Here is a 144,179-nt window from a genome sequence, read left to right as displayed (position 1 = left end):
CATGGACACAATAAATTTTGTTTGTTTATTTGTATGTGGTGCTAAGGATTGAACGCTGGCCAGTGCCTCCCATGTGTGAGGCAAGTGGGGTTATGAGCCATAACCCCAGCCCCACTGAGAATTATTTTTGATAAAGTGGATCTATCATCACAGCAAACCTGTACTTCCTGGATAATTGTTGACTGGGATTTGATAACTTGTTCTTCATTTATTGCATCTCCTGTTTGTTGTTCAGTATAGACATTTCTAAACTGGTATAGTCCAACATCAACAAAAGCACTCAATCTATACTCCTGCAGCAAGATTTCAATATAATATCTGGAAAATAAAATAACTAATGAATATTATATTTTTCCCCAGAATACTAGGCATGAAATTCTTTTTCAATGAATAAAACATCAACATCCACAAAATCTATTAAATGATTTATATTGTATAAAATCCACACTTATAGAATAATATATTAAAATATATAAAGTTGCATAGCAGTTTGTTTAAAATATAATGAATTATATAAGATATCTGAATTGTTTCCATTCCTGACCAATTCTTTTAGCTTTGTCAGTGACTATTGATTGAAGAAGATACTAACTCCTATCCTTAAGGACCTTAAAACAAAATATCAATGTAGATTATGATAATAATTATTAGGAATACAATACAGAGGACATACAGAAGTTAAATATTTTTATATAGTCAAGAAAATGACAAGCAGGCTTAGACATATTATATATTTTGCAACTAAGTGGTTGTATGTGTCAAGGATGAAAGCCTTTGCAAATACCATTCAAATTCAAATATTCCCTAAAGGTCCATGTGTTAAAGACTTGGTCACCAGCTTGTGACACCATTGGAGATGGTAGGATCTAAAGCATGTGAGACCTAGTGGTATTCCCATGAAGTATATACTGTGACTCTGGCTCCTTTCCTTTTCCTCCCCCACCGCCCATATCCACCTCTCTCTCTCTCTCTCTCTCTCTCTCTCTCTCTCTCTCTCTATATATATATATATATATATATATAAATATATATATAAACATATACATATAAATATAAATATATATATAAATATAAATATATATATAAACATATATATATATATATATATATATATATATATAGAGAGAGAGAGAGAGAGAGAGAGAGAGATATCTCCATCCCTGTGGCCATGAGGTGAACAGCCTTTTTCCTGCATTCACTCCCTGCCATAATGTACCACATTCCCAAACAGGGACTAGCAACTTCTGAAACTATAGACCAAAAAAACTTTTCCTCCCTATAAGTTTATCATCTCAGGTATTTGTCCCAATTCCACTCTCACATTTCTGAAAGTTAGCTCCATTTATATCTTGGGGAATAAAATAGTGCCTCAGGAAATTTCTATTGGTTAGACTGACTACAGCCCTCTAACAAGACAGGTGGGATTCATACCTTATGTTTGGAATTCTTGACTCCAAAGAACTCCTGCCGGTTGTCTAATTCTATCCAGAATAAGGCATTAACTGACTAGCTGTTAGAGATGAATGCAAAACTGCTGTGTCCTCATCTAAATCTCTAGAAACGCCACTATTATGAGATCACATCACCCAACAGATATTCTTGTTGTATACAAGGAATAAATATCCACAGTAGGAGGCTGAATGAGGGACATTTATCTTTCATCTAGGATGATGAAGCCCTAGATACTCCCCCTGATAGAATTGGTACTGGAGGATTACATCAGGATCTTGGCTGCCTTAGGAACCTGTTCACCACCTCTTCAAACTCCAAGTAGCCAAAACTAATTAAGGAGCCAGACCTAAAGAAAGCATTAAATTCTGCATTCTTACTTTGAGCTTAAAATGTTAATTGGGCACTTTCTATGTGTAAGACAATAACTAAACATTTTGCATATATTATTTAATCTTCACAAAAGTCTCATAATAGATAGTATTCTCTTTCTTCAAATGAATAACAAATACCAAGAGAAACTTATGGATTTAATTTTTTTTAAAATTAGTAACTGAGATAGCATTCAAAGTACAGCAAAGAACTAAATAGACACCTCTCAAAAGAAGAAATATGAATGGATGACAAATATGTAAAATGTTCAGTATCCCAAGCAACCAAGGAAATGCAAATCAAAACGATATAGAAATTTTTACCTCAGTCAAATTATAATGGCAATCATCAAGAATACAACTAATAATAAATGCTTGCAAGGATATGGGAGAAAATATATACTCATACATTGTTGGTGAAATTGCAAATTAGTATAACCACTGTGAAAAGCAGTATGGAGATTTTTCGAAAGACTAGGAATGGAGCCACCCTATGATCCAATTATCCCACTCCTTGGTTTTATCCTAAACTAAAATTTTAAAAGAACTAAATTTTTTTTAAAACCTGAAAATCTGAATCCTATAGTGATAAACACTCATGAATGTTTATAGCAACACAATTCACGATAGCAAAGTTATGGAACCAGGCAAGGTACCCATCAGCAGATTAACAAATAAAGAATATGTGGTATATATACACAATGGAGTTTTACTCTGCCATAAGACAAATGAAATGATGGCATTTTCTGGAAAGTCAATGGAACTGGAGAACATCATTCAAAGTGAAATAAACCATACTCAGAAAGTCAAAGATTGGATGTTTTATTTCATATACAGAAGCTAGAGTCAAATAAAGGGGAAAAGTGTAGGGGAGAAATACATGAAAATAGAAGGAGATCACTAAGGTAGAGGAAAAGATAGGGAGGGAGGAGGACACTAAAAGGGAGGAACTGTGGAATTAAATTGACCAAATTATGACATGTGGTATATGAATATGTCCTAATGAATTCCACCTTTATGTATATCTGCAAAGCAACAATTTACAAAAACTATAAATAAATAGAAGGAAGACCAGTAGAATAGAGGAAGGGGAACTAGGGGAAAGAAGGAGAGGTAGAAAAGAGGAAGTACTGGTGACTGAAAGTAGAGCAAATTAAATTCCATGAATGTTTAATTATGCCAAAATTAACCTTAATACTATGTATCACTATAATGCACTAGTTAAAATGCTTTAAAAAATTGACCAAAAAGATCTGTACTTAGATGAAATGATACCTGATATTCTGATATCTGCAGAATGAACTGGAAACATGAACTGACTTTGGACAGTCTCTGGGAAAATGAAAGTCTATTTCTTCATCCCTTGAATCTATGCTTGACCATTTGCTATGGTCAATGGGATAGAAGCAAATGTGACAAAAACAAATATTTAAAAGTGTGTGTTTGATAGTAATTGCTATCATTATTGTTGGGAACCTATCCATGAACAAGACAAGCTTGGGTTAAGCTCCTGGAATATAAGAAATCATGTAGGATGAGATGCTCCCCATATCTCAGTGCCAATCATGCCATCTGAGATGCACAAATGGAATTTAGGTCATCCTAGATCATCAATCCCAAACTAAACAGGCCAGGAACAAATGAACTGTCCAGCCAATGACAAAATTGTGTGAAATAATAAACATTTATTATTTGAAGCCTTTAGGCTAGAGTGGTTTGCTATGTAGTAAAACCGAACAGATACATATGTTAAAACCAAGGTCAACATCATTCTACACAGAGAAAAAAACATATCCTCTAAAAACTGGAATAAGACAGGAATGCCCTATTTTATCACTTCTACTCAACATAGTCCTTGAAACTGTAGCCTGAGCAAGTAGGCAATAGAAAAAAATTAAGGATACAAATAGGAAAAGAAGAGCTCAAACTATCCCTATTTGCCAAAATCATGATCCTATATTTCGAAGACCCAAAACACTTCACCAGAAAACTTGTAGAATTCATAAACAAACTCAGAAAAGTAGCAGGATATAAAATTGATACCCATAAAGCAATTGCATTCCTATACACCAATGATGAATCAGCTGAAAGAGAAATTAGGAAAATTCTCCCATTCACAGTAGCCTCAAAAAACAAAATACTTGGGAATCAATCTAATAGAAGAGGTGAAAGACCCACAGTGAAAACTACAGAACACTAAAGAAAGAAATTGAAGAAGACCTTAGGAGATAGAAAGACCTCCCATGTTCTTGGATAGGCAGAATTAATATTGTCAAAACGGCCATACTACCCAAAGCGCTATTGAGATTTAATGCAATTCCCATTAAATTCCAATATTGTTCTTCATAGAAATAGAAAAAGCAGTCATAAAATTTATTTGGAAAAACAGGAGGCTCAGAATAACCAAAGCAATCTTTAGCAAGAAAAGTGAGGCAGGAGGCATCACAATACCAGACATTAAATTATACTACGGAGTTACAGTAACAAATATACAATTGTATTGGCACCAAAGCAGGCAAGATGGCCAATGATAAAGAATAGAAGACACAGAGACAAATCCACATAAATACAGTTATCTCATACTAGACAAAGGCACCAAAAACATACATTGGAGAAAAGATAGCCTCTTCAAAAAATGGTTCTGGGAAAACTGGAAATATGTTGTAGAATAAAACTTAATCCCTATCTCTCACCCTTCACAAAACTCAACTGAAAGTGGGTCAAGGACATAGGCATTAGACCAGAAATTGTACACGTACCAGAAGAATGCATAGGCCCAACTCTTCATCTTGTTGGCCTAGGAACTGACTTCCTCAACAAAATTCTAAAGCTCAAGAAGTAAAATCAAGAATCAATAAATGGAACATTATCAAACTAAAAAGCTTTTTCACAGCAAATGAAACAATCCAAAGCATGAAGAGAGAGCCCACAGAATGAAAGAAAATCTTTGTCACTTGCACCTCTGACAGAGGATTAATCTCCAGGATATATAAAGAACTCAAAAAGTTTAACCCAAAAAACCCAAATTACTCAATAAATGGGCAAAGGAATTGAAAAGGCACTTCACAGAAGAATAAATACAAACAGTCAACAAACATGAAAAATTGTTCAACATCTCTAAAAATTACAGAAATGGAAATTAAAACTATATTGAGATTTTATCTCATTCCAGTCAGAAGGGCAACAATCAAGAATGTAATCAGGGGCTGGGGATGTGGCTCAAGCGGTAGCGCGCTCGCCTGGCATGCGTGCGGCCCGGGTTCGATCCTCAGCACCACATACAAACAAAGATGTTGTGTCCGCCAAATACTAAAAAATAAATATTAAAAAAAAAAAATTCTCTCTCTCTACCTCTATCTCTCTCACTCTCTCTTTAAAAAAAAAAAAAAAAAGTGTCTTTTCTCTGTCCTCCTGCTTTTAAAAAAAAAAAAAAAAAAAAAAAAAAAAAAAAAGAAAGTAATCAACAAATAATATTGGTGAGCATGTGGGGGAAAGGGTACACTTATATGTTGCTGGTAGGATTGCAAATTGATGCAAGCAGTCTGGAAAATAGTATCGAGATTCCTCAAAAATTAAGACTGGAAGCATTATTTGACCTGTTTATACCATTCCTTGGTATATATTCAAAGGAGTTACAGTTAAAATAAGCATACTACAGTGACACAGCCACATCAATGTTTATAGCAGCTCAACTCACAATAGCTAAGCTATAGAACCAACCTTGGTGCCCATCAACAGATGAATGGATAAAGAAAATGTGGTATATATGCACAACAGAAATTACTTGGCCCTTAAAAAAATGACCTCATGATTTTTGCTGGTAAATGATGGATCTGGAGACTATCATGCTAAGTGAAATAAGCCAATCCCCCAAACCAAAGGTCAAGTGTTCTCTCTGATATGTAGATTCTAACACACAGCAATGGGGGTAAGATAAGAGTAGAAGTTCAGCTGATTAGACAAAGGGGAATAAAGGGAAGGGCAGGGAATAAGGAATAGGAAAGAGTGGAATAAATAAATCTGATATAACATTCCTATGTTCATACATGAATACACCAACAGTGAAACTCCACATTATGTACAACCCACAAGAATGAGATTTTAATTAAAATAAGTTATATTCCATGTAGGTATAATATGTCAAAATATACTCTACTGCATGTATATCTAAAAGGAACAAATTTAAAAAATTTAAAAACCTAACACATACAAATAGTAAATAAAAAATGATATTAACACATCTTTTGACGTTCTCTATGGAACATACTCATTTTGAATATATCATGTCTCTTATCTTCCTGTTTTCTAGGAATCCTGAATAGCATTTTGAATGTGATTATCTGCTATTTGAATAATACTTTCATTTGCTTTCTGGAGTTGACCTTTCAATACTAGATTTCATGTTCCTTATGAGGAGGGATTTTATTTAATATTGTTTGTATTAGATTTCAAGTGCCTGTTCCAGGGCCTGGGATAAATCAGCAAATAATAAATATATATTAGAAGTGTTACCAGTTCATGGGATTTTGTGATTTTTTTCCCTAGCAACATTCAAGTGCTCAGACATTGGAACAAAGACACTAGAGAATTGGAGTGAATGAAAAGTCCTGAAAAGAATGAAAATCAGGATTAAGTAAATTTCACAAAATTATAGTTTCTGCAACAAGGTTAAATTAAATTTCAAATGTACCTGGTTAGCTAAATGTCAGTATTCCTGAAGATATAGAAGCAAACTTTAATAAAATTATAAAGAATGACCAATTGTAAATTCAAGCAATTAACTATCATGCCCACCAATGAAAACAAATTAAAAGATTTTAAAATATGAGCTTACATTTTTAAAATATCAAACAATCACTTTATGGCAAGAAAAACACCTTACTCTTTTCCTTTCTGAAGATGAATATCATCTGATCTTTGCGTTGGACTGGAAAAATAACTGTTGGCATTGGCAGAATGATATGCAATCCTCACCTTATCCCAGAAAAGCAGAGAATAAAAAGACAATTTTTAATATTTTAAACATCTAATTATTTTTATCAGTATTGTAATCCTGATGCTATTCTTCTAAGATCCGTTATCCCTGACAACATAGAGTTTTTAAAAATTATGCAAGCTCACTTCATCACTTTACCCTTCACTCACACCAATTCCACTCTACTGAGTATACTGCACAGATCATGGCTTTCCATAATTAGCACTGCAATGGACAATAAGAGAAAACATACTGGTAGAATGTGTTATTATTAATCATTCTTTTGCTCTGTGGAGAACTTTCAAAGATTTGATACAAATTATAAATTTAGAGGTAGCCCTGAAAGATACCAAAGATTGTTGAATGGTTCTTCGTAGTACAGAGAGAGGACTTTGGGCTTCCCACTAATGTCATCTTTGGAGTAAAAATGCCAAGAAATTATGGTAAACTGGAATTCATAAATTACAAAAGCAATTTAAAGTTATATAAACCCATTTGTGAAGAAATCTTGACATATAAATTGCATCATAAAATATGATTTTGATTTGATTGGTCAGTTTCACACTTGTGAAACTATCCTTTGAAACCCTCCTGTCCTGAGGTACTATGACAAAATACAAAATAAACTAATGACTATAGATGTCTAATAAAGTTTTAATTGTGGTCATAAAAAATCAGAAGGAAGTTTTTAATTTATTAGTAGGAGGGTATTTGACTAACTTAATAAGCCCATGTAATAACATACTATTCAGTCATTAAAAAATGATGACCAAATTTTGTATTTAATACTATGTGACAAAAGATGACACTAATCTTTTATGATCCTTTATATAAAAAAGAAAATAGAGGTTAAAAAGAAAAGACAGACTTCCATCTCATAACCAAGTAAATGTAGAGTAGTGAAACTTTTTCATTGTTTTTCTGTATCCTTTATTGTGGCTATAATTCTTTCATAATAAAAGAAATCTTTCAAATGTATAAAGTAAGTGTATGCATATTTTCCTTTGCAGAGAAAAGTTACACATGAGACATAATTTTCTTTTAAGCTATGGGTTTTCTACAAATTTGTATCATGTGTTAAAATAGCAAAGAAACTGATCACATGAAATCATTTCTCATAAATTCTTTAATATATTCATTGATTTTTTACTTAGAATAAGTGAGATACATACGAAGATCATCACGCTATTTTTATAATATCAAGTAGTGTTTTGCAGTCTCCCTACCTTATCTTCTGGAAGTCCAGTCTGGCTGAAATAAATGGCATAACGGTCATCACCTTTGATGTAGAATCTATAAACATCAGAATCTGGAGCCACCAAAAATCCACTGAAGCGTGCAACAAATGTATCTTGTTCCATGGGCCAGGCATAGGAAGCTGAGTCTACCCAACTGGCACCCATATACCCTGGCGTTTTTTCATTATATCCAAGTATCTCCTCAAGATGTACTGGTCGGCTGTTATTCCATACCTCAAGTTTTAGACCTCTCCCACCTAAATATAATGAAACAAAAGAAGCCATTCATCAAAGTCATGATGCAATGTCTCAATGGCCTTATATTTGAGTGGTGATTATAGATGTCCTATGTCAATTAACATTTTTAGATCATGTGTGAAACTAAATGAATTATATGTATCCCTACATGTACTTGTTCCCAGAGGACAGAGTGCAATTAGGGCAATCTACAATTTATTTATTATTATTATATTTATCTGAGCCTCCATTACCACACATGTTAGAAGTGAATAATAATATTATTTGAATGGTTTCCATTGGGGATTTTATATGCTATATATGTAAAATATCTGGCACTAAATAGAACTTTACATAAAGATAATGATACATAATAATTAGTTACTTATGCTATAACTAATGTTGCTTCATATAGTGAAGTCTCAAAACTTCATAATCCAAACCATTTGATTACAAAATATTTGACTTGTTTATTCTAAATGGCTTACAAAGCCATTAATCAAGGAAAATAGATTGTTAGCTTTAAGATATTGCTTAGCATTTGTTTTTCTGGGTTTTTTTCTTCTTTTTTAAACATTGCTTTTGTGCTAAGATTTCATCCTGTCTTGGATAGAATCAGAGAATACTCTCAATAAAACGTAACTACACTTGCCAGTACATATGAAGTTTTTCTTAATCAGAAATTTGCTATCACATCTTTTTCTTTTTTCCTTAAAATGCAAAACTGTTGTGCTCATGCCTTCTTTCAGCAGCCTTAAGCCTGCCTGAATCTGGAAAATAATGACTACTTCTGTTCAGCTGCATTTGGATATGTTACAAATGAAGAAAAGACTGAACACATCAGCCTCCTATAGCACCAGCATTTCCTGATACGTACAACTTTCTCTAAAGTTACCAATTACAAATATCAAAATTATCTTTTTAAACTGGTGAGACTTTTTTCAAATATTTGAAACAAAGAAGTTTAAGAGTTTGGCAAACAGAATTTATTAGGCTCCAAATACCAACAATGACACAACTGTAAATAGATTTCAATGTGTGCGCAGGATAAGAGACACATGCCCCACTCAAACACTGGCAGGCACTCCACTGGAATTGTGTAGCTGGGAAGGCCATGTACTGCAAGGGGAAAGTCTGAAAAGAACTTCGAATGACATTTCTTTCATGGTTTGTTTTCATTCTCAAACCATTCTAAAAAAGTAAGGATTTAACCCCTGCCTTTTTTTTTCAACCAGGAAAAGGCATTTTAAATATTTTCATAAAGACTATGAAATAAAGGTACCATTATACTCTATCAATAGAGAAATGCTCTTCTAGTAGGGTGTCAGGAGACCAGGCTGAGTTTATCTCCACAGATGCAGCTTTAATGCAGCTATTTTAATACAAATGTCTCCTAATACAGAAAATATAATTTAAAACTCACATTTATTATAATTTTCACCACAAATTCTAAAAAAGTTCAAATAATATTTTTTGACTAATGCTATGTGTTAATAATATTCCTTTATTGCAAACATAGAAATTGTTATTCTCTCTTATGATAACTTACCTGGATATACAGTTTTGAGAATAGGAGGTTTGGGGGGTGTCTTGCAATATATACTATTTTCTGTGACATTCAGAATACCACAGGTTTGACCTATACAGAAGCAAAATGCAGAACTGTTACAAATGAAGCTTTATAATGAATATCACATCAGCCTATCTTGAATTATTTTTTCAATTAAAATCAAAGTTGCATAAGCAAGTGACAAAATTGGGGCCCTTTATTGCATTTAAATATTCTACATGAAACCTTATCATTGGCTTAATAATAAGTATCATTAATTGTTATACTTCCATAAACGGAAAATTTTTCTGGTAAAATATTGCAAGTCTGAATTAGAAAATTCCAGTTTCTGAGAAAAAATATGAAAAACTAGATAAAACTGTATCTTTGTAAAAGTGAAGACTTGTTTTGTTTCTCAAAGTTGCAGAATGCTCATGATGTCCAGAATTTAAGGTGATCCCAGACCTCTTAAGTAGGAAAAATGGTGGTTTAGTCCAAGTTCTTAAAATTAAAACAACAGGGACAATAATTTTGAAATGGTATTTTAACAGAAAAACTGTGTCCCAAATGGACAAGGGTCTAAAGGGAAAAAATTATAACTTCTACATAAACATAATTAGACTTGATAGAAGAGTCTCTTTTAAGATCTCTGTGTTTGCCTCTTGAGGGTCAGCCCTCAGTATTTACTAGAGTTAACAAACATAAGGACAAGAAAAATGGAGAGAGATACCTTTGCCAGTTTCTGTTTGGTGGCCTGGAAAATGTAAACTTTTAATGCTTTCACTATTTGAATGGCTTATGGATACAAGAAAATTAAAATAGGAAATTGTGAATTCAAATAATATATTAAACCCACAGTCCATTTTACTGGAAGCACAGTAAACATTCCTATAAGGATCATTATCTTTAAAAAATTATCAATGATTCCAAATCTCAATATGGTTGCCATATTAATGGCAATGATATAGAATAGAAATCTGACATCCTTTTGGCACATCAACTGTATCCTAATCAAAATAGACACAATATCAGATAAGAAAGCATATTATATAAATTACAAGTATTTTATACCCTGATTTTAATATTGAAAATATAAAATCTGATCCAAATAATATGTTATATGAATGTCAAAAATCTTATGTTTTAACAGTTGGGCAGGTGATCAACAAGGATTCATGTGGGCTAGAAAGCTATTGTACATATATTAGAAGTTGTTTTATATCTGTTTCTCTTCTCTTCTGAAATCACATTTTGGCAGACTCATAGGAAGATTCCTTAAAAGGTAGAAGATACCCCAGCAAGGGGGCTGTGAGAAGAAAAATGTACGTACCCAGTTACAAGAGTGAGCATCCTGTCCTCTACATATCAAGAAAGTGATATCCTATGACTCAATGGAAAGAGTACCACTGTGACATTCATCCCAACCTCCCTTTTCAGCTACATGGTTCACTATCTCTACATAGATCCAGAACAGACACATAAAAGTGACCCATACCTAGAGAACCAAGCCCTATTTATGCTTTTTCCAAGGCCTGTATCATGCCAAACTACTAATGCACAGTATATGAAAAAGTAAGAGCAGAATATGCCAAAATGCTAATTAAATTCCATCATAATTAAATAACTTTTTGGAAGTAACAGAAGTTCAAGGGGATTTAAGAGCTTATTAAATAGAGAATGGGTGTGTTCTTAACTGTGGTGGGGAATTTGTGGATGGCAGTGACGATGCTGCCACAAATGCCTGTTGGTGACTCTTAGAGATAAAGTGTCCACTAAGGGCTGCAAGGAGTGGCCCTCATGGAAAAATAGCAGAAGGAAGAGCATGGAGCCCAGAACAAAATGCTGCGTGAATATCCCCAGCTTTAAATGAATGACAACAGAGAAAAGACTATTATTTTTCTTACAAATTAAACAAGAATAGGCAGAATTTACTCCTATAAGTTAGTATATTAAGCATCATGAAAAATACCTCCAACTAGAACTTTCACTGGGAGATCCGTTTGATCAAAGAATCTCCCACTTATTGTTAGTGTGGTGCCACCTCCAGTGCTTCCTTTTGAAGGTGAAACTGTAGTGACCTCTGGGGGGAAAAATCACATAAAATATCACATGTCAGGAATATCAGGCATCATCCCAAATGCTTCATTTAAAAAGAAAATTCTGAATTACCTAGTTACAGCACGTAATTTAGTGTAGGTAGTGGATTACTAATTAAGTGAATTAAGTGTTTCATTATTTTGTCTCTGATGCAGTCCTGCAAAGAGGATAATAAACATGGCTTTCACTGAAACTGACATTCAATGGGTGACTGGGCTTTAATGGTGACTAGTACTAAAGAAATGATTATCAGGAGACCAGGTGAGTAAGGAAAAACTGAGCTGAGTATAGATATTTAGCTCCAAAAGAAAACCCAGGCAGGGTACAGTGGTGCATGCATGTAATCCCAATGGCCCGGGAGGCTGAGGCAGGGTTAGGGTTAGGGTTAGGGTATCTGGAGTTCAAAGCCAGCCTCAGCAATTTAGCAAAGTGCTAAGCAACTCTGTGAGACCCTGTCTCTAAATAAAATATAAAAAAGGCTGGAGATGTGGCTAAGTGATTAAGTACCCCTGAGTTCAATCCCCAGTACCAAAAAAAGAAAAAGAAAAACACAGAAAGGCAAGTCAAACGCCTTCTCTTCCATAGGCTCTTGAAGAATGCATCTATGTTTAAGGACTAACATTTTATATTTATATTTTTTCATATAGTAATACATTTAACTATGATTAGACTTTTTGTGGCTTTGTACATAAAAGCTTTAGGTATGTTGGTAAAATAACCCAGTACATGACAGACAGCAAATTCTTACTAAATATTTTCTTATTAATGACTTCAAAGTTTTATGCATTATATGAATTTTAAATAAATTTCTAGGAAAAATCAAGATATTTCACATTTGATTGATTCTAAAACATACATTTTTTTTCACACTTTAGTATTTGTAAAATTCAAACATATCTCTCCATCACTCCTGACTGGGTATGGTTCTTGCGGGAGGGTTTGTGCTTCCTTCTGCCGCTCTACTAGGAGACTATCAACCTGAGACTTCTTGAAAATAATTAAATTAAATTAAACTAAAATCTTCTTGAGAATTATTTTGGATCACACTGACAGCACAAATCTGAGTACTGGTTTGTGGTTTAAATTAACAGGAAAACTTTTTTCTCCTCTTTCACCAACAACTAAAGTTGAGATATGAAAATTTTTGTGCTGTCTCTGTTAGTGTGACAAGTTCATTTTTTCATCTTACACAAAGAATGTAGTTTTGGGTGTCCTAATTTAATGTCAGCCTGCTTTTAGATTCTCCATATTAGGTATTTTTCCTTTCCTAGAAGTACATAAAATAACATAGTATACCTTAAAGAGATTATTACCTTTGATTTAATAAAATGAAGCATAATTACTTCTTTCCATACACATATACAGAATGAGAGAATTGTCACATACCTGCATATGCTTGAAACATTGAAATTTTATTCAGAGAGGAAACAAAATATGCCATTTTCTGTGGGAAACTCCTGTTTAAAAAAAAAGGTAAAATTTTCAGCTTTAAAAAATGACCTTTATTTTAGGATTTTTAAAAAACTATAGCGATAGAGATCATCAAATGCCTTGCAAAGGAATGCGTTGAAACTTTTGGAGGAAGATAAAAAGTTCCACATCTTGATTTGGCTGTTGGTTACACACACACACACACACACACACACATTTGCCACAGTTTAGTATAACTGCTCACTTCAAATAATATTAATTGGTGCATCTTGTCATGTGTAAATTATTCCTTAAAAATGTTGATTTTAAGAAACTATATTGACAAAAGCAACCATAAAAATAACACAGGAGGATGACCTTTCGTAACAGCTGAGCTCTCCTGCTAAGAGTTTTCAGTTTATTATGCGATTTGATCTTGATGTCAACTACATGAGATAGGTGACAAACAAAGAATTTCTTTGAATTTCTCAAGGTTACAGAGCCAATAAGCAGTAGAAACAGAATGGGAGGCCAGGCAGTTTGAGCAGAGAGCCCTGGCTCCTAATCTGGGTACCACACAATGCTCGCTCCCCTGTCCATTGATTAGTGTGAGATACAGATGGATGAGAGCAAATTAAGAACAATCCACCAGGCTTACATCATCCTTAATAAACACAAAACCTTAATACTTGTGCATATATTTTGATAGACACTTACACTTCCATAACCTGGAGGGATAGGAAGGTAAAGAATCCTAGAAATTAAATAACTTCAATAAAATTTATAATTAGAAAGTTTAATAAATTCAAATGAGAATTTCAAGGCCCAAAATGTATTCAGCATAATTATACTACATCAAACTAGAATCTAAAGGGATAATGTAAATCTTCTGGTTGAGATCAACAATGAACTTCCCTGCAAATCTAACCCAGGCATTACAATGTACATTTGTAGGACTAAAGAGTCTTTGGAAATATTTTATGATAAATTAGTTATTTAAGAAGTTCCTACTAGAGTGTGTATTTTTATGTTATAAGCTTTTCAGTTGATTTGCAAAGATCTGAAACCATGCAAACTTCAAAAATCTTATGTCTGGCCAGATCCTGAATCTCAAAAATTAACTCTGCTTCTTAAGTTAGTGGGAAAATTGCCTCCTGAAATAAAATTTGAATGCAATTTATTTTGGATGACACTGAGGTGATTTGCACTAATTCATTGATAATGACTAGGCATTTCTCAATTAAGGGCAGCCTCAGTGAACCTTATCAGTTTGAAACAGCTGTCATTTGAACTTGGGAAAATAGCAGAGAGAAGGTTGGCTATTAAAAGAGATACGGAATGGTGCCACAGTGATCCTTAATTAGTTCATTTGGTATTCAGGAATGCTCCTGAAATTTGTAAATGTGAATTTTATAATTTATAGTATGGTTTATCATTTTAAAAATGTTATGTAGTATTGAAAACTAGATTTTTAAGTAGTAAATATCATATTTTTAACAGTTATCTTAAGTTCCTGAGAATATTTTATATAGAAACACAATTTTCTCAATTATGAGGCATTAATATCAAAAGTTAGCCATTGGCTTTAAGAAATCATATAGTAAGATCACAGAATCAATAATCTAATGCAGTATTCTTGCTTATACTATATGTGAAATTTTCTGGCAGTTTTAAGCAAGAAATTTCTGGCCCTGTTAATATGGCATATTGATTTATTTATACTTAGCAACCATATTCAGGCTTAATCACTCAAAATCTATTTTTGGATAATTATTTCTCTTATAGAGACATATGATGGATTTGGCAAGGAATATGTGTTATACAAACTTAGAACTAAGAAGTCTTTTTTTTTTCACCTAAGCAAGAGTGAGACTAAGATCCTAAAAGAACTATATATAGTTCTAGAAATCAAGCAAAATTTAATAGCTGCTTCTAACATGTTTTTCTAATATTTGGGGGGAAAATTACATTGCCCAGCCTTAACAAGTTATATGTAAGTAGTTCTGTCCTCACAGAGAATAGTTGTTAAATCATGGGGTTCTAGGTCATTTGTCTCATTATAAGTTACAAAGGTGTATATTTGCACCATTTCTGTATCTTCCACTCTGATTTGCTCTTGAATTATACTATTCATCATGGGTTTAGTCAAGTCTATATTAGCTTATAAAACGGCATCACTTTGTATTAAATGTTTTGTTCCTAGTTGTCTAGCACTAGATGGTCTCTAAATATAAGGATAGTGGATTTTAGTCCAACTGGAATTGTAGTTCCATGCAGGGATGGACTGATTATGACTTCCTCTTGTAATCTGTGAACACTGAGCAGGAATACTGCATTAGATTATTGATTCTGTGATCTTACTATATGATTTCTTAAAGCCAATGGCTAACTTTTGATATTAATGCCATCTGTATCTCACACTAATCAATGGACAGGGGAGCGAGCATTGTGTGGTACCCAGATTAGGAGCCAGGGCTCTCTGCTCAAACTGCCTGGCCTCCCATTCTGTTTCTACTGCTTATTGGCTCTGTAACCTTGAGAAATTCAAAGAAATTCTTTGTTTGTCACCTATCTCATGTAGTTGACATCAAGATCAAATCGCATAATAAACTGAAAACTCTTAGCAGGAGAGCTCAGCTGTTACGAAAGGTCATCCTCCTGTGTTATTTTTGATTGTAGTATTGTCATTCTTTTCAAACTCCTAATTGCTGAATCTCTCTTCTGAGACAAAAAAGAAATCAACAGATATAGTTTATATTGACATTAAATGGTAAATGTTGGTCTACTATAGTTATGTTAGTATTGAATGGCAAATAATGCAATTTATTTTAATTTTTATTAACAGTCTTATTTTCTCAATGAAAAACATTGTGACATTTTGGGCAGAACAATTCATTTAGGTTTGGCATGTCATGGTACTGCCCACTAAGGGATTTAACATACTCAGTTACCTTGACAGTCAGTAAATGTCCCTCACACATTTGCAAATGTTTCCAAGAGTGTAATTATCCTGCATGGCGGGGAACCCTGTCAGGATGTGAAGTAGTAGTAAGATGTGGTATTGGTGGCTGAAACCTTTGATCAGTCCTGGAATGACAAGCTCAGGTTCTAGAGTTGGACTTCATGGATCGGCTTACCCAGTATTGCTTCTACTGGCTGAATATCCTTGGGAAAATTATTTAACATTCCTCTCATTTTTCCAGTGAGTAACATGGGCAGACAATAGTTTTCATTTTATAGGTTGTTTGGAGAATTAAGCTAGATAATGTATGTAAAGTGCTTAGCAGCATGCTTACCACTAAAAGTTTATTACTATTATTATCTATAATACATTGTTGGCAACATGTGTTAAGATTTTCATATTCTGATACTTCTATGAACATATGAAAGTCATTGAAAGCAGGAAACAAAACATCTGGAAATGAGTTCCAGTTCTTCTAAAAACAATAAATGTATGTTATTAACAATCATGTTAAGATGTGCAATTGAAAAGTCTACCATTTTTTTTGCAATAGTATTGCATTGATAGGTCAAAAGAAAACCTTTATGAGAATATTGATCAAGAGATTTTATCTATGCTAATATTAACCAAATCAAAATTTAATTACTTTAGTTATTAAAAGAATTATAATTAAATCAGAAGAGCAGCAAGAAATAAAATCACACTTTTCCATATTACAGTTAAAATGTTTTATCTGTTGTTTAAGTTAATGGTAAATTCCCAACAATTGAAAGGTCATGTGTGAGACACAAATTTTGAGTAAAAAGGAGTCACTGACACTTTAAATATTAATATGGAGGGAAGAAAGTATTTAATTCTTTAATCTATGCATCTATTGCACAAAGTAAATACACATTTTATTTTATTTACCAAGTTCAATCAATTATGAAAACTATTATTTACAAAGTGACCTACCTTCCATAATCACTATCTAAAATGAAGCTGACATTGTGATGACCTGGAATTAATTAAAATACACAATCAATTAAATTCCAAATCACAGGAAAATGATAACTCTATAATGTAAAGATAATTTTTAAAAGTGGAAAAAATATAAAAACTGTACTTAAACAATGGTGCATTAGAGCTCAAAGAAATAAAAGCTGAACTGTCTTTAAAAATTACCTATAATTTTAAAAATGTGCATAATAGGTGTCTTGAGATTATAGCTAGAAAAATTGACAAAATATAATCATGAATGAATAATAATAAAAGAACAGATACATAACCATGTGACCCTGACATTTCTTTTATTCATTTAGCAGCTACTTAATTGTTCATATCCTCTGTGAGGAGTTGAGAGATGCAGGGAGCACACAGTGTGTCCATCTGCTTATAGAGGCTACAATTGTCAAGAACAATAACACAACAGAGAACTAAAAATTGTTACAAACCTAACAAGGAAAAGAAAAGCAGGATTTGAAAATATAAAACCAGATCAAAAAGCAGATTTTCTGAAGACATATATTCTATATAAAATTTTCAGGATGGGATGTTTACAAAAGGCTGAAACAGAAGACAGGAAACTCATTCAAGATTTAAAAGATGGATAGGTCTAGGGTACATAGAGCAAGGGGAAAAGAGAAGCATGAAAGTAAGGCACTAGATAAAATAGCAGAATTAGTCATGGGATCCTCTGGGCAAAGAAAGAAGAAAAAAAATAAACCTAAAGAAGTTTACTTTATATGTAAACCTTAAAAAGAAGCAAATTCATAGATGCTTATATGAAAGTGAAAGAAGCAAGGAAGAGAGGAAATAAGAAAAAAAAAAGATAAAAACAGCAGAGAGGTGCATAGGAAAACCCAAAACAGGGAAGTAGAATCAAACACCTTTGAAGCAAGACGATAGATACTTACCAATGTAAGTTCCAGTTATCTTACAAGTCAAAGAACCTATGTCTCCATTCGGATGATCCAGTTTTAGACCATACCTAACAAATTGTATATGGTAATATTAAATTGTATAGAGATGCTATTTGTTTTAAATGTTACTTTTCCCTGAAAATGTCTCATTAATTTCAGAATCTGTATTAGGATGGAAACCATTGGTACAACTAAAATTTCTGCAAGATGAAAATAATCCCCAGACTTCACTAAAGATATTTAAAGAAAATTTCACTTAATAGTGAAATACTTTGTGAGTAGCTTTGATATTGCCATTAGTATTTCTTCTAAAGAATTTTAAATATAATGAAATAAAATACTTATTTGATTATGATATTTCTTAAACCATCTTTCCTCATAATAAAATAAACAGCCCATATCATACTACATTGGAGACAGAGGAGAGTATAAAGTAGCACTTAACTATATCAATGAATGCTAATGTATAATATAAAATACTATGTATAATATAAAATATTATCATTCATACTATATTTTAAAGCATTTAGATATATAGCATTGCTAACAATTACTACTTAAATTTAGTATGCTTATCTCCTGTTTATAAAAGAAAAAAATTATTTTAGCTACTTACAAATTATCAGATTGTGGTATGAGAAGCTCACAGGGCATTCCTCCAATATAAACTCTGCATAAATATTTTTATTAGAAAATATAAAATTATGTTTAATATATTATTTTAAAATGTTCTCCTCCCATCAAGCTAACTGGTCACCTTATATAATTTTCTCTCAATCAGAAATACCATTGTTTGTATCCATATAAGTACCATTATTAGTATCCATCACTCATTGCTCCAAAAAACATCTAGTGAACATGATTATGTGTCTCTAGGTACTGAATCATATTAGTAAGTGTAGGACTGCCCTGCTCTTGTGGGGCAGATATTTTACTGGGAGACCCTAATAGTCATGATATTCTTCACATATTTGATATGTTAGAAGATATTAAGTACCACAGGAAGCACTTGCCTACCATGTATGAGGCCCTAGGTTTAATTCCCAGTACCACACACACAAAGTACTATAAAAAAAGAAAGCATAGAAACAAATAGACTTATCCACTTAAAGTTCAAGCAATTTCTATTGGAAAAATTCCAATAGAAACATAATATTCAAATAAATGTCATACTGATAGAACCTGGTGCTACTGGAGGCTTGTAGGTAACTGGTATTATATTTTTTGCAACACCAGAATAAACTACCCAGCTTCTGTGACAACAAATTCCAGACTCAAAATAAATTGACATAGAAACTTAAACTATAAAAAATGACTTCCATTTGAAGAGAATACTGAACTTTTAAATATACTTTTACACACAAGTCCTTTCACTTGGCCATTACACATGGTTTATAAAGCAAGTAAACTGAATTATTGTGCCCATTATAGAGGAGCATGGGTTAAAATTCTTCTAACCTCCTATGTTATTCCAATTCAATAAGAAATTTAGCAGATGACACAGGCTTTCATTACATTTAATCCTTGCAACCATCCCATGATTCAGTAACTATCATCCTTCTATTTAAGAAATGAAGAAATTAAGGCAGAGAGTTTAATTATGACACTAGAGCTCCCAAGGCATTTCCTTGTGCCTGAGTTCCATTAAGAGGAGTCAATAGCGAAGGGCTATGCACTAGGCAGTTCTGTTTTCCAGACCTTGTTCATTAAGCCAAATCTCCAAATTCAGATCAGGGATAAATTATAGAGGACCTATTACAGAGACACACACCTGCAACTAGTGAGAGGTAGAGAAGGAATTCAAACCCAAGCTCCCACATTTGGCAATTCCCACTGGTGGTATGCATATACATATCTATCAGAATTTTTTCCACATGATCTCTTAGATGAAAAGCTCCATAGTGGGCACTCGTCCCTCTATTCATTTGTATCTCCTCTGTAATTTGTTCCCAGTCAAAATTTGGAGATAGCTGAATGGACAAGATCTGGGAAGCAGATCTCCTAGCTTCCTGCCCAGTACACAACTCTGCTATAGACTCCTTCCTAGTGGAATTCAGGCACAATGAAATGCCTTGGGAGTCTTGGTGCCCTAATTAATGTGGTGCAAATGAAATAACTGAGTTTCTAAGAATTTCTCATCTGTCCATTAACAGGCAAGTGAAAAAATTTCCTATGCTTATAAGATCTGAGGATTTCCAGAGTACAAGGGTTAGGTAGGCTTCCCTCTGGCATCCCTGATAATCCTGATGTTGTGATTTTATGAAGTAAGTTTCATTAATTTCCTGGTATAAAACAGAAATAAAATTCAATTACAGTGGGGGAAAAAAAGAATTTCTTCTTGGAAGTCAAACTTTCTTCTCCCTGGCATCATTATGACAAAGCATAACTAAGAAAATCCTATTTAAGAATTATAATGTTAACCATTTATAACAATTATATTGAAGCAAACAAAATCTTTACTTATGCTCAATTGTATATATAAAACATTCAATGAGTTTCTAGTGGTTATTTTATTATATACAAGGAATCAATATGTACATTTCTGGAACATGATAGCTGCATACAAATGTAATTTAATTGAGAGTTCTACCTCATAGAATGCCAGACAAGTCACCTTGATTTCATTTAGCAAAATCTTTCAAATTGCTTGTCTTACAAATTTATGTAAGCATATGTATATGGGTATATGACCTTTTATATTTGAAAATCCTCTAGTTGTTGCCTAAATTGTTTATTTATCTGTTTTATACATGTATTCAGTAAGCATGAAACACCTTAAAAGCTGTGTCACAAGTCCATGCTTACTTCTGCAAGAAATGAACAGGGCTTTCCTTCTTCTAAGGCAGGACTGAAATATCCCCATATAAACTATAGGAGGATACTCTAGTGACAATGTTAGTTTCCATTCCAAATGTGGACAATTAGATTTTGATGTTAGTTAACTAGCCAATGTTGCAATCTTGTCCACAGTTGGTAAATAGAGGAATCAAGAATCAAACCCTAGCTTGTGCATGAATTATTTTTCCTCAGCACTTTTACAATACACCACAGTACAATCAGTACAGTAAAGTGCCAAATAGTGTGCTAGAAGGCTTGGATTCTACTCCTAACCTTGACTAGGTTATGTGATCTCCAGGCCTTAGGTATTTTGAAAAATGTACAATGAGGAAATTAAATAATAGTCTTCCATTAATAGAGTTCTATGACTATAAATCAATTACTATTAACCTTGCTTTCATGTGCTCTCTATTAATAAAACCCATCACAGTAAAAGAAGGAATTATGTCATACCAAAAAAGAAAGGAATATAGACCATTGTTTCATGTCAATGAATCAACCAACAGTCTATTTTTCTTCCTTTAATGTAGCTAAAGAAATACTGGCTAGTCCCTTCACATAATTGTGGGTCTTAATATCACTGGATCCATTATTGTTGGAATATCATATCTCATCTATTAGCTATAAGAACATATTTCCACATCAAAAATTACCTCAAAATTCTAACATTTTTCCCATTTGAGCTTAGTGCAGTATTACTTCCATAGACATCAGTGAAGATTCTGCCTTGGATTGTTATTAGTGTACCTAAAAACAAAACAAAAAACACAAAAAAGTTCTGTGTGGTTCTGTGTAAGAATATCTTTCCATATACATAACTCCAAAACTCTAGATTATTCACAATAAAACAAGCATCTTGACATTTATTTCTAATATTTTTCAGAGTGTTCAGCATTTGTCAGAAAGTTTCAATAAGTAAAGCAAAACATTGAATGAGTACCTACAAGTATTTAAAGAGGTGTATCATTGAAGACAGGTTACATTTTTAAGTGAATATTGTTGGGTCAATAGTATTTATTTGAAAAGATAATGATTCCTACTTTATACTGAAAAATAAAACAAACCTTAGGTGAAATAAAAATTAAATATAAAAAATAAAAATTCCTGAAAACTAGGTGAAAATTTATATAATCAGGATGGCAAAGTCTTCTACAGCATAAAAATGAAGAAACGAATAATAAAGGTTAATATCTGTAGATTTGAAATAAGAATTAAACGCCATCTGATGGAAAAATAATACATTTTCAGAGCAAATGATAAATTTAAGAAAATTTCCCACATATGACATATAAATATTTAATATATAAATAATCCTTCAAATAAAATTATTAAACTTAATATAAAAATGACCAGCATTAAATTAAGCCAAGGAGATATTTCTTCTTTATTTAAGAAGGAAATGCAAGTGTTCATTCAATAAGACTAAAAAATAAATTTAATGACATAAATCAAATAATTAGAAAAAAATTAAAACTTACAATATTTTTCATATAAATACTTGAAAACAATTAGTACCTACAATTGTCCAGGTGGTAAAAAAAAAGACAATCTCACATATTTCTGTTGGGTTTATAAACTGGTATAATCATAGTTATGATTATAATAAAACATTGGAAGTTAGCTAAATGTCCAACTGGGGAAAATTAAATACCTTATAGTAGATTCAGATGTAGTCATTGAAAATAATTTTTAATGTTTTCATTAAAACATTAAATACATGGTAATACATAATAGTGAGTACATGGTAATAATACATAATAGTGAGATTCACTGTGACATTTGTACATGCACAGGACATAATTTGATCCATTACATTCTCCAGTACTTCCCCTTTTCCTCCTCTCTTCCCTCCCCCTTGATCTCTTTCCTCTACGTTCTTGGTCTCTCTTCTATTTTTTTCTAATTGGTTCATTATAATCATACTCAAAAGTGGGATTCATTGTGATATACTTGTACATGCACATAGCATTATTTGGTTGATTTCATTCCCCAATACCTCTCTTTTCCCAGACCAGCCTCCTTGTCCCTTGATCCCTTTCCTATATTCTGTTGGTCACTCTTTTTTTGTGTGTGTGAGATAGAGTTTTTATTCCTTTTTTTCTCTTTAGTTTCAGCATATAAGAGAAAAGATCCACCCCTGACTTTCTGAATCTACTTAGCATGATGCTTTCCAGTTCCATCTATTTACCAGCAAATGCCATAATTTCATTCTTCTTTATTGATTAGTAGAACTCCTTGTGTATATATACCACCTTCTCTTTATCCATTCATCTATTGATGGACACCTAGGCTGGTTCCATAACTTGGCTATTGTGAATTGCACTGCTCTAAACATTAGTAGGTGTGTATCAGTATAGTACGCTGACTTTAAAAACTACTTTTTAAAAAATTGATAAGAATTTTACAATCAGAATTTTCAGATATTATAACACTTTATATACTGAAAAAAAAATAAATGACCACAAAACCAAAAGCATTTTAGCTATAATAGAACAAACCTGGAGTTCCAGATAAAGGTGTGAGACTCATTATTGTTGGGGTTCTGAAACTTTTTGCCTGTAAAATAATAATATTAATAAGCAGTCATTTCTATTTCAATTTTAGGCAGTAGAAATACTTCTTAAATTGTTTCTATCTCAACAATATTCAGAATATGATAGTCAAAATATTTTCCTTTCTTATAAAAATAAAATTTAAAACATTTTCTGATTTTACAAAATATTTTCCTAATCCCCTAAAAATTCTCTTTAATTTCAAAATATTGTTAGCTTGAAATTTTACCATTTACCTTGAGAAAGAAGTCAGTTTTACTGGCTGGGATTTTATAAAACATCATATTAAAAATAATTGCTGCATAATGGACTATGTGCTAAGGTACGCAGATAAATATTTTTTAAAACCCTTAAATATAGTACTATGTGTCAATTACTTTTAGATTGCTTTATTAATTTATTTCATATAATTCTCACAATGATGCTATAAGAACCTATTTGAACTCTGAATTACAGAATTAAGCCACTTTACAACTGAGGAATCCTGTGGAAGAAATCTCCCACATCTTCTTGGGGGAATTTTAAGACTCCTGAGTTATGAGAAATAATTCACTAAATAGAACTGAGTCAACTATATGAGTCCTCCATCTGGGGGAACGTGTTAGAAGTCACTGTTGGAGACTGACTTGGTTCCTGGCTGTGACAGAATTAAGAAAACTTCCTTCACAATGAGTGAAGCAGGAATTCCAAGCAAGGGGGAGACAATGTTTGTGGTGAGGAGGGTAAAACTGAGCTGTTCAATGAGGATGGTAGAGAGACCTATTGAGAGGTTATTGCCATAACCAGGGGAACAATGATAAGACCAGTATCAAAACAAAGGTCATGTGTGAAAGAAGAAGAACTTAAGAGCTGAGTCAGAGGATAGGATCATTACAGTTTGGCTTCTGAATGGTTGTGCAACCAAAAGTGAAGGTAGAGAGAAACCAAGGGTAGTAACAATTTTCTAACTTGAGATGGAGAGAAATAATCAGAGAAAAAATAGGCTGAAGGAGGAATAAGAAGAAGTCCAGTCAACTTATTCTGAATTTAGCTCATTTGGGAGCCATTTAAGTACGATATTCAAGGAACCAAAACCTGGCTCCACATCTAGGAAGAAAAATGGGAGCCAGAAATATATGGGAATCAGAATCATCTCAAGGACAAAGGTCATTATGGTTTTGCTTAGCATTCCATCTCATATTGGACGATTGTGGTATTCAGAATCCACCACTTAACACCTAAATACAATTTTTAAGAATATATGAGATGGTGCTTAGAAGAAAATGTAGTTTTACACACTTCTATTCATGGAAATTAAATCTGAGTGAAGGTTCACTATATTAGAAATTATACAGAGAAGAAAAGTAGTTGTGTTGCTGTTCAAGATGAAGTGGTGAATCCTTTGAAAATAGGAAAAGGGAGAATCAAACTAAAAGCAGAAATAGGAAAAAAGTGTGACCAAAAAAATAATTTGAAAGTATAAATATTTAATTCATTAATAAAATTAATTTAACGGAGGAGGAACAAACCAGAAATAAAAGAGATTCAATTACTATGGAGATTCAATTACTGGCGGATATGGAAAGAAAGAACTTGTCAAATCAGAAAGTAAAAACCTAGTTCTTACAAAAAAGAAAGAAAGAAAACAAGCTCAATTATTTGTAAATAAGAAAAGATCCACATACATTAAAGCTGCATGCCCAGCTATTGATATGACCTTTGCAGGTGTTATTTTCTGCAATAGGAATCCCATCCACACTGACTCTAACAGTGTAAGAATCTTCCGGCATTGCTCTGGAAGGCAAATGAAGAATATATGAGAAATGCAATCATTTTATTTAGCGTATAATATTAATGAAAAATACTGCTCCAGATCACATGTTATTTTTGAAAGTAAAAATGTCTAAAATTCAAATTGACTTATAGCCAAATTCCATGTGAGAAGGGGTCCATCCTGAACCACTCCATGTTGCAAATTATAATATCATATGGCTCAGCAAATGCCTAGTCTGTGTTTATTGGTGCTAATTAAAGAGGACAACAAATAAAATAAAAAACAATAATATTCATTTAAAAGTACTAACATTGCCTTGGTATATATTTCATGCTGTGTTTTTTTTTTAAATAAAGTATTAATCAACTTTTCCCTTAAGGAAGCTTTTGATGCTGAAAAATAGTTAGCATGGGTAATGTAGATGAAATCCTCTGGAATATATGCTGTTGCTAAGGTCAATACTGAAGATGTTGCAATTTAAAAAAATTAATTTTTTTCCTAAGATGCTAATAATACACATCAATTTGGGCTGAAAGGAAAGAACTTGAAATGTCACTATGCAAAATGATCATCTTTAATCTTAATAACTATGTGAATATTTTGAACAAAATTAATCAAACTGGACAGGAAAGCATAATTTTGGTATTTTGAGGCACATCATTACAATTTAATAGTAGCCATTTATCTCCTAAAAGAGCTCAATAACGATAAGATAATGGCTCTAATAAAATGAAAAAGGATATAGGATATATTTTTATCATGCCCATATGTGGAAAGAACATTATAATTGAATATAATAAATGTATAAAATGGTCTAAACATTATGAAATCAAACATAACTGATAATCAGAAAGATTGCTTGCAATATACAGAGTGACAAAACTCTTCCAATACCAATATGCATAAACTATTTCTGACATCAAAAGAATGATGTTATTAAAGATACTTTGAAACAGACCTAGTATAGCATGTAATTTGAGTTGAATGACTTGAGTCTTTTTCTACATCACAAGTAATTGACCGAAAAGAAGAAACTAATTGCACACTGTTTCCCAGCTCAGCGTTATCAACTCCAAAGTCAAATTGGTTTGCTTGAGAGAAACCTGGAAAAGTAAGAACACTCAATTATTAATAACAGAATTCTATTTTTAGAGATCTATAATTACAATAATCTATTGTAATTCAGTATCAAATCATTCAATAAATAATAATGAGTTGTTCTGAAGTTAGTTGTTAACCGACTGCATATTTTCCCTATGATTATATAGGTTATCTTGTTTGGTAGCACAGAAATTGGCTTAAGTTAATTCATTCACAAAAGTGTTATGGCAGAAAACACACGCACATACACACACACACACACACACACACACACCATCACCACCACCACTACCACCAAATACCGATGCTATGTGTGGTGGGGAAAACTACTGTTTAAAAACAATGGACTAAAGGACCTAGAAAGAGTTGAGGAATATTATTTTATAATTCCTGTGAAGTAAGTCTTAGGTGAAGACTTGTAAGGAAATAGTTTAGGTAGGAAGGGATAAGGGAAAGTAAATCTCGAAGAAAAAGAAGCTGGGCATTACTGAGGACAACTGTAGCTCCATCTTGCTGGAATTTCTAAGGAAAATAGAAAATGCCCTTCTAATGAAAGAATCAGTGGCAATATCCTCACTGGTTAAGGGTTCCCCCTGGGGGATATAACTTTTCCTGCACTTTTGGGCTGCACATAGGTGTATGCGATGTTGGTTCCAATGTCCTAAGTCACATGTGAGTGACTTAGAGAACTTCAGGCAGGAAAGTGGAAGCATAGATTGAGTCAAAGAACTCAGGGAACTATTTACCACAGCTTTGAACTAGAGTTAAGAACAAGAGGATGTGAGTCTAAGTATAAAAGGCATCTGGTACAGTCCATGCTTTACACCATACATATCTGCTTATGCCCTACATTTTAAGCACATTCACCAAGTCTGATATCAGTTTCAGTCTGGTAGCTAGTTGAGAGCTCTACTAAAGATTTAACACAAGAGGGTTAGTGCAACAAGCCACAGGCCTCCCTGCCATAACTGGTCCTGAGTCTATAATGAATACTCACCATGGCCCCTCTCTATCACACACTGTAGATTTACCTATCATTAGCACTGCAGATAATGGAGACGACACTAGCCTTCATCTTTGGGAAATCTGAATCCTTAATTGCCTTACCCTTGTTGGATTGTAGTTGCTGCCATTGCTTACTCACAGTTATGCAAGCCAAGAGATGCTCCCACAAATATCTTGAATTCCAGATACACTCCTCCTTTCTGCACTAAGCAAAAACATTACCTCTTCATGATAAGGAGAATTGATTGTTTCTAGAATTGTACTAAATGTTCTAGATAAATTCAAACTAATTAGATAGTAATAATAGTTTCAGTTCAGTTCATAGCTCAAATTGTGATCCCTGGTGGAAGCCTTCTCTACCTGGAAACTAACACTACAAATACAGGATAGCCTAAGGTTGCAAGTAGAGATGGCAAAAATTCAATTTCTGGATCAGTGAGAGTGATGGTGAAGGGAAACACTCCTTTGTTTCCAGGTCCATGCATTCTATCTGCTGGGAAACAGGAGCATATATCTTCATGGTTCAATGCATGTGGAGTACAATTGGACAACAGCAGGCTATTTCACAGGATATTATCTTCAACCTGGCATCTTGGCAGGGGTTTAAATTGGCTCTTCTATCATTCTATTAGGCTAGATATTTCCTAGTGACACAGGTTTTGTGGTCATGTGGTCATTATTACAACTTTCTCACTATTAAATGAAAATATTTTGTGGAATTACATGACAATAAGTCTGATTCTACAAGCTCTCAGAAGATGGTGCTGGCAGAAACACTGTGGAGAGAGAAGGAAAAGCCCATATCTGGAGTAGGTATCAGTTCCAGTGACAAGAAATCTCTACTCTTTTCATTAGAGAAGGGAGTGATGTAATCCACTTGTCACTTAGTAGCAGGGTGGACTTCTTGAGGGTAGTACCTTCTAAGAGCTCAGTGTTGGTCTCTGCTACTGGCAATATGGTAGGTTATTTGTTATTGGTGGAAATAAGTCCATAGTGTTGGTCCATGCACAGCCTCCACTCCATGCCACTTTCTATGGCACTGAGATAGCCAAAAAGAGAAGCTCCAGATGAATCATCTAGTTGATCTTTTTATTGCACTCCTCTGTGTGGGATGCTATAGGAGTTAACTTGAGATACGTAGATTGGCATGCTTTTTGCTCAACTACTTGGGTCCCTTTAGCTATCTCTCTAATTTTCCTTTTTCTGATCTTCCAATTCTGTTTTCAGGACCTGGCCAACTTGTCATCAACCACTGCCTAGGAGTCCATTATAGCCTTACCTTGAATGACTGTTCCCTCCATACAAAGTCACTGATTATGTGTGCTGCTCATAGTTCTCCTTACCAGGGAAGATGACAGTGGAAAGCAAAAGGCTAGAGTGACTTCATAGCATTTATAACTGAAATCAAAGGTGATGCCACGAAACTCTTAAGCAAGACACAGGTATAGATGGTCCTGGAAACTCTTCAGAGGGAGCTTGAAAGTATCTAAGGGAAGTGCATTTTAAATAGAGGAAACAGAATGTGCCAAACCCCTGTGGTGGGACCATATGTGTGGATTCAAATATGAGCAAAGTGTGGCTGGAAAAGGATGAGTGAGAAGTGGTACCAAATTAGACCAGAAATAGAGGCATTTAGGTTATTTTTATGAGTGGGGAACCATTGGGGGTTTTGAAACAGAGGCACAGCCTCATCAGACTAATATTACCCTAGATTCACTGGCTGCTGTTCTGAGAAAAGAGAAGCTGCTTCCTAGTAAGTCATGGAGAAATGGGTGGGATTAATATTTTGGCTAGGATTCAAGAGAAGATTGAAGAACTATAAATAAAAGGAATAAATACTGGTAACATTTTTCAGGAATTTACTGTAAAAGGAAGCAGAGAAATGAGGTGGTAGAGAAGGGAGTGCAGCAAAAAGGTCAATGATTTTGCTTTTACTTTTTTCAGGTGGTTGAAATAACTGTATGTTGGTATGCTGATGGGCATGACCCAATAGAATGGGACAAATGGATGTAAATGTAATGTAAAATAGCAGAAAATTATTTTAATCTCACTACATATGCAAATTCAAAACTACACTTGGAAGTGGACATTAACTACTTTTATGCCACATTAAAATTTTTTTAATATTTATTTTTTAGTTGTAGTTGTCAATACCCTTATTTTTTTATGTGGTGCTGAGGATCAAACCCAGGGCCTCACACGCTCTAGGCAAGGGCTCTACCGCTGAGCCGCAATCTTAGCCCACATGAAAAAATTTTTTATTATTGAAACAATATTCACCTTTGAAATAAAACTTATAGATGAGATCAATTGGATAGTATTCTACTAATTAAGCCCTACAATTAAGTATTCTTCTAATAATATGTTAATGACATATCTAGACTAGTTTGCAAAGAGAATTGCATACAACTATGAAATTATCTACAATATAATATTTTATAAAACTAAATTAGTAAACAGTTTTTGCCCAGATTACTTCAAAATCTAAAATTTCTAAAGTCTGAAATTTTAAAATTGTCTATTTAAAAATATTTTTCTAGGACTATTACAGGTACTTAACATTAGAACACCATTATGGTCAACATGGTGACTAATACTATTTTTGAAATTATAAAAAAATTTCTTTTACAGTAAAATATTTGCATTCATGTTATTAATATAAGTTTATTAGCCATTTAAATTTCATATTACAATTACCTACAGACTATCTTATCCCACAGTATAATAAACTTAACCTTAGTGAATAAGAAAAAAAATAGTAAGCCTAGAGATGCAAATTTAAGTCTTTAATTCCTGTTTACAAACTATTTATCATGCTGTAAATGACATAAATGTCCTACTTATAATACTGTAAAATATTTTTAAGATATTATCTTAAAATGCTGGGAGTCTCCAGTATTCAACAAAACAACCATTATCACAATTTGTGCTTTACGTTAAATGGTTTCGGTAATTGAAGTGACAGAGGGAGATTGGAAAACATTTGTGGTGGGACTCCTTTTTAAATTACTGGACATTTTCAGTGTTTTTCAAAGGCTCATTAGATAATATGAATACAATATTGTCTAGCTTAGCACAGGACAAGAAGTAGGAATTTCCTGAGCCAAATGTTCATCAAATACCAAAGCTTCCAAACTCCAGCCTTGGTAAAGCTGCCTGTGAGGTGACAGTGGGCACAATGACAGTGCTGTTTCATGGGAAGGGTCCATGTTTTGGACCTTGACACCCTGGATTAGAATCCTAGCTCTAGCACTTCCTTGCCAGTATGTCCTTGAGCAAGCTATAAACTCTCTCAGCTCAGTCTCCTCATCGGAAAAACCACTATAACCTACCCTATTAGAAACACAAAGTGATAACTTACATATCACACTTAACAAGGTGCCTGGCTCAATAAGATATCAGGGAAGAGGAGTTCACTAGATATCTGCTCTTAATAGTCACAAAAAAATCCTGAGATTTAGGTTTAGCAACAACATCTATTTTCAAAATAACACAGAATCAGTAGTTGGGCAATTAGGATTTGAGCCCAGTTTGTAGATGTCAGTGCTTTTACTCCAAACCTTTTTAGCATCTCTCCTATCCTTCCTTTGTATGTGGGAAAAGTAAGAAGAAACTCAACAAATGGTAGGGATTTTAATAAATAGTACTTTATTCCTCAAAGGTTAAACCTTGATCCAGCAAGTCATTTGACATAAACTGATTATGAATAAATTTTACATATGAAGGAAAGATATTTGCATTGAATTTGCAGATTTGAAAGTAGAAAGACAGTTTCTACTAAAATGGAACTGTGAAAAAAATACATGAAAACAGCAAAGAAAGCCACTCTTTAACACACTCTTTTGCCAATTTCTGCTTGTCTTTGGAGTTCACATTGAGTTTGGAACACACAGAAGGACTGCTGGCAACTAACTAAAGAATGGAAAATTTTACTTGTGGTGTGGTACAGGATGTAATATATATATATATATAATATATATATATATATATATATATATATATATATATATATATATATATATATTTATTTTTCTGTTAGGTACATGCCACATCAATGATAGCATAACACAGGTCTGCTCTTTAGCAGCTATAGTCCTGAAATAATAATACTAGCCAAGGATTCTTTTTAGCTTAGGAATAGTATGTCCTATGTATGTATATATGTATCTATCTATCTATCTCTCTATCTATGTTATAGGAGTAAAATCTATGAAAAATATGAAGTAAATAAGTAAGATCCATAATTCTCTTAATTTTGCTTGAAAACACAAATAGAGGTGTATTCCTAATTTTTAAACTAATCCCAATGAGGTAAAATGAAATACAAAGAAATTACTTCCTAAAAGAATTTTAATTTAAAACTATAATTCTAAACAAATAATCTGGTACAAAGAAGACACCTTTGGAAGCCCTCCAAAGCACAAAGATTACAGGAAGGGTTGGGTGTACCCTGGAAAGAGAGAAAAAGTTGAGGCTTCAGAGGGAAATTCCTGACCTGGTGATGTGTTGTTTTTCTTTCTTTCTTTTTTTTTTTCTCCTTCGTTTGAAGAAGTACTGGAGACAGGAATTGCCAGGCACACAAACCTGGGTCTCCTGATAGCAGCAATCCAAAAGTAACACCCATGTTGCTATCATGGAAAATATCAGTGTTGTATAAGCAGGCAGTTATTATGTACAATGCATACTGTTTTGGTTTTTCTCTCTCTCCCTCTCTTTCTTTCTTTTTTTTCTCTCTCTTTCAACAGAACTGGGAATGTAGAAATCCACTGAAAAGTTGTAACATTCAAACCAACTGGGAGGAAAGACACAGCTGATTAATGGAAGATAACTTCTACAGAATGAAGGCAGGCCTATAACATGAAAGCAAACAATAGGAAAAATAAAATAGCCCTAATATCTACAGTATATACTATATGTTGGGTATTTTAGATAAATTTTCCTTTTCAATATTCTCAATAGTACTAAAAGGTAGAAATTAATAGCCCAATTTACTGATGAGGATAGCCAAGGCTCAGAGAAGTAGTTTTCTCTGGTCACATAAGATGCAGAGTGACAAACGGAATTGAAAGCCAGACTGGACCAAAGTCCATGCCCTTTCCATAACATAAATTTTATATGATTCAATACTTCAGTTCAACAAAAATGCGGTGCCATACATGGGAAACAAGTAGAAAAAAATGACCAAAAGTAAAATGTTAACTCCCCTCATTCCACTGTTTTTAAAAACAGGAAGATAAATATCAAGGAAGACTATTGAGCATGGCTACAAAGTCACAAAAGCAATATGCTTACAAATACTCCACAACTCTTTCTTCCTCATCTAATCAGACTTCTTAGAAGATAAAATTATTTCTAAGACATGCCACTGATCAAAACAGTTCTGTTTTGACTTCTTAACTATAAAACCATATACATTTGGCTTCTTAAGCAAACTTTTTTTTAAATATATTGTCTAAAAGGTCAACATTGTGTTTGAAAATAGTCAAGTGGCATTGGAATACTCCAGAGTGTTAGCAGCAGATTTTCTAGTGGGTGCAATTTCAGATAACTCAATTTCCAAATCAATAACTTTCTATAATATTTAATTTTTACAATGATTTTTACAAAAACAAAATATTTTAAAATCATATTGGACCAATATTCAGGTAATCATCCAGAATTTACAAATACATTTGGAAAATGGTTTTGATTGATAAATTATTGCTGCTGTGTGCAATTATAAAAACAGAGTATCTATCCATCAAGACAGCACAGATGAGTTATGTGAAGGTATTAAACTTTTTTTTCAAGTTCATTCATGTAGTCATAGTAGCTCTGATGTGTTTTGTAAATTTATTACCATTGCTTTGTACATCTTCCATATACATCATGTGCACCCAAAACCCTATATTAAAATCTGTATTTATTTAAAACTGTGTTATTGAGGTACGATTGATAAACAATAAACAAAAAGCTGTATATACTTAATGTACTATATACAACTTGTTCAAGTTGAAGATAAATAAATAAACACCTATGAAACCATTTTCAGAAGCAATTCCATAAGCATATTCATCATCTCCAAAAGTTACCTCCTGCCATTTGCATTATTTCTTAATTTTTTTGTTGTAATAAGAACACTTGATATAAGATCTACTTTCTTTCTTTCTTTTTTTTTTGTACCAGGGAACCCAGAGGCACTTAACCACTGAGCCACATCCCACAATCACTTCCCTCCACCTTTTTTGTTTGTTTGTTTGTTTGAGACAGTTCTCACTGAGTTGCTTAAGGTCTTGCTAAACTGCTGAGGCTGGCTTTGAACTTCTAAGCCTCCTGACTCTGCCTCCAAAGTCACTGGTATTACAGGCATGCACCACCACACCCAGCCTAGCAAAATTTTAAGTATATGTTACACTATTGTTAATAGACACTAGGATGTACAGTAGATTTCTAGGACTTCACTCATTTTGCATAACTGAAAATTCATACCCTTTGACCAATACCTCTGTTCCCCTTTCTCCAGTCCCTGATAACCCTTATGCTACTCTCTAATTCTCTGAAGCAGTAAAAACATTATTTAGACTTAGCCTCTGAGAAAGATATATACCAACACATTTTAATTGACTGCAATGTGCAATTAAATCAGGGAAAGGGAAAAACCAATAAATGTGGGGTGCAGAAGTCTGCTGTTCAAATATAACTTCACTCTTCCATAATTCTCTGCCAAGAGGCTTCAGAAATTGAGACTGACACGAGAAGTGTAAATTCACCATCACACACTTGGTGCTTCACTAAGAATCCTGAGCCTAACTTCCTCAGAAAGTCATCTATCACCTAAAAAACAAAGGTGATAACTAGAGCAATAAGCATAGCCTTCTAAAATGCTTTAAGAATAGAATGATTTATCTTCCCTCTTCCTACCCAAGACTGAGCTGGATCAATGTACTTAAATTCCAGCCATTATTCCTAGATGAGAAAAAGTTTAAGCTGGGAGACAGAAGGAAATAGTTGGGTATTTTGAGTTTCTTTGATTTTAATCTGAATATTTCTCTCTCTGATGACATTTAAATTCCAGTTTAAAACCCAGTAGCCACTAAGCACATCATTTCAGCAATAATTTACAATATAAGGAAAAAATAGTTCAAGACATCTTAAAAGTAATCTTTAACAAATACATTGTTTTCAAATCTTTACTCTAGAAAAGAGCACTTTAACCCAAAATACATTTTCACAATTCAGGAGCATAAACATTTTAGGAATATCATTAAGAGATTGGATTCTCCAAAATATTAGAAATATTTAAAAATGTACCAATATATAGCAAAAACAATTAAATTTCTTGCTTTGTCAACTATCTGACTCCAAAAAAAAAAAAAGATCCTTATTTTAAAAACCAAGTAGAAGATTTTGTTCATGTTTTAAAGATGTTTCTTATCTTACAAAACTTCTTAAGTATCTGAATACTACTATCATTTATATTTCAAAGTTCTTTTGGCTGACAGAGCCACATATTTCTATTTAATCCTAGGAGCAGCTTCTCGTTAAATATATTTGCTGATTGCCTTCTATATTTTCATCCTAAGACCAGGCAGGGGGAAAGAGAATCATACATAACTTATGTCCTGATGAAGCATGAGATAGGGGTTAGGTGGCATGAGAAGGGATCCAGAGTTTTGCTTTCTATTGCCTTTTATCTTTCATCAACATTCTATTTCTTTATCAAACTTTCTTTGCATCCTATATCAACAGCCCCCAAATGCTTTATTTAATATAAAAAATAAGTTAGCTTGTTATTAGACTCATGAAAAGTAAAGCAAATAATTACAGAGTTGGGCTAAAGATATTCCTTTCAATTCAATTATTAAATCTAGATCTTACTATTAAACAAATAATAACAGTAAGAATTCAGATGATCAGACTAAGAGTTTGAGGGATTTTATTAGCCCATCAAAGAGGGTTAGAATTTTACTGCCTTGGCCAAGTAGAGAAACAATGCTAGCGGGGTTTTTTATTTATTTGTTGGTTGGTTTTGTATAGGGCTTTTCGTTTGTTTAACCATAAATTTTAAATGTAAAATAGTATTTCTTGGCACTTGTGCATGCATACACACAGACACACATGAACAAGGATTGATACCTTCTCCTTTGATAGTCAGCCTTGTTGCTCCATTTATGCTGCCATATTTAGGTAGTACCTCCATGACTTTGGGGATTACTTCAGAGTCATCTGAAAGATAACGAAAGTGCGAAGAGTTAAAATCATCAGGTTCTTCATTCCCAGCACCACATTTTGTGCCACATATCACAACATCATAAGAGAACCATTGTGAATATGATAGGACTAAAAGTAAATACATATAGGTTTTATTTTTTGGCTCAATGACTTGACAGGGATTGAAGTCATTAACTCAGTTAATATTCACCAGCTTTGTGCAAAGTACTATCTTAAGTACTCCAAAGAGCAAGAATAATACAAAATCATTTTCATTCTTCTTACCTATGCTATGATAAAACACTTATTAAACCCTTACTAGGATTGGTAGCCCACAGAGCAGCAGACAACACTAATTTGGAGAAGTAGATCCTTACCAAAGCACATAAGAAGTGCGATGGTATGTAGGCTGAAAGAATAGTCCAAGTATAAAGAGGAAGATTGTGTTTTAAAAAGAAATTGTTTGCTGTGACAGGATGTCACTTCAGGAAAGATAATTTCTAGGATCTTTCTAGTGCTTTGATGATGCTGAGTTCTTAGTGAGTGCAAAGACCAGTAATTCTCTCAACAAACTAGGTTTGCTTCCTGGGGATACATCATTGCATTTCAGTCCTAACTTTCCAAAAGTTTAGCTTAGACAGTACAAAGTGAAAAATGGGAACAAAGTGTCCTGGGTGACTCAGAAGGAGCATTTCAGAGTATAGCTTGGACTATACTGGTTTCTAGAAAGAAGGAATTTCCCTGCTGCATGTTGGAGGAAAAATATAAATTAATTAACCTAGTCCTATCATGAAGAAATACAAAGGGAGTTTGAGATAGGGGGAACTGCCTGAGCAAACAGAGGGTGAGGAAGCTGCTTGTTCTTTGGAGAACTGCAAGCAATTCTTAGAAATATCTTGAAGATCACCATGATTGAGGTGCTTAATTTTCTGCTTAAACTATACTGTTCTTGTAATTTAATTATAATTTAAAACAATTTCTCAGAGTAAGTTGAAAGATTTAAGCAGGGAAACAAAGAAAGACCACAGAGATTAATATTTTGAAATGAATGTATGAAAAAAAGTTAAGGAAATTATGATTGATAGTTCATTCCTGCTTGGAGAATTCATAGTGTGGACTTGACCTATAATTGCAAAAGTTCTCCAACATAAAGGAGATCAGCTGCCAGTCCCCAGACCCAAAGCCTCTGTACTTCTGGTCTCTCTTTGCCAAAAGTTCCAAGGTATTCCTCCTTGCAGTATCTTGGTCACTCCAGGCAACAGACAGACAAGAATAGGGAACCCCAAGGAGGGAGCAGGATCCTATCTCCAGACGGTGCTGTGTCTATCTCAAGTTCATCCTCCTTATCTCCGAACACAACTCCAATTTCTTATCTTATCACTCTCTTCCCAGCCCTCTTCTGGGTATTACTTTGAAGACACCGGGTAGCTGCCCTGGAAGTGACTGACATGTGTTGCCTTCCTTCAATGGGGAAAAGGATCCAAGAAGAGTGAGGGGAGGAATAAGTCAGGTTGTGTCTGTCCACCCCTCTCCTTCTCCCCAGCCCAATTTCAGTTTCTTTACAACTACGTCACTTTGAAGGGAGGTTCCACAATTCGAACAGCAATACTGATAAATTAAATTAAAAGCAATCTTTTAGGCTCTCTCTCTATTTTTCTCTATCCTTTCTGTTACTCTGTCTCTTTCTGTACTTTCTCTGTCAAGCCTGGTTCTCAGGTCTTCAAATTGCCTGGAATCCGCACCCACAACCTGGGTCCAGAGCAGGTGACAGGTGGTCCCCACCTCTCCTGCGATCCCGAGAGCAGGGGTATGGTCTACACGGACCTCTTTTTGTTTGCCTCCCTAACTCCCTGACTGGGTTACCTGTGTGGGGATCCGCGGCACGCAGGAGCAACGCCCAAAGACCCCAGGTTCCCAGGAGCCACAGGTGTCCCATCGCAAAGCCAGTGCTGCAGAGTCTGCGCTCGCCGCTCGCAGCAGCTGCCAACAACTCACGCGCAGGACTAGCCCGGGAAGTGCAGGCGCCCCGCCCCGGGTTTTTGAGCTGTGACTCTGGAACTTGCGCGCGCGCGCGCGCGCACACACACACACACACACACACACACACACACACACACACACAAAGAGAGAGAGAGAGAGAGAGAGAGAGAGAGAGAGAGAGAGAGAGAGAGAGAGAGAGAGAAAACCAACTGGGAAAATCAATTGGGATCTGGTATTGATAACCCACGGCTGTCTCTGTAGGTATAAATGCCTCACTCTTTGGCAAGAGGGATTGGCTGTCAAGTTCTCCATGAAGCCGCGGCTTCCCGCTCCTGCCGCGTCTTAACTTTTAAGTTCCAGGCCTGCATAATATTATTTACCCTTCCTTGGTCATTAATCCTCCCCAGGTAGATTAATTGTAAGACTTGCTACTCCTTGACAATCATAATAATTGATAATCTCAATAAGTCCCAAACACTGTAATAGGCACAGCCCACAACAATCTTGTTAGGATTGTTATTTTTATTATCCTCACTGATCAAGCAATCGCCTGAGGCAGAGTGATGCTCAGTCATTTTCCTCTATCAAAGGAGCGAGAATCTCCACCCACTTCAGCTTTCAGATTTCCCATTTTAAAATGTTTGGTATTTTTACAAGATATTTAAGGAAATGGAATATGGATCAAATGTTCAAGGATATTATGGAATTGTTCATTTTGCTAGATAGGATGATGGTATTATTCTTAAGTAGGAAAATGTTCATAGGTTATGGACTTCCATGCTGAGTTTTTTAGGTTTGGGGTGTCCTAATGACTGGCATTTGCTTCAAGTGGTTTGACCTAAGGAAAAATGTGAGATAAAAATCTGGAAAATGATGAAATAAAACCTGTAACTTTTTAAATAATTTTAGAATTTAGGTGTAGATATGATACGTTCCACTTTCTGTAAATTTGAAACTATTCATAAATAAAAAATATGAATTCTTTTTATTTACCTTTCATTTTTCTTTTGTTATTCTCTTTCAAAAATAAGGGATTTTCTTTCATGACATGGTCAATTCCCTGCTTATGCTCTCTTTCAAAACTCTTTTCAAATCTCAAACGATTGTTTAAACAAATTTCTTCCTATCTCACTTGTAATAAATCCCCTTTCCTCCTGGGAGATGACAGATAAAACAATCCACCCAGTTAAATTTGCACCCCCCCCCCCAAATAAATACATTTGACTTTAACATAAATAATGAATCTCTTTCTATGTCCCATGCAATGTTTAGAATATACTCATACTAAAAATTATTCAGTTAGTTTTATTTGACATTCAAACTTAGCTTTCTGTATTTTAATTTACTAAATATGACAACTCTAGATGGAAGAGAGAAAAATAGAAGAATTCTCAAATTAGTAAAACAAATAAAATTAAGTCCTTGTCTTTGAGGACTTTATCTGGTTGGGTTTAAGAAAATAATTTTGTATAATCTTGGTACATTCATTTCATAACTTTTTGCAAACTGACTCCCCAAATCACTCTCTACTGAAAAGTTGGCCTACAAAGCTACCACTGACCTTACTTATCTTGGAACTTTATAGCATGTGACATTGCTAAATTTCCTTGAGATTCCATTCTTCTGAAGAGTCTTGGACTTCTTCCTACTTCTCTAATAACTTTTTCTCTTCCATTTTCTTCCTGAAAATTGGGATTTCTTAAAGTCCTATTCACCCTTCCCTCTTCTATGTATATAGACAGGCCAATTAGCAAAAAATCAGGTGGTTGAATACCAATTTGCCAATGACTTATTTGCCATATTTATTAAATTTGGATTGTACTGTTAAGTAGCAATACTCAGCAACCTTACTAAGAATAATTTATCAACAAAAATATCCAATTTAGGCTATTGCCTATGAAATATATAATTGTTTATTTTCACTATTACTAACCAAAATAAAATTTAGTGTGGGAATATTTTTAATATGGAATTATTTGAGCTAATTTTGATTTTTTCCTGATGTTTTCAAATTAAAGTTAACCTAAGTTAAATTTTGAGTGATTACACAAAAATTTAGTTTAAATACAATTCAGGTCAAAATTCTGATTTTTTTTTCAAATGCTTTTAAATTTACAAATTAAGATGGACATGACAAATAGGCTAGTAGATACTAAAAGAGTATTAAAATGCTTTTAGTATCTAAAAAGTTGAAAATGGGGGCCAGGGTTGTGGTTCAGTGGTAGAACACTTGCCTAGCATGTGTGAGGCACTGAGTTTGATCTCTGGCATCACATAAAATTAAATAAATGAATAAAATAAAGGTATATGTCCTAATACAACTAAAAAAATTTTAAAAACAAAACAAAAGTTGAAAATGTTATTTGAAAGTATTGTAAAAGAAACTAGAAGTAGTTGGAAAAACTAGTGCCATATTATGTACTGAAATTGTGATTTCTAATGAGGAGCCATTGACATAGGCAGATTTTCCTATAGAAAAAAATCCATATAGTTTATAACAAAGAGGAAAACCATCCTAAACTTTGGAAATATCAAGAAAGTGATTAGGAACATATTTATGTTGATTTTTTCCCCAAACTTTTAGTATTAAGATTCTTTCACCAATTTTCAGAGTATCTCAACCAACAACTGACATAGAATATTCAATAAATAATATGATCACTCCTATTTCATCCTGTTTTATTTTCCATTTAATCAAGATTAATCACCTGGTCCTGATCCATTATAGTTGTCTCCTTCAGATATTTTTTAAATATATTTTTAGTTGTTAATGGAGCTTTAATTCATTTATTTATATGTGGTGCTGAGAACTGAACCCAGTGCCTCACACATGTGAGGCAAGTGCTGTACCACTGAGCCACAACCCCAGCTCCAGATAATCTTTCTTTTATTCTTAATCTTTTTAAAACAAGTTAGATATAATCACAAATAAGTATGTGTATATATGTGTATATATCTAATATGTACATGTGATATGTACATATATATTATACATGCATGTATAATTTTCTATGTATGTGTTTGTGTGAGTGTATTACTATCACTAAAATAAAAAATCCTGTTAAAAGATGACAAATATTTCCATTAAAGTAGTCATTCGGTTCTGCAAATGTTAGCAAATTGGATACTCAGCAAATTGATCATGTGGTTAATGGGCTTCAATAAAGTTGATTTCCAGCAAATTAGCCTCCTTTTTACCTTACAATGCTTAAATTTCTTAAAGAAGCAAGCACCATAATTTGCATAAATAAATTTTTAATAAACTCTTGTGGAAGGAATCAGTATTTTAAAGTGATTGCTCCCTTTAAAAGTGCTTATTTACTTGATAAATAAACACCCTGGAAAAAGATCACACCAGTGTGATTTTAAATCTTGAATTATTAAAATAACTTGATGAGATAATGTGACAATAAATAATGATAACCAGATGGAAATCCATATAGCCAAAACATCACCTTGGGACCAGAAAAAGTGGTTATGTAGTTTATGTAATTTAGGATTTAAATTATTTTTCAGCCTTAGGCTGCTCTTCAAATCTTTACAATACAGACTCATCAGGGGACATGAATATGAGAAAACTTTAAAAGATAATTCTGATAATTTTGCCCTGCATTTATTTTTTAAGATTTCTAAAATCTAGTTCTAACAAGACCCTGCCTTACAAGACTGGCATAGTGGGTATCTGACAGGTGCTGTCTCCTAGGGCCCCGTGCTTGCTTTAATGTTCTGCTGTCACCATCTTGAAATGCTTAATACTTTTTGAACAAAAGCCTTCTTTGTTGAGAGCCACAGCCGAAGGGGCCCCAGCAAACTTGGAGCTGCCAGCAAACTTCCAGCTGCCAGCTGATGATTGGCTCACAGCGGCCATCAAACTTCTAGCTGCCAACTGATTGGCTCCTCTGCAGTGATGCTCATTGGGCTGTTTCCCCGCCCTTTCAGACCATGGCGCTGCTCATTGGGGGACTTTTTTTGGCTCTGCCCACCCGACCCAGCCAATCATCCACAAGAGCAGGAGGAGTGGGGGAGGTTGAGAGGCTTGTGGGAAGTCGGTGGTGGCAGTTGGGCTCTGAAGGTTTTTCCTAAGGAGCTCCGTGGTTTGGTGTGTGTTCTAAAAATAAAGTTTGTTTCTTTTGACAAGTGGCTCCTGAATTGTGCCCAGTCAGACTGCGGCACTTCTTATTTTCATTTTGTGTGGTGCTTCCTGTATTTTAAGAAAACACACTTAAACTTGATCTCTGAAAGTGGTAGGGGCTTTGTAGGAACTCTTGCAGCACTAGAGGGAGTCAGACATTCAATTGTGTGTGTTTCACTTACTTTAGAGAATGAGCTGTGCTGCGATCTGGTTTTGAAACTAGACCTAATTGTGAATGATGGTGAACAAAACAACAGTACTTACACAATGATAATTTGTCTTCAACAAATATTCAATATCCTAGGTATTAAAAATATAGCATCGAGTCAGTTATGATGTCACATGCCTTTAATTCCTGCTATTTGGGAGCATGGTAAGTTTGAGGCCAGTCTTGGCACTTAGCAAGACCTTAAGCAATTTAATGAGACCCTGTCTCAAAATAAAATGTAAAAAAGGTCAGGGATGTAACTCAGTTGTAGAGTACCTCTGGGTTTAATCCAGTAGCATGAAAAGAAAAGAAAAAAATGTAGCAATGATTTTGAGCTTTTAAAAAAACTCTGTTCTCATAGACCTTACATTTTTATCATGTAATTTTATAGAAAGTAAAACACAAAAATCAGTAAAATACAGTTTTTGTTTTGTTTTGTTTTTTACAGGTTTTCACTTTTTGGTGAAATGTTACACAAGTGGATAGTTTAAACAAAAATTCGTTATTCTGGGTGGTCAGCTTCTCATGGAGCTACATAGCCCAGGGAATATCAAACACATTTGACTGTTGTGAAAATTGTTAAATTGAATAAAGAAACTGTGGTATATATATACAATGGAGTATTACTCAGCCAAAAAGAAGAATGACTTTATGATATGTGCCAGTAAATCGATGGATCTGGAGACTATCATGCTAAGTGAAATAAGCCAATCCCCAAAACCAAAGGTTGAATGTTTTCTCTGATATGTGAAAGCTAACCCACAATAAGAGGGCCAGAGGGGCTGTGCTGGGATTTAAAAAAAAAGGAATAAAAGTTCAGTGGAGTAGACAAAGGGGAATTAGGGAAGGGAGGATAATAGGAAAAGAAAAGACAGTAGAATGAATCTGAAATATTTTTCCTATTTACATACAAAAATATACCACAGTGAATCTCACCATCATGTACATCCACAAGAAATTAATTAAAAAAAAACCAATTATGGGTAAATGGCAAAAATATCAGTGGAAGAAAGGGAGACAGGGTGGAGGGAAAAAGGGGAAGGAGAGGAACTGGGGACTGAACTAGAACAAGATGTATTCTATGCTTTTATAGTTATGTCCAAATGAATTCTACTGTTGTGTATAACTAAAAAGAACTAATAAAAAAAGAGGGAAAAGAGTGCTAACATCATTCATTATTATTAACAAATTGTGAATAATAAAGGTCTTACAGAGTTTGGCAACTTCTGTGAATGGCAAAATTTCTATGATTAATTTATTCTTTTCAAACTCTCTGTTGTGGTTAATATATTATAACGAGGGTATTTGTGATCATTTTTCTATTAATATTGTGTGTCTTTAAAAAATGACTTTGTGAGAGAATTGTAAATGATATCAGATATGAGAGCCATTATGTAGTAAGGCATAGGCATAGAGAACCATGGAATTCTATACTCAAAAGTAGCCCCATTCAGGGCTGGGGTTGTGGCTCTGTGGTAAAGCGCTTGCCTAGCATGCATGAGGCACTGGGATCCATCCCCTGCACCACATTAAAAATAAAAACAAACAAAATAAAGGTATTGTGTCCATATACAACTGAAAAAAAATTTAAAGTAGTCACAATCACAGAAGGGTTTGTCTCCTGAGCTTTGGTGGAAACTTTCTGTCAATATGAGGATTAAAGCAATAAAAAAGGGTAAATGTTTTGGATGAATTTTCAAAGATCTATCTTTCTTTACAAATTTACCTAAATGATAAGACAAATTTCTTGTTTCTATAAGATGTATCAAATTGCTTAAGACTTAAGGCTTTTACCATGGAGCTTCAAAGTGCCTCTTGAATCATATATTTTATCATTATTTGCCTTGTGTTTTTTTACACATTCAATTTAAGTTGGAATGTTGAAGAACAGGATGATGATGAAGGCTGTTGACTACAGCTTCACTTGCATTAATGTGATAGCACAGAAAGGCCCCAGTGTTATTTATAAAAACTTTGAGAAAATTTTTACACAAGAAAATCTCAAAATAAAAGGACAACAACTTCCAAAAGTTGGGTTCAACTTTACAAAACTCTCTTCTTTAAGATTCTATAAAATTGGAGAGTACTTAGTTCAATCATGTGCACTGAAAATGTTCAAATTGATTTTTGGACTGAAAAAGAGGAGAAATCCAGAAGACGTATTCTTGTCCAACACTTCACTTACTGAAAGACCTTAACACATTGAAACAAGGCATAAAGGAGTGAATGGCTTCACTTTTCCCTTCAGTGTATACCTGGAAAAATTTGGAGTTTGTGGGGGTCTTTTGAAACTACTAAGGCTATTAACATTTTGGAAATGTTGAAAAGTTTTATTGTTCTGTTTTGGCTTTTATTATTTTCCCAAATAAAACTTGAATTGAAGAAGTGCAAGCATTACACTCCTTACATAATAGGTTCTAACAATGCTTAGTAATTCATTTGGCATTTTCTTACCTTCATGGTAAAGCAAGAACTTATGCTGTCATCACTTTTTGTTTTTTTGCACAGACATGCACTAAGAATTAAGACTGTTGTTACAATCCTGACCAAAACTTTTTCAACAACCATAAAAGTCATCAATATTATCTAGAATAGCTCCAAATCATTGTATTTTTTAAAAAAATAAACAGGATCAGAATATGAAGTACATTTTTACAAAATAGACATTTACTGGTTTTTCAAGGGGACAAAATTTATTTACCTCATAATTTTTTCAGTAGTGAGAATACTTAAACTCTACCATTTTATCAATTTTAAGTATGTAATATATTGTTATTAACTGTAGTTACCATGTATTATAGATCTCTTGAATTTATTCCTTCCAACTAAAATGTTTTATTGGCTAACATTTCCCCAAAGCCACTATCCTCCAGCCTCTGAAAGCCACCATTCTATTCTGTTTCCATGAATTAGTCCATCTATAAGGAAGATGTGGTATTTGTCTGTGTCTGTTTTAGTTTACTTAATATCTTCCAGGTTCATCTATATTGTTGAAAATGTAGGATTTCCATTATGTATATTTACCACATTTTCTTTGTCCATTTATCCATTGATATACACTTGTTAACTCCATATCTTGGCTATTGTGAATAATGCTATAATGAATATGGATGCAAAAGTATATCTTTGAGGTCCTGATCTCAATTTCTTTGGATATATATACCCAGTAGTGAGATTACTGCATCATATGGTAGACCTATTTTTAATTTGGGGGGAAACCTTTGTACTGTCTTCCATAATGTCTGTTATGGTTTGGATGTGAGGTGTTCCCAAAAGCTCATGGGAGACAACGTTGTGAAGGTTCAGAGGGGAAATGACTGGGCTGTGAGAGCTTTAATCCAATCAGCGATTTAATCCCTGATTGGATTAACTGAGTGGTAATTGGAGGCAGGTGGGGTATGGTGGGAGGAGGTGCTTCATTGGGGGGTGGAGTCCTGAGGAATAAAGCAGGCTGTCTATGGATTGAGACCTCTGAAACTATGAGCCCTCCAATAAATTTTTCCTCCTCTACAATTGTGCTACTTGGGTCTTTTAGTCACAGTGGTAAAAAAGCTGACTAAAACAATGTCTGTTTTATACATTCCATCCCTACGAGTGTGAAACCATTCACTTTTATTCACATCTTTGCCAGTGCTTGTTATCTCCTTTTTGTTAATACACATTCTAATAATTTGGGGTGATATAGCATTGTGATTTAAACTTGCATTTCTCATATACCTGTCTTCTTTGGAGAAATGTCTGTTGAGATCGTTTTCCCTTTTTTTATTGTTTTCTTGCTTTTCTGTTGAGTTTATGAATTTAATATTAGCCCTTAATAGGATTAATATTAATTAAACTTAATCTTGTTAATATTAGCAAGATGTTTGTCTTGTGAATATTTACTCTCCTTTCTCTCTTCTGTCTCTTCACTGGTACTGCATTGTTTCCTTGTCTCTGCAGAAACTGTTCATTTTGATGCAGTTCCATTTATCTATTTTTGCTTTGTTTCCTGTGTTCTTGGGATCATATCTAAAAATTCATTACCCAAGCTAATGTCATGTGTCTTTTTCCCTATATTTTTCTAGTAGTTTTACAGTTCCATGTTTGTCTTTAGCCTATTCTAAGTGAATTTTTTGTGTACAGTATGAGAAGAGGCTGTAATTAATTCTGAGTGTGAATAAGTATTTTTCCCAGCACATTTATTGAAGAGACTGTCCTTTCCTATTGTGTGTTAACATCTTTGTCAAAAACCAATTGATGCCATGCGTGGTGGCGCATGCCTGTAACCCCAGTGACTTGGGAGACTGAAACAGAAGGATAGCAATTTGGGTCCAGCCTCAGCAATTTAGCAAGGCCCTAAACAACTTAGTGAGACCCAGTCTCAAAATAAAAAAGGTGGGGCTGAGGATGTGGCTCAGCAGTAAAAGCACGCCTGGGTTCAAACCTCAGCACCAAAATAAATAAACAAACAAATAAATAGACCGAGATTGGCACAGTGGCACATGCCTGTAATTGGGAGGCTGAGGCAGGAGAATCTCGCTTGGAGCCAACATGGCACTTTGGTGAGATTGTCTCAAAATTAAAATAAAAGGGACTAGAGATGTAATTCAGTGGTAAAATGACCCTGGGTTCAATCTCCAGTAACACGGCCCCTGCCCCAACCCCAAACAATAAAAAATCCACCAAAACAAAAAAACAAATTTTAATTTTATGCTATAGTTGGAATGTTTGTGTTCCCCTGAAATTTGTATGTTCAAACTCTAACTTCCAAGATGATGATATTAGGAGGTGGACTTTTGGTCAGGATGAGAACAGAGCCCTTATGAGTGAGAACAGTGCTGTTATTAAATAGGCCCAAAGGAGCTCATTCCCCCTTTTGCAATATGATGACGCATGAAGAAGACACTTTCTATGAACCAGAAGACGACTCACTAGACACCAAATCTGCCAGTAAATCTCGTATTTCCAAGCCTCCAAAACTGTGAAATACATTTGTTTATAAGCCACATGGATGGATGAATGTCATTCAGCCTTTAAAAAAGGAGGTAAATCTTGTCATTTGAAACAATGATAGAGCCTGGAAGAAATAATGCTAAATAAATTAGCAACCACTGAAAACCAAATACTGTATGACTTCCTTTATATGTGAAATTTTAAACAGTCAAGCTCGTAGAAGCAGAATAGAATGGTGATTGCCAGGAGCTGGGAAAATAGGAGGTGATTATCAAAGAGTATACAAAGTTTTAGTTATACAAGTTAATAAGTTCTGGAAATGTACTCAAAGCAGAGTGCATATGCTTAAATTCTAAGAGGGTAAATCTTAGGTGTTTTCACACACACACACACACACACGCCCAACATGAACATGAACATCATCATCACCACCACCACCACCACAAAGGAACAGGAGAAAACTTTGGGTGGTGATATGTATTTATGGCCTTAATGGTGTTTCATGGTTATATACTTACCACCAAATTCATTGAATTGTATGAATTAAATCAGTACAGAAATTTTATATGTCAATCATACCATCAATGAAGATGTTTTTAAAAATAAAAAAATGTTATAGAATTATATAAACAATATAAAACATTTATGCATAGATGTAAAAGGAACACTTCTATAATATTACATAAAACTAAATATACAAAAGCCGTAGGAGATTTTGATTTTATCTAGTGTTTTATTCATTGAAAAAATTATTATTAAAGAGAATCAAACTGTTATGACAAATTTCAAAGTTATTAGATCCCCATTTGCTGTTTGGTTGTCTCTCACTCCATATTTAGTTTATTGTACACATTTTTTATTGTTAATCCATTTGAGTTAGTTATAATGTGATACTTCATCCTTACATACTTCAACATGGAACATGCTCATTCTTTAAGAACCCATTTGTAATACTCAAGAAATTTAACACTGAAACAACAGTCTATGTTTATAATTTTCCAATGTCCTAAGAATGTCCTTAATGGTTATTTATTTATCAGGGATGATACACTGCTTTACATCCTAATGTCTCTGATCTTTTAATCAAGACCATTCCTTGCTGTTACTTTCTCCTTCATTCCTTTTTTGTTTCCTTCATGACATTGACTTTTTTTGTCAGATGTTAATGCCAATTATTGCCATGTCAATGCCATATCAATAGTTTTTCAGAATGTCTGGTTGTCATTTTTAAATTGAGACTTAGCAGAACTGTGATATTTTCTTCAAGTTCAGTTTTCTACATGGAATAAACTTTCTGGGTAGTTATATTTAAGCAGGACTACATGTGATTGGAAAAAAAAGGAGAGAAATTGAGGGTAATTGTAAGGGAGTTCTAATGATAATCACATCTTAGCTGGCAGGATGGGAAAAAACATCAGAGAAGTGATAACAATGATAAATGGGGCAGTTATTTCATTGGTAGTCTCTATGAAGCCACTGAGAAGTAAGAAAATTAAATCAGGACCATAGGAAATACAACTAGTCAATGAATGTGTGAGCTATTTTTCACAAAATATGCCTGTCTGCAATCTCAGTTTTTATGGATTGGGGTAAAACATGGAGGATAGACCCCATACACAAAACTGTTTTTAGTACATGCTGGTATAGCAAATATGTATACATTTGCTAAGTCCTAACCATAACTTTGACTTTATATCATGTCTCTTAAGAGAAGCACCCACAATTTTCATAATTTATTATTCTGTCAGTGTTCCTATCAAATAGGAGATAGTGTTGAAAGTCAACTGTCAGGTGGAACCCTTAAGTGACTAATCAGGTCATTTAAATACATTGATGATAGAACTAAGAAATAGAGAACCATCACACTGTCAGTATCTCAGCCAAACCGTATTTCAAACCACACAATGCATACTGTTATCTGAATCACTTGCAACATCCAACAGGTAAGGGTTTAGCGGTCAATTCTTTTTCCACCTTTCTATTTTGTGGCTCTTACCCCATTGAAGTCTAAATTTGATATAAGTAGCTGTCTAAAAAGGATTCTTTCTGAAGAATATGCCCTCAACAAACAATTTTAGGGAAGAATTTTTAGGGCAATTGAAAGCCATTTTTTATCACTTTATTCTGGTAATTCCAGGCACAAAGCTGGAGCATTTACGGATGTCCAAGGTCCTAATAACCCCTGTACCCAAAACTGACTGATGAGTAGCATCATTTCATGAGTATCAATTCTATGTCTTTGTTCTTTGATTTTCTTTATTATTGTCATCATATGCCAATATTCATTGAATGTCCACCGGGTTTGCACACTATTATACAATGCTCTATTTATACTTTTTCTTTTTACAAAGTGACATAGGATGAAAAAGAAAGATATTACCTTTAAATACAGTGAAAATTATTTTTCTTTCATTTGTTAAGGATTTCCTCCTCTCCCCTACCCTCTCCTCCTTGATAAAAGTTGGTGAAAGAGAACCCTATCAGTAGTGGTATATGCTATGTAAATCAGCTTCTTTCTTAAGTACTGAATTGGTTGCAGAAAACAATCCCAGTCAAACAACATCTATGTTCCACTATAGCTTCATCTTATTTTATACCAGAAACACATTCTGAGTTCCTCACATTGATTTAATTCAGTAACACTTTCATCTTGCAAACACTGGCTGGCCTTATTGGAATTGGGCCTGTTCAAATGATACCCAGTAGTTTAAAAGCCACCAGCAGGACTAAAATACAGCTTCTAGTGCCCCCTTTTGGCCGGTAAGCACAATAACCAAATAGAGTTTGAAGTCTGGTATAAATAGATATATGCCACATTTTTTTCTCTATTGTCACTTATTAAGAATTCACTGTTAGGTAATGAGGATCCAAAGACAAATAGGATACAACCTGAGGCACAAAGTAGTTCATAGTAGAATGAGGGTAAACATTAAAGATAAGGTCAACCTTCCCTAATTGCTATTATAGCGATATTTCTCTATTTCAATCAAGTTGTACAAGTTTATTTTTCTATTCTCATGGTAATTAATGTTAGCTAGAAATGACTGAAAAATAAAAGCAGCTATTTGACACAGTGTAATTCATGTATATAAAACTAGAAAACACATAGTAAGTAATTTAAATATTTCTAGAGTTCTTGCTAGGAATAACATGAATCTGTTTTCTTCTGATTATTAGTATTAAGATTTTATTATTTTAATTCCTGCCAGGTCAATATTATCAGATCTATTATCCAGATAAGGAAATTCAAGAAGAATCAGTCTTACCTGATAATTCAGTATCATAGACGAGATTAGAACCTGAATGTTCTGAACGTACCATTAGTTTTCTTGGTAGGTTTCATCCAATGGCTTTTGTGTGGTTTCTAATGGTAAATATGAGGGGTTTTATGAAGTCACTGAGTAACATGAGATAGCCTTTTACAAGGGTTAAATACAAACACACACACACATACTCTCTCTCTGGATCATTTCCAGCATCAGCTACTGAGCAGCTGTCACAGTTCTTTTGTGTTGAGTGGAGCTTTTTATCAAGTTATGAAAAGTCCCATATCTAATAACCAATCCCCAGCATCACCCAGTCCCTGGATTGGCACTGCTCAAATGATAACTTGTAAGGCCAAAGCTAAGTGATTACATAAATAATTTAGCTGGATCTTCTTTAATTCTATTAGAGAAGCTTACAGTAATCCTAATTATACTTACCAATGCAGTCATGCAATAATAATCCTATTAAATTTCCAACATTAAGTGAAAGTATGCAAGATTTTTAAAGAATGTATTCTTAAGTTTATATAAATCAATGATTTGAGTCAAGATGTTCACAAAGTTGGTTTATTTACAAGGTATCAATGGTTCTAGAAGCAAATGAGACATCTATATGATGTCAACGAAACCTCGTTTCTTTCCAGGTTAGAGGTGGGAAAGTTCTTAGCATTATCACTTTAAATCTAAGCTCTTTAGTACTAAAAATGACTACGAAATATTTTCAATTCAGTTTATTTCCTGTCCCAAACTATCTTCATAAATTGTTTTCATTTTCTCATATTCTTTTAGACTATTAAAATAGTATCTAAATGAACAATTTTTAATTTTTGGTTTGCTTCCATGAAGAGTTCTAAGAAATAAGAACTACTTTTCTAACATTTTCTGTGTAACTTTTAAGATTGCTTTTCTTTTTTGAAAAATGAGTAACAAAATGACAAGCATCCCTATCAGCACTTTAAAACATTGTTTTATAAGAGACCAAGAGAAACAAAAAACTCTTTTGGGTAGGTTTTTGTGACTGTGTCTTCTCAGGCTCAAAACTTTACGCAATTAAGCCCAGGTTCAAAGACTACAAAATTCATTAGAAAGATGAAATTATTTCTGCAAAAGATTAATGTGAAGCTTTTCCTCAATTATACCCTATTTGTTGTTATCTTTCTTCATGCTCCCATGTTCATTCACTGGTTCATTTGCTCATTCATTCCCTTACCCACTCATTCACAAATAAACATCATACAAAGTCAAAGAAATCAAGTTTCCTCTCCTCTGGATGTATGCAAGTTGAAGAACCACTGTGTTGAAGAGAAACATACAGTTGCTTCTTATGGAAAAACAGTGGTGGGGAAATCTACACCAGAGGAGTCAGGATATTTTAGCAACTCAAGCTGAACTCTGAAGGGTAAGTAGGAATGAGATAAGTAGGAGGGAAGGACTTCCTAGGGTGATAGATTTGCAAAAGTATTAGGGATGGAACAACTTGTTAACTTTGAGGAACTCTTAAGTAGATGACAGATCTAGAGGGGCATAAGTTTTATGCCAAGTTCAAATTTTGTCCTGCACTAAGACATTTCAAGTAGAGGAATAAAATGATCAGATGTGAATTTTAGTAAGGCCACTTAGCCAATAGTGTGAAAGAGATATTGGAGGAGGCATAGAACAACTAGAACAAGAAAATATTAGGGGTCTACTGCAATAATCTGTTTATAAAGAAGGCAGAAGATAAATTTATAGCCTCACTGTACTCAAAGTGATCCTCAATTAGCAGCATGCAACCCCACTCAGAGCTTGTTAGAAATAAAGAATAATCTTGTACTGTATATCTCTTACCTTCAGAATCAGCATTTTAACAAGCTCCTCAGGTAATCTGTATGTCTGGGAGGTACCATTCAGAAATAGGGAACACAGCAGGGGTAGTTAGTGGGGGAAAATAAAATTGCTATTTTAGGTATGGTGATTTTGAGGTGTTTGAGGAATATCCAATGAAGATGATCCATAGCAGTTAAATATATGGGTCTGGAGGCTAGAAATAAGTCTGGTTTGGAGATGCAGTTTAGCATTTATCAACCTGTTGGTATTTGAAGTCACGGTTTGACCCATTTCCTGGGATTTGCTCAGGAAAAGTATATCCAGTTAGTCAGGCAGAGGGCTCAGGAAAGAGCTCTAAGAAACATTACTTAAAAGTCACAATCAGCAAAAGGTACTCCACAAGAAACAGAAGGAATTTCCAGTGGTAGGAAGAAACAATGTGAGGAGTGGGACGAGGGTTCCAAGTGGCAGGATGGTCAACATTCTCACTTTCCAGCAGAGGTCACATAAGAATAGACAAGAGTCCATTGGATTTGGCAATCCTGATGTCAGAGTAAAGCTAATGGGTGGAAATTATTCACCCATTAAGTTCTTTCTTGACCTTAGTATGTGGGGATGCAATTTATAGAGTCTGCTTTCAAAGTTCAGATGAGTAGAGTATGTGGGAGGAGCTTGGTGTGGAGCCAGCTTGCAAATGTTCTCTCTTCCACTAGATGGTAAATTCTTTGAAGCATAAGGAAGGCACATAAAGATGAGTAAGACCCAGTACTAACCCTTGGAATTTGTAACAAATAAGAAATAAAGATAAATAACCATGGTACAAGAGGAAGCATTACAATTTATAAAACAGTATGGGGATTCAAAACAAGAATACATATGCAATCAGGAAAGACTTCTTACTTCTAAACTGTTAGCACAAAGAAATGCATAAACTAAATACTTAAACTGTATTCATTCCTGACTTTCTCAACAAATTTAATGAATTAGTAATAAACACAGAGTCCCATTCATTCCAAACTCCAAGCAAACTTCAAACTCATTCGTGAGATATTTATTAAAATAACACATTTAGGGAAAAAAATCAATACAATGTATACATCATTACTGAAAACTGTATACCATCATACAAAAAAGGATTTTATTTTGGGAAACTGATTTCTAATTTATGGCAAGTTGTACTTTCAGAAATAAAACACAGAACAACACAATCTAATTCAACCTTAAAGGCTGGCATGCTGAGCAAGGAATGTTCTTATTCTTTGTAGGAGCTCCTTCTTTACACTGTCAGGTACCAGGGCTGAAACACAAAAACAAAAACATCAGAGTAAGATGATTCTTGTTAAAACGTCAATTTGGGATGTGACATTTTATTCAAGATCACCAATAAAGGAATTTCATACATAACCCTCATGGTTCAATTAAAAAAATAGAAAGAGATATCTGAAAAGAAAGTGAATACTTGTAATTCATTATTTTAATGAACTATTTAATACCTAAATACATTGCATACTGATAAGAAGAAAATATAAGAAAATTATTTAAACTAGCAGTGGAGGCCATTTTAAAATACACAGGCTGTCATACACTGATAAATTTGACTTATACACAACATCTCATACTTGGTCAAAATTACCACAAGCAAAGCCACAAGACATAATGGGGAAACATTCTTTAAAAAAAAAAAAACAACAACAAAACTGATTCTTCTACTACACAGATATTTCAAACTGATTAGGAAAAGATCAGAAGACTAACAAAAACGGGCAAAGAGATAAAAAGGAGAGACACTGTTCTTATGTAAGAGGGGCTCATTCTTAAGACGAGAAATGAAAATTAAAGCCACATTCAGACAGCATATCTTAACAATCAGATAGACCCAAACTCTAAGGTCAATAATAAGAGAAAGGAGGCCTTTTTTTTTAGCTAGAGGAAGTATAAACTGGTACATGCTTTGGAAGGTAATTTGGCAATGTCTTACAGAAATAATGAAGGCACATACTCTCTTGGCCCAGCAAAGATGCAAAAAACTGCAACAATAGTTACATGTTATATTTTTAACTTTCTGAATATTGACCTGTGTGACTGTTCTTAGAATATTAAACAAAACAAAAATTCAAAAGAGGCAATTAACTAAAACATAAAATAAAACTATTTGCTTGTGTTCAAGAGAAATAAAAAACTTCAGATAAATTTCAATATTTCCACATACAATTAAACAACTAAGTACATAAATCAAATAAGGGAAATACTTTTTATAAATTGTTGAAGTCTATCTCAGAAGACTACAAACTGAAAGTCCACTGGAAATGAAATCAATATATACATTAAAATATTTTTATTTATAATTAAGATGACTGAAAACACATCATTTGCTTTGGGATAAGGTTTAATAATAAAGCAGCAGCTGGAAGGAGTTTTTTCAGGATAAGAAAAACTGTTGTAGTGGTTGTTGCATGCATCTATGTTTGTATATAAAGTTCAGAAAACTGCATGTTGAAAAAGGTCAATTTCAGTGTATGCTAAAAAAAGTAAATGTCTGCTCCTGACAATTAAAGGAAGACTAAAAACAAAACAAAAAAAGAAACAATTTATTTTTACTCTACTTTTCTTTAATAATAAAAGAAATTCTCATTCTCTAGCAGGAAGTTGCTAGACAATGAAATATCCAAGATGCAAGTGGTGAATAACAGATACTCTAACCTGCATAACCAGTTCCTCAACAATATTAACAGATTAAGTATAAATTACTGAAAACAGAAAAAGAAATTTGAGAAAATTATCTTAAAATATAAATTCACAAGGAGAACAATAATTTCTTTTTTCCATATTTCCCTGAGACACACTAGAAGAAAAAAAACATGTTTTCTAGCTGCAAATAGGCTTTAAGAAATGGTTGAAAAGGATCATGGGATTTCATAGGTCCTACTCAGGAGGGAATTAGTGTTCTGTGGTAATAATTTTAAACTTATTTACTTTTTACAATGAAATTATTGTTACTATTTCTGTGTGAGAGAAAAAAAAACTTGCAGGTCATCTAATTTACCCGTTTCTACTTACAAATAAAAAATGCCACCAACTTTATCAAAATAAATGAAAAAAAAAAAAAAAGGTAGTTAACATCTACAGTAACACATCATCAGTATTAATATAATGTTTCCTATCTTTCCCTTCTGTATGTAAATTAAACAAGGTACTTCAGAGGGAAATTAAGGAAAAGGTTGCTCTGAGTCTTAAATATGGATCACCTTGAACATGAAGTTGTGGAACTTCCAAATTCTTAATTAGACATTCAAGACAGACCTTCATTTATTTTTAATAAGGAAAGAGCAGAACAAAGACTTAGAGGCTGGAGTAAAACTCTTGAATTATTAAATATTTAAGGGGAGACAGGCTATACCTCATAAAAGTTTGTAAATCCTAGCTTCAGATGATAATTGCCTCTGTAAAATCCCATATTTTGAAAACTGTCTTAACAATTCTATCAACTTATGTTGGTATACTGTTTTAGAGCACCAAAAACATTTTACACCTATTATCTCATTTGTTATTTGAGATTTAGAGAGAGGTGGGTAGGCAATTTTAACGCTTCCCTCATGAGGCAATGAAAACACCTACATGATTGTGGAAAGGGTACTTTTTCTTATAAAAAGAAAAAACATCTGAATTAGCAAAGAAAAAAATGTCTGCACCAGCACGTTTCCTTTGACATAGACTATACTCCTTACCTCTGCCTTTTGGAGTGATTTCAGCCACCAAGTCATCAACAGTAACGTGTTCTAGTCCTTTTTCTTTAATTACCTCTTATGCAAAAGTAAAAAACAAATCATATCATTTAAAATCATTATCTGTAAGAAAGATTTTCATAAGGAAGGGTTAAAATCATGTTTTTAGAGTATATATTGGTCTTAAAAAAATAAAAGAGGACACTTCTTTTGTCTTTTCTAAAAAAAATTATAACATAAACACATTAAGTATTCTCCAGATTAAGAAGATAAGTCTGTTCAACTTTCAGCTAAATAATCTGTAACTTAACAAATAACTATAACAATTAGAATAAATTTGGGAACTCTAATATTTATAAAAAGCTGGAACTTAAAACAGAACAGATTTTATTTTACTATAATCATACTAGCTCTTATTTAAATATAACAGAGGAAATAAAACCTATTATGTGAGTCAAACTTGTAATTCCACAGCTAAAAATTAAAAGGTAGAGCTACTTTGTTCCTTTGTTTTCTCAAGGCTGGGCCAAAAGAAATATAAGAGGGGATATGATTAACATCTACTGGATCCCCACTAGGTGCTTTACACCATTTAATATTCAGTTATATAGTGGACTAAGCATTTCTCCCACTTCAGAGGTAAGGCAATGGAGGCTTAAAAATTAAGAAACTCAATCCACATAGCTGAAACCCAGCTCCAGTTTTTTAGCCACCAAAGTCTGAAATACTTTAAAGTCAGTGCTTTTACTAACTTGCCTTCTTATAGTTAATGTGTAAACAGTTTCCATTATTTTTAATTGCAGAAACCATTATGAAACAATGGAGATTCATTAAAAATATCCAGAAATCAATTATGCCAAAAACTGAGCAAGACAGGAGGCTCATCTTAGTGATATGTAATCTATCAGACAGTATCATCATCAATAATCAGCAATTTAACAATCTTCTCTTCTGTGTATTTTTTTAAAACTGTAATTCTTCAAGAACTTTTATGGTGAATTTTGTAAAAGAACACAAAAACAGGAGATATAATTCCTGTAAGTCTGCCAACTCTCAAGTGCTCAATTTGTTATGAAGTGAAAACATATTAGGAATACTGTTCCTGAAAAACATATATATATTTTTTTCCTTCTTTTCAGTGCTGGGGATTGAACCCAGGGTCTCATACTTGCCAGGCAAGTATTTGACCACTGAGGTACATCCTCAGCCCAGGAATCCATTTTGACGGCAGAGAAAACCTTGAGCGCTCATGCCTCACTTGTTTGAAGAGACACACAAAAAAATTCCTAAACATTTTTTACAATCAGGTCTATACATACTTTTAAAAGAGGAAATCACTGCTGAAAAATTCAATTTCTTATTGTTTAAAATTATGCTTGAGCATTTGGACTTTAAAATACTGACTTTACTTTTTTCCTAGTGAATCCCAGACCAACCCAGTTCAAAACAATGGAATCAGTTTATTTTCTAAGTCAAACTGATTACCTTTACAGTGTGCCTTCAACTGATCCTTCCAGCCACATTCAATTAATTTAGCTCTCAGCAACTCTTTGAGGCTGTTGGAAAAAAAGTGTTTTCAAAGTAAACAACAATGTACATCTTAGATAAGAATCTTTGAAACAAAGGTTCAACTACTCAACTAAAAATTCCCTAATTTTCAGTCCCAAAACGTTGTGGCCAAAATTTCATTCTATCACTGAATAGTTCTTTATTTAGTCTTATACAAATCATTTAAACTCTGGGTCCTGCATTTTATTTGGGTCTCATTTAAATAAAGAGTAAAACGAAATGCAGAGGCAGGGTTACAACAGTTCTCAAGAAGTTCTACTCTTTGGTCTTCTTACATATCCCATATCCTTTCATCACCAAGAATATCATGGGTCTTATACAACTTTGACACAGTATTGAACTTAGAGAAGATGCAGCTCTGAAAACTTCAAGTTCCAAAACCTACTCTTTTACTACAAATTCTTATTCTTTAGCTCTCTTATTTCCCTGCTATATCTCCCTCTAACCTTACAGATTGGCCCCCAACACAATTTAATAACTCAGAAGCTCGCATGCATATCATAATTAGCAATATTTTCTTTTTTCTTAATAGTAGAAAATGGTATATATTGCAACTAATGGCATCAGGAATGCTACAAAACATTTTATTATTTTTTGCCACATACCACTCTTAGAAAATCCTCCAACTTCTCAGTTTAAACACATCACATACCAAACCAGATTCTCTTTCCCTGCAAATTGCTTCTCTGTGAATATTCCTAGAGATCCACTAAGTGACATTTCCATTTGATCTTTTACTTTTTTTTTTAATTATTGGTTGTTCAAAACATTACAAAGCTCTTGACATATCATATTTCATACATTTGATTCAAGTAGGTTATGAACTCCCATTTTTATCCCGTATACAGATCGCAGAATCACATCGGTTACAGATCCACTGTTTTACATATTGCCATACTAGTGTCTGATGTATTCTGTTGCCTTTCCTATCCTCTACTATCCCCCCTCCCCTCCTATCTTCTCTCTCTACCCCATTTACCGTAATTCATTTCTCCCCCTTGTTTTTTTCTCCCTTTCCCCTCACTTCCTCTTATACGTAATTTTGTAAAACAATGAGGGTCTCCTTCCATTTCCATGCAATTTCCCTTCTCTCTCCCTTTCCCTCCCACCTCTCGTCCCTGTTTAATGTTAATCTTCTTCTCATGCTCTTCCTCCCTGCTCTGTTCTTAGTTGTTCTCCTTATATTGAAGAAGACATTTGGCATTTGTTTTTTAGGGATTGGCTAGCTTCACTTAGCATAATCTGCTCTAATGCCATCCATTTCCCTGCAAATTCCATGATTTTGATCTTTTACTCTCAATAGAGCTAAAGTCCAACTTTATATTTTCTCCTACTTCATCTTGCTTCCTTCTCAAAATAACTCCATTCTTTTGGTTCTTTGGGCTGAAAACTCTGGCAGCACCTTTTACTCAGATCCCTTGTTAACGCTTCACATCCAATCCATGAGGATATCCTACAGGTTTTAGTTTTAAAATATATACCTAGAAGTCAAATGTCTATCACTATCTTCATCAATATCCTAGTTTAAACCACCATCTTTTCCTTTCTGGACTGTTACCTAAGTTGTCTCCCTGCTTCTTTCATTGTGCACTTCATTATCCTGCACTGCTCAAAACCTTCCAGTGCCTTCACAATTTACCCAGAATAAACTCCAAGACTTGACTACAGCCTAAATGATTCTACATTATCTCTTTTCTCCCTCACTCAGCTTCTGCAGTCTCCTTAGCTTCCATGTATTTCTCAAAAATAGTAGGCAAGCTCATCTCAGGACCTTGGCTCTTGGAACCCCTCCACTTCCTCATATCCTTCTGATCTGTTGGCAGTGAAACGTTCTCTACCCAAAATATCACCTCTCCATGTCTATTCTCTGCTTTACTATTTTCACAGCACTCATCATTATCTGCCATATTACACATGTATTGTATGTTTCCTCCCTTTACAGTGTTAAGTTCCATAAAAGAACAGACTTCATTTTGTTGACTACTGTATCTCCGGCACCTTAGAGGGTAGGCTATGTGATTGAAACTTGGAAACTAAGCTGCACGAATAAAAAAAACCCCAAAAAACCACATAATTTTCTCTACTTACTACTAGCTGTACTATCTTCTCAAGTTACCCATGGCACTGTTCTTGATGCCTCCTTCCTCATAAAAAGAGCTGTTTCCACTTTTTAAAAAAAAAAAAATTTTAAGTTCTCCTTTCCATTTTTGCTGTTTTTCTTTTTAACCCAATACAATCTTCTAAGTCATTTATCTGTTTTCTGTCTTGAATCTTCAAGTCTATCCTTCACACAGAATCACAGAATACAATTTGTAAAGTGTAAATGTGATCTAATTATTCCCTTTCTTAAAATCTTTCAATAATTCCCATCATTCAAGGATAAAGTGAGCAATGAATATTTTTGCAAATCAGAGCATCCATTTTCCTGACCTTTCTTTGATTAAGAACAAAACACTTGCCATTCTCAGTATAAGAATCTGGCTAAGGGTCTAGTAATGGAATATGGCCTAGGCAAGGCTGATCATAACTTGCCTATTACCTAAATAAGATGGTAATCAAGCTAGGTCCTGTGTTCAACAAGGCAGTCTGAGCAGTGATATGTAAGTTTGAACTGCTAATCTCTGCCACCTATTTTAAGAATAAAGCCAACAACAGAGAAAAGCAGAGGTGAGAGAAGATACATCCTTGGCAATAATTTTTGCATGCCTAAATTTAGTGATATATGAAGTAACTTTAAACCCTAGATATTTTAATTAGATGAGCTTATATGTTTCTATTGGTTAAGCCAGATTCTGAGTTTAGTTTCTGTTATTTTTAGCTGAAATAATTCTAACTTATACCAAATTCATACTCTGTCCACTCTTCCAGCCACATGCTTTTATTCTTTACGTATAGCTTTCTTCTATAATTTTGTAGTACCCAGAGAATTAATCATGTTGTACCAAGCTCTGTGAATTTGCACATGCCATTAGAAGATAATATCCTCTCCTTTACTGGCTTAGAGAACTGATAATCCTTCTAACCCAGCATAAGCATCTTTTATTGTTCTGTGAGATCTTACCCATCCCCTTAATCCCCAGGTAGAATTGAAAAAATTCCTCCTCTTCCATACACATATATATTTCTCTTTTAAACTTTATCATCTTGCTTCTAGGAGTCTTTATTGACTCCTTGGCCCCTTCTGTATATTTCTAAACCTGTTCCTTCTTCAAATATTTATTTAACCAATTAGGTGTCAGTTATAGCATTAGATTCTGGGTATACAAAACTGTTTTCGCTATCATGGAACTTGGATTATATTGAGAGCTACACACTAGTAAAGTAGGTAACTAGAACAGGATGTGATTAAATGATATGACAGAACAAAGTATTTGGGATTCCATAATTAGATTCCTTGAAGAAGCAATATTTAAAGTAATACATGAGAGATGAACTAGAATTTACTAAGAATGAACAGAAGAGAAATATTTCATAGAAAAGGAATGGCACATGCTGCTCCAATGTGGCTTTATCATGTAGTCTTATGAAAACCTGGGTAACATTATGTCTTCAACTGTAGCTATCTGAGTATTTTTTCTTCCCCACTGTATTATACATTCTTTGAGAATCTATAATAATTTATATATTTATTATAATAATTTCTGGCTTCTACATTGCCTGTGTTGGTCCAAGTCTTGCAAGCAATGTTGCACCTAAATAAACTCTTACGGCTGTTAGGAATAGAAGTTTTTGATAATCTCAACTTTCTGTAATTCTTTTCACTGGCATGTTTTGTTTGTTTCTTGATAATTAGATTCTTATAACATTAAGTAACTATTAAAGATGGTATAATGTAATTTAATAACACAATCTATTACTTACCGTTCTCTTTCTCCAGTTTCTATTAACTTTTGGTTAATTGCTGCTCTCATCTGCGCATCTTTGTTCATCTTGCTAACCTGGACATCAACATATATGTTCAGATATAGAATATTTATAAAGCATTTTCTTCTAAATCCTCTGGGAAATCATCCTAACAGATTTAATATTCTATCAACTAGAAGGATGTTCAAGTATATTACTTATAGCATCATTCTAAATATAATTCACTTCATCCCAACTCATATTGATTATTCACTAAACAAGTTCCTTCCCCCGTATGTCTTTTATTAATAACTATTATTTTTGGAACATTTATTAAACAATTAATTACCTAGTACTCTGTGTATTTTAAAAAAAATTACATTTAATTTCCCAACCTTACCATTACATATTAACATTTTTTTATTTTACAGCTGAGGAAACTGAGGCACAGGAATAGAAAATAGTGAAAGCAAAATTTCAACTCAGGTACTTTGTTCCTAGAAGCCCCCAAACACTTTAACTGCACATGATAAATGTCTGGATCATTTCTGCACCTTAACTGCATTCAAAATTTGAGGAAGCCATAATCTAAATATCAGTACAAGATAAAAAAGTATTAGTGAAAAATGAAACCATCAGATAAGACTCTAAGTGCTTTACTTTAGTCTTCACTAGGATTTAGAATTACAACTGCTACACTAGCTGTAGTCTACGTGTATTGTGTGTCTTATCAAATACAGTATTCCCAGTGGGTTAAGTGGAAAACAAATCTCAAACTAATTCTTATCTTAGAAAATTCTCAATTTTCAGCAAAAGCAGACAATAAAACCAAAATGTACAGACAGGAGAGTGTGGTTAGGTTTTGGGGACATCCAAAAGTTTCAATAAAACTTGGAATAAGCTAAAGCTTTCCCAGCGAATCTGTCACTAACTTGACACCACTTTTCCCGTCTCTCAATTCTTCTATATGAAAACTTACACTGGAAATGAGTTTTCAGTTGTTGCTGTTGCTGTTTAAAGGGGAACAGGGAAAAGGAAGACTTGAGAAAGAATCAAGAAATGTTTACTTTTGTAGTTGGAAGCTAACGTTTTCAAAATAACTACAAGGTCTAGTCAGTACCATATCAGGAATACTTCACCTCGCCTTGGCCCCCTAAAATACGGGTAGTGACCTTGGACAAGTCACTTAATTCCTAAAGGCCTCAGTTTTCTCACTGGTAAAACAAGGGCACTAGGGGATACCTCCCAGTTCAGACATTCTTTGGGAAAATAGAACAGGGCGGAGACAGCTGGAGAGGCGGGAGGGGAGGAGCCAGAAAACAAAGCGAGGACTGGCTTCTGGCCAACTCCAGTAGCACGCCCTGCCGGAGAGCCCTACAGGCCCGCGAACGCGGGTCGGGGAAGCTAACGAAAGACAGCACATCGAAAGGAGCCTGGGCTGGGCCCGGGTCCCGGCCCTGAGGACCACGGGCATAGCTCACCACCATCACCGCGGGCGAGGGCCGTCCCTTCCCAGCGACGAAATGACCCTTGCGCTGACGACCGTTACCTACCACACTCTTCGGCTGCCCGGACTTAGACCCTCAGTAGCTCGGGCACCTAAGCACACAGAAAGCTAGAACACGCATTTCCGGGGCGGGGTCTCGCCACCCTGCCTATAAAGTGAGAATTTAACTAGCGCGGGCCGCCTCCTGGTCGCTTAGCCCGCTGGGTAAGAGAGTCCAAGTCCTGCCGTTGAGCGGGCCTTAAGTCCCCGAGAAACTACAAAACCCAGCATGCAACAAGGGTCCGATTTCTCGCGCACACTACATTTCCCAAAAGGCAGTGGCGCCGCAGTGGTTTCTGGGATGGGAACCACGCCGCTTTTCAGCCTCAGTTCCAGGAGTGAAGCGCGGACCTTTCAACAAGAGCTTTATTAATTCCCACGCTGGGATCTTGGAAAGAGATGGAGGTGGCGGCTAATTGCTCCCTGCGGGTGAAGAGACCTCTGTTGGACCCCCGCTTCGAGGGTTACAAGCTCTCTCTCGAGCCACTGCCCTGTTACCAGCTGGAACTTGACGCAGGTGGGAAGCTGTGGCGACCCCTCACACTCCCTTCCTTTCCTCTTTCGGCTGCCATCGGCCTGAGCCTTCCCGCGTTTTCTTTCTGTGTATTAGGGCAAGCAGAACAACATGGCCTTCGTTACTGCCCGTCGCGCTGGGGTGCACACAGGGTGGTTGCCTCTGGATAACGATGCCCTTCAGCCCCGTGAAAACCGCTTAGGTGTGGCTTTTCACCAGCGGGACCCTGGGCCCGCCCTCGACCCCGAGGTGGGGCACACGGGTGATGCCTGGGTTCGGACCGCGGGTCCACCCGGCTGGCCCTGCCGTGGGGAAAGCTCGGGACGTTCTCTGGACGTTGTCTGTCATCGTGTTAGCTGAGAAGCCACACCTCCTTGGAAAAACCCAACGCCTGTTTTCCTTTGACGCAGAGCCATTTCTTAGAGGAGAAACTACATACCTGTCAGAGCATTTTCAGTTTCCCAGGTCCTGGCACACTGAGGACTGTCGTAGAAAAAATATCGCTAGACATTTTTTGAAGAAAGATGATTTTGTAATCACACTGCTGATTGCTTTGTTTTAGTAACCACATTGCTACTAACTGTTAGTAGCTGGCCAGAACGTTTTCATTGTAAAAAGTACATTTACGTTGATGATAGAGCCCGGAGGTTTGCCCATTTTTTAACACACTTCTGATTCTGGTGCAGGTTGTCAGTGAGTGGATCACACTTTGAGAAATACGGGTCCAGAGTTAATTAATAGACGTTATATTATCAAAGAAGTGAGTGTTTATCCGTTTATTAAATTCAGAAACATCTATAGAGGGCCTGTTCTGTTACATGCCAATGTTATCAAGATGAATAGGACACAGTCCGTAACTGGATAACAGAACTATTATTTCGTTAGGAAGAAAATGCCAAATAAGTATAAAATAATGTGGGAAGGCAGTGATGGATATGTGTATAAAATACAATGGTAATTCTTGAATAACTAGCCTGTGGATCTGGGCCAGCTTTCTGGAGAAGTTGATATCTAAGTTGTGCTATAAAGAATATAGGTTAACCAGTATGAGAGAAGATACGCTTGATTTTTCGTTTCCTTTTCTGCCTTCCTCCCACCCCATTTTCAGTCTCTGTTTCCTAGTCAGTAAATAGTACCACCATATTTTGTGAGCTGATACATTAGGGGAAAAAAAACAAAACTAAACAAAAACCCAAAAAGCACTTATTGTTGCTGACAAACTGATTGTTACTGACAAATTCATAGATTGCCTACCTACTTGATTCTTCTAGTCCTGGATGGGCTCATTCATGCATTCTTGTTCAGTTATGGGTCTGCTAGGCAACTGTGCTCATCATAACTGGATTTTTTTTCATCTGTTTGGGTGTTCTTTGCCATTGACTGATTTAAGATTCTTTCAGATGACCTTTGCTTAACTCTCCTTGTGGTCTGTCATCCTTCTGCAGGCTAGCTCAGGCTCTTTGGAGGATGTGAGTAGCAGTGCATAAGTGCTTTTTTCAGGCTGCTCCTTGCAACAAGTTTTTTGCTCCACTGGTCAAGGCAAATCAAATAATCAAGTCTGGAGTACGTGTGGGAAGGTCATAAAGAAGGTGTAGATCCAGGGAGGCATAAAAATTGTGACTGTTAATTTAGTCTGTATAGTTATTTATGTTTGAGTATTTCTTTGTGAAGTCCTCAGTTCAACTTGTCAGCAAGTGCCCTAAACTCCTGATTTTTACTTCTCCATGTTTCCTAGTCCAAATCGTTGTTTTCACTTGCCTAAAATATAGTAGTTTTCTGACTAGCCTTCTTGCTTTCACTTTAGAGATCCTTCATTTTATTCTCCATAAATCAGTAATTATTGTAGTTCTAGATTCTATATTGGATGGATGTTTCCTCCACTAGACTTTGAATTCCATGATGTTTCTCTTTTATTCACTACTTTGTTTTAGTTCTTGGCACATAGTAGTTACTCAATAAGTTGAATGAATGAAGTTGTTGAGGACATTCCATTTGTGGAAAAACATGAGCTAAAAGGAAAAGATCAGTAGGCCGTATGCAGAATGCTGATGCAGTCCTGTATTGGTGAAAAATTTTGCAAAAAGAGGAGTTAGACTGATGAGGGCACTATTCATCTTTTGGACTTTATCCTTTGTTTCCCAGACTTTTTCATGTGCAATTGCAATAAAAGATAAAGTTCAGTTGTCATAGTTTTGCCAGCATTTTAATTTGCTAAGTTGGAATGCACTTTTGCTTTACTGGTTAAATAAAATAAAATAATCAAACCTAGAGTCAGTGTGGGATATTGTAACATTAAAAAAATCAGGAATTGAAATCTCGCAATAAATGATACTCCAAAGTGAAAACATTTAAGCTGGCTGGGGTGGTGAATGGCTGTAATCCCCAGCAATTGAAATTGAGGTAGGAGGATCCCAGGTTCCAGGCTAGCCTGGGCAACTTAGTGAGACCCTGTCCCAAAATAAATATAAAGGGCTGGAGATGTAGCTTAGTGGTAAAGACCCCCTGGTTTCAATCCCCACTGCCTAAATAAATGAATAAATTAATTTACTTTATTAAAATCACACTGTCTCCCCTCGCCCATATTTCACAATGTTGGTCTTAGATTCTGTGTTTAGAAGGCAAAACCAGAGGTAAAGTGGTGCTGTTTGAGGGTTTTTAAGTATAAAGGGAAATGAGCAAATTTGGTGGTTAAATCATTTACCCTATGGCTCTGTAGTTATTTAGAAGACCAGAGGAATGGAGACAACTGTCTGAAGGCTTTTATGAATTACTTGAGAACAAAAGAAACACAACAACAAAAACAGAACAAAAAAAGAAGAGGTTGATTCTTTACAAACTATCATTTCTAGAGATAGTTAAGGTATAATTGAGGAGCTCCTGATAATTTGATTTTTTTTTTTATCCTAACCCAAGGAGTTTAATTTAGCAAACCTTTGGTTGCACTCTTGGGTGTGTGAAATACTGTTTAAGATATGAGGATGCAGATGTGGTTTCTGGTCTCAAAGAGCTTGGCTAACAGGCTTATTTTCTTGTCTTAATATTATTAAGTTGTTCTAGAACTACCCCTGCAACATAAACAGTGTTACTTTGTCTTTTTCCACTCCAAAAAACTAAGTAAAAGATGTTGAGAAGTGGGAAGGGAAGGGGAAGTGCTGGGGAGTCACATTGGCCAAATTATATTGTTAGATTGTGTACATGTATAAATATGTAACAATAAATCTCACCATTATGTATAACTATAAAGCACCAATTTAAAAAAAAATGGAAAGAAAGAAAAAACCTAAGCAAAAAATTTGTTTCCTAAAATTGTAATTGTCTTTGATCCAGCAGTTCCATGTCTGAGTATTTATCCTATAGACATCCTTTCCCTAGAATCTTATTTAGTAGATCTTTTTATGTTTGCCCCTATAGTTCACCTAATTAATTTGTACTTTATTCTTTTACTTCTTCAGGGATTCCTTTCTTGACTACATAGTTAGAGTCCATACTGTAAAATCTGTACAAGTTAGAATCTCTTCTGTTCTGTACTTTCCAGTAGTACCCTGTGCTTCATAGACACTTTGCAGCATTCAGTGTTTGCTTTTGTGCCAAGAGTCTTGGTTCTGTATTGTGTCTATCTTTTTCAGTGCTTTATCTGTAGAGCTGGAGGTTGCTTGGTTGAATAGTGGATGATTTTGTATCACTTGCACATTAAACAGGTTTGTTGAGATATAGTTAACAATAAACTGCATATATTTAAAATGTACAATTCAGCAAGTTTTGGCATGGATACACCCATGAGGTCACCATAATCAAGATGATAAACTTAGCTATCATCCACCAAAATTTCTTTGTACCCTCTGTAACTATACACCTATCCCTCTGCTCTTCCCATATTCCTCCCATCCCCAAGCAACTATTGATATGTTTTGTGACAATATAAATTAATATGATTTTCTAGAATTTTATATAACTGGAATTATATACTGTGTACTATGTCCCCACTCCCCGCACCACTCCTGTCTGGCTTCTTTTACTCAGCACGATTATTTTGAAATCATCCTTGTTGCAAGAGAAGGGTATTAGAATTTATGCCTATGATTGTGGATTTCTCTATGTGTCCTTGGAGTTTTATAAATTTTTTGTTTTATTTTTTGGTGGGGTATCAGGCATTGAACCTAGGGGCACTTGCTTAACCATTGAGCAACACACTAGCCCTGTTCATTTGTATTTATTTTTTTGAGACACTAAGTTGCTTAAGACCTTGCTTAGTTACTGAGGCTGGCCTTAAACTTGTGATCCTCCTGCCTCTGCTTCCAGAGCTGTTGATTACAGGCATATGCCACCCCACCTGGCTAATTTTTACCATTTTTTGCATGATATATATTGAAACTTTGTTGCCAGCTTCATAAACATTATTATGTTCTCTTGATAAATTGACCCCTTTATCATTATGAAATAACCTTTATCCCTAGCAAGATTTTTTTAGTTTTTTGCTCTGAGGTCTGTCTGATATTAGTCACCCCAGCTTTCTTTTGATTAATTATGCCATAGTATGTATGTGTATATATGCATATGTATACACACACATACATATATACTTGTGTTTTAATTTCCTTTGTTGGGGCTATCAGCTGTACTTTTTTATTATTTTAATAATCACTTTAGGATGTATATTGGTTACATTTCAATGATAGTATATTATTTACCATGTATTTTAAGAACCTTATACTTTTATACCATTTCTTCCTGGCCTTTGAGCTATTGTCATGAATTTTAGTCTTATATGTTATTGTATATTTCACAATATATTATTTTTATTTAAATAATTATCTCTTAAAGAAATTTAAATAAGAAAAAAATCTTGTGTATTTACTTACAGTTGTTACTTCTGGTGTTCTTTCATTTATTTAGATCCATATTTTTGTGTATTGCAATTTTCCTTCTGCATGAATGAATTTAATTGTTTCTTACAATCTGGTAATTAATTCTTTCCATGTTTTAGTACGGAAGGATCTATATTTTGCTTTGATTCTTCCAAAGATATTTTTGCCACATATAGAATTCTAAGTTGACAATTTTTCTTCTTTAATTTTGTAAAGATTTTGCCCTGTAGTCTTCTTGCTTGTTTTGTAACTGATGAGAAATCTGACATTATCCTGTCTTTGTTGCTCTGTACATAGCATACATTTTTTCCTCTGGCTGCTTTTAAGATTTTTCTATTTTACATTGGTTTTGAGCAGTTCAATAATTATGTGTGCCTAGGTGTGGTTTTCTTCATGATTCTTATTCTTGGGGTTTGCTGACCTATAAACTCTGAGTTCATAATTTTCTTCCAAATTTTTCTCTTGTTCTCTCCTTTGAGAACTTCATTTACCTATTCTGGAAGTTCATCATTACCCCCCTTTTATTCTGCATTATTTTTTCTCTTTTTTAACTCTCTTTTTAAAGTCTGATTTAAAATTTTTTTATATCTTTTATGCCCCTGCTTATGATTTTAAACATATGAAATATACTTGTAATAACTGTTTTAATCTGCTACTCTGCTAATTATACCCTTTATGTCAGTTATGTATTAGCTTCTATTGATTGGTGATTCTCCTCATTATGGGCTTGTTTTCCTTTCCTTTTCTGCTTTGATTGGGTATCAGAAATTGTGAATTTACCTTATTGGATGCAGGGTATTTTTGTATTCTCATAATCTTTTTTTCTGGGTTTTATTTTAGCTGCTTGGAAGCAGGTTAATTCCATTGAATCTTGCTTTTAAGATTTGATAGTCTGGTTTAGTCTAGGGCTAACTATTCCCCACTATGGAAGCAAGGCTTGCTGTGTACTCTGCCCAGTATCCCACAAATTAGGAGTGTTTTCATTCTTCCTGTTTGGCCTAGTCACTCTGCAGTCTTGTGTGAGTGTCCAGTACCTTTCCCCATAGTCTTTCAGATGGTTCTTTCCTTGGTTTGGGGTTGGCTCCTCCAAACACATGCTGAGTTCTTCAGGGAGACCTCTGCAGATCTCTGGGGTTTGCCTCTCTGTTTGCTACTCTGACTAATCAACTGTAACTTCCATGGTTTCTCCAGACTTTCAGATCAGTCTGCCTCACTTTCCCATTTTTTATGCCTTGGTCTGGAAACTTCACAAAACTTTGTAGACTGGGGCAGTGATAGGGTTCACCTCATGTGTTTTGGGTTTCTTAGTGATCATTTTTCTATGTTACCAGATGCCTAGTATCTTGGAAACTGTTGTTTCATGTAATTATGTCTGATTTATTTTATTTTTTCTTATTAGTTATTTCAGATGGAAAAACAGAATTGCTTCCTATTCCATTTTTACTACAAACAAAAATTGTTCAATATATATTTTTAAGTGAAAACATAATTTCTCTAGTAGAGTTTACTATAAAACTCCTATCTACACTCTGTAGGAAATTATGGGGAAGATAGCCAGATAAATGTGTTATGATCCCAGAAGCATTTTATAAAATAGTTTCATGGGAGCAGTACTCCTGACTTACGTCCTGCCCTGTTTTGTAAGCCTTGTTTTAGAACTCATTATACACACTCATAACTTTTATCTTTTTATATCTTCATACACAAATAGCAAACTAAGCAAATAGTAGAAGACAGTTAATTCGTTGGGTTGATTTTAGAAGGTGAGTGGTTCAAGAAGTGACCTTTATAGATTATTATTCTTTGCTTCTCCAACACTACTTTTTAAAAACTAATGTGTTTAGATAAATATTAGGTTACATCATATTTAATTGATGTCAAAAATTGGAAATTTTATGTAGTTTAACATAATAATATACTTTGAGAGTTCAAGAAGCAGTAGTGGATACCATCCTTAGCACCATTAGCAAAAGAGTTGAATCTGTTTTACTTGAAAACAGCTAGGGATGTGGCACCCCTGGGTTCAATCTCAGGTACCAAAAACTACTGCACTGAATTCTTTATAAAAAGGGTTCCTCTTCAACCATTTCAAAGATCCCAACAGATTAGAGGTTCCCTGCCTCTTCCTTTCTTTCTTGGGAAGGCTCTACAAAAGAGCTTGCTGGTGGTTAAGCTTTGTCACATTCTGGACACTGCTTTTCTCCTTTCGCTTGTTCTGCCTCCCATCTTTATACTCAAGAAGATTGATGTGATAAATGTAGTTACAACTTTTTATTTCTCATTTAGGGCTAGAGAAGCAGCCTTTTTCTGCACACTAAGAGAGTTTTACAAACTAGTAAGCATGCCCTGTGCTGCTTGCTTCTCTGTCACAATAACTTACATAGATTATCTTATTGAAATGCAACAACCAACTCCTGTTATATCAAGGTCTTTTAACTGGTTTTCCAGAGATAAATGTGTTTGCAACTGAAATATAGTAAGGCAAAAGGCTAAGAAACTTCTGACCTGTTCATGATTATTGAGGGCTCTTTGCTCCCATAGGGAGAAAATGTATTTGTTATATTATTGTTTAAAGTTTTTTTGGGCTGTTACATTTTCATGGACATTTCCAGTGTTTCATCCACACAGTGGTCCTAAAAAAAAAATGGATAATTATTTCCTTCCTATCCATAGAACGTATATTTGTTAACCATTCCTTGCAAGTACACACTTCCTCAAGTGAAACAGTTAGTTTCCTCAACTTCTGTCAAGTCTTTCAAAATTATGATTTCACATTTGTAGTGTTCCTAATGGGTCTTCCTGAATTTATCCCTGTTTTGCTCCAGTCTGTTTTCCACATTATTTCCACCTATAAAGGTCACTTCTTGAACCACTCACCTTCTAAAATCAACCCAACAAATTAACTGTCTTCTTCTATTTGCTTAGTTTGCTATTTGTGTATGAAGATATAAAAAGATAAAAGTTTGAGTGTGTATAATAAGCATTATAAGCACTCTCTTAAAAACTCACATCTGAACTTTACTCTCCTGCTAAACAACCTAATGAATTCTTATTACACTTTATTATCAATAAAGAAATAAAGACAAGGACTTTCACAGTCTAACTCCTCCTGCCTAGTTCTCTAACTTCATTCATCTCTAGCCATTCTTTTTGTTCTGTATGTAGCAGTATGTCCTTCGTTTGGTTCTTTGAACATACGGTTTTACTCCTACTTTTTTTGCTTAGAGTACAGAGTTATATGTGGAAGTATGAGCATATTTCTTCTTAATTCTTACTTACCTTTTATGTCTTGGCTTAATCCTTGAAAAACTTTCATTAGTCTCCCAAGTAAAACTCACTACTTTTTGTGTTCTTTAGTAACTGGTAATTTTTCTTTATAACATCACAGTTTAATATATAAAATTATGATATAAAAATTATGTAAGATTTATGTAACTGAGTACTGTTCATTTCTTCACTTAATTGTAAGTGCTAAGAAGATACTCTTTGCTCATCACTGTATCTATTAAAATATTTTCTAGATAAATGATTGAATAAGTGTAAGTTAGCCAGGATTCAAATCAGGTATTAGAAGCAGGAAAGGTAAGTAAGTATTCTGCGAGAAGAAAATAGTTGTGATTAGAATACAGTAAAGCATATACTTTATATCAAGATAATATATTGGCCCATCATAGTCCACTTACATATTTTCTATTGCAGAAATTAATTACAGGTCCTGGGCAGCATTGAGCTATAAGCATGGAGAGGCAAGTAGGAGCTTGAGAGGAAGAGAACATGTTTGTCAGATTTAAAATGAGGGAGGCAGCTAATGTTTTAGTGAAGAATGCCCTTTTCTGGAAGTAGGAAGCCTTGTGTCTATTCCAGCTGTGACACTGTTTTGTTCTGTACTATTAGAAGGATTTGACATGATATTAGAGAAGTTGCAGTTGGTGTTTATATTTATTTCCATATCTGTGTAGTGATAAAATAAAACCATTCTCTTTATTTCTTAATGTGTGTTTAAAATGAAAATATAATAAAATGGAAACATTTAAAATTATAAAAATACTTAAAAAAATTGGGCTTATTATTTGCCCTAAAGACAGGAAAACCTTCATTCTTAGAATTTGTTCTTAATTATAAAAAGTGCCTAAAAGAAGAGTTATGATTTAAAAAAATCTATCTACTACAGTCACTATGTTCTAGGTTCTAAAGGGTATAACCATATCCTCCTACTAGTCATCTGCACACAGTGCATATTAGATATCCAGAAATTATTAAGTGATCATATAGTGAATTGCCCTGAAGCAGCCTTTGTGATTGTCATGCATGGTTTCCTTGCCTTTTAGGTATTCTGTAAAAAGGAACAATCTGAATAAAACTCTTGATGATTATGTTTATTTATTTATTATATTTCAGCTGTGGCAGAGGTAAAACTTCGTGATGATCAATATACACTGGAACACATGCATGCTTTTGGGATGTATAATTACCTACACTGTGATTCATGGTATCAAGACAGTGTCTACTATATTGATAACCTTGGAAGAATAATGAATTTAACAGTGATGCTGGTAAGAAAAATAAATATACTATATAATAATAGAATTTATCCAGTTCTATTTGATCTTTAATTTTTCCTTTGAATAAGATATCCACGCAATTAAGGTACATATATCTTTAGTGTATATATAAGGCTCAATTTTTGCTTGATTCAATTTAAATTTTGTCCTTTGTTCCTGTTATCCTCAATTATTTATTCCGGTCTGCTCCCATCATTATGTGATCTATTTAATTGAATTTATAAATCTGGATGTAGCTAATTTGGTTGCTTTTTCCCATGTGATATGTTTTTAGTTTTAGTTGTTACATTAGTTATTTTTAACTATATAATTGGGTAAAACATTTAGGATTGTTTGATCCATTGTAAATTGATTCTTTTAATATTATAAAATATCTCTCTTTATCTGTAGTATCTGGTAATAAATTTGTCTTAAAATCATCTTTGTCTGGTATTAGCATAATCATTGTTGGCTTTTTAAAAATTATTATCTTTTTCTTTTAATTTATCAGTGTTTTTTTGGGGGGGGAGGGTTGTCACACTTGTAGCCTCATACATACCAGATAAGTGCTCTAACACTGACCTACATCCTTAATCTTTTTCTAATTTTATTTTAAAATTGGGTCTTGCTAATTTGCACAGACTAGCTCAAACTTGTGATCCTCCTGCTTTAGACTCCTAAGTAGCTGGTATTGTAGGTATGTACCACAACTACTGACCATCGTGACCAACTGTGTTCTTATTTTTAAAGTGTATTCCTTACAAAAAAACCTTTGGTTTTCTTTTAAATGCAATATGATAATCTTTGTCTTTTTATTAGAGGGATTAATGTATTTATATTTAATTTAATTACTGATAGTCTTGGGTTTTATATTGCCATCTTGCTATTTCTTTTCAGTTTTATTCTTTGTTCCTTGGTATCTATGTTCTTACTTTTTGGGAGGCTAAATTGATATTCTTCATTTTACTTTCTTAAAATTCCATTTGATTTTCTCTTTTGACTTTGTATCTAAACCTGTTAGTATTTTATTTATAATGGTCAGTGTAGAGATTATAGTATTTGTCCTCAGCTTGTCATAGTCTGCCTATGATTCCACTTAAAGTGTAAAATCCTACAGTAATTTAACTCCTTTTACTTTCTTCCCCTCTCATCCTTTGAGCTACTTTTGTCATATGTTTTACATCTTCATATGTTGTAAGCACCATAATACATTGTTAATATATTTACTTAAAATAGCTAGTAGTCTGTCCATTGGTTTCTAACTACTATCTGCATCTTCCAGTCTTCTTACGCATTGTACCTACAAGGTATTCTGATTTGCTTGTCTCCTCTTACTGCTTCTTTCTTAAATTTTTACCAAATCTAAACTTTTTAATTTTAGAAGAGACAAGGTGCTCGTGTAATTTCAAAAACAGAAAATTAAAAATAGTTTTTAGTGACATCTTCCTGACCCTATCTTTTTTATCTGTCTTGTCTTTAGTATTCATTTTCCAGCAATTTTTTAAAAGTTTTTTGTTTGTTCTTTCAGAGGTAATGGGTTTTTTTGTTTGTTGATTTTGCAAGTATACACCTGAAGTGATATATATGTATATCACTATATGTGTGTGTGTATATGTATATATTTTCTTAAAAATACAAAGTTTTTCTTTTGGTATTTACAGTTCATAAGGCTTTCTTTTCAGCATTGTCTTCTACCACTTGTATACTATATTCAAGCAACACCAAACCCTTGCAGTTCTTGAGACAGACCCTGTGTCCTATTGCCACTAGACCTTTTCTTATGTGATTACCTCTACTTGGTATATGCTCTTAGTTCCGTGTCAGGCTGCTTTCTAATTTTTAATTAAGGCCCCGTTAATTATTTCTTAATTTAGGAGGCTTGCCCTGACATTCTGCTGACTCAAAAATATTCACACCACTGACTGTCAGATCTACCTGGGCTGTGAACTCCCTCTATGCCAGAGCAATTTTACTGCACAGGGTCAGATACTATAGGTTTTGTGGGCCTATCCCTTGTCATAATTATTGACTTTCTGTTTTAGTGGGAAAATAGCAATAAACAGTTGTAAATGGATGATTGTGATGAACTTCCAGTAAAGCTTTATTTACAAAAGGAGACAGAGGCCCAGAATTGCCTTGTGAATTATAATTTGCCTACCCCTGGACTAAGGCCATAGATCTTTCTTATGTTTCTATAATCCTAGCATCCAGCATATGACTTAGTTAGTATATTTGTTAAATGGAGATCAGCTGTAAAAAACTCATTCAGACTCTTTCTTTTATTTCTAATCCAGGTATAGGTTCTGTATTGGTGTTGCAGTGTTTGTCTCAAAATGTTAGGGAGGAAAAGTTACACATTTTCTGGTACTGAGAAATCTTCCCTCTAGGTGGCTCCAAACACCTAAGCAAAATTCTGATTGTTTCTTGTGTGAACAGAAGAGATAGAATCTGTCCTCTTAAGTCCAATTGATTTTCTTCACTAGAGCTGCCTTGACTTAGAATTACTTCAGATCCAATGTGTATAAACCAGTTAAAGTAATAGAACATATATGTGATTTAGTGACTATGTTTTGATTTGTATGACCAAATAAATTTTGTTTTAGAGTTGTGGATATACATGTATGTATATGAAAATTTTCCTGTAATTTTGCTGATAACAAAGATTTTTTAAAAGTTAAAGCACAGTGTGTAAAAATATTTTGAAAAGTGAAAGGTAGTATGCACATTTAAGGAGGTGGAATTAATACAGGATGCCTTACAACGAAGGAAACTAAGGAATAGAGATATAAATAACTTGTCTAAGTCAAACAGAATTTGAAGCAGAGTCTGGATTTGAACTAGTCTGTTCCAGTGTTCTACAATGTTCCACCCATTCTCCTTATTATTGGTTAATAAGACAATATATCAAGGTAAATAGTATGATGTGGCATTGTCCAAGCAAATAGTTTTTTGTCTTGACAAATTAAAATCCAGTTTAAATTTTTGTGCTTAATGTTAACGTTTATATATTCTTCTTCTTTTAAATTTTTATTGACTCTTTTTAGTTATATGTGACAACAAAATTCATTTTGTTATAGTTATAAAAGCATGAAATATATGTTATTCTAATTAGGACCCTATTCTTGTGTATATTGTGTATGTATACAATGGTGGATTCCCTGTAGTGTATTCATATATGTACATAGGAAAATTATGTCAGATTCATTCCACTGCCTTTCCTGTTCGTGTCCCCTTTCCTTCATTCCCCTTTGTCTATTCTACTGAATATCTGTTCTTTCCCTCTCTCTGTTTATTGTGGGTCAGCTTCTACATATCAGCAAAAACATTTGGCTTTTAGCTTTTTGGTCTTATGTAATTTAGCTTGGTAGTCTCCAGATCCATCTGTTTACTGGCAAATGTCATAAAGACATTTTTCTTAATGGCTGAATAATACTCCTTTGTGTATATGTATCACATTTTCTTTATCCATTCATCTGTTCAAGGGAGCCTAGGTTGGCTCCATAGCTTATCCATTGTGAATTGAGCTGCCATAAACATTGACGTGGCTGAGGTACTGTAGTATGATTATTTTAAATCCTTTGGATGTATACCAAGGAGATGGGTAACTGGTCAAATGGTGGTCCCATTCCTTGTTTTCTGAGGAATCTCCATACTGTTTTCCAGAGTGGTTGCACCAGTTTGTAGTCCAACCAGCAATGTATTTGTAGTCTTTTTATTTTTTTATTTTTTAATACTTATTTTTTAGTTTTCGGCGGACACAACATCTTTGTTTGTATGTGGTGCTGAGGATCAAACCCGGGCCACACGCATGCCAGGCGAGTGCGCTACGGCTTGAGCCACATCCCAGCCCCATATTTGTAGTCTTGATCATTGCCTTTCTAACTAGAGTGAGATGAGATCTCAGTGTAGTTTTAACTTTGCATTTCTCTAATTGCTAGAGATGTTGAACATTTTTTATATATTTGTTGACCATTTATATTCTTTTGAGACGTGTCTGTTTAGTTCCTTTGCCCATTTATTGATTAGGTTATTTGTGGGGCGTTTTTTTTTTGTGTGTGTGTGTGTGTGTGTGTGTGTGTTAAGCTTTTTGAGTTCTTTATATATCCTGGATGTATCTGAGATGTATGTGGCAAAGATTTTCTCCCATTCTGTAAGTTCTCTCTTCATGCTGTGGATTGTTTCCTTTCCAGTTAAGAAGTTTTTTAGTTTGATGTCATCTCATTTTATTTTACTTCTTGTGCTTCAGGAGTCTTGTTAAGGAAGTCAATTCCTGAGCCAGAATGTTGGAGTGTTGAGCCTACAATTTTTTCTAGTATATGCAGAATTGCTGGTCTAATTTCTTGGTTTTTGATTCACCTTGAGTTGACTTTTGTGCAGGATGAGAGATAGGAGTTAAATTTCATTCTTCTACATACGGGTTTCCAGTTTTCCAAGCACCATTTGTTGAAGAGGCTATCTTTACTTTAGTGTACACGTATGGTGCCTTTGTCTAATATGAGATAACTGGTTTCTTGTGGGTTTGTCTCTTGTGTTTTCTTTTCAATACTCAATAAGGAGTACTTTGGCTATTCTGGGCTTTTTATTTTTCCAAATGAATTTCATTACTGCTTTTCTGATTTCTATGAAGAACATCATTGGAGTTTTGATGGGAATTGCATTGAATCTGTATAGCACTTTTGGTAGTATGGCCATTTTTACAATATTAATTCTGCTTATCTAAAAACATGGGAGATCTTTCTATCTTCTGAGATCATCCACAATTTCTTTCTTTAGTTTTCTGAAGTTTTCATTGTAGAGGTCCTTCACCTCTTTTGTTAGATTGATTCCCAAGTATTTTTTTTTTTTGAGGTTATTTTGAATGGGATTTTTTTCCTAACTTCTCTTTCCACTAATTCATCATCTTCTTAAAATTAAATTTGTTCATAATGCAGTAAATTATATTATATATATATAAATATACAAATGGAGATGTATTTGCTCAGTCATATGTTAGTAAATGTTGAACAACCAACTTTCTGGACAGTGGGTTGAGGGCTGATTTGTAGAGTTCACCAACTTCTGTGGTGTAAAATATTCCTATCAAGGCTGATTTCAAACTACTGCTTGCGGGATTTTTAGAAATTTAGTACTTAGCTTCCATGAGTCAGTAGGCATTGCTTTAGCATATTACTGTATCTGCTAGAACTAAATTTAAAGAACAAAAAGTAGAAAATAAAAAGTGAAATAGTACCATTTAGCTCATTTAAATTTGGTGAGGGGTTCAGTCAGTTAAGTAGCTGTGATAATGAAATGCTTATAGTGCATAATTTGAACACTAAATAATTCATAGATTTTTATATATTAAGGAATTATTACTTTTAAGTAATAATAATTACTTAAAGTATGTTTATGAAATTGTAGGGATTTTTGTTTGTTTTTGTAGTCCTATCAGAGATTGGTACCCAAATACTTTGGTTGGAATAACTAGGATTTTCTTCATAGTGATGTGGGTACATATACATGTATGGGAAATTAGACTTATCATAATCTAATGATAATAATTGGAATTATATGTTGGGTATATGGGGATTCATTATGTTTTACCTACAAATCTTAAAAACAATAAATCTGTCTCTTTCCTATGTGGGATTCTAGTTTCTTAAATAGACAGGAGAGTAGTATTTATTATAATGGGAACACTTTTACAGCATACTCTTTTTTGGGGGGCGGGGTGCTGGGGATTGAACTCAGGGGCACTCCCCAGCCCTATTTCATATTTTATTTAGAGACAGGGTCTTACTGAGTTGCTTAGCACCTCACTTTTGTTGAGGCTGGCTTTGAACTCATGATCCCTGTGTCTCAGCCTCCTCAGCTGTTGGGATTACAGGCGTGCACAACCGTGCCAGTTTACAGTATACTCTTATGATATACATTTTTAGTAGTACTATGGGATGAATTCTGTCCCCCTAAATTCATATATTGCAGTTCCAATTCCCCATGTGTCTGAGGTTAGAGTTAGGGTTTTTAGGAGGTAATGAAGAGTAATTAAATAAAGTCATAGGACTGAGGACCTACTCAAATAGGGTTGTGGACTTTAGATGGAGAGGAAGAGAGAGATGTCTTTCCTAATGCACAGATGAAGTAAAAGCTATGTGAGGATGCAGCAAGAAGGCAGCATCTGCAAGCCAACTTGAATGCCTCCCAGCAGCTGACTCTGTTGGACCTTAATGTGACCTTGTAGCTTTGAAACTGAAGAATACCTGTTAAAATTCCCAGTATGTAGTATTTTGTTTGGCAGCCCTAGTAGACTAATACAGGTATATATTGATTTAGACCTGACTCTGCCTTGGACATGTTGGCTCTGTGATATTGGGCAAATTGCTCCCTCATTTTAGGCCCTTATGTCTTTATGAGAATATAAAAGGCTTGAATTCTCATCAGTGTTGTCTCTGAAACCCTAAGCCCTAAAGAATTCCTTGGCACTGCATAGGCAAGGAAGATCTACCCTCCACTCTACCCGCTAACTGATACAGATGCAGCTCTATGTGTTTGTCTATTTCATATAAAATTTTTTAAAAGAAGGGGCTTTCTGGCAAAGACAATTTGACAATTAGATAAGATTATCCCTAAGACTTGTTCTAGTATTTTATTATGTTTTCATATAAATCCAGAGAATATATTTTTAAATATTCAATTATAATGATCATTTAATATTTGATATCGATATACAGTGTTATTTAATATTTATTCTTGTAAGGTATATTATTCCATTAATTTCAGATTTTGAAATTGCTGGCAGCCATGGACCTGCATAGTGTACAGATTGTAGTTATATCCCTGAAATAATCACTTTGATGACTATAAATATATAAATTGTATAACTGCTTGTTGACAAATGTTTGCTTGAAGTTTTTATGCTGTGGTTTTTAGAATCATGCTTATTTACGTAAATTAACTGGGGAAGAACAGGAAAAGTGAGCTAGCCTTAAAATTAAAGAAAAAATATAAGTTAATGTAGATATTCTGTTTTCCTTATAACTGATTCTTTTTGTAAAAATAATTCAGACTACTTAAATCAATCTGCTACTTTTGTTTTTTGTCCTCTGAGTAATATTTCAAAGCTACTTATATGTTTTGATTATTTGGCTTATTTGCAGCATCTATATAGATGCTATAAAGATTTCTATTATTATTTATCGGTGAAATCCCATTTCTTTGTTTCTTTATCTCTTTTATTTTATTTTATTTTTATTTTTTTGGTTAGTAAAATAGAAATAGTTTGCTCCTGGGGAACATTTTCAGTGAAACCTGGTGATAGTAGTTTAAATAAATGTCTTGTTTCTTCTCCTTTAAGAGGAAGATTTTCCTAGATCTTTCTCAAAGGCTCATCTAAAACCATTTTTATTTGTTCTGTTTTACCGGTTTTTCATCTTTCATTATTTGCTAGAAAAAATTAAAGGTGTACTCAGTTTTCTTTAGTTTTCTGAGATACATAATTTTTCTGAATAAGAAATATTTTTCTTAAAACATTTATTGAATATTTCTATGTACTTAGTAGCTACATACACAAAGTGGTAACATGCAAAGTGGAAATAATAATAAGATGCCAAAATAAGAAGGAAGAATGACAGATGTTAAAGGATGTATGTTCAAGGAAGATTTCATAAAATGTCACCCTAACAGAGTTCTGAATGATGAGTTAGAAGTTACCATGCAGATTGGGGCTAACTGGATACATAACACAACTTAATAGGCAAATTTGGCAAACTTCACCAGGCATTATTATTCACTGAGGGTATTCTATTTTTGTGTGTCTAATGCATAGAGTATGCATGGAAAGACTTGGAAGGAATACAGGTTATAGATGGAGATGAGGTTGCTAAGGTGACAGATGGTCAGATTTGAAGCAGACCAGGAGTGGTCATGTTATTTTGTATTCAGCAGTGGAAAGGTAAATGAGAAAGGCTGTTTTTATGTTTGTTTGGTTTTTTTGTTTTGTTGTTGTTGGTTTTCCCCCTTGTTTAGTGCTATGCTGGACTGAAAGATGGGCATGGATAGGGTCACATTTAGGACTCAGAAGTTTGGTTTTGTCAGTTAACTCATTGATAATCAGAATTTGGAATACTAAATTTCAGTTTAAGTCACAAAGGATTGGTTGGAAGTCTGAAATGAGAGCTTAGTGATTGTATTTGAAATACAGATAAGCAGCTTAGACTGGTAGGTATATTTTTCTTCCATTGCAAAATTTTTATGGAAAATCAGATACTGTAGTTATGCTTAAAAAACTTGATATTAAATTAGAGCAGAGATTAATATGTTTTTATTCTTTTTCATGACCTATTTTATCTTTTCTATGAACAACTTAGAGGAACTAGTTATAGTTTCTTATTTAGTTTCTTTTTGTGGGCTTTACTTAAAGATACTATATACATGTACACTTTGTATGGGCACTATATATTTGAATGTTGTGTACAAACAAGCCATGTTCTTGCTCAGTATTCATTCCTGTGAATTCTGTTGCCCAATGCATGATCATTCATGTTCACGTTCTGTGCATGCATAGTTTATACCATATTGTGTCTTTTAATTTTAAGAATATTTTTTTCTAGGTTCTGTTTGTTTCTATTTGTTTAAGAAGACAGAAAATCTGGAATGTCACTCATGAAAATTCTGTAAGAATGTTAACTTACAGAGTTCAACTCAGTCTAATTTATACTCTTCACTCAGCATTCAAAATATTTATTGAATTCCTACTATATGTTGTGAGTACTGGGAATGCTGCAGCATACAAAATAAAATTTTTTCTACTTTTTTTTTAACATCAAAATGTAAACCACTTCTTTCTCTCTCTCAATGTGACCTTAACATTGAAATAATACCCTCCTTCGTTATGTATTTATGTATGTTCAAATCAACATTTGTCTTTTCATATACACAGTGTACATTTATTGACTTTCCTGATAAATTAGAACTTTTTGGCATAATTTAGAATGGTGATTTTTGAAAGTTTTTACAAGTTGCCTTCTTTCCTAGTTCTTAATTATCATTCTCATCCCTAAACTATTAGCACTTCATCTGTATCCTCTAACAGTTGGATTATAAATTCTTGAATTATTTAGTTGAAAAGACATAATGCACTCTGAAAGTAGTTTAGTATATCTTCCAGGAAAAAGATCCACCTCATATTTTTTTTCCCTTCAGCTGGTAAATTACAGTGTAGGACTGAGTGCCCCTAAATGTTGGTTTCTTTTCCCCTGGGCTAGCAGGTGTCCTTAGAGAGGAGTTCTTTGGTGGTTTTTTGTTGTTGTTTTTGTTTGTTTGTTTGTTTTGTCAGAGAGGTAGTTATAGGGCCCTGATCCTGACTTTTTGGAATAAAGCAGAGGAAGAAAATATGTGTTCTTACCTTTTAATATGTAGGCATTCATTGAATCCTCTTTTTACCTCTGTGTTCATCTGTCTAGAATTAGTCTGTTGGGAATATTGAATGAATTGTGGGTCTCTGAACTGCCCAGAGACAGAGGGGACACCTCCCTTGGGAATTTCTCAGTGCAAGGGAACCAGTTGAAGATCACCCAGTCGATATAATGATGCCCTGTAAGAAGCAGATTCTGTGCCAGCCATTGAATTTATAAGTTCATGGTCTTGGGTTCAAATGCCTGCTGCCCACCTGCTGCCTAGAGGTAAAGAGTATGGGTGCAAGCTAATAAGTTCTAATTGGGCTGCTTTTACCCTCAACTTGGGTTTTGTTTATCTTAAAGAAACTGTCTCACAATAAAGCCTTCTGATCTTTAAAACTATATAATAAACGTGCTGAGCTCACTCTTGGTTAATCTTCCTTCACAAGAGGCAGGCTGACCCAGCAAGCTCCAGATTTTTCTCTACTTTTGTGTCTGTTTGCCTTTTTCCAAATCCCTTCATCGACCTGTCCAGTTAGACCTGTTGGTAACGTCAATCTGTTTTAAACTTTCATTAAACAAATCTCCTGTCTCCTCTCCCACCCCCAGCATAGGGAATTCATGTTGATTTGGGGAATGTTTGGTGTTTTTAAGACCTTGTTTCTCAACCCAAAACACAGTATGTCTTTCCATTTATTTAGATCTACTTTTTATGCCCTCAAGTAAGATTTTTGTAGTTTGTTGTATTCTTTTTTTTTTTATATATTTTAAATATTTTTTTTTCCTTTTTTTTTTAATTTTTTATTGTTGGCTGTTCAAAACATTACATAGTTCTTGATATATCATATTTCACACTTTGATTCAAGTGTGTTATATTCTTTTTATTAAATTTATTCTTAAATATTTTATAGTTTCTGCCACTGTTGTGAAATAGATTATAGTTTTTTTTTTCTATTTCCTTTTCTATGCATTTTTTTAAATTTTTTATTGTTGGTTGTTCAAAACATTACAAATTTCTTGATATATCATATTTCACACTTTGATTCGAGTGGGTTATGAACTCCCATTTTTACCCCATATACAGATTGCAGAATTACATCAGTTACACATCCATTGATTTACATATTGCCATACTAGTGTCTGTTGTGTTCTGCTGCCTTTCCTATCCTCTACTATCCCCCCTCCCCTCCCCTCCCCTCCCCTCCCCTCTTCTCCCCTCCCCTCCCCTCTTCTCTCTCTACCCCCTCTACTGTCATTCATTTCTTCCCCTTGTATTATTTTTCCCTTTCCCCTCACTTCCTCTTGTATGTACTTTTGTATAACCCTGAGGGTCTCCTTCCATTTCCATGCAATTTCCCTTCTCTCTCCCTTTCCCTCCCACCTCTCATCCTTGTTTAATGTTAATCTTCTTCTCCTGCTCTTCGTCCCTACTCTGTTCTTAGTTACACTCCTTATATCAAAGAAGACATTTGGCATTTGTTTTTTAGGGACTGGCTAGCTTCACTTAGCATAATCTGCTCTAATGCCATCCATTTCCCTGCAAATTCTATGATTTTGTCATTTTTTAATGCAGAGTAATACTCCATTGTGTATAAATGCCACATTTTTTTTATCCATTCATCCATTGAAGGGCATCTAGGTTGGTTCCACAGTCTTGCTATTGTGAATTGTGCTGCTATGAACATCGATGTAGCAGTGTCCCTGTAGCATGCTCTTTTTAGGTCTTTAGGGAATAGACCGAGAAGGGGAATAGCTGGGTCAAATGGTGGCTCCATTCCCAGCTTTCCAAGAAATCTCCATACTGCTTTCCAAATTGGCTGCACCAATTTTCTATGCATTTATTGATAGAGAAAAACTGTGTTATATCCACAGCCACCTTATTTGATAATTCAGTAATTTTTTAACAACTTCTTTTAAGTCTACATTTATATCATCAGAAAAGGAGATAGTTTTAATTCTTTCCATTCTTTATGAAAATGACAATAATAATAATAATAATAATAATAATAATATCATTTCATTTTTGTCTTACTGCTTTTATAGATAGAACTTCTGAGACAAGGTCATAAATAGTGGGGATTTCAGATATCCATTTCTCTTAAGCTTGTGATTTTATTATAATGGTTTTTAATTTTTACTAAAAATTATTGGTTTTGACAAATAACTTTGTTGTTTTAATTTTCGTTCTGTTTAGATTTCTATTCAATGTTTTTATTAAGAATGGTTGCTAAATTCTATCAAATGCCTTTTCAGATTATATTTGCTATTAATGATCACAGAATTAAATTGATATAGTCCTTGTATTAGTCATATTTACATTAATATAACAAACACCTGAGGTAATCAACTTAGAATGAAAGAAGGTTTATTTTGGCTCACAATTTTGGATGTTCCGGTCCATGATCAATTCTGGTCCATGATCACCTTGTTGCTTTTAGGCCTGTGGTGAGGAAGCACCTTAAGGTTGCAGCACATGGTGGAACAAAAACACTCATCTCATGGCCAGGGAAATGAAAGACAAAAAGAGACTGGGTTTCCAATACTCTGTTTGCAATCACACTGCCAGTGACCTAAGGGCCTCCCACTAGGCCCTACAATTAAAAGGTTCCATCACTTCCTAATAGTACCAAGCACAGCACCCAAACTTAAATATATGGGCCTCGGAAGGGCATTCCAGATACAAACAAGAACAATATTTAATTTACAAACCAGAGCAATCTTCTAAGTATTTCTAGAATAAACCTTTATGGTGAGAGAGCATATTCCTTTAATACATTGTTAGATTCTATTATTGACATTTTATTTAGAATGTTTGCATTTATCTCCACAAGTCCATGATAGTTGTATTTTGGTTTTGGTGTTATTTCACAGATTTTGATTAAAGTTTTTCTGGCTTTCTTAAATGAATTGAGGAGCTTTCTTATTTTTCTGAAGACTGATAAGTTTAAGATTAGAGTGATTTTTTTCTTTATATGTTAAGTAAAGATCCTCTTTGGCTATATTGTATTTTGTTATTCTTTTCAATAGTAGTTCTCTAATCACCTGTACAGTTTATTCTGTGGTAATTGGTTTATTTAAATTGGTTCTTGAATTTATACACAATGGAATATTACTCAGCAATAAAAAATAACAAGATCATGGCATTTGCAGGGAAATGGATGGCATTAGAGCAGATTATGCTAAGTGAAGTTAGCCAATCCCCAAAAAACAAATGCTGAATGTCTTCTCTGATATAAGGGGGGTGACTCAAAATGGGGTAGGGAGGGAGGAAGTGCATGAGAAGAAGATTACTTCTAGATAGGGAAGAGAGGTGGGAGGGAAAGGAAGGGAGAAAGGGAATTGCATGGAAGATGGAAGGAGACCCTCGTCGTTATACAAAATACATGTATGAAGATGTGAGAAAAAAAAAAGAATTGTGTCACCTTAGATTGAGTAGAGAGAAGTGATGGGAGGGGAGGGGAGGGAGAAGGAAGGAAAGGAAGGACAGTAGAATAAAATAGACATTATTATTGCTGTGTGTATATACGTGACTGCATGACCAATGTGATTCTGCCACCTGTACACTCAGAATAATGAGAAATTATATCCCATCTGATTCAAATGTATGATATGTCAAGATCATTGTACTGTCATTGTAACTAATTAAAACAAATTAAATTTAAAAAATAAATAAAAAATAAATTGGTTCTTAGGTAAATTTTCCTATATATTTCTAGTAAGTGAAATCAATTTCCTCTTAAGTTTTCAAATTTGTTACTATTGTTTCATGCACTGTGCTTTTCAGATTATTGATATTTCTTTCTGTATTTTTTCTCTTTATCCAGTCAGTCTTTAGAAAGATATTATTATGTTTTTAAAGAGCCATCTTACAGGTTCTTTTAGTTAATTTTCTGCTTCAGCAGTTAAGGTTCTTTCTTTGGCTTTCAAATTCTGTTGTCACTTGAAGTAATTGATCTGAACAAAAACTAATTTCAGGATACCATTCCCAATGGTTGTTTCAGTGTCAGAGTTGGTTTGGTCTGGAAATCTAAATTTTATCAAGTATGTCAAGGTGATTTTGCTAGTGTTCTTCTTGAGAAGCCCTGTATCTGGGATACAGAAGACTATCATGCTTATTTCTGATAATTTTTCTGTTTAGTAACAAAGGGAATCAACCTAATCTTTGAGCTTCTATGTTGGAAATGGTTGGAAAGTGTTGAACACTGATTAGACATTGGCTTTTTATGTATAGCAAAAACACTAATGTTTATCCATTTTACTATGATTAATAAATTTTTTGAGCCAAAAATACAAATGCATAAATACCACTCTCTTGTGCATGGGGTACAAATGACTCCCCTTGTTAACTCTGGAGTAAACACTGTTCAAAGTGGAAGATTGTAGAGCCCAGGACTTGAATTTTTCTCATCTTGCTCAGCTGACTTTATAAGGAGCCAGAAGGTGGCAGCAGTTCAATACAGTTTTATAGAGCCATTACACTACCAAGTAAGTTTAATTTGTGAGTTTACAATTGCTAATTTTTGAGAAATTTCAGTTGAAAGTGTGCTTAGGAAGTAGAAAATATTTTAGAAAAGCACAAAAAGTGTGTTTAAAGTTTTATTCTAGATCATCATTATTTTATATCATATTATACCTCATTTTAAGGTATTTATCCAGTTTCTTAAAACTTAGGGTATTCTTTTTTTTTTTAATGTTTATTTTATTTGTTTTTATTTTTTTATGTGGTGCTTTTTTTTTTTTTTTTTAATGTGGTGTTTTATTTTTTTTATGTGGTGCCTCATGCGTACTAGGCAAGCGCTGTACCTCTGAGCCACAACCCTGGCCCCGGGGTATTATTTCTGTTATAATTTTTTCCCATTTAATTGGAAAACTATATTGTTTCTGCTGCTAAAGAAGAATGTCATCTTATTTTGTATGTTTAAGATCTAGAGGACAGTTGCTGGATTTCATTTGTAAGTATATTTGTGAGGTTGTTCTTGAAGTGAAAAGTTACAGTTACTTGTTAGTCCAGCTCCTTGCATGACAGTATGTTCATCTCTAGACTTGAATCTCAGCTTATTTTCAATAGTTGAGCTGATTGACAAGTAGATAGTTATTTCCGTAGTTAAAGATAAAAATCAAAGGTAAATTCTTAGAACTATGTGTGTTTAATACATTATTGAAAGCATCATTTTACATCCAAACATTAATTGAACTGCAGTTGGTTAGAAATACCTATTCTTAAAGCTTTAGTGAAAAAATAAAGAAGGAAGAAGATGACCATCTTCCAAATGAAGTTAATGGTTATTAATGATGAAAGATTTTCTCCAGAAAAAGATCACTTCCTTTTAAAAAAGCAAAATATTAAATGTCAATACCTAATAATACTGGTAAATGGAATCTCTACTTAATTTTGATTGACCATTGTTTTAAATTTGAGTGTCTTTTTCCTGTAGATGTGTATATATTAGAAAAACAATGGTGTGCAGCATCACATGTCTGTAATTCCAGGAATTTGGGGGCTGAGGGTGCAAGATTGTAAGTTCAAGGTTAGCCTTAGCAATTTAATAAGATTCTGTCTCAAAATAAAAAATTTAAAAAAAAATTTAAAAGGGGTGGGGGAAAAAGCTCAGTGTAAAGCACCTCTGGCTTCAGTCCTCAGTACCAGAAAAAGAAAAAAAAAAAAAAACAGTTCCTTAGTTGAAGCTTCACTGCATATAACTGTAAGAGGGCTCCAAACTCCAGTTTAGAAATGTTTTTCATAAACATATAACTTAGGTATTGATATTTATTTATAATGTAGTTTACATACAATCCCTGGAAGCTTTAATTTTTGTATTACACCTTATTGACTCAGGAATCTTAATTAAAAATACTATATAATATCCTTAGGAAAAACTGAGTATATGGTAGTTGTAGTCAAAGTGGGGTTTTGGTAGGGGAGAGGAGGGAGGGTAGGGGTGTTCGAGAAATTGTTGCGATCTGAAGTATTATTTGTTTAGAAAAAGGTTGGAAATGGCTTATTTTCTAGTATATGTCAAATAAGGGAAAGCCTATCAATTAGTAAAACTGTCCGTGAAGGTTATTCAGAGATAATTTAATGCTTTAGTGTAGGACTTATTGAAGAAAAAGTTTCATTGCTTATAGTCCAGTCAAAATTAAATTGTACTCTGAGAATTAAATTTCAAACATCATGAACATTTATGCAGCTTACACTGTATCATTTAACTCAAGTAAGAGAGGTACTGTTTTCTTTGTATTTTAAGTTCATTAATTTTGGTTTCACATTTATATGCTTAGCATCTTAATTATTCTATTGAATATTGTATCACTTTATCTGATAATTAGACTTCTACCAACCTCAGTCATGTGTAACCATGTATTTAAAAGAACATGACTTAAAACAGCAGTGTATGAAATGGAGAAAAGGAGTGATTTAAGGAGTTTAGACCTACATTTCCCCTGATAACATTTCACTAGTTTAGATAAAGAGAGGGTCATATAGTGGACCACTGGAAAACTTTATTTTGAAACACCCATTTTAAGGAAAGATTCCCATTATATTTTATTTTAATATCTTTTAAATTATGTATATCACTCATAAATTGGCCAGTATAAACAAAAAAGGAAAACCAAAAGTAATGTGTTTGAAGTAAAAGGGAATTTGCCTTCACCTTCATTTCCCCTAGTACCAGGCATGCTCTCATCTCATTTTCCTTCCTAATAGAAAACACTATTAAACAGATTGGCATGTGTCTTGTCTGTGTCTTACTGTGTGCTGACATACCACAACTTTTGTTCCGGCATATATGGGTTTATGTTATACATATTCTGTGTGCTTTTTCTTTTCTTTTTTTTTTGGGGGGGAGGGTGGGGTGGTATCTTTTTGATCTTTTTTTGTGTGTATGTGTCAGTAATATAAATCAACCTCAGGATATTTAACAATTATATGAAATTCCATAGGGCGGATGTTCATTTCCCTGCCAATGCTCTCCAAAGACATCAGGCACAGACCTGTGTTTGAACAAATTGGATTTATTGCTTTTTGCATTAAGGAAGAGTATACACCATGGAGAATCACAGGGTATCTTGGAGGATTTAGAAATGATAATATTAAAGGATTGGGCTCATGTTAGGTGATTTGTCGGGAGGATTTAAGAAAGTATTTGCATTGGATACTGTGAGGAAACTGGATAATTTTATTATGGGTATCTTAATAAGTCTCATCTAGAAGGAGGAAAGACTAGACTGAAGTGCAGGATGTAATTAGTAAAGAAGCTGCAGTTGCTCACACTGGCCTGGATTGAGTGTCATATTTGAAGTTTTGACAATATTAATGTTTTATCTGTATTCACATATCATTATGGAGTGATGCTATTTTGTCAGTATCACAGTGGCCTTGTCTGATATTTATATTCTGTGAAACTGTTTATGTTCAAAAGGAGAACAATGCTGTTAATGCCAGGATAATTTACAGTAAAACCAAAGCCTGGCTGATGGTACCAGTGCCACAAGGACAGGGGAGTTGCTTTTTTCCTCTTCCCTTTATTAATGATCAGCAAGGTTATTTCCTACTTATTATCAGCACAAGTTTTCATTTATAGTGTTAAATGGTGAACATTTTTATTACATGAGGTGTGAGGAAACATTAAGTTGAATTGTTTCTGAAAAGTTTAGTCTCAATACCATTTGTTTTTCTCATTTTGTAGAATACAGCATTGTATTATAAATGCTGACATAAGCATGAACATATGGCAAAATTTTTCTTACTTGACCTTCACTTAACTGACTGACTGGATTAACTGGTATTCTATTCTAAACTCCCTCTGTAAAAAGTAGGGGCTAGAGACTACAGAAAGCTTAAAGTTTACTACTAATATATGCTACTCAGCATTATGCTAATACAATTCAGTTTTTTACTAGTTAAGTTTTACATCACAAATACTCAGATGTAATGTTTCTAAAAACTATTCATGCCAGCTGTGCTTGCTATATTTTATATTTATGATTTTATTTGGTATTATGCAAATCAGTAAAATATGAGGAGGGAAAGGAAATAAAGGTACTGTTTCAAAGGAAAGTAAAAAGAAACAGTGAGTCAACAAAAAAACTTGTGGCTTGTGTATAGGGCTTGTATTTTATTAGTATGTACATCTGAATAGTTCTAGGAGTACTCTTGTCCTATGGTAAAATCTCTTAACTGACAACTAAAACTTTAATAACAACAAAAAATTTGTTGAATTGAATACTGAAAGGAAGCTTATTTCCAGAATAGTAAGCCATTTTATGTATTTTCTTGTAAAACATTTTAATGATGCAACGTATCTTATATCTTAAAATTATAAGGACACAGGCACAATTGAGAATTTGTTAACAAAAAACTGAGTTGGTGATAGTTTAAATGCAGTGTTTCATACTGCAGGCTAGTATCTGTATGATATTTCTAATTAGTGAATTAAAAAACTGGTAACTCTAAAGCTAAAAGAAAGAAAACTAGACTTCTGCATTGTGTTATTTATTACTGAGAAACAATTTCAGAACTTAGTGACTTGGAACAATAAGCATCTCACAGTTTGTGTGGTCAGAAGTCTGGGAGTGCTTTCAGTGGAGTGGTATGGTTGAAGCTTTCTCATTAGGTTATGATGTCAGCCATGGATACAGTCGTTTGAAAGCTTGATTAGGTCTGAAGGACACATTTCCAAAATGATTCATTCATATGGTGCCGGTTATTGGTAGGAGCCTCAGTTCTTCCCTATGATGTTCTTTCCATGGACTATTTAATCATCTTTATGGTTTGGTAGCTAGCCTCCCTTACAGTGTCAATCCAAGAAAAAGAATGAGACAGAAGATGTAAAGTGTTTGATGATCCAGCCCTAGAAGTCACATACTATCCATCCCATCTACTTTATTTTATTTGTTTGAAGGGAATCAGTAGCTGAAAAAGTCATTTGGGGCCTGAAATTGAGGGACCTCAGGTGATAACTTCCTTTAAGTCAAATAGTTACTCAGGACTCTCATGTTAAAGCTGTATTTTCCTCACTTCAGTGATTCTAGTACTGCATTAGATTTTTTTGGCATGGGTGTGTCCTATGAGTCATAAACAGTATTTTTCTTTAAATCCACTCACTTTAAAAATTTTTTAAACTTAAAAACATATTTAATAAAAAAATGTGTGGTATTGCAATTTGAATATGCTAACTCAATGTTTTATAATATATCTTAATTGCATAAAAGTTTCAATAATAAATGTTTCTTTGTGCTACATATAATCTCTTAAACTCCTCCCCTCCCCCAAAAAAGTGATTAGTAGTATATCTTAAACTTAAAGGGAAGGCAGTTAGATCAGACTCTTGAATAAGAGAAAAATGACTACACTGCAGATGTTTATTTTGTGCGTGTATGATTCAGGGAAGAGGAAAGGGTTCACTTATGTTTGACTTCTTTTTAGGATACTGCCTTAGGAAAACCACGAGAGGTGTTTCGACTACCTACAGATTTGACGGCATGCGATAATCGCCTTTGTGCATCTATCCATTTCACATCATCCACCTGGGTTACCTTGTCAGATGGAACTGGAAGATTATATGTTATTGGAACAGGTGAACGTGGAAATAGTGCTTCTGAAAAATGGGAGGTGAGGTTTTTTGTTTTTTTTGTTTTTTTTAAAGACTTTCAAAGTCCAGAAAGTATATGCAAATTAGACCTTATTTATTTTAAAAGAATACTTTTCAAGGAGAGCTTATAGGTGATCTCTTGGTTTTTTTAATATAAAGTCTTGTGTCTCTTTTTAAGTAAATTATAACATACATATACTTTGTGTTTAACTGATAGGTTAGTTGTTTGTTTTCATCTAGGGTCAGTATACTTGTCAAGATTTGCATTTATTTTCAGCAAATATTTCTTGAGTGTTTTGTATGTATTAAAGCACTGCACTAAGCATTGACATTGTCTCCTCCTTGAAACAGAGTTGAAAAAGCTTATATTGAAATGTTTTTCTCCTCTACCTTCATGTTAAATTTGCTGATATGTTTACACTGGTCAAATAGTTTAACTATTCCCTACTTAGAAAAATACATAGTAATATAAATATGCTTATGTACTAATCTCTAAGATGCCATTTTTCTTTCAATGTTAAAAAATGAAGCAGATCTAAATGTGAGAGGTAGATTAGGATTTTAATGGCAATAAGACAGAATCAATTTTTCCAATGCCTGTTTTTGAAAATGGAAGAAAATGATTTGGGGTAGATAATCAAATGATTTATTGCTTCAATTCCTTTGAATTCCACTAATTGGTATAATATTACCACTGTCTAAATCTTAGCAGATAGCCTTTAGTTTCAGGTAAATAAAGAGATAAAAGTTTAATATATTTACATGTTATAAAATATCTTTATCAGATCAACGATACATATTAACATCAGACCTTAATTATTTGAGAAAAACCTGGGAGGTTTTCAAACTAAATGACTTACCTATCTTACTAAGTTTTTACTAAATGGTATATTACCAAATTATAGTATGTCTGAAAAACTAAACAAAAACATCATCAATAGTCTGTTTATAAGAGACTGTTGCATTCACAGTTTCATATTCATTGGACATTGTGACATTTTCTACTCTAGCCTTCAGTAAAAGCTTAAACAAATGAGTTATTGTGTGTTATAGCTATCATTAACTGAAACATTTGGAGTTTTGAGAATGATGGTCAAGAGATAAAAATGAGAATTATTATTGAGTTTTGTAGATTAAGTTGGTTTTAAGCAGGAAGAGACAAGAGGACTCAGTTCACTCTCAACTTATTTTTTAAGAATATTCTATTCCACAGATTCTGCCGGAAGGAGATGCACATAGATTTATAATTCTTTTGATTTTTGCTGTGTGTGTCCCCTTGAAACATATTAGGCCTTTAAAATATGTTTTAATTCATTAAAAACTGAAATCTGTCTTATGCCCTTTTTAGTATACACTGCTATAATAAAAAAAGAACCCTTCTGAGATGTTGTCTGTTAATAATTATAGCTTTGTCTAGATAATGGGGGAAGTGAGAGAAGAATGGGACTTGTACATCAATTAAAGTGAGAAAGCTACGGAATATATTAGTTACAATAATTTAAAAGAGTTTTAGGACTTTGGGGCAATTGGTGTGACAAAAAAAAAAAAAAAAAGCTAAGAGTAAAAGTGATTAAAGGGCATGATAGGGCACAAGGGGGCCAAGGGTGGTGGTGATGACTAGGGTATAGAAAGAAATTAAAAGATATGGAAGACTGCGTACTTTCCAAATAATATTATGAGGGTGGTAGATCAGAATAGTGTTACAGTTGAGATGCTGGTCTTGTTCAGAAGATTAAAAACCTCAGCCTAGCAACTTTTAGTCTAGTCATCTGTTTCTTTTTACTCTTTCTAGTTCCTACCACTTGTAAGAGAAAGAAAAAAAAAAAGGAAAAACTAGCTGCTTATACCTCCTAAAACACGTCATTTTTCGCTTCTTGCCTTTAGCTTCCATTGTCCTGCAGATGAGTTAAATTCAGTCAGCCAACTCAAAATTTATCTTCATAGGTTGTCTCAGTTTTGAGTATCTGAGGGTTTATTGTTGTTGTTGTTTCTGCTTTTGAAAATTGTTAGATGAATTCCAAAGACTTACTATTGAATACTTTTGGCAGAAGTGCTCAAACATATAGGGAAATAGATAACAGCTCACTTTTCTTTATAGAGATTTTAAGTAGAAAAAATTTGCAGGGACTCCAGGTACAGATTTCAAAAGAAAAAAGCTAACTTTTTCTTCTGTTTTTTTTTTTTTTTTTTTTTTTTAAATTTTTCTCCAACTGCAACTTTTCAGAAATCTTGTTTAGAAATCAGTCTTAAAACTCTCCTTTTTAGTGTTTACTCTAAGAGGTAGATTGTCTTTTAGAGCACGCATTTATGGTATAAAAAAGATTTTAATAGGATTTTGTGCGGCTTTAAATTTGTTTGGGGAAGGGAGAACAACATCAAGAATACATTTTAAATAGAGTTTGTTGAATTATCTTTTAAGTGTAAATGGGCTCTTTGGTTTTGAGATTAAACTTTACTGATTTATTCTCTGATGACTTTTATCTTTGTGAACTTCCAGAAAATAAACAGAAATACAAATAAATAAATAATAGGTATAAAGCATACATGCACATACATGCATACTGCACACAGAATGCAGAAACAAAGAGTAAGAAAGCAGAAATAAGTCATACATGATAAAAGGGAAGAGAATAGGAGTGAATATTGACTTGCCTGTGGTCTTTTTATGTAGAGCACTTTTACCCTGTGTAATTCTCCTTTAGGAGATTGCTCTTAGTTCTCTTTCTCCTTTAAATACTGTGTAGATGCCCTGTTATTTTCTTTAAAGCCAAGAGTATTGATCAGTTTTCTATTATACAAATCGAGTTAGTGTGTATGCGCGTGTGCATGCATGCACAAGTTTTTTCTTCAAGGAACATTATTTAAATTTGCTTTTTTATTTTTTAATTCTTCCTAATAAATAGTACACAAAATAGTTGTTGGATTGTCACCACTTTTATGTATTCCCTCTGTGCTATGCTTGTACAATATATACATTTTCATGGTGTTTTTTTTTTTTTTTTTTTTGGTAGATTATGTTTAATGAAGAGCTTGGGGATCCTTTTATCATAATTCACAGTATCTCTTTGCTAAAAGCTGAAGAACATTCCATAGCTATCTTAATTCTTCGAATAGAGAAAGAAGAATTGGATATGAAAGGAAGTGGTTTCTATGTTTCTCTGGAGTGGGTCACTATCAGTAAGAAAAATAAAGGTAAAATAAAATAAAATTCTGAATCTCTTTATAGTGATTCCCATCAGTATGTTTTGAAATGCAAAGCTGTCCCTGTAAATGCTGCTTTGTTTTTCCTGGGCACTATTGATTCTAGCACCTGCCACCACAGGTGGGTTGGATATCTGTAGATAGTTTCTCCTCAGGTATGAATCAGTTATGAGTTAATAAAATAAATAAATAAATAATGTGCTTTCATAGCTAGTTATGCCTTTGTATAAAAGGAGACATTATTACAAGACATTACTACATAATTCTTGAAAATTTTTAACATGTATATTTTTAATATTGCTAAGAATTACAGTTTTATGCTACTGTGTTTCTCCAGAGATGAACCAAAAATGCTGGGAAGCACAAATCTGTTACATTAACTACTTCAAATTTATTCATCTTATTTATATAAATTTTCATATCTGTAGCTGTACAGATATATCTTGTGGTAGTTATTCATTTTGGAATGAATAGCCTTCCTATAAAATATATAGTGCCTAAATTTAGGTCATTAAAAGCAAGTAGGATTGCTTTTCTTACATGTACCTGTGAAGGATGTATAGATGTATAATTTTAGTTAATTCATGAAACTATAAGCCTGTTTTATATATGTGTGAATTGAATGTATGAATATAGGAGAGGATGCAACCCATATTAATAGAGTAAATAGTATAAGTAAAGATATGGGCTCAAATGAAATGTCTGAGTATTTTTTAAAACAAACAACAAAAAAACCCTATCTTCATAGAATAATAAATTTAGTTAATTTACAAAAAGCTTTTGGGATATGGTTTTTAATATGTTAAAAGTGTTTTTTTTATATTTGGTTATTAGTAATCTAGATCTCTTTATGTGTAGAAATAATTTCTACTGTAAGCATATTTTATTTTAAGAAACCCCCTTACCAGCAGTTAGAACAGACAGAAAAATAGTCCCCACCACACTTTTTCCCTTATCCTCAATTTGTGGCTCTTTTCAGAAGATGCCTATCATATACCTGCTGGGAAAATAGACAGACTATAGTCAAGGAGAAGGTAGAACCTTCAGAAGCTGATATTCTAGGTAAGTTAGTCACTTTGAAGGCCAGATCTTTGCTGTCCAATAGGAACTTCTATGAGATGGACATGTTTCATATGTGCACCATTCACTACCATAGGTACTATGATGTAACTATTGAGAAGTTGGAAAGCCAGTGTAACTGAGGAATTGGATTTTAAACTTAATTTTAATTAATTGCTTGTGGCTGGTGGCTACTGCCACCAGCCACAATTGGACAGAACAATCTAAGAGAAAATTGCATCAGATCCAGTATTTTTAAATAATCATTGAAGATAATGAGGTTATGAATATTTTATTCTTACACAAAGATTATTAATGTGAATTGTAATAATAATATTTAGAATATTTAATTTAAAATTAACATGTTTTCAGATTATTTTTATTATCCACTTTTGTAATGTTTTGTTCTAACGTATTTAATTTTATTATAGATGGTAAAAAGTATGAAATTACTAAGCGTGATATTCTCCGTGGAAAATCGGTGCCAAATTATGCTGCTATTGAGCCAAATGGAAATGGTCTAATGATTGTCTCCTACAAGTCCTTCAAATTTGTTCAGGTTGATCAAGATCTTGAAGAAAATATGAATGAAGACATGTCAGAGAAAATCCAAGGTGATTTTATGTTTAATCTTTATAAAGCTGTGTGTATTCCTATACATAAACATTTATGTCTGTGTGTATTCCTATACATAAACATTTATGTCTGTTTTGTCTTTCCAGTTAGGTTATGGGTTCTACCAGGTGGGATAGATTCGTAATTTTAATTTTCTTTTGTATTTCCCAAAAAAGACTTTTGTAAAATATACCACCTAAATAGTGGAAGCTATTTAAAATTTAACAATTTTGTGATTATCAAAGATTTTTTAAAAATCTCTCAGCTTACTTGATTGCATGTTTAATAAATATTTAAATAAGTTAATAAGCAAATTAATAACTGTTGGCATTTGAAAAACCTGTATGATGGTATTAAGAGTACTAATGTTTTAAAATGAGTTAAACTAATATGCATGTTCTTATCTTTCATACTAAACTGATAGAGTTGCTTGAGGGCAGAATCAAGATTTTCTCAAGGTTGAATGAATGAATAAAAGTCATATTTTAGAATGAAAAAATTAACGTCTTTAAGAAGAAATTTATATTTGTATACAAAGATACATATTATTTTAAAACTATTCAAAAACATCCCTTCATAATCACTGTTCATATTTCTGATGTTCACAGCCAGGGATGTAATTTACAAATATTTCCACCAGGTTTATTATGTATATACACACCTCTAAGTACAAAAAGTTATACTTGGCGCTTTAGTTAGCCTTTAAGCACCTTTGTTTCTTCATATATTATGTGGTTTTTGTTAGATTCTCTTCTATTCTGTCTTAATTATAATGTTAAACCCTCCTAAAACTTTTCCAGATTGACTGTTCATATCCGCATGCCCTCTAGAACTTCGTTGATGAGCAGTTGGGCAGGAAGGAAGAATGCCCTGGTCATTGGAACCATTATGCCAAATAGCTAGGACCATGTAGTTGAAGACATGTAGTAGGGAGGCATGTGATAGCCCAAGTGGAATACACCTTGTGTTTAAATCACTGATTACTAGTCCAGATATTGTTTTATTGTTGACTTCTTATATCTTGAATTCATTATTTTTTTACAGAATTTTTACAAAATAATTTTCAAAAGTTAGGAATTTTTTATTAATCAGCATGTTTAAACTTTTCTGAGTATACATACTAGTTTCATTTTCTGTAAATCTCAGAAAGACTGGTATTGTCTGTTGGCTATTTGGTATTGTCATACTAAAATCCTAAAACATAATTTCTAAAAGCACAGAAAAACTCTAAAAACAACCAACAATCAAGAAAATTTAGATGTTTGTCTGTTTTTGGTGAGGAACTCGAAAATTTTGACTTGCCCTTTAGTTTGTTTTCATGCCTCTTTATACTAAAAGTTCATGTAATTTTACAGACTCTTGCTATCTTCATTGTTTGGCTGAAGTCTTCCATTGGGTGATTATTAAATAAAAACTTCTTGGATAAACTTTTGAGGAAGACATATTTTATATTCTTTTCAAACAGGAATCCTGTGTGTGTGTGTGTGTGTGTGTGTGTGTGTGTGTGTGTAAGAGGGAAAAGGGGGGGGGGTGAGTATAGGGAGGTAGGTATGAAATGGGGATGAGGCATTGTTGTCCATTGTATTTTATGAATCCTTATTTCCTGAACAGTAGGTAAGACTGGAAGAGGTGAATGTCAAGTAAAATTGCTACAATTCTTTAAGGGAAAATTTCCCAAAGTCTATGTGGGTTCATTTATAATTACTTTTTTTTGTGAGATAATCACTAGAAGATATGCTAAGATTATTTTAGAGATGGATATTCTTTCTTATGTTCTAGTCTCTAATTTTGTATGTTGTCTTCTTGTTTTTATTACATAATGCAGTATTCTTTTCTCAGTAGAACCTCTGTATTATTGGCAACAAACTGAAGATGATTTGACAGTGACAGTACGGCTTCCAGAAAACAGCGTTAAAGAAGATGTTCATGTGCAGTTTTTACCTGATCACATCAACATTATGCTGAGGGATTGCCAGTTATTGAAAGGAAAGCTGTATTCATCTATTGATCATGAAAGCAGTACATGGATAATTAAAGAGAATAATAGGTATATTTTTTTTAGTTTTATGTTTGAAATTTTACTTTTTTGTTATTTTTACTTTTTTCTTTTATTTTTACTCTTTCTACAGTTGTTATATCAAAGATGAATACAATAGTTCTGTTTGCATTTCTGATTTTTTTAAAATAAATTAAAAACAGATTTTTTACATCACACAGCATAATTATGGTTAAGATTAAAGATGCTAATGTAGTTATTGCTTGCAGTAGGTAGAAGTGTTTGTTATTACCAGCTCTGGGTACAGTAATAACACTAGGCAAAATGGTTATTTATTTTAATTTACACTCTTAAACTGTTAAATAGAATTCTTTTTTTTTCTGTTAAGCTTCATTTGCTTACTAAATAATACAACTACCATCCCTACTTTCCATCCAGAGATATTTCATGTTTTCTAACAACATACACATCTTTTTTTCTTTTTTTAAAAAAGTTTTTGACACATACTATGCACAATTTATACATCTTGCTTTTGTTCATTTTCAACAATAAATTGGGTTAAATATAATTCATCAAGCAGTAATCCAGGAAAGGTCTAGGGGAATAGCTGAATTTCATGCAAACAGTTTGAGTGTTCAACACATGAACATAGACCACTATTGTTTTTTCAGTAAATTTGAGGTTTTTGGTTATGATTTTGTGTTACAAAAGATAATTACAATGAGGCGTAGGTGGTATTGTTGGCTTAAAAAAACATGATTTTCTGTGCTTGATTAAATTGTTCATCTCTCTCATTTTCCAGTAGTTAATGTTCTTTCTCACTTTGAAAGGGTTTGTTAACTAGACTGTATCTTATTATGTATGTTTCTTTTTGCTTGGATAGTAGGATCTGATGCTGGTTTTAAAATGTAGGAACGCAGTCATGCTGAAAGGGCTATGTTGTTGAGGTGTGCAAATTAACAATGGTTCATTCTTCGTAACTAAGATTATAATGTGAGCTATTTTAAACATCTTGAGGTAGCAACTAAGAATGTGTTTATACATTCTGGTCACTGGGTAAAAGTTCTTAAAAGTTATTTACATGTATTTTTTCAGAGAGGCAGAATAGTTCAGTAGTGAAGAACATGGACTTGGAGCCAGGCTGCTTTACTAGCTTGTGACCTTGGCAAGTTATTTAATCTCCTTTAAGTTCTTTTTTCCCCCTTGCTTGTAAAATGAACATAATGGTACTTACTTAATTTGGCTGTGATGAGCAATAAGTGAATTAAAACATGCAAAGTGCTTAAGACGATGCATGGTATATGGTCAATGTTAGGTAAATGTAAACTGTCATTATTATCTTCATCATCAAGATTAGCCTTTTTTTGGTGTGGAGCGGACCAGTGATGGAACTTAGGGGCACTTGACCACTGAGCCACATCCCCAGCCCTGTGTTGTATTTTATTTAGAGACAGGGTCTCACTGAGTTGCTTAGTGCCTTGCTTTTGTTGAGACTGGCTTTGAACTCATGATCTTCTTGCCTCAGCCTCCTAAGCCACTGGAGTACAAGAGTGCACCACTGTGCTTGGCTTAGCCTTTTACTTAGAAAATATAACTTCATCTGGGCATTGCTGATTATGGTAGTAATTTTCAATGCTAATGCTAGGATCTCCTATCTCTTAAAATAATTTTAGAAAATTTTAAAATGCTGTAATTAATTCATGAGGTGGTAATAATAATAGCCTTAAAAAAGAATGATAAGCTTACATGTTCTGTTTGATAATAAGTGTAATTGTATTTTTGAAATTGTTTGCTTGCATTTGTGTTCCACAGCATGGGTTAGTGTAGCACATGTACCAAAGATGTCACGTGGAAAAGGTCACTTTGCTGTGGAACAGCTCCTACCATCCCATTTTTTTTCTGTTGCAGCAACGGCTGCTCACAGAGCATCTTACTTGAATTTCTTCTCCTGTTGCCAAGGATCAAAGGCCAGCTGCCTTCTGTGTCAAACATCTGCCCTGACTCAGCTCTTCCCTCTCCTGCATCATCAGTCCCTGATCTCAGGGTTCCCTAACAGACATTTTTTATTTTTATTTTTTATTTCTGTTTAATGGTTCAAATGTACAGAATTAGATTTTGAATAAATTAATAGAGACTACATTAACATCTTTATTTCCCTGTATTACCAAAGTTGTTTTCCTAATTCCTACATTTCTTTTCAATTCTTTAAAATCTATACATTAAAATTAACATTTGCATTGATTTAACCAACCTGGTAATTTGATTAATAGATACATATTAATGGTTATTAGTTTGTGAAAATAAAGTTACTTGTTGGTTTCAGATACCAAGAACTACCTTATGGTTGTAGGCTTTCCTTTATGTGCATCAACCCCCATTTACCATTATTTCATATCCATGCTACTTGTGCATTTTTTTGTACTTTAAGTACTTTAATTTTAACATTCTGCACACCTGGACAACCACAGTATTTTTTGAGTAGACTCATTTTTTGCAGTCACTCCCCTTTGAAAGCCAGCCATCATTCCAGTGGTATTTTCTTGTTTGTATATTGTCTAAATTATTTGCCCTTGAATTATAGGTTTTCTATTATATGCAAAGCTAAAATGAATAGGATTTTGGGTAACATACTTTCTGGATACCAGAGGAGTATTTCTGTAGAAGATTCTTCTGCTTGTTTTTGATAGTATAACTTGCATAGTTGTTTAATACCACTTTTCTCGTTTAAACTTTTAGCTTGGAGATTTTCTTGATTAAAAAGAATGAAGGATTGACATGGCCTGAGCTAGTGGTTGGTGATAAACAAGGGGAACTTATAAGAGACTCAGCCCAATGTGCTGCCATAGCTGAACGTTTGATGCATTTGACTTCTGAAGAACTGGTGAGCAGTTGCAGTAGTAGTGTGACTTTCCAAGAATCCAGAGTATGTTATGTGAGGATTGTCCCATGATTTTCAAATAGTATTTTGCTTTGACAAGTATAAAAGACATAGATTCAGTACTGTTGACCTGATTAATGTCTTAAAATGACTTAAGTTCTATTTCTTACATGGTGCGAATTCATATATGTGTGGGCATATTGTATAGGGGTGTGTGTGTATATATTTATGTATCTGCATATAGTCTCCTTAATCTACTTATCATTGACATTTTCTAAGTAATCTTAGATTATCACAAGGATATATATGTAGATTATATATAGTATAGTTATTTTTGACAAAGTAAATTCTTGTAATGAGTACAATGACTAAGACAATACTTATTCAGCCATGGGGTTGAAAATGTTCCCATGATAATTTGGACAGATACAGCAAAAAGTCAGTTATATATTCGTTTACCAAAAATTATATCAGTTTATGTAGAATGTCTGCTTTATTGCCATCTTGAATAATAATGATGAAGGCGGCTACATTAACAATTATCCTGTAGCCTTAGTTGCATCTTAAAGTAGAAAACAAAGTTTGGAATATTGAAAGTGAATGTCTTTGTCAAAAGGAAACATGACAAAAATAGAATTGGCCCCAATAATTGAAAATTTCAGCAAACACTGGAATTTATACATAGACTACAAAACTTCAGTTTCATAGCTTTTTAACACAAGCCATGCAGGCTACAGAAATACTCCTCTGATATCCAGAGAATATGTTACCCAAAATCCTGTTCATTTTAGTTTTACATATGATAGAAAACCTAAAATTCAAGGGCAAATAATTTAGGTTTAATAAACAAACAAAAAAGTACCACTGGAATGATGCCCCAAACGGCTGGCTTTCAGAGGGAGTGACTGCATTCATTCGTTCAGCAAGTATTTATTGTGTATAATATTTCCAGGCTAATATTAATAAAAGACTTGTTTTGAAACAAGTGTTTCTTCTAACTACTTTTTAAACCTGATGGTTTCAAAGACATATTTGTATTTATGAGAAAGTTACGTATACATAGACATCATTATGTTTGTTACATTCTGAAAAGACAGTGCAGAATGAAAAGACAGTCCTGTCATCTGCAATTGAGAGCAGTTTTGTGTTTTTGAAATTTTCAAACTTACTTCATGTGTTGGCTATACTCTACTGTTAAATAGAATCATGAATGGTAAAAACAGACATTCCTATTATCATCTTTAGGAAAAGAGTATTTCACTATAAAGTGTGGTAGATTCTTTTTTATCAAATTAAAGAAATTTTCTTGTATTCCTAGTGTACTGAGAATTTTTCTTCTGAATGGCTATAGAATTTTCAGTACTTATGATAATACTTGTTTTGTTTTCTATTTGATATTTTTAATTTTCATATATAGAGATTTGAATTCTTTTATATCTTCCATATGTCTACATGATTGTGTTTTCCTTTACATTTTTGAGTACATAGAACTTGTTTATAATAGCTGTTTTAATGTCCTTCTGTGCTGACTCCATCATTCTGTCATCTCTGTGGCTATTTTTATTGGTTATGTATTTGAAATTAGTTTTAATTATTGCTATAATCACAACATTTCTAAGGGTGAGTAAATGCATTTCCTTACTGTTGTTTTTGACTTATTTATTTCATTTTATGATCTAAGAATCCAAATCCAGATAAAGAAAAACCTCCTTGTAATGCTCAAGAGTTAGAAGAATGTGACATTTTTTTTGAAGAGAGTTCCAGTTTATGCAGATTTGATGGCAGTACATTAAAAACTACTCATGTGGTAAGTTCTTATAATAGTGTTTCAAAAATTTTCTAAATAAGTAGAGAAGTTACTCAGATGATAATTAAATGACCAAATAAGTATTTTGCAAAAGTAGCTTGATTATCAGTTAATGACTGTGCTATTAAAGTTGTACCAAATATTTATGCTTAAATCCCATCATTCTATAAAGTAGCATTGTTCCACAACACTAAATCTAATAAAACAGCGTTTCATTTTTTTGGTACTAAAGTGTGTTGATATTTTTCAATTGGCTTTTTTTCTGTACCAGTGTTTTATATACAGTTGTGACTCTATAATGCATAACTTTATATCTTCTTTTTTCATTGAACATTAGGACATAAACATTTCATGGTTTTTCTATCCCTTGTTAAATAGTTGGATTGTTTGTCCTATAATATTGTTGTTGGGAGGGTAGGTATATAACTTTTTAACTGCATTATTCATGAAGCTGCTAAAATAATTCCTTTGTTATATGAAGCTTTTCTATATTCATGAATATTTATCTAATGAAGAGTTAACAGAAATCAAATTCATGAATCATTGACTGAGTGTCTGACGAACTGAGTTCAGTTTTAATCTCATCAGTAATGTTTTTGGTTATTGCCTGTTTCTCTGCATCTTTACCTGCACCTTCAGTTTAGCTGTAGAGATGGTTCTCATAAAATCAACTCTAATCTGATCTTTACTAATTGGTATGCAAGACACAGCAGATTTTGTTTTAATATGAGTATTTTTTAAAACTGTTGACTGTTCATATATTAACTATTCTTTTGTGAGCAACTTTTTTATTTGACTTAGTGTTTCTTTGAATCATGTGGCCTGTTTTAAACTTGGAAAAATCCTTCTTTATCAATATTTAATTTTTTTCTTTTTTTCCCATTTTGGAATATTTTTATTATTCAACTCCTTAAATTGTGTTTTTTTCTTTCTTTCTCTCTTTGGTGTATCTCAAATATGTCACAAGTAAGTATTTTCCCTTGAGAATTACATTCTGTTTAAAAGCTTTGAGAATATTGCATCAGTACTACAGAATATTGCCTGGAGTGAGTCAGTACAATCACGATTTCAGCATTTGGTCGTCTGCTTTGATCTAGATTTTTAAGTTTTAAAACTTATGAGATATTTATGCTTAGGGGAATCTTGAGTCATTAGATCATACTACACACTCAAGTGTATATTACAGAGTTGATTTTGTGAGAACCATCTCTACAGCTAATCAGTGGCTGATTTGGAGCTACACATAAAGAAATTACTCTTATTACCAAATCTAGAAATGATGGGGCTTTAGGACACTCAGTCTAAGCAGAAGCAACAGAGTCAAGGGAATAACTTGTACTTTTGTTATTCTGTTTTTAGAACTCTTTGAGTCTTTGTTATAGTGCTTAAAGGCTCAAATGTTAAGAAATGTTTGCCAGATTTGGTCTGTTGTCTCTATCTTATAGAGAATTGGGGGAAAGTGTATTTTAGCAGAATTCATGGAACCAATTAAAATAGGAACTTGATTTACTTAATGTAAATTTCCCCCACCTTCTTAGAGGTTAAAAGAAAATCTCTTAACTGTTCCTCTTATTTACTTTACCTCCCTTGTTGTTGTATTTGTTTTGGTTACTTAACAGTTGTCTTTAATGGCTGGGAATTATTCTCAAAATTGAGTTGTAAAATTGAGCATTTCTAGATCTTGCTTAGCAGTGGCACGGGACCAATGACTAGGCCAAGGTGCTATTGAAGCTATACCAAAATTAAGTATTGATTTTATAGTTAATTTTTATCCCTGCGTTGCCCTGCCTCCCATCACCCTATAACACTAGTAAGTTCTAAAAAGCATGTGGACAGCATCTTGCTCATCACAGGATCCCCAAAGTTTATGATTCACAAGTGTTTAATAAATATTTTTAGACTGATTTCTTGGTAGCAATCATGAAAATTTAAAAAAAAAAAAAAAAAGCTTCAGGTCATCTTTGCTTTTAAGAAATTGACTTTTACCTTTCAGTCTGCCTTAATACTCAGTGTCTCTTCTAACTGAAGAGTGAAGTGTTTGGGGGAATATGGTAATGACCAATCTGGGTACTGATGCAAAGCCAGATAATGAAAGCTGTTTAGATTTCCTAGGAATTTTGCTTCCTGGATGTTGTTTATTTCCAACATATTCCATAGATGATGCCCTTAATTGTGAGCAAATGAGGGCCATCACAGTTCTCTTCTCTTTAATGCCTAGAGTTAAATTTTAGAAAATCCCTCTCAAGGTGTGACTTGATAGAAGATTCTTAATTCTGATTCATTGAACCTTATATGTTTTTGTAATGAAGAATCTGGCTTCTCCTCCTAAAGTTATAATCCTAAAAGCTGTAACTTCTAGTTATTATTTTTTGCCTAACTTTTATATGGAAAGCACCTGATCTTAGGTGTCATAATCTATTTTCTTTTAAGATTTCAACAATTTGTAATATGTATTTCAAAATACCAATCTTGCAAAGCTTGTGATACAGTGGGCTTAATTTTAAAACAAATTTTAAAACATTTTGGTATTTTTCAGCACCCCCAACAATTCAGGTATATAAGGTGATAAAATGCTCATATATTTTAAACTTGTAAAATGTGGACAATACTTTTTTTAATCTTGTTACTAGGGATTAAACCCAGAAATGCTTAATCACTGATCCACATCCCCAGCCCTTCATACTTTTCATTTTGAGACAGGTCCTTGCTAATTTGCTGAGACTGGCCTCAAACTTGGCTCTCCTCTGCCTCAGCTCCCAAATCACTGGGATTACCAGTGTGTACCACCACGCCTGGCTTCATACATGTTTAAGCATGTATGAAATGTTGACAGCTTCCATTTTGTACAGTATTCTTCATAGTATGTAAATATGGGTATAAATTAAAATATGATTTAATAATATGGTGGTATGCTTTATTTTTAATAAAATGAAGTTGTACTATAAAATAGACTCAATAAAATATAAAGTTAGGTTCTCTGTGAATTTTAATTCATTTTAGTACTGCTAAATAGTATTGATTACTAGTTTAATGTTATGTTGGTTACTGAGAGACCTCCAATTAATCTCATTTCCTGTGTTCGATCATGTTACTTAAAACCAAGGAGTCACAGAGAACCAAAATAAAACCTTTATTGATGAGCAATTATAATACAAGGCTTAGTAGATCTTCTCACTGTACCCTGGAATTTAGCAGCTTTCACCATAATTACACAATGCCAAACCAACTCTTACTGCCCCAGGAGTTGTCCCTGGAGGGCCCTCAAGTGCCTTAGAGGAAAAAGTAATAGAATTGAGCAGAACATGACCAGATTTTTCCAACCAGTTGTGATTTCACTCCTTGGGGATTTATAAAAGCTAGGTTATTATCAGTAGCTAATCTGCTGAGTGTCATGTGGAAACATCAAAAGTTTGGAAGAAGTATAAATATATAATAAACAAAGACAGTCCTTCCAACCTTGAAAAAACCTTGGGTTTGTAGAAGTAGCTGTATTTAATCTCCATTTTATAGATATATTAGGCCAAGCTGAGATGAAGTTTATATGAGATTACTCATAGAACCAATATTAGAAGCTAAACTATGGGCTTCCAATATGTTTTGCTATAATTTTCCCTAAACACTGGTATCATAACTTTGAAAATTGGAAATCCTAAGCTACTATATTCAGTACCTACTTTTGAATAAAATGTGATCTGAATTTGAAATGTGAATGATAGACTTCTGTGATAAACAGGTTATGTTTTCAGAAAATTCAAAGATTATACAGTCCCCCATTACACCATAACGCTCAGAGACAAAGTTTGATGAAACCTTTCTTGTATTCTGTACATACTTTGAAATTTTTTAATCACAGTTAAATCTGGTTTCATTTGCTAGAGCTGCCTTAGCAAAGTATCATTAACTGGGTGGCTTAAACTATTGTATACTACAGGTCTGAGATCAAGGTGTTAGAAGTGTTAGTTTCTTCTAAAGACTCCCTCAATGGCATGGTTTTCTCTCTGTTTCTGCATCCTAATCGCTTATAAAGGACAACAGACAATAGTCCTGTTGGATTAGGGTCTACCTAAATCACCTCATTTTAACTTTTTTAAGTTGCTATTCCAAACTACAGTCACATTCTCAGATAGTAGAGATTAGGAATTCCACATATGAATTTGAGGAGATAAAACTCAGTTCATTACCATATCCTTCACTTGGATTTTAACAGTTGTTAACGTTTTGCAAATTTTTCTTTTTCTTTTTTTTTTTTTTTTTACTTTTTTAAAGCAGAAACAGTAACAAGTTAAAGAAACTGTTCCCTTACCCATACTATTTCATATATATATATATATATATATATATATATATATATATATATATATACTAAAACTGAAGGCCTTTTTTATGTAGTGATAATAAAATTAATGAAATTTAACATCAGTACATTTATTATCTAATATAGATTTAAACTTGAATTTTACCAATTGACCAAATAATGTTCTAAAGTAAAGTTTTTCCCCCTACACATGATCTAATCCTATGAACATACTGCATTTAATTGTTTTGTTGTTGTTGTTTGTACCAGGGATTGAATCTAGGGTGCTTAACCACTGAGCCACATCGCAGCCCTTTTTAAATATTTTATTTAGAGATAGGGCCTTGCTATTTTATTTTGTGCCTTTTATGTCTTGTTTTGAATTTTTTCCTCATCAGATTCAGTGCATTTTTTCCCCAAAATACTATGCATTATGCAAGTGATTGTTTCTTTCCCAGTGTATCACATTAGGAGGATCTTGGCATCACTTTCTCCTGTTTTGTGTTGTAAAATTTGATTAGAGTAAAAAGAACTTGGTAGCTATCACTTAAAGTTATTATCTTCTCCTTTGAATTAATAAAAAGTACTCGGTGTGAAGATCAGAGTAACCCTTTTGAAGGGTTAAGTAGATAATGTCATTTTCCTATTCTCATCTTCCCTGTAGTGGGTTCCTGTATGTTACATTAGAAATAATGACTAGTGTCTTTACCATGGTCTTACAAGCAGTCTTCAAATTTTGACTCACTCTGTGTTACATTTTAAATTGAGATTTAACACATGTACATCAGATGCAGCAATGGTGTATTCATATATGTATATAGGAAAGTTATGTCAGATTCATTCCACTGTTTTTCCTATTCCTCTCACCCTTCAATTCCCTCCCCTTTGTCTTATCCACTGAACTTCTATCCCCACCCCCCTTGTTGTGGATTGGCATCCACATATCAGAAAGAACATTCTGCCTTTAGTTTTTTGGGGGACTGGCTTATTTCACTCCATTTACCAGTGAGTGTTATGAAGTCATTCTTCTTTGTTGCTGAGTAATGTTCCATTGCATGTGTATATACACCACTATTTCTTTAGCCATTTATCTGTTGATGGGCATCGAGGTTGGCTCCATAGCTTAGCTATTGTGAATTGAACTGCCATAAACATTGGTGTGGCTATGTCACTGTAGTGTGCTTATTTTAAATCCTTTGGCTATATACCAAAGAGTGGGATAACTGGGTCAAATGGTGGTTCCATTCCAAGTTTCCAAGGAATCTCCATACTACTTTCCCGAGTGGTTACACCAATTTGCAGTCCTACCAGCAATGTATGAGTGTATCTTTTTTACCCCACATCCTCAACGACATTTACTGTTATTTGTATTCTAGATAATTGCTATTCTGACTAATGTGAAATTTCAGTGTAATTTTATTTTATTTTTTTTTTAATTTTTTATTGTTGGCTGTTCAAAACATTACATAGTTCTTGATATATCATATTTCACAATTTGATTCAAGTGGGTTATGAGCTCCCATTTTTACCCCATATACAGATTGCAGAATCACATCAGTTACACATCCATTGATTTACATATAGCCATACTAGTGTCTGTTGTATTCTGCTGCCTTTCCTATCCTCTACTATCCACCCTCCCCTCCCCTCCCCTCCCCTCTTCTCTCTCTGCCCCCTCTACTGACATTCGTTTGTCCCCCTTATATTATTTTTCCCCTTCCCCTCACTTCCTCTTGTATGTACTTTTGTATAACTCTGAGGGTCTCCTTCCATTTCCATGCATTTTCCCTTCTCTCTCCCTTTCCCTCCCACCTCTCATCCCTGTTTAATGTTAATCTTCTTCTCATGCTCTTCGACCCTACTCTGTTCTTAGTTACTCTCCTTATATCAGAGAAGACATTTGGCATTTGTTTTTTAGGGATTGGCTAGCTTCACTTAGCATAATCTGCTCTAATGCCATCCATTTCCCGGTAAGTTCTATGATTTTGTCATTTTTTAATGCAGAGTAATATTCCATTGTGTATAAATGCCACATTTTTTTTATCCATTCATCCATTGAAGGGCATCTAGGTTGGTTCCACAGTCTAGCTATTGTGAATTGTGCTGCTATGAACATCGATGTAGCACTGTCCCTGTAGCATGCTCTTTTTAGGTCTTTAGGGGATAGACCGAGAAGGGGAATAGCTGGGTCAAATGGTGGCTCCATTCCCAGCTTTCCAAGAAATCTCCATACTGCTTTCCAAATTGGCTGCACCAATCTGCAGTCCCACCAGCAATGTACAAGTGTACCCTTTTCCCCACATCCTCGCCAGCACTTGTTGTTGTTTGACTTCATAATGGCTGCCAATCTAACTGGAGTGAGATGGTATCTTAGGGTGGTTTTGATTTGCATTTCTCTGACAGCTAGAGATGGTGAGCATTTTTTCATGTACTTGTTGATTGATTGTATGTCCTCCTCTGAGAAGTGTCTGTTCAGGTCCTTGGCCCATTTGTTGATTGGGTTGTTTGTTCTCTTATTGTCTAATTTTTTGAGTTCTTTGTATACTCTGGATATTAGGGCTCTATCTGAAGTGTGAGGAGTAAAGATTTGTTCCCAGGATGTAGGCTCTCTATTTACCTCTCTTATTGTATCTTTTGCTGAGAAAAAACTTTTTAGTTTGAGTAAGTCCCATTTGTTGATTCTAGTTATTAACTTTTGTGCTATGGGTGTCCTATTGAGGAATTTGGAGCCCGACCCCACAGTATGTAGATCGTAGCCAACTTTTTCTTCTATCATATGGCATGTCTCTGATTTGATATCAAGCTCCTTGATCCATTTTGAATTAACTTTTGTGCATGGCGAGAGAAAGGGATTCAGTTTCATTTTGTTGCATATGGATTTCCAGTTTTCCCAGCACCATTTGTTGAAGATGCTATCCTTCCTCCGTTGCATGCTTTTAGCCCCTTTATCAAATATAAGGTAGTTGTAGTTTTGTGGATTGGTTTCTGTGTCCTCTATTCTGTACCATTGGTCCACCCGCCTGTTTTGGTACCAGTACCATGCTGTTTTTGTTACTATTGCTCTGTAGTATAGTTTGAAGTCTGGTATCGCTATACCGCCTGATTCACACTTCCTGCTTAGCATTGTTTTTGCTATTCTGGGTCTTTTATTTTTCCATATGAATTTCATGATTGCTTTCTCTATTTCTACAAGAAATGCCGTTGGGATTTTGATTGGCATTGCATTAAACCTATAGAGAACTTTTGGTAATATCGCCATTTTGATGATGTTAGTTCTGCCTATCCATGAACAGGGTATATTTTTCCATCTTCTAAGATCTTCTTCTATTTCTCTCTTTAGGGTTCTGTAGTTTTCATTGTATAAGTCTTTCACCTCTTTTGGTAGGTTGATTCCCAAGTATTTTATTTTTTTTGAAGATATTGTGAATGGAGTGGTTGTCCTCATTTCCATTTCAGAGGATTTGTCGCTGATATACAGGAATGCCTTTGATTTATGCGTGTTGATTTTATATCCTGCCACTTTGCTGAATTCATTTATTAGCCAATAGTTTCTTTGTAGACCCTTTTGGGTCTCCTAGGTATAGAATCATGTCATCTGCAAATAGTGATAATTTAAGTTCTTCTTTTCCTATTTTGATGCCTTTAATTTCTTTCGTCTGTCTAATTGCTCTGGCCAGTGTTTCGAGAACTATGTTGAACAGAAGTGGTGAGAGAGGGCATCGCTGTCTTGTTCCAGATTTTAGAGGGAATGCCTTCAATTTTTCTCCATTCAAAATGATGCTAGCCTGAGGCTTAGCATAGATTGCTTTTACAATATTGAGGTATGTTCCTGTTATCCCTAGTTTTTCTAGAGTTTTGAACATAAAGGGATGCTGTACTTTGTCGAATGCTTTTTCCGCATCTATTGAGATGATCATATGGTTCTTATTTTTAAGTCTATTGATGTGGTGAATAACATTTATTGATTTCCGTATATTGAACCAGCTTTGCATCCCAGGGATGAATCCTACTTGATCATGGTGCACAATTTTTTTGATATGTTTTTGTATCCGACTGGCCAGAATTTTATTGAGGATTTTTGCATCTAGGTTCATTAGAGATATTGGTCTGTAGTTTTCTTTCTTTGAAGTGTCTTTGTCTGATTTAGGTATCAGGGTGATGTTGGCCTCGTAGAATGAATTTGGAAGTTCTCCCTCTTTTTCTATTTCCCGAAGTAGCTTGAAAAGTATTGGTATTAGTTCCTCTTTAAAGGTTTTGTAAAACTCTGCTGTATACCCATCCGGTCCTGGGCTTTTCTTAGTTGGTAGTCTTTTGATGGTTTCTTCTATTTCCTCAATTGACATTGGTCTGTTTAGGTTTTCTATATCCTCCTGACTCAATCTAGGCAGATCATATGACTTAAGAAATTTATCTATGCCTTCACTATCTTCTAATTTATTGGAGTATAAGGATTCAAAATAATTTCTGATTATCTTCTGTATTTCTGAAGTGTCTGTTGTGATATTGCCTTTTTCATCCCGTATGCTAGTAATTTGAGTTCTCTCTCTTCTTCTCTTCGCTAGCATGGCTAAGGGTCTGTCGATTTTGTTTATTTTTTCAAAGAACCAACTTTTAGTTTTGTCAATTTTTTCAATTGTTTCTTTTGTTTCGATTTCATTAATTTCAGCTCTGATTTTAATTATTTCTTGCCTTCTACTTCTTTTGCTGTTGTTTTGCTCTTCTTTTTCTAGGATTTTGAGATGAAGTATGAGATCATTTATTTGTTGGTTTTTTCTTTTTTTAAGGAATGAACTCCAAGCAATGAATTTTCCTCTTAGAACTGCTTTCAATGTGTCCCATAGATTCCGATATGTTGTGTCTGTGTTTTCATTTATCTCTAAGAATTTTTTAATTTCCTCCTTGATGTCTTCTATAACCCATTGATCATTCAGTAACCTATTGTTCATTCTCCAAGTGATGTATTCTTTTTCCTTCCTTCTTTTATCGTTGATTTTCAGTTTCATTCCATTATGATCAGATAAGATGCATGGTATTATCTCTACTCCTTTATATTGTCTAAGAGTTGCCCTGTGACATAATATATGATCTATTTTTGAAAAGGATCCATGTGCTGCTGAGAAAAAAGTGTAACTGCTTGATGTTGGGTGGTATATTCTATATATGTCAATTAAGTCTAGGTTATTAATTGTGTTATTGAGTTCTATAGTTTCCTTATTCAACTTTTGTTTGGAAGATCTGTCCAGTGGCGAGAGAGGTGTGTTGAAGTCGCCCATGATTATTGTATGGTGGTCTATTAGACTCTTGAACTTGAGAAGAGTTTGTTTGATGAACATAGCTGCACCATTGTTTGGGGCATATATATTTATGATTCTTATGTCTTGTTGGTGTAAGGTTCCCTTGAGCAGTATGTAGTGTCCCTCTTTATCCCTTTTGATTAACTTTGGCTTGAAATCTATTTTATTTGATATGAGTATGGACACTCCTGCTTGTTTCCGAAGTCCATATGAGTGATATGATTTTTCCCAACCTTTCACCTTCAGCCTATGTATGTCTTTTCCTATCAAATGCGTCTCCTGTAGGCAGCATATTGTTGGGTCTTGTTTTGTGATCCATTCTACTAGCCTGTGTCTCTTAATTGGTGAGTTTAAGCCATTAACATTTAGGGTTATTATTGAGATATGGGTTGTTCTTCCAGCCATATTTGTTTATTTCTGTTACTAAACATGGTTTGTTTTCCTCTTTGATTATTTCCCCCCCCTTTACTGTCCTACCTCCCACTGTTGGTTTTCATTGTTATTTTCCATTTCCTCTTCCTGTAATGTTTTGCCGAGGATGTTTTGAAGAGATGGTTTTCTAGCTGCGAATTCTTTAAACTTTTGTTTATCGTGGAAGGTTTTAATTTCATCTTCCATCCTGAAGCTTAATTTCACTGGATACACAATTCTTGGTTGGAACCCATTTTCTTTCAGTGTTTGAAATATGTTATTCCAGGATCTTCTAGCTTTCAGAGTCTGTGTTGAAAGATCAGCTGTTATCCTGATTGGCTTACCCCTAAATGTAATCTGCTTCCTTTCTCTTGTAGCTTTTAAAATTCTCTCCTTATTCTGTATGTTGGGCATCTTCATTATAATGTGTCTAGGTGTGGATCTCTTATGATTTTGCACATTCGGCGTCCTGTAGGCTTCTAGGATTTGGGATTCTGTCTCATTCTTCAAGTCTGGGAAGTTTTCGTATTATTTCATTGAATAGACTACTCATTCCTTTGGTTTGGAGCTCTGTACCTTCCTGTATCCCAATGACTCTTAAGTTTGGTCTCTTAATGTTATCCCATATTTCTTGGATGTTCTGCTCATGGTTTCTTAACAGTCTTGCTGAGCTGTCTATGTTCTTTTCCAGTTGAAATACTTTGTCTTCATTGTCTGATGTTCTATCTTCTAAGTGTTCTACTCTGCTGGTAGTATTCTCCATTGAGTTTTTAAGTTGGCTTATTGCTTCCTGCATTTCTAGGATTTCTGTTTGTTTGTTTTTTATAACCTCTATCTCCCTGTATAGTTGATCCTTTGCTTCCTGGATTTGTTTGTGTAATTCATTGTCGAAGTGATCTTTCATTGTCTGATTTTGCTGTCTAATGTCTTCCTTGATACTCCAGATCATCTGAAGCATGTATATCCTGAATTCTTTATCTGACATTCCATCTGCTGCAGCTGTTACCTCTTCTAAAGTTGCGTTGACCTGCATTGCTTGTGGTCCTTTCTTTCCTTGTCTTTTCATACTGCTTGCGTTTCTTTCTGCTTGGTGAAACTGTTGTGTTTTTGAAATGTTTTTTTCTCCTATATATTTATATTGCTCTTGTATAGTTGAAAAGTCTCCCTTGCAGGGTCGGGCGGCGGTCTGCCTACCTTGCAGGCGCGGGCGGCGGCTCTGCTCTCTCCTTACTCCAATTGGGGTGTCGTGACTGCCACGCCAGCAGGTCACTGGGCCTGTTCCGGGCGTGGGCGGTGGCTCTGTTCTGCCCCTACTCCAATTGGGGTGACGAGTGTACCACGCCAGCAGGCCACCGGGCCTGATCCGCCGGTCGGTTGCAGGTCTGCCTACCCTGCAGGCGCGGCGGCGGCTCTGCTCTGCCCCTACTCCAAATGGGGTGACGTGTCTGTCGCACCGGCAGGTCACTGGGCCTGTCCCGCTGGTCGGTCGCAGGTCTGCCCACCTTTCGGGCACGGGTGGCGGCTCTGCTCTGCCCCTACTCCAATTGGGGTGTCGTGACTACCACGCCGGCAGGTCGCTGGGCCTGTTCCTGGCACGGGCGGCGACTCTGCTCTGCCCCTACTCCAATTGGGGTGACGTGTGTACCACGCCGGCAGGCTCCTGGGCCTGATCCTCCGGTCTGTCGCAGGTCTGCCTACTTTGCAGGCGCGGGCGGCGGCTCTGCCCTGCCCCTCCTACCACGCCTGCGGACCACTGGGCCTGATCTGCAGGTTGGTCGCAGGTCTGCTCTCCCTGCGGGCACGGGTGGCGGTTCCGCTCCGCCCCCACTCCAATTGGGGTCACATGACCACCACACCGGCGGGGCCTGATCCGGGCGCAGGCGAAGGCTCTGCTCTGCCCCTACTCCAGTTGGGGTGACGTGTGTACCACGCTGGCAGGCCGCTGGGCCTGACCCGCCAGTCTGTCACAGGTCTGCTTACCTTGCAGGCGCGGGCGGCGGCTCTGCCCTGCCCCTCCTACCACGCCCGTGTACCACTGGGTCGTGGGTCTGCCCACCTTGTGGGCGCGGGTGGCGGCTCCGCTCCGCCCCCTCTCCAATTGGGGTCACGCGATCACCACGCTGGCGAGCCGCTGGGCCTGCTCCGGGCACGGGCGGCGGCCCAGCTCCTCCCCTCTGGCTCGACGACAAATTGAGAGAGACTCGGGTGTGTGTGCCTCACCCTCCCTACCAGGAGACCAACTGTTTCTGTCGCCGCTGGTATTGATGAAGTTCTCTCCTCCGCTGCTTTCTGATGACATCAGATCTCTGCCATGTTGGTATCCTATGCGAATGGCAGCATTTCGTTCCCTTTGCCGGGTAACCAAAGCAACGGGTGAGTCCTGACCGGCCCTCAGGAGGACCCGGACCGAGAAGCAGTTTCCGCGGGCTCCTTAGCCCTGGGCCAGAGCAGTTCTGGGAGCCGGAACTCGGCTGCTCCGTGCTGATAAGAGCAGGCTCCAAGAAGCAGTTTCCAGGGGCTCCTTAGCCCTGGGCCTGGGCAGTTCCGGGAGCCGGAACTCGGCCGCTCCATGCTCGGTGTATGCTCTGATAAGAGCAGGCTCCAAGAAGCACTCAGGCACTGAGCCTGAGTGATCTGTCTGCAAGCCGCAGGCAAATGGCAGCCTGAAATTACCTGTTCTATGGCTGAATGAGCTGTGGTCAGTCGAAAACTGGGATGGTGATGTCAGCTCTCCAATATGGTGGCCGCTGGCCTCCTCTGTGGTCTGACCGGTGTGGAGAACCGAAATGGACTGCTTCCTTCCCCGTCTCGAACCCAGAATTCAGCATTGAGTACGGTGCTTGCACGGCTGGCAGAAACTGTAGCGCTGTATCCCTGCGTCGCTATCTCGTTTCCCAGCGCGCACTGCAGACTCTAGCCGCCTGGACGCAATATCTTTATTTTTTTACATTTATGTGGTGCTGAGGATCAAACCCAGTGCCTCATGAATGCTAGGCGAGCATGCTACCACTGAGCCACCACCCCAGTCCCGAATTGTTTTAATTTTTATTTATCGTGGAAGGTATTTATTTCATCCTCAGCTCTGAAGCTTAATTTTGCTGGGTACAGTATTCTTAGTTGGCATTCATTTTCTTTCAGTGCTTGGTAAACCTAGCTTATAAAGTCTGGGTTGAAAAATCAGCTTATATCTAGATTGGTTTATCTCTAGATGTGAAAAGCTGTTTATCTTTTCTTGGTCTCATGCCATGGAGCAGCTTGGAAAGTAGCCTCCTTTTTTCTGCCATCTTTTGAGTGCTCAAAAAAACCTTAGACATTAATTTTGGACCCAAAATGCATGAATAACTTTTCTATACAAGTTAACTGTCAAAACTAGAATACAAACATTTTATAGTATGTGGATTACCATATCTGAAGTAGTCCCTAATCAGGGATACACACTGATGGTTGCTTAATAGTTATCTAAAGTGGTTTTCAGGAACACAGTGATGAACGTGGATTTGGAAGCACATATGAGTTTAAATTATAGCCACTACTTACTAGCTTAACTTAAACCTCAAACCTCTCAATTTCTTGATATTAAATTTCTTCTACTATAGAATGAGATCATAGTCCTAATTCTCAGGTAGTGAAGGTTAAATACGGTAGCAAATACCGATCTGCTCAATACTTCATACATACTCAGTATGGAATTAATAATATTAACAATACATCCTATGTGTAGAGTATGAATTTGGAATTAAAACTTTCAATCTTGTTGGAATTTCAAGAAGTACTTTACTTCTGAATAGATAAACTGAAAAATAATATTAAGAAAAAGGTTTTAATTTTGTAGTAGCTGTGATTAAAGGTTGTTTAAATGTCTTCACTTTGACATTTAATCTTCAGAAGTCTTTAATTACTAGGTGTTCCACAAAGAGAATTAAGAAACAATCAAGTGACTACTTGAAATGCATGTTCCAAATTTTCTCTAGAGAATATTTACTCTAATTGTAGTCTTCATTGGTATTTCAAAGATAAATATGACCTTTTCTACAATAAACATGGAAATAGAATAAATAAGAAATTATATTTTTTATTTTCGAAAGGTCTTATGAACTTAAAAGTTGCTTTTCTTTTTAAGCAATGCAGTATTTATTTGGCATTGACAACACATGAATTTTTGAAATAGTTAACTTTTTCCATTTAAATACCAAAACTACATTTAAAGCCCTTCTTCCCCACTTGGAATTTTTAAAAAAAATTTTTACCCAATATTTATGTAGAGCATTCTGAAGAGAAAGTAACATTTTATGATTCTTGAGTATTATCATCAGTATGAACCCGTTAGCATGCTGTGTATTTCTATAGTAATACCTTTAGAGGCATTTGAAGTAAAGGGAATTCTTTGCCCTTGTAACCTACACCATTTTAAAAACTCGTTTGCTGGTGGTACTTGGTTTGTTTTTATTCTTGGCACTACTAATAAGCTACTGGATATTACTACTTATCTCTGACACTGTTTGCCCAAAGTAGCCATCCTTTTTATTATTTACTATTCCATTTTGCTCATCTATCAAGTTGTAAACCCAGTGGATTTTTGTTAACAAACAGAATTTATAGTTCTCTAGTGAACAGTGGGATTTGTGGTACCTGTTATTTTGTCATGGTGGTACTGGGGATTAAAAGCCAGCACCTCACACATACTCAGAAAAGCAGAGCTACATCCCTACCCCGTATGTCACCTGTTCTTGACTCAAAAACTTTTAGAACATCTTGTTCTTAATTATTTTGTGTAATTTCCCATGCTAGATAATGGGTAATTGTCTTACTTCTGTTTTGTCCACTTAAAATTTAACACAGTATCTTTGTTCTTCAAACATTTTCTTTGTTTTTCTAATATGGATATTTTCTGTCGTTATAGGATCATACAAAATATACTTATAATCATGCTTTTTAATTACCACACTTAATTTCCATTGGCTTAGCAAAACTAGTTATTTTAGTTACTTTGTAACCTTTATTCTGATTTGGTTTTCCTTCGGAGAAAATTCAGTAATCTAAGCTTTTCTAAGTTTCAGGGAACAGAGAAATCCTTTTTGTATCAGATGATGGGTATGAGCATATGTGGGGGCTTTAAAGAACAATCGAAACTCTCTCTTCAGATCTGGAGAGCTAAAGGCCACTCTGGGGATCAGTGCACTTTAACAATAATGGAACACTCTTTGAAAAATAACACATAGTTCAAATGATTAGACAGTCTACTTGTCTCTTGGAAATCATGTGTCCCTTGCTCTCTACCTTAGCACTTTACCATTTTGATCACATTGTCACCTTCTTTATTTGCTTCTGCTAAATATTCTTTTATTAATCACTCCCTCACTTTCTACAAGTCATGGTTTCTGCTTACTGTGTCGTCCTCCTAGTTAATTGTCTTTTACCTTCTTCTTAGTTTGAATTACTTTTGCATGTGGACTTCCCCAAGAAGACTTCATTGTTTTGACCAGCTATTATCCAGTATGTGAAGTACTTGTTTGCCAACAACATTTTGATCATTTTAATATATTAATGGATAAAAGATAGGCATCTAACCCCAAAGTGAAACTACCTTTGATTCTGTTATGGAAGCCAGGAGAGTGGAATCCTACAGTACATAATTTGCTTGCTTTGCAAATGGAACATCTTGTAGATACTGAGCTATCACTAGTTTGTTGATTATAAGTCTTGAATTTTTTAGGCAAGTTTACCAATACTGATCAAGGGAATTCTGGCTTTTTTTGTCTAAGATATTAAAAGTTGGAAAAGTTGTCCATTCCACTGTAGCAAGAGAAGATTAGATTATCTAAATAATCATAACTTAAAATTTTTTTGTTAGAGAGTTAAGGTTACATTACATGACAGTCTCATCTTCCTCCTATTATCAGGTGAACTGGTATTCCTATCCCATCTCTCCTTGGTGGTACCTGCAAGCAGGAACACCAGTTCACCTGATAATAGGAGGAAGATGAGACTGTCATGTAAGTGGGTATGGGGATTCATCCAACAAATTGCTAAAGGCCTGAAGTAGTAGGAAACAACAAAGTATGGAACCCTTGCATGCACAGACATAAGGGTATTTTCATACAGTTGCAAGTTGTTCTTTATGGACCTTTACCAGGTATTAATGAGAAAGACTGGTAAAAGAGCAGGAGACTAGAGAAAAACTGGTATAGAATTGGAGGAGGGTAATATCTTATATGGTGGAAAATGTCTGTAGTCCTGACTGGATTATTTTTCTTGTGTAATAAAAGCCTACACTGCTGAAGGAAGTGCACCAAATCTTAGCACACCATTGTCTCAGAAGATTCTTTGTAGCTTACGGAAACGATAAAGAAGAAAAACACCACCATATCTATGTTGGGGAAGAGAGCAGAAAAATCATCCAGAGTAGTATAAGTTTCCTACTCCTTTGAAAAGTGAGCATCACTGGAAATGCTCCGGCCATGAAACTGAGGCCATAGATACTGAAACTAAAGCAGAAAATACAGAGTATCCTATCTTCAACTCTCTGATCCTCTTCTGTCATTAGACTAGAAAGCACCAAGTAATAGGTAATGGCAGTCTGCCATCAAAAAAAAGAGCAAGAGCATAGAGACTCAGTGCACAGAGAATGCCTAACACTGGGAGTGGAATAGTACCATTGAGAAACATTCTCCAGCAACTCGGTTTCCCCCAAAGCACAAGGGGACACTGAAGGAATTTGAAGCTAGTGATACCCTGAAGCTAACCCTATCATCAACAAAACCCAAATTCAGATCAGTCCTGTCTCAGTCTCCCAGTGAAGCACATAATCTCCTACACTAATGGCCTAGTAGAAGTGTGTTCTTTCTCAAGCATAAGTACTGTGTACCACATTCTCTGCTATTTTATATGAATTCCAGTATTTAATCAAAATTATAAGACACACAGCCAGGCATGATGGCACATAGCTATAATCCCAGCTACTCGGAAGGCTGAGACAGGAGGAGAGCAAAAGCCTGCCTGAGCAAATTTAGTGAGACCTTGTCTTAAAATAAATAAATGAAAAGGGCTAGAGCTGTAGCTTAGTAGTAGGGCACCCTGGGTTAAATCCCTAGTACACACAGAAAAATAAAAAGTAAAAATAAAAGGTACCCACAAAGAAGTAAAAACATCCCATTGTCAATAACAAAGGAAACAGTATAACTAAATTCAGATGACCCATGTTTTGGTCATCAGGCAGTTTAAACAGTATTTAATATGTTAAATGAATAGTGCAAGGGTAACAAATGCCAAATTTTAGCAGAGAAGTAAATTGCAAAAGACTGATGAAAAATGCAAGGAATTTAAAACAAACTAGCAATCAAAGAAGAATGCTTCCAACAAGCTTTTCAGTTATCTCAACACATCTTTTATTGTTTAGATCTTTAATCTCTTTGGAAAACCTCATGTTTTGAAAGCATGATCTACAATGCAGAAAGGTTCAGAGGTACACCTTTTAATCAAGGATGAGAACTGTAACTTCATCAGTGGATTAATCCATTTGACTGGTAAATAATTTGAATGGACTACTAGTTGGTAACTGTAGGCACATTGAGCATAGTTGGAGAAAGAAAGACATTAAGGGAATGCTGTTGGGGATTATATCTTGTCCCTGGCTCCTTGAGTCCATGGTATTTATTTCTCTCTCTGCTTCCCAACTGCCATGAGCTGAGCATTTTTTCTCTGCCATTCCCTTCCACCATCATGTTCTGCCTAACCTCAGGCCCAGAGCAATTGAGTTTGTTTGCTGTTTATTGAACTTCTGAAACCAAGTGCTCAAAATAAATTTTCTTTCTCTAATTTGTTCTTGTCAGGTATTTTAGTCATGGCAAAGAAAAGCTAACTAGCACAGTATGCATGGAACAAAAAAAAAAAAAAAAAGAAAGAAAAATCAGTGACCTTGGAGATTGGTTTAAGTTCTTATAATTTTTAATAGCCTAAGTGGGGGTGGGGGTTAAAAGAAAAAGAAATCCAATAGCTATAGGGTGTTATCAATGGAACATTCACCAAAATAGACCATATTCTGGCCCATTATTTTAAAAATGTAAAAAAAAGTAACAAGTTTTAAAACAATAGTAATTTTAAGCAAAATGTTGTTGACCATAACAAATTAGAAATAAATAATAAAAATCTGAACAATTCACAAGTACTGGGAAAATAAACACGTTTATCAGTAATCTATCTGCTATAATGGAACTCAGTATTTTGTATTGAATGAAAACAAAATATTGTATATGTGGGATGCAAAGTAGAGCTTAGAAGGAAATTTGTAGCATGACATGTTATATTAGAAAAACGTCTTAATTTAATGGTTTAAGCTTCCACCTGAAGAAACAGAGAAAGAACAAACTAAATATAAACCAAGCAGGAAGAAGGAGTCTGAAGAATTGTCTTCAACTATAAAGATATCCAGATAAATTGAAAACTGAAAATAATGGAGAAAACTGATGAAACTGAAACCTGGTCTTATGAAAAGATTTATGATTGTTAAATCTCTAGCCAGACTGATCAAGAAAAAAGACACAAACTACCAATGTCAGCAATAAAGAATGGTGATATCAGTATAGATAATAAATGGAATATTATAAACAAACTATATTTCATTATATTTGACAATTTATGTGAAACAAATTTCTTGAAATTTCATTTAAGAATAAAATAGATAACTTTAATATTCATGTGTCTGTTAGAGATTAAATTAAAAGAAATCTCCAGGCTCAGATGTCTTCACTGGTGTATTCTCTCAAAGGAAGAAACAGTATAAATTTTGTATAAACTTCCATAAAATAAAAGAAACTCTTCTTAGTTTATTTCATGAAGCATTACCCTGATGCCAGATAAAGGCATTAGAAGAAGAAAAAAGAATGGAAAGCAAGGAAGGAAGGAATAACTTTAATTAATATAAACAAAAAACCCTAAACAAAATGCTAGTAAATCTAGCAATAAGTAAAAAGAATAATATTCATGACCAAGTTGTGTGGTCATGAAGAGGAATTTAGGGCTAACTCATTATCTGAATATCAATATAATTCACCATATCAGCAAACTAAAAAAAAAAAAAAGTGCTCTTGCTAGTAGACGCGGAAAAAGAATTTGACAAAATTTAGCACCAGTTTATGATAAAAATGCTCAGCAAACTAGGTATTAAAGGTAACTGCCCCTAAAACCCTAGAATTGATCATTATACTTCATAGTAAAAGACTAAGTGCTTTCTGTCAAGATTGGGAACAGGCCAAGATGTCTGCTCCAACTACTCCTGTTAAACATCATTCTGGAGATCCCAGTTATTGCAGTGAGTGAAGAAAAACGCATGAAAGCCTAAATTATCAAGAGATTCCAGTACCATTATGAGAAAAGTGAAACCAAACACTGTTTAGTTGTTATCCTAAAAGCAGTGTTGATATGCAGTTCCTTTATCGGAACCTTTGGATGGAAGTGCAATCTTGCTTTCCAGTGTGGCAGCTGACTAACCTAAGAAGCATCAAATAACTTCAGTGGAACCTTTTTAGTTTAGCAGTGTGGAATACTTGGTTTTAAAATGAAGACTGAGGAGGATAAGGTTTATTTGTTAAGTAAAATGAATATCACAATCTCATTATATACAAAAAGAAAAAAGTCCAGTTCTTTTATATCACATTTTTTAAAATATTTTTTTAGTTGTAGATGGACAATACCTTTATTTTGTTTAGTTACCTAATTTTTAAATGGGAGTGTTGTGTCTCAATTATTATAGGCTGTATTACCATTATAAATTGACTATTTTGTTTACTTTGTTTTTAAAATTGTCAGAAACTGGGTGTATAAAGAATCAAAATCTTATATGAAAAAGTGCATTATCTTAAGATTTAAAATGAAAGCAGTGAGTATATGTTTGAAACTACTAAAAAAAGAGAACTTATATGACAAAAAATTATAGGCAGAACAGTGAATTCTATATTTTTGAAATGGTGTAAGCATTTAGAAATTATTTCTAAAGTAAATATTTTGGGATTAGAACAAAGAAAATATATGTTGATACTGTTTTTCATAGCTATTCCCACAAGTCCAGGCATAAAATAAATGCTACATGAGTTGTTCCAAAGTTGCTTTGTTTTCCTTATTACTGTTACTTATCTATCTCGTTTGTTTAATTTGGAATGCCTGTACTATACAAAGCAGAATGAATAGAAGGGTAGAATGGTATAATGAACAACAATATTTAATAATGTTTTAGTGCTGACCATTATCCAAGGGTTTGAAATACGTTGTTTGCTTATAACAATTATGCAAGAAGTACTGTTATTACTGAATTTATAATAAAATAAATCAGGGCTTAACTGTGACTATCCAAGGATATAGTTAACACCCTCAAAGAATATATGATAAGTTCAACTAGAAAGGTATGAATAGTTATGATATGTTCTTTCTTTGTATTAACATGGGAAAGCCTTTTTAGAGGAAACAATGCCATTCGTATATGGCATGGGACAGTGGGCATAACATACCACAAGTAGAAAAAACACGAACAAACAAAGAAAGGGGAAAGTAGGAGAAACAGTTTGTAAATTGTGATCCAGTTGTGCTGCCTGTTTTGAGAAGAGTAGTAGGAGCCAATATTGGAAGGGCATATTGGAGCCAGGTTTTGAGAAATTTTCAAAATGTCATTCAAGTTTGTATATTTTTCTTTAAACTTTGGAAAGCCAAGAGGAAAGATTGAAAAATGTAAGATTTCTGGAGGTGAGAACCAAAAAGCACACAAAACTATGTACTTGGTTAAGTCTGAAGCTTCTAGCCAGGAACCTGTAATCTCAGGGCTCAGGGGACTTAACCAGGAGGATCACAAGTTCAAGGCCAACCTTGGCGATTTAGCAAGACACTGTCTCAAAAATATAAAAAGGATTGGGAATGTAATTGCGGTAGATCTCCCCTGGGTCCAATCCCCAGTACTGAGGGGCAGGGTAGGAGAGACAAGTCTACAAGCTCCTAAACCCTAGTAATCCTCCAGTGAATAGTTCTTTAAGAACCTAATTATAAGCCTTTTCCCTTAAAGATTACATAACTTTCGTTCAAAAAACATTCAGAATATGGAGACAAGAAGACAGACTTCTGGTTCTCAAGATTATTTAGGCTTATAGCTGGGTGCAGTGTACACACCTTTAATAATCCCATCTGCAATGGAATCTGAGTCAGGAGGGTGGCCAAGTTTAAGGCCAAACTCAAACAGGAATCTCTCTCAAAATAAAAATTTAAAAAGGACTGGGGTATAACTCAGTGGTAAAGCACTTACCTACATTACTCAAGACCCTGAATTCAATCCCTAGTACTCCACCATACATACAAAAAGATACTTAGTCCTATAAAATGGGTGTCATATTAGATTGATATTGTTGTTGTAACAAGTTTAGTGTCTATAAACAGCACACATTTATTCTCTTACAATTCCAGATGTCAGAAGTTCTAAAATCTGTTTTCAGGACTGTATTCCTTTTGGAAGATCTGGGGGAGAATTCATTTCCTTTCCTTTTCTAATTTGTAGATGCTGTCTGCCTTAACTGGCTTGTGGCCCCAAAATCCATCTTCCAAGCCAACAGTGTAGTATCTTCCAATCTCTTTGCTTTTGTTGCTCCAATTGTCTGTTGATTTTTTTCCCTTCCTCTTATAAGTCTTGTTAATACATTGGACCCATCCATATAATCTCTCCACTCAAGATCTTAAGTTTAATTACATCTACAGAGTCCATTTTGCCATGCAGGGAAAGTTACTCAGAGGTTCCAGGGAATTAAGAAGTGGATATTTTTGGGTAATAATATCCAGCCCACAGATGATATACATGCATAGTAATAATCTAATGATTACTGGATATATATCATGTTGCAATATGATAAATAACTGGCTGGGGATAAGAAAAATTCAGCTGGCAGTTTTCAGTTCAAGCAGCTCATATAACTATGAGAATTCTGAGAATAACTGATGGTTGAACTGCATCTTAGGGGATAAGTAGGAATCCATCAAGGAAAAAAAAAGACAAGAGGAGTCTGGTCAGAATACCCTTGTTAAAGGGGCAGTAAGTAGAGGCAAACTGAAATTGCTGGCTTTGTTGATAAACAATTTTTTGACATAATCACAGAAATGAAGTGTATATATAAGTAAATGGGAACAGAAGAAAAAGAGTATCAGTCAGAGTAAAGGGCTCATAAAAAGAGACCTTTATCCTCCTCATTTTATTTTCCAGTTTATCTCCCTTGGTGGTTAACCTTTCACTTGATGGCTCAGGGTTCTTGTTCTTTTCTCATTGCTGTTTAGTTAAATATGGGAAGATCAGAAATCATTTCAGTTATGTACTTCATATGTTAATACTCATTTGGCTTATGAAAATAAATATACCTTTATGAAAATATTATTTCAACTTTTATTTTACTTCTATTATTATTATTTTTTCATCTTTGAAAGCCCTTGGTAAACAAGAAAGAATGAGCATGAAGGTGCAGAGCTGAAGCATTGAGCCTGTCATAAAAGAGCAGTTAGCTAGTAGTAATTTTGAAAGTAAACCTTACTTATTCACTGATTATCAGGAGCAAAGGTAGAGAAGAAATTATCTGTGGTCTCTGTGTGGTAGCCTGTCTCCTTTAAGAGAGTGAGTTTCCTGAAGGTCGAATCCAATTACGAGTCTCAATTTGACAATTTTGTATAAAAATCAATTCCTTTAGTCATCAATATTGCAATAACAATTATTGACATAATAAATATTATTGACTTAATACCATAATTAAGCAATACACTCAAGTAAAAAATTTGTAAACAGACCTGAGTTTGAATCCTAGTATTGTGATTTTTCTGTGTAGTATAGAACAAGTTTCTTAAGCTCTCCAAGATTATTCTTTCATCTATTCAACGAAGATAATAACAGCTTCATGACTTTGTTGAGAAGATTTTAAAGAGTGTAATAGTAGCACATTTCTTTCAGGAACCATATGAGGAGTCTTTAGGTTTTAAAAAGTTTAGACTAGTTTCTAACAAAAGTGCTCAGTTTTGTCAGTATTGTTAATTTATTATCAAATAAATTATTATTATTTTTTTTGTCACTTTAGGTAAACCTTGGAAGCAACCAGTACCTTTTCTCTGTCGTAGTAGATCCTAAAGAAATGCCCTGCTTCTGTTTGCGCCATGATGTTGACGCCCTACTCTGGCAGCCACACTCCAGCAAACAAGATGATATGTGGGAACACATTGCAACTTTCAATGCTCTAGGTATAAAGCAAGCTCTTTGACAGTGTTTTCCATTACACAAAAAATTAGTTATCATTAAGTTTATTTGCCTTTTTCTTTTTAATTTGAGCTATCCTAATTACATTTAGATTAATTTGTGGTATGACTGGTTGCTTGTATTACTTGTGTTTTAGTTGATGAAGGCTAATGCTATTAGAACAGAGATAATCTGTTCTTATGCTTGTATGAAAGATTAACACAGAATAGAAATGGAAATGGTTATCTAACCACTTGAATCATTCTAATCAGTCATTTGCTTATTTTAATTCTTTTAAGTTATGCAATATTATAATATGAACAAGGGAACTTGTATTTAGGTTTCTTCATAGTAATCTTTAAAAGTAGCATAGAATTGCTCTAAGGTAATGTACATTAGATAGCATGTTCCACTGAACTTAAGTGGCCATTATAATGGAAACACTTAGAAAAGTGGCATTAAGCAGAAATTACATTTATTTGGTAGAATAAAAGGGAAAATACTGATTTCAAAACTAGGACTTAAAATTTTTAAGCCACTTTATTATAAGAGTGTGCAGTCATTTATTTTATGTAAAAATACATTAGTAACTATTGTGTAGGAGAAATTTTTTATGTTAATTAGCCACCATGACTTTATTGAAAGGTTGTTTTAAACTGACAGAAGGAAGTAAAATTGTTCATTTTAATGGATAAATGTGCACAACCCTAACTGTAGAGATTTGTCAGTTATCCTTTATGGTGTAGTTAATAACGTAGGCTACTAAACTGATTAATTCAGACACCAAATAGATTTTTATGACCTGAAATTCAAAGTTTAATAGATTTAGCTATATATTTTTAGCCTCTGTACTGTCATTCCTATTTTATAAAAAATCTCCTCTTTCAGTAAGAGGAGAGTTCTGTCATATGTTTCAGATGCTCAGATCCTCCATTTGTATGCCCAAACCCTCTATTATAGAGGAAATCTGCTATGCTTGAGTCTAAATTAAATGAACTGTACATTAGATATGTACTCTTGAGATATAATCTGCATTACTAATTCTGTCAAAATTAGTTTGGACAGCTAATTCTAAACTACTCACATAGGAGTCTACGTCCTCTTCACTTTTCCTTCTTCAAACCTTACAAAAACAGTATTGATCTTCCTGTGCCCCATAGCTTTGCTCATTGTTTTTTGTTGAGATTTTGGTTTTCATTAGTGTTACATTTTTTTATTGCACATGTTATAAAATTTAGAAACCATGTACCAATCTGAAAATTCTAGATTATCTTTCAAAACATAAATGTCCTTTAAATATGAAGAGATACTTTTTATTAAAACATGTGCATGATTTAAGATTGTTCAATTTCAAGGATATCCTAATTAAGTTTTTTATTAGATACTTGAGTCTTTTTTAGCTTGAGTAGTTTCAAAGTTCTGCTTTTGGGGGCTGGAATACAAAAACATCCTATTATAGTTTTGATATTACTGTATAAAAACACCACAAACATTGTAGGGATCATGGGAGAATGCATTGTGAATTAGTACCTTCAGGGATGCATTATGAACAGCCTCTTAAAGTAACTTCATGATATTATTTATTATACAGACATTTTTCCTATTTGATAAGAGAAAACACGACTCTGCTATATTTGTTATTCATCCACCTACATACTAAACTGGCATTTAAAGATCTTTTGGTGGACTGGTGTTGTGGCTCAGTGGTAGAGCACTTGCCTAGCAAGTGCAAGGCCCTGGGTTTGATCCTCAGCACCACATAAAAATAAATAACAGGATTATGTCCAACTACAACTAAAAAATAAATATTTAGGGCAAAAAAAGGTCTTAAACATTAAGATGCCAAAAGTTTTCAGATTTGTAGTGTTTTAATTATTCATGGAAATTAAATGGAATTATATTGTGCTGTTCTTGAAGAGATGAATTCCTATTTTGTTTCTTAGGAATTAAAGCTGTATTTTTGCACTGGTTGGGAGAAACTGTGGGTAAATTGCTAATGGTTCTGAATTCAACCATGATTGAATATTTATGGTATATATTTTACTTAGGCATTTTAATTTGTAATAGAAGTTATAAGATATTCAATGTTAAGCCATTATTTTCTCCCTTCTGCTTAACATACTTTTTTTTGTTGTTGTTGTTCTTGTTGTCTGTCTGTCTGTCTTATATTTTTGGCAGGTTATGTCCAAGCATCAAAAAGAGACAAAAAATTTTTTGCCTGTGCTCCAAATTATTCCTATGCAGCCCTTTGTGAGTGCCTTCGTCGAGTTTTCATCTATCGTCAGCCTACTCCCATGTCCACTGTGCTTTACAACAGAAAGGAAGGCAGGCATGTAGGGCAGGTTGCTAAGCAGCAAGTAGCTAGCCTAGAAACCAATGATCCTATTTTAGGCTTTCAGGCAACAAATGAGAGATTATTTGTTCTCACTACCAAAAACCTCTTTTTAATAAAAGTAAATACAGAGAATTAATTTTTCCAACATGTTGACTTCTCTGTACTGGGAAAGTATTCAGCAGTGACTAAAGGACTGGGTAGTTATACCATAACCTGTTAAGTTTTAATATATTAAAAATATCTCATGGATTTTTTATATTTTAAAGGATATTAGAAATGTATTTAAAAGATTATGATACTGTAAAAACTATGGAATGAAACTGCAGATTTAGAAACATTGGCTTCTGTAAAAAAAAATGTAGTATTGGCAAGTATAATTATTTTTAAAAAACAAGCTAGAATCTCATATTTTATAAATGAAACATGTGTAGTTCAGTGTTTAAAATAAAAATATATAAAAAAAAAATAAAATAAAATAAAATAAAAATATATATCATGTACTTTTCATTGATTAGGTTGGTACGTCTGTAGAATGTTTAGGTTAACAGTTGAAATGTTGAGTATTGTAAAAACTTATTTAAATGGACTAAATATCTGAGTCTATGCAAAGCAGGAAGTATAGCAGGTTGAATAGTCCTAAAGTTGCTCAGAGATCTTGGTTGTCTTTCAGATGAAGCATAGCTTTATTTAATTTTTAATTGTTTTGCTCTGCCACCTAGATAAGGTTAACTACCATGTTATCCATTGTTGCATAAGAAAGTACCCCAAAACCCAGTGATTTAAAATAAGATTTATGACTTTTCACTGTTCTGTAAGTTGACTGGCTGTGCTCTGCATGGCCTCTCAACTTTTAGTATGCTAAACTGGGCTGCATCCCACAACAGAACAAATGTTTGAAGAGGGCAAGCTTCAATATGCAGTACCATGCCTGTACTCCCTTCATATTTGCAAGTCACATGGCCAAGTCTAGAATCAGTGTCAGAGAGGACTATATAAGGACATAGACAGCAGGAAGTATGATTCAATAGAGCCATTAATGTAGTAGTCTACAAACAAGGACTAAGGACAATAAATTCTCACAGCTTAAACAAAATAATTCTGTTTGTACATTAATTTTTTTCACCATGATTTTCAGTTTTATTTCCCTAGGTTTCTTTTGTTTCCCCCCCCCTTTTTTTTTTTTGGTTGTTGTTGTTGTTGTTTTGGTACCAGGGATTGAATTCAGGGGCCCTTAACCATTGACTCACATCCCCAGACCTTTTTTAGTTTTGTTTTTAGAGACAGGGTCTTACTGAGTGGCTCGGGGCCTTACTAAGTTGCTGAGGCTGGCTTGGATCATCCTGCCTCAACCTGTGCCCAGCTCCCTGGGTTTCTTTTAGTTTTTAGTTATCTGGAGTTTTTCTTAATAAGACTTTACTCTAAAAAGCAGAAAATGAAGATAAAAAGAGGTAAGATAGAAAATAGCTGTTCCTAACTTATCTTTTGTCAATCTGAGCAAGTATTTCACTGAATTGGATTTTAATGAAAGAAGAAAAAACAGGCTTAACAGAAGAGAAGGGAAAAGATGGGAATTGCTTACATGTTCTTAATCCCATCTCAGAATGCAGTTTCCTAGAGAGAAATTTAAATGGGTTTAAAATATATTACTAATTTTTGCCCCAATTTAAAATAAAAGATTTGTAGCTTGGGTATATGGAAAATGTCAAAGTCAGAAAATATGGTTTCTAGATTGAAAGATTACATAAATTTACTTTTGTCTTCTCCCTGGTACCAAAGAAGTTGCTTTCAAGTTTCTTCTCATAAATATACAGTTTTGAGGAGTTACTTAACTATTAAGTGAAAGTAATATTCCCTAATCCATAAACTCAAATGTGAAAATCTAAAATAAAGTCTCATTATGGAGAGTATAGTTATTATATCTTCCCCCCACTGTGGAATTAGGCCTCTTAATACAAATAATGGAAAAACAGACCTAAATTAACTTAGGCAAAAGAGAGGAATTAATGGCTTATATTGCCAAAATTTCAATAATAGCTCTGAGTTTAATCATTGATACGTTAATGATCAGTTTTCACTCACAGCCACCTAGCTCCGTACGTGTTTGCTCCATATTTTAATAAGTTCTTGCCTCACTATAGTGAGAAATATGGTTGTTACATCCCTGCATTCTTATATCTAATAGGAAACCTTTGTCCCAGAAATCATAGCAAAAGCTCATTGTGAATGATTGGTTCTTAATGGGTCAGGTTCCCATTTATGAGCCAACTACATGATAGAGATTTTGCTTTTGGAAAGTACCCACTGGCTTATATTTAAATAATACTCTCCGTACCTGGGGCCAAAGAGTGGAGATAGTAATACACAAATGGAATTATAAATTATGGTCTAGCTTCTGAAATAAAGAATGGATGTCACTGCCCCCAGATATAGGAAATGAGCACTGAAATGCTATTTGCTACAAGAAAAATTATTAATAAAAAGAAATATAATGAAACAATGTGGTTATGGTAATAGAAAATTTCTGATAAATTCTTTTTTTAAAAAAAGTAGCCATTTTAACAGCATTATTGAGGAATCGACTGAAAATAAAAGAAAATTTCAATGAAAGAAACATTGAAAGATTTCACAAAATGGAGACAGGATTGCATTTAAGAAGCAGGGTTTGTGCACAATTTCAGCCTTTGCCTGGAATGTGAACTGTGGCCTCCTTCAGCCTTTGACCACAGGCATCTGAACCACTGGACAGTTAAATTGTGCATAGCAATTCAAGGTGCATACCAAGGGGTCTAAGTACTCTTGTTTATGGACATTTGCATTCTGTTTGTACTTTCTTTATCTTCTATCAGTCCTGTCACTGTTTTTTCTCAACATACAGAAATCCTTATTAGCTCCCACTTTTCCTGCCTTCATTGGAGCACTGATTCACAGCCGTCTGAATCTGTGTATTCCAAATTACAATTTATAAAAGATTCCCTCTCCCCAAATAAAGTCCTTTTTCACTTCTGCAGTGTCCGAGTGTGGATTGACCAACACAACATACAATAAAATGCATATTTAAAATATTTTGATTGGGAAATATGTAGTTGATCTTCTGTGCCATTGCCTAGCACACAACTCCTAAAATCCTTGGAATCTCCAAAATGATAAGCATCTTTTATTTACACATGAGTTGAATGAGGGGTGGGTGGCTGGTCACTGTGAGGGTAAAGCCATGGTCAGAGGATTTAATTAGAGCATTGGGACTTTCAACCCCGACCTCTAACCTCCAAAAAGTGTTAAAGGTCAAGTGGATCATGAGTGGCAGTGAGATGAAGCCTCCGTAAAACCCCACATGGACAAATCTGGAGAGCTTTCAGATAGCCCAACACATGAGAGATTCCAGGAAAGTAAACAAAAACATTTACATGTAGGGAGAGTAATTCATCCCAACTCCATAGGGACAGAAGTTCCTATACTAGGAACCTTTCCAGACTTCACTCACCCTGTGTATCTCTATCTAGAGCTTTGTTTATATCCTTTAAAATATTTTTAAAAAAATTTTAAATACATTAGTTGTTCACTAGTTTATATGTGTTTCCTGAGTCCTGTGAACCGCTCAAGCAAATTGATCAAATTTGAGGGGTTATGGGAAGTGATTCATAGCCAATAATAGGTCAGAGAGGTAAAATAACCTGGGCATTGCAGTTGGTACTGGAAGTGTGAGCAGTCTTGTAGGACTGAGCCCTAAATCTGTGGGATCTAACTGAGGAAAATTCTGAGATGCTCTATGTTTAATTACAAGGATCAAAGGTTAATCTGTTATTAAGCAGGGAGCTAAGAACAAATAAAATTTTACATTCTTGAATGTATGTTAAAATCTTAAATCTCATCTCAAGGCCCACACCCCAATACATCTTGCTTGGAATCTGAAACAATATAGAAGCAACAATTGTGTCTGAAGGATTGCCCTTCCATTTCTCCTATAGTGAGTCAAGTGTCAGTGTAAACTACTTGTTCCAGGACCTGGTCCTTTCTGACTAGCATTTGTAACAACTCAATAAACCCATTTAGTTCAGTGAATCTTCTATCTCAAAAGTTTTGGTTTAACACTAGTGCTAGAATTGATGTGTGGGGAAAGTCACTTGTATTTTATATTACAGTTGCTTTTGGAAAATGTCAACTAGACTAGAGCTGACAGGAATTTTCAATAATAAAAATTGGGGGAAGAAGGCATGGTGAAGTCATTGGCTATTTTTACCATAGGTATCAGCAATTCCACATCTGGGTATACACCCCAAAGAAGTAAACTACATAAATGTTCATAGTGGCATTATGCATAATAATCAGAAATTATAAAAAGCCCAAATAACTATCAATTGATAAATGAACAAATAGAATGTGATATATCCTTACAATAGAATATTACCTGGCAATGAAGGAAGTAGTGATACATGCTCAACACAGGTGAATCTTGGAAACGATATGCTAAGTGAAAGAAGCCAGTCACAATACACCACATATAGTATAATTCCATTTATATAAAAAGTTGGATCTATATCTGTTAAAAAAAAAAAAAGCAGATTAGTGCTTGCTAAAGGTTGAGTGGAATAGATAATGGCAGCTGATGGTAAGTTTATTTTGGGGGTGATAAAAATTTCCTAAAATTGATCACAGCAATAACTATACCATCCTGTGATTGAAATGTATAATTTAGGGGCTTTTTGACAAATAGGTGGATTGTGTGGTATGTGGATTATATCTCAAGTCATGGAAACAAGATGAAAGAAATGTTGCCAAGGTCAGCTTTCATTCTAAATATGTATAGATTTTTTTTCTTAAATGGTGCTTTTGCCTTCAGTTTGTTTATATATTTTATTTTAAAAGAATTTAAAAGGAAGTTTGGGGGCTCACAGTTTCAGAGGTCTCAATCCCTAGATGGTTGGCTCCATTGGTCTGGACTTAAGGTGAGGCAGTACATCATGGCAGAAGAGTGTAGTGGGAGAAAGCAGCTCAGGACATGGAACCCGGAAGCAGAGAGAGACAGCACCCCTAACCATGGATAAAATATGAACCCCAAGGTATGACTTCATTGATCTACCTCCTTCAGCCATACCCTACATGCCTACAGTTGCCCCCATTTAATCCCTATAGGGGATTAATGCTCTGATTAGGTTAAAGCTCCCGTAACCCAATCATTTCGCCTCTGAATTTCATTGCATCGTCTTACAAATGAGCTTTTGGGGAACACCTCATTGAAAGCGTAACAGTAGGGATATTAAGTTACCAGTGATACTGTCATCAAAATATCTCCAATGAAGTACTTTTTCTGTAATGTTGTAAGTAGTTATTTGGACAAAGGCATACTCTATTCTGTATTTATTTTATACAGATATTTATATTTATCTAAAACTGTGTGAGTCTATAGAAAGTGATTTAAACTATCAGCCTTTTATTCTTGGTAACATGCAATCTTTGAAAATCACAAAGAACTCTACACATTGCTTATTTAGGAGTGGAGTCAGAATGAGTGTTGAATGTTAAGACTCCCCCACTCCTGAAGATATGTGTGCTACTAAGTGGTTTTATAGTTAAAATGAACTGATATTGTAGATTTTCTTTGAGTATGCTATTGTTCAAAATTAACATCTCTTTTGATTTTATCCTGTATATATCTTTAGTAATGAAGGATTTAGACCAATAAATGAGAACAGCCTTTGTTTACATGTCCAGGGTCTAGTTGAAAATCACTGCCATGGATCTTGGAGAAATAATGCTCATTGTACATAAAGATATGAGGCCTTTTAGGGCCTTGGGACTGGAGAAAAGCTTTAATGTCCATGTAAGGAGTTTCTAATGATCTGGAAATTCTAATTTTCTCTGTCTTTGTGTTTCTTGCTTCCTCTCCTTCCCATCTTTCTCCTTTCTCCCTTCCTTCTCCTCCATCTGTCTCTGGCAGCCACTGCTTAGGTGGAGTTTCCTCCCCTTACCCAGACATTCATCTGCCATACACCTGCCAGAAGAGTGTTACAATTGATGGAAAAATAAATTCATTTGACAACTGGTGTATTAGGATCATCTTAGTACGTAAAAGACAAAGTTTACCTGTTCTTACCTCTGTTGACAATTCATTGGTATCACATGGCAAAACAACTGTGACAAGCTAATATTCCTATAACTAAGAGTGGGTGGGGGTCTTTGATAATGAGAGATACTTGTCTTCTGAGGACAATATAGAAAAAGGTAGTTTGAAAGAAGAGGTTGGGAATAACAGGGATGGATCACATAATTAACCTAGTCTGCTATGTTTATTATTGGAGCAAACTGTGAAATTTGCATTTGCACATGTGTGTGGGTATGTGTGTGATGGGGGAGAGAGTATGCTGGAGGTGAACTGTTTACCATTATATTACAATGAGAAAATAATTAAAATATTCTCCAAATACAGTGGTTTTTCCTAAATTTGAGCGTCAGATACATTTGTTCATTGATCACATATATAGCAAGTATATGCTTCTGTGTTACTTTGCTAGGTGCTGAGGATGATCAAAATGTCAGAACAGGTCTTTCAGGAGTTTTGTTTTATAAAAGGAACAGATTTCCCCCAATATCTACTGTAAATTGGAGACAATGATTCATTCCTCAGAGCTGTTTTGAAAATTGTATGTTATATAGAGTGCCTCATTTTTAAACATGCTACTTTCCTCAAAGGAATTTATGATATCTTAAAGAATATGCGACTGTTAGACATGAAGTGAATTGTGATAGCATGATATTGGGTATTAAATGAAATTTTTCCTCTCATAATTGATTAAAGCCCCCAGAGAAAGAACAAAATTTGCTAAGTGTGCTACCTTGTAGGATTGGAGAACCACCTGCTGTGGGTACCAGGGCTTGCTGAGAGACTAGTGTTATGCAGAACCTTTCTTACCATTACTCTCTCCTATTACCTCCAAGTGATTTTAGAGGATTGACATGGAGATAAATTTGGCAAGGGTGAGAGAGGGAGTACCTGACTAGTTTTCTAGTTGGTTATAAAGTTTGGGGGGTTAAACAAGGGGTGACTGCATTTATTTCCTAGCTGGATATCTGTTTAGCCAGCAGGCTTTTCCACCTACCCAGTGCTGCAGGAGCAGGGTAAAGAGCAGTATGGGCAGGAGGTTTGGTAGTGAGGAAAAGTGGCAGAACTCATGTACTAAGTTCCCAGTGCCTGAGAGGTATGAAAATGGGTTCTCTTTACAAATGTGGCACCAGTGTTAGGGATGAGAGTAGATGAGATTAGAAGCCAGAGGTTCTCCAGAGACCACAGGGTGTGTAGCAATGAAGCAGTGCGAACCAGAGCAGCTTCAGGTTGTTACTATATGGGAATAAGATATATTGTGTGGCTGGTTTTCCCACTGTCAAAGACAGAAAGTTTAATTCACGAGTGAGAGGAGGCAGGGCAAAGCAGCTAAGCACATAAGCATTTGTGACAGCAGCAGTAGGTTGTGATATAGCAATTGAGCATCTGACTACTATAACCAGATTGCATTGGTTCAAATCTGTAAAAGGGCAGTGGTGGTAATGATTGTACCTACCATACAGGACTATTGTAAGAAAGAAGTTCATACATGAAAGAATATTTGGCATAGTAAACAATTATGGCTGTTTCTACTGGTATTCTATATACATCCTGAAAAGAGGTACTACTTGGAGGGGTGGACACAAAAAGAATTTTAGACTTTATAAGAATCTGAGCTTCCTCAGGGAAAGAAATGGCTTATTATACCTACAGTGACTGCCTCGTAGTAGATGCTCCATGAATGTTTCACAATAGATTAATGATAAAGTAATGTTGAAGAATATATGAATTTCAGGCAAAAGGATTGTTAATGGGAAAGTAAAACGAGAAGCAGGATGTTAAAGCAGGCGTGTGAAGCAGCCACTGCCTTAGCTGGGATAACACAGGATTTCTCTGGGATAACACAGGATTTCTCGTCCTCAGCAGTATTCACATTTGGGGCTGGCTAATTCCTGGTTATGAAAGGACTTCCTAGAAATTATAGACTCTTTAGCAGCATCCTAGTCTCTGCCTACCAGATATCAGTAGCATGGACCCTCAGTCTTTATAACCATGTCTGAAATCTTGCCACATTTGCCCTGGGGAACACAGTCATTCCTGGGGTATGTGTGGGAATAGGGAAAAATAAGCTCTGGACATTAGGTTAATGTCAGATTGGATAAGGCTGGAAGTCTCTAATTAAAGCTCCCAGAGCTTATTTTGAAGATAGGGAACTGTAGGAAATTTGGGGCTGGGAAGTAGTGAGAATAAAGTGATACTTGTATAGTTTCTCCTGGTAGGTGGAGCTCAGTGGGAGAGCACTTGCCTAGCAAGTGCGGGGCCCTGGGTTTTATTCCTAGCACCAGAATAAAAAAAAAAAAGGAGATGGTGTTCTGTAAAAGCCTATGGACAACAGGAACAGGAGGCATGAGATAGATCAGTGTGAGGGGAATCCTTGGAAGAGCACCTGAGAACACAGCTGGAGTAATAGCAGTGGTAGTCAAAAGAGAACATAGACAATATAGAGAAAGAGGACAAGGAAAGAAGGAAATACAGTACAGATTTCTGATACATCTGTAATCAGGAAAAATTGTAGAGGGAATATATCATCTATAATTCGAGTCATTCTGTGTGGAAAAATCTAGCCTTTTAAATTTCTTTGGAAAAAAAAAAATCTCTTAAGGACAGGGAATTCTCCTTTTAAAAACAAATGCAAAAAACCTTTGGGACCTTGAAACAAAAGTAGACCAATACTATCTTAAATTCATACATTTATATCTACATGACTGGTTGACATTTTTGCCTTCAAGTCTGTAGTTATAAGAAATAGAATTTTAAAATGCTTACAACAACTAATACATACAGAGCACCCACAATGCACCAGCTCCTATTCTAGCACTTTACATATAAACTCTTATTTCATATCTTATTGTTTTCCAGAAAAGGAGACTAGGATACAGAGAAGTTCAATAACCTATCTGAGTTACGTAGCCAGTAAGTAGCAGAACCTGGATTTGAGCTAAGTCAGTCTGTACTCTGCTGGGTTCTTAACCACTTTTAGGTCTTGCTTTGTACACATGGGTAGTAACTAACTTTATTTTGTTTTGTTTTGCCGTTTCCAGTCCTGGGGGTGAACCAAGGGTCTTGTGCGTCGTGCCAAGCAAGCCCTCTACCATTGAGCCTAGGTCTACATTTTGATAATATAGTAATGACAACTTAACACATTATGTCCCAGGTCTCTAGTAATGATTAAGAAATACATTTGTACCTTAAGTGCTAATATTCTAGAGACTTGGAACATACATGACATCGCTTTCATTTTGCTGCTTGGTTAATTTTTGCTCCAGTTTTCAGTATTCAATATCATCGGAGACAAAGACTGGGAAAATAAGTAATTGAAAATATTTAGATCAAAGATATGGTGGCACACACCTATAATCCCAGCTACTTGGGAGGCTGAAGAAAGGATGGCAAGTTTGAAGCCAACCAGGGCAGTCCTCGTCTCTAAATAAAAAATGAGCTGGGGATGTAGCTCCGTGGTAGAGTGCCCCTGGGTTCAATCCCCAGGACAGCCAAAATAAATGAATAAATAAACAAACAAATAAGATTGAACTTGATGTTTCAGTTAGAAGCTCATGATTTCATCCTGTGCTTGGCAGAATGGTCAGTATAATTTCCACCATGATTTCTACAGCACTAGTCTGAATTCCTTCCAAATGAATGCTTTTTTATGATCTCCCTTCTGATCTGAGGGAGTGACTGATCCCAGCTGTGTGATAATTCATAATTAGGCCTGAAAAGGTTATTACAGCTTGGTGCAATGGAAAGGAAAGCTGCCATTCAGCTGCTCGTGAACAACCTTCCTTCAGGCTGTGCTCTTCCATAGTTGTTTAACCATTCTTCAAATCCCGTCTCCCTTTTTTCTTTCTTCTTTTTTTAATAACCTCTCTTGATGTGATTTTCTTAAAGCATTACTTCAACCTTTGTTGAATGCTGACCTAAAAGCACTTGTTTACTTACCCAAAGACCTTGTTTTACAAAGATAGCAGCCAGCTAAGCTCCCAGATCTACTGGTGTCTATGAGTCATTGACGCAGCAGGAAAGCCTGTTGACCTATTTGCCAAGTCTATCTACAGTGGAGAAGAGTTGCAGTGACAGATTTTTTTTTAAATGAGTGAACTCTAGTAGGGTTCAATAGTCCTTTCCACTGCATTCCTGGTAGGACTTTGAGATGACATGAGGACTCATAAGGATTGACTCATTGTAGAGAGAGAAAGGAATAGTGTGAGCCATCTGTTCCTCAGCAAATGTGCTCACTTGTGTGTTAACAAGTATTGATCCTAGATATGATGGCAGTCTTAAAGCAAGCAATGAGAACTTTCAAACTAATGTGGAATTAGAAACTCCAATCAGTCCTTGGTTATCCAGTACCAAATATAATGGGTTGGGTCAGAAATGTTGCTTTTCATAAGCAAGAAAATTCAGCATTGCTTAATACACATTTAAGGCTATTCAGAGGGAAGTTTTTAAACAATTATGTTCCCTGATTTTCTCCAAAAATTATATTTAAAACCCCATGAAATAATATAAAATATATGTTGATACTATTATTTTGTTTTCACCCAGAGAAAAGTAATGTGCTAATTAATAGCATCCTTTAAAGAGTACTGCCTTGCTGGGTTTGCCCATTGTTGACTTCTAAATTTAATTAAAATAGGAATCCTAGAGAAATTCATTAACTTTTTTTTATTAGTTGCCTAATGCAACAAATTATTAAAAGAGCAAATTAGTACAAACTTGGGAGCTTTAAATAACACAAGCTGATTATCTGAGTTTGGGAGTTTGGAAGTCCACAGTGGGTCTCTCAGGGCTAAAAGCAAGGTGTGGGCAGGCAGCATTCTTTTAGGAGGCTGTGGGGGAGCATTTTTGCCCTTCCTGTTCTAGCTTTAAAGCCTGCTTGCGTTCCTTGGCTCATAGCCTCTTCCACCTCAAAGCAGGACATATGGCTACTCAGCTTTTCCCATGCTGCATTATTCTGTTGTGACTCTCTGCTACTTCCTCTAGTTTTAAGTGCCCTTTTGATTACATTGGATCTCCAGAGCTATCTCTCTGTTTTAGTTAGCAGATTAGTGATATCAGTTCCATCTCAAAACCTTAATGTTTCTTTCCCATGTGCAGGAACATATGCACAAATTCTAGGGATTAGGAAGCAGGCTTCTTTGTGGGGGGCATTATTTTTTCTATTTCTGCTGTTCATAGCCCGCTACCTAGAGCACACAGATTCTTAAATCAAGATTATAGGTTGAAGCTTTTAAAATTATCATTTGTTTGGTAATATTCTTATACATACATTTTATTAGTGTGAATATATATAATGTATATACACATATTAACAAGTTATCTTTCAAGTATATCTTGAAAGAATCTCTACCTCAAATTCTGCTTGAAATAAGACAAGGTATAAACAAAGAGATATAAGTAGAAATATTTACTACAATTATTTAAAAATTGTTAATGAAGTGATTATGCAAATGTATAGTAAAAACGCAAAGTGATCCTCAAATAAATAAGATAGCAGATCAAGCACCTTTTAAAATAACTTGTGGGAGACAGAATTAAAAGTGGTTTGATGATAAAATAGGTAGAAAAAAACAACAGCTGTAATACACCATGAGCAGACTACTGAAGAGATAAAGACCAGTTTACCATAGTGGAGCCTGATGACTGTTCTGGGTTCAGATTCAGTCAGGTGGGAAAGTGAACAAGGCTGCAATCAGAGGGATTAACTGAATGTCTCTGTGGTCAACTGGATCTGTAGCCTTTCTTTCCTTGCCCTGTTCACAGATCACATTATCCAAAGCATAAAATTTGTTGCTGCTGCTGCTTCCTTTTCAATAAAAAAAAAAACAAAACAAAAAACAGAATGGACTGATACCAACTAAAGCCAGTTGGTAATGATTTTAGCATTTCTGAGAAAAGTATTTCTCATTGTAGCCTTACAGATGGTTCTCTGTTGACTCACAATGAAGTAGTGGACATAACCCTGAATTTCCTTACTTAAGTTCCAGAATTTGTTTTCTTTTTTTTTCCCCCCCTCTGGAGAATGACCTAGTCAGAAAAGAAACTAAGACTCAATGTAAAAGAAAATCTTAAGTGGCAACCTTTCATTCATTTTAAACAAAAATAAACAACTTGTGGCAGGAAGGTAATACAGAGGATTAGCAAAATAATTTTGGAAAGGAATTTCCCAGAACTGAGAACCTGAGAATCTTCAGGTTAAGAGGACCCACCTCTTGTCTAGCAAAATAAGCATGGAAAGACCCATACCTAGATAGTGGCATGAACTTACACAATACCAAGTTTAAATACTGAGCCTATAAACTTCAAAGGGAAAAAGCACAAACCATTTAGAAATAATAATCATACTGATATCAAATATTTTTTCAAGTATTCTGGCAAATAGAAAATAATGCATACTAAGTTAAAAATTCTGTCATAAAGTTATTTCTACCCCACAAAAATAAAGTGGTAACAAGTGTCTCATGAGAACAGTTGTGTAGTAGATTAGAAACCAACCAATCCAGTTAGGAACTGGAGGACAGAGGTCTGAGAGTGAGAGTGAGTGCACTTTGGATAAAGTTAGATTTTAATAGAAAAAAAACACAGTAGTTGAGATAGTCAGAGTATGCTAAATATACCTAGTACACTAAATAAAAAGGTAAGAGATCAAGTTATATATAAAATCCCTGAGCAAAATTTAAAAATGGAGAAGTCACGTTTCACATACTATGCTGATACCTTCCATGAAATTAAGATTTTAACCTTAATTTCCCCTTTGAGTTGCATTGGGTCAAGCTATTCACTCACAGAGGAGGAAACACAATCCTAACAAACTACTTAGGTTTTAACAAATAATACTTATACTATCTTAAATATGAGAGAGAGGAGGAGGTACACTAAAAAGCCATGAGGTATGTGACATGGCTATGCCACAGGATGTCACCAAATCTTTAGTACAGTTTACCAAAATCCTACAAGCTTGGATGAGAGATGTTTATGGAAGCATGTGCTCTATTCATGTTATGGTACAGGTAATGTGCAAAGAGGCTCGGTCCCAGTCTCTGGAATGGCAATGATAACATAACCTTCCTAGGAATCAGCCGACATCTTTGGAGGTAAGGGTAAAGGTTTGGGAGGGTGTGGTATAGTTTTGATATCCATGACTGATGGATTTGGAAGAGAAAGGTAGAAATATCACCTATATTTGAATTGCCAGCATTATACCTTCATCAATTATAGTAAGTAAGTACTTTGGTTATAAGTGACAGAAGTACTTGGAAAGATATAGCTGCATGAACAATGAACTATCTGGGATCTCAGAAAGTGAGCCAGAACTTAAATACTATTGGCATACATTTCCTCTCAGCTTCTTCTCCATCTTTGTGTATTACCCCCATTCTCTCCTGCTCTACCCTGGATTTCTCCATCCACTGGTAATGTGACCAATAATAGTTTATTCTGTTATATCCTAATAACTTTATGCTCCATAAGTTGGAAAAATCCCAGTGATGGCCTTGAGATGGTCTTGACTTGGTTCATGTACCCATTTTTTTGCAGTCATTGTGGCCAAAGGAGCAAGACTCATTCTAATAGTTCAGATGTGCAGCAGGGATTAGGCTGGTTACCAGACTACAGGAGGCCAAAAAAAGCACATGAAAGAATTTTGAGCCTAGGTTGTTTCCACAACACAAACAAGCAAACAAAAACTCCAGAGCTAATACAAATACAAAGAATAAAAATTAAAAAAAATCATAAAAATCAAGAATTTTAAAAACTCTAACTTGACTCCAGGTAAAATAGCAAACCATGGACTATCCAAGGTTTTATTAACCTATTGGATTATGGAGATTAGATTATATGGATACCAGCTCTGCAAACACCCACCCAAAGGAATTTTCTGTATCACTCAACCTTATAAACCCCATACAAATTACTCATAGCTTTCTAGTCACAAACCTAATAAACTTTCCTAGCAATCCAGGTTCTCAAGGTAGCCTTTGTCTCTCTGCAAGAAAGTTCACCTTCCCTTCTCCACCCTTACCATCCTCTATAAAATGTGCTTCTCCCAGTCTTCAGGTTCTGCTTTTTATTTGCAGCAATTTATCACATAAACTCATCTTTGCTAATGTGTTACATTGCCCAGGTAACAGAGCTCATTGTTGATTTCCTAGGATAAATCTCCCTGTATTCAAACTGTCTCCCTGGACCAATTACTTTTCTCTAAAATGCCAGTCTTTTTCATTTAAAATGCTTGCAAATCCTTCAGGTTATTAGGTTTATGGTAGCCCCATTAAGCAGAACAATAATGATTTATGTAAGAAGTTAGGCTTGATCTTTGTTTTGTTTAACAAAAAGGTTCCCTGTCTGCTGTCAGGTTCTTAAATCCTATAACCTTGCTTTGTTAGGATTGCTTTGTTGCCAGTGTCTTTTTGCAACTTACTTAGATCATCTCCCTGTTTATTTTTTTCCCCAGGAAAGTGTTAGTCCTCTTTGAAATTATTCTTTAGGATTTATAAGCTGGAAAGACCAGCTGTAGTGTTGAAACATCTGCTGAGAAAGCAGCAGGGACTTGGGTCAGAATAGATGTTGGTAAAACTTCTAGATCTGCCCTTCATGCTGCCTGTGACGTTAGGCAAGTCACTTAACTTCCATGAGCTTAAGTTTCCTCAGCTATAGAAGTTCTGACAATACCTTGCTGAGCATTGCACAAACTAAAGAAGATACTGAAGGAATCACTCTGCCAGGCCTCAGTGTCTCTGGTCTATGATCCAGTTGTGGTCTTTTCCTTGCTGCTGTATCTCCCAGGTTCCCAGCTTCCAGCTGGAGTCAGTCCATAGGTAACCCTGAGGGGTTAGAGGTGTGGGAGAGGGAGAAGCAGAAGTGTTCCCTCCATCTTCTCCACCTTGGATGGTGCATCACAGCCCAGTTCCTGCTCACCAGGTGCAGCATGTTGTCAGCTTCTGCCAGGTGCCTGTGACACTTGGGCTGTTGTCATTCTACATCCTCTCTCTATTCCTCTGGCCTAGGAGTAGTCATCCTAAATTCCTGCTTCAATAGTCTCTGCCTTACCTCACTGTTCCCATTTGGCTTCTAGTCTCTTCCATGATTCATGCAACCAACTCTGAGCTTTACACTAAGTGTTTTAAATGCTGTTTCCTGGTTAGTCCCTGACTGAACCACTTAACATAGTAATGGTATCTGATAGGTATTTATTTTCTTTAACAATATCATCATAAAATATAAATTTAAGAAAAATAGAGCTGGGTAGTAAAGTGATAAAGACAGGTTATACTCAGAAACTATTCCAATATCGGAAAAGAGACCTTGGTATAGAATTGGGCCTGATTCTGAATACAGGATAGGAAAATGGGGATTTATGGCCAAGGAGCAGAGTGGGCATCAGTGGATGGAAGATTATTAGGAAGAAACATTGGACTGAAGGATAATCAGATACCAA

At 34.6% G+C, this 144,179-nt stretch overlaps 3 protein-coding genes across 5 annotated transcripts in view; 1 reads left to right on the top strand and 2 right to left on the bottom strand.

Moving 5' to 3' along the window:
• The window catches only part of Pkhd1l1 (PKHD1 like 1), a 147,724-nt gene extending 110,101 nt beyond the window's left edge, over nt 1-37,623 (bottom strand). Inside the window, exons 1-15 of the mRNA XM_046464638.2 lie at nt 37,492-37,623; nt 35,554-35,643; nt 26,291-26,435; nt 25,244-25,352; nt 23,526-23,583; nt 21,681-21,774; nt 18,806-18,859; nt 18,184-18,257; nt 17,243-17,285; nt 13,303-13,373; nt 11,789-11,899; nt 9,820-9,909; nt 8,022-8,290; nt 6,703-6,794; nt 159-318 (exon numbers count right to left, since the gene is read on the bottom strand). Of these exons, the coding sequence (XP_046320594.1) occupies nt 159-318; nt 6,703-6,794; nt 8,022-8,290; nt 9,820-9,909; nt 11,789-11,899; nt 13,303-13,373; nt 17,243-17,285; nt 18,184-18,257; nt 18,806-18,859; nt 21,681-21,774; nt 23,526-23,583; nt 25,244-25,352; nt 26,291-26,435; nt 35,554-35,643; nt 37,492-37,564 (1,533 nt within the window). The 5' untranslated portion in view covers nt 37,565-37,623. The remainder of the gene's footprint in view (nt 1-158; nt 319-6,702; nt 6,795-8,021; nt 8,291-9,819; nt 9,910-11,788; nt 11,900-13,302; nt 13,374-17,242; nt 17,286-18,183; nt 18,258-18,805; nt 18,860-21,680; nt 21,775-23,525; nt 23,584-25,243; nt 25,353-26,290; nt 26,436-35,553; nt 35,644-37,491) is intronic.
• A 15,358-nt stretch (nt 37,624-52,981) lies between these two features.
• On the bottom strand, nt 52,982-62,741 carry Eny2 (ENY2 transcription and export complex 2 subunit). Of its 2 annotated transcripts, none has more exons than XM_046464725.2 (5): nt 62,640-62,741; nt 61,105-61,181; nt 57,160-57,230; nt 55,678-55,752; nt 52,982-53,249 (listed from the first exon to the last, which is right to left on the bottom strand). In XM_046464725.2, exons 2-5 carry the CDS (start codon nt 61,170-61,172, stop codon nt 53,173-53,175), a joined length of 291 nt encoding a protein of 96 aa, XP_046320681.1. In that variant the 5' UTR covers nt 61,173-61,181; nt 62,640-62,741; the 3' UTR covers nt 52,982-53,172. The 2 variants fall into 2 exon arrangements, with proteins under 2 accessions (XP_046320681.1, XP_046320680.1); XM_046464724.2 differs by having other exon boundaries at nt 62,568-62,724.
• Nucleotides 62,742-62,920: 179 nt separating this feature from the next.
• On the top strand, nt 62,921-131,653 carry Nudcd1 (NudC domain containing 1). 2 transcript variants are annotated; one of them, XM_046464723.2, is made up of 10 exons: nt 62,921-63,149; nt 72,410-72,564; nt 91,354-91,539; nt 94,531-94,711; nt 96,211-96,393; nt 98,237-98,441; nt 101,127-101,271; nt 102,950-103,075; nt 126,157-126,316; nt 128,490-131,653. In XM_046464723.2, exons 1-10 carry the CDS (start codon nt 63,032-63,034, stop codon nt 128,780-128,782), a joined length of 1,752 nt encoding a protein of 583 aa, XP_046320679.1. In that variant the 5' UTR covers nt 62,921-63,031; the 3' UTR covers nt 128,783-131,653. The 2 variants fall into 2 exon arrangements, with proteins under 2 accessions (XP_046320679.1, XP_046320678.1); XM_046464722.2 differs by having other exon boundaries at nt 98,234-98,441.
• The last annotated feature ends 12,526 nt before the right edge of the window (nt 131,654-144,179 follow it).

The sequence above is a fragment of the Marmota monax genome, unplaced genomic scaffold, assembly GCF_021218885.2.
Source record: "Marmota monax isolate L192 unplaced genomic scaffold, Marmota_monax_Labrador192_F-V1.1 WCK01_AAM20220418_F8-fsc00003, whole genome shotgun sequence".
Lineage (NCBI taxonomy): Eukaryota > Metazoa > Chordata > Mammalia > Rodentia > Sciuridae > Marmota > Marmota monax.
The sequence above is the reverse complement of the archived record's forward strand: the minus strand, read 5'-3'. Positions and strand labels throughout refer to the sequence as shown.

Excerpts from the sequence above, each read along its gene's own strand:
- Nudcd1 (XM_046464722.2), top strand. The coding sequence starts at position 63,032 with ATGGAGGTGGCGGCTAATTGCTCCCTGCGGGTGAAGAGACCTCTGTTG. Across the intron at positions 63,150-72,409 it reads CCAGCTGGAACTTGACGCAG|CTGTGGCAGAGGTAAAACTT; the intron begins GTGGGAAGCTGT and ends ATTATATTTCAG. Across the intron at positions 91,540-94,530 it reads GTGCTTCTGAAAAATGGGAG|ATTATGTTTAATGAAGAGCT; the intron begins GTGAGGTTTTTT and ends TTTTTTTGGTAG.
- Eny2 (XM_046464724.2), bottom strand. Across the intron at positions 57,231-61,104 it reads GAAACTGGAGAAAGAGAACG|CCTCAAAGAGTTGCTGAGAG; the intron begins GTAAGTAATAGA and ends TTTTTCCAACAG. Across the intron at positions 55,753-57,159 it reads GTTGAAGGCACACTGTAAAG|AGGTAATTAAAGAAAAAGGA; the intron begins GTAATCAGTTTG and ends CTTTTGCATAAG.